Source organism: Mixophyes fleayi, chromosome 5, assembly GCF_038048845.1.
Source record: "Mixophyes fleayi isolate aMixFle1 chromosome 5, aMixFle1.hap1, whole genome shotgun sequence".
Taxonomy (NCBI): Eukaryota; Metazoa; Chordata; class Amphibia; order Anura; family Limnodynastidae; genus Mixophyes; species Mixophyes fleayi.
The window spans coordinates 261517764-261618708 of NC_134406.1; the positions used below are offsets into that span (position 1 = coordinate 261517764).

A 100945-nucleotide genomic window follows, 5' to 3' on the forward strand; every position below is an offset into this window, starting at 1 on the left:
GCTCACCCCACTAAAGTATGTATGACCATCATATTGCATTACAAGAGCTGTATCATGTGAGGTGAAGAATCTATACTGACAATTACTCATTGATTTGATAAGCTACCCAGCTCTCATAACACTTTAAAAGGTCTGTGTTTCACAATTGTAAGCTTCTTATCTCTAAGAACACCGTAATTATCATACCATAATACTGTATACATGTTATTCTAGGTGTTTTTGTTGCATAAGTACTGTACACACAGACTAGTATCGTATTTAGAGAAATCACTTTGGTATTTTCCAAGGATGAATCATCGTATCCACCTGAAGACTGACCATTCAGTACATTTTATAGACTGACTTCAAAGGAACACAGATATAATGTCTTCCACTTTTAGGTACGAATTAAAACTGTGGTTTTTTTTCTTCTATTTTTCGTTCCAATAACCTTGTGGTTGTGAATGTTGTTTGATGGGTGTAGAGTACGGGAAATCATCGTCTACACGTTACAAGTACTAGTAAAATGACTGTGTTTCCAGTTACGTAGGACAGAAATTGCTCTGTCACTTTATTCCAATGATCAGGTGTGCTCAGCATGTGTTTCTATATCAAGGTATATTAAAATTGAAGTGGCACATTTCTGGTTTACGTTGGGTAGTCATGCAAAAACTGCTATGTTGGTGAAATAGTGAAGAGTACAGGAAATTGGGTGTTAAAGTGCTAGTGACATTTTGGGTGATATTTTAATATAGTTTTGTTATGTGTCACTGTTTACCAACAAGAAATATATTTAATACTTTACGCCTTTAACCTTTAAAAAGGCTTTTTTGGAGAATGCTCTTTAATCTTTCCCAGAAGATCATGTATGTTGGTCAGTGAATTGCGCTGAAACTTGTCTGTGTTCTAAAAAGATAGGACAGTCTGTTTTTGCAGTTTAAGCAGGCAATTTCAGACAGTTGTGCTCTTTTTATTAAAAAAGTTGCTCTAGTAAATTGTACTAAAAAACATAATAGTAAAATTGTACTATCAACTAAAAGCCAATATTAGATAAGAAATACTAAAAAGATCTTAAGAAGATTAAAATGTCAGCTCACTTTGTTAATGATCAAGGGAATTCTCATAGCCAAGAGAAAATATCTATATATTAATAGCATAAGTATGACTTTTATGAATGACTTGCTATGGTGCCTTTGTCTGAGCAAATGAAAGATCTGTAGATTTTCAGAAAAATATTGGCGTTGTAATGGGTTGCATCATTTCGGAGTTGTTTCACAAAAGATCTGCCCCACATGTGCACTTGCTGGTTCTTCTGAAAACTGTTACAGTTAGTGAGTTAGTGCACTATACCTGTGCACCTGCTGGATGATCTGGAACATGTGACCTGCTGGGTGGTCTGGAAACTATGACAGTTATTTACAGCCCTGCTGGGTGACCTGGAAAATGTGACCTGCTAGGTGGTCTGGAAACTGTGACAGTTAGTTGCAGCCTCATATATCAGCAAGTCTTAATCTATAACCGAGCAACAACTAAAATCTCAGGAATCGTCTTTGAATTATTTGTAAACCTCTAGTTCCAAGCAGTTCACTCGTTCAGTCATTCGTCATTATCATCATCCACTACTTACACCTGCCCCTGGCCACCCAGTCTGCATTAAAACACTTCATCCTTCCCCATCACACCTCTTCAGGTGTAAGGAGTCATAAGTGGCAAAAACTTTCAGGTCTGAATAGCCACATTTTCGCACAGTGTGCGAAAACACAAAGATACACTATGCAAACGGGTGTATCTCTCACTCAGTCAGGAGCTATGAGTACAGTGTTCATTTTAGAACATCATCATTTCCAACAAAATTATATTTCACCTAATAATTCCTCAATAGAATCAAGCTGTATATCATGTTTAATTTAGGACATTATCAGATAAATTTATTTGTTTATAAAATATTTTACAGGAAGAAAAATACAATGATAACCCACTCTGGTAACATCTAATATAACTGTCATCTGGTTACAGACAGAAGGTATTAAGCATTACAATCACAAACCTGTTTACAACAGGGTGATAGAGGTTTTGAAAGACTTTTAAGAGATGACACGTACATTTTAAGTGACTCAGGTAGGTTCTTCCAGAAAGGGGTAGCTCAGTTGGAGAAATCAAAACAACAAAGTTCCTTGTAGATGTTAGGAACTGTTATCCGGATTCTGGAAGTAGGTCTTAGCTGATAAGTGCTGTAAATGACATGGATAATGTTTTATCAGAGTTCAGAGTCTCTGACCTTTTTAAGGTCAGAAAAGTTTAGTCTATGCACTTATAAGATAGTGTCACCTGCGTACATGTGCACAGAAGCTGATTTACAGACTGAGTCATTTATACACACGGAGAACAGTACTGGCCCTAGAAAGGAGCCTTGAGGGACCCCACAGGTAATGTCTAAGAGGCAAGAGTTGGAGCCAGAAGTTGATACATACAGGAATCTTCCTGATAAATATTAGTAAAACCATCACAGCACCTGCGGCCCTTAAACCTTCCAAATGGTCAGCCAGAGGAAGGAGGGAGAAAACACTGTACTCACTCCTCTTCCGTTATGCAGCGTGGCCTCACTGCAATGTGACATGGAAGTTGGCTGTCCTCAGGTCTCCTGTCAAAGTGAGATAATTGGATATGGCCATTTCAATTAATATCTAACAACTTGGTTGTCTTTTGTCTGAAGTTATGCGAATAGCACACTACGGCGTGGAGTAGCGTAACTAACCGAATACGTGGCAAACACTCCCGCAAAAACACTTGTAATTAGCTCATATGTAAAAGTAGTTGCAACACATAGTCATTTAGGTAGAAAGTAGCAGAGTTTATGGTTAAATATTATAATGTTATATACATGTTAGTGAGATCTAAGGTTCAGGTCACAGGAAACATATCTTGTCTGGTATCATTCTAATCCCCTATTTATTCGCAGACGTTCAATCGCTGAACTGATCGCACCTTGCGTATGCTAGATATGGATTGTAGGGAATAAATGGTTAAGAATGATATTGTCTGTGTAATGCAAATAGACCAGTTTAAACAGATTCTTGGCGGGAAGATTAGGAATGCATCTCCAGGAGAGCTGACCCCCACCTTTGGATGTGATCTTTTGAACTGGCCAATGACCTGCATTGCACTGGACCCTCCTGAAGCCTGAACCTACGGAAGCAAACCAACTCATATGTATTGTTTTCACTGTACCACTAACTGTATATAAGCAGGGGTCCTGGGACCAGTATTCAGTGTCTTTGACCACAGACTTCTGGATTGAATGCTGTAAACTGGATCCAGGGCTCCTGCTAAGTAACGGCTGTACTTATTTTATTCTGACTTGTTATTCTGCTACTTTTGGCTATTAAATTACATTGTGCGTTGGAACCACATCACTGGAAGTGGATAGCAACTAGACGGTCATAACACTCCCTTATTCTCAGCTTTAGCATAGTAGAGTATAAACCTGGGAGCAGTCGGCTGGGAGGCCACAGGTGAATGCTCCGTGGGACGCCTGTTGTCCACCCCTGGTATAGTGTGATCCACAATGTCCCCATATTTTTGCAAAGTCTAGGAATATTTCACCAGTCAATTGACTCTTCTATTCCACAGTGAATTTCATGATACACAAAATGCTCAATGAATGTATAAGTGACGACAGAAGCTAGAGAGGGAGGGGTTCCCCAGAAAGTAGCGCCATGAAGAGTTGGGCGTCCTATCGTATATTTGCAATTGTATATAACTACGATTCCTGTATTTTATGAGCAAATAGAAGGCAGATTTTTACTGGTTCACCGCAGTGTGTTGGGGGGTTTTTCTGAGTGTGTTTCCTCATTAAGTTTTATTACAGATTTGTTGTAATACGGTTGATACTATTGAATAGTTTGGCCGGACGCCAGATTGAAACGCACTAAGGAAATTTGTTGTTTTGTAGAAGTTAGTAGAATAAAAAGCAGACGAGTGCTGGTACTGGTCACATATATGATTTTTTAAGACTGTTTATGATATAAAGAATATAAAAAGGATAATCACATGTATAAATGTATAACTTCCCACACTGTATATTAAGTAGTTATGGTCATATCTGTCATATAAAAAAAAATACATTTATTGTCCATTCAGCTCCTCAATGTGTAATCTAAATGGAAACTGGAAATCTCCAATATGTAGTAGGAACAGTCTCCACTTCGTGTATTCCAGACAAATATGTAATGAAATTCTGAATTGTGCCTCTTAATTAATCCCAAATGATGATGTTATTTGGATATTCCACAGACCTCAGAGAACATGCAGATACTACTTAGTTCAATCCTTTGCAGGTAATAACCCACTTAAGGGCATAGCAGATAAACTTCAATCCAATCCTCTTTTAGGCAACCATCAGAGCCATTGTGAAAGTCTATTCCATATTATCATTTGAGTTGCAAAATAGCTGTATAGTCAATGCCAAAAGTTGTGAGAATGACACAAGTATTGGTTTTCACAAAGTTTGCTGCTTCAGTGCTTGTAGACCTTTTTGTCAGATGTTGCTATATTATACATGTCAGGATTCCCAATATAAAACCACGGAAAAGAGTGTAATGAATGAAGTGGTTTTTATGAAACACCGGTTACAAAGGTTTCAAGATGTAGTACGGTAGGGTATGGCAGAAATGGCAAAATAACTCAGTAAATAATATATGCAGAAGGCGATGGTTTGCAGGACTTTATCATGCAGTAGTGAACACTAGGTGTGACGGTCTGCGGAGCAAGGCACTGTAGATAACAGACAAAGGATGCGATGATCTGCAGGACTTTACCACAAATTAGTGGAGATGATGCACTAGGTGTGACAGTCTGCGGAGCAAGGCACTGAAGATAACAGACACAGGATGCGATAGTGACGATCTGCAGATAGATGTGCTGGAGGCTCAGAGAACAGGTAGCAATAATCTGCAGAGCGTTACCAAGGGATAGGGGAGTAGACACAGTGGCTGAGATGATCTGCGGATTGATGTGCTGGAGACTCATAGAACAGGCAGCAATCAGGAGCCAGGGAACAGGACATTTGAACAGGACAATAAACCTGAAGATTAATCAGGATAAGCCAGGGAACAGGCACAGCAACACAGGTAATATGACAGGTGATCTGGCTCAGATTGTTGGGACAGGCAGCCCTTCATAGGCCAGAGGCAGGTGTTTAGGCTTCCAGGAATAACAAGGCAGCTCTGGCAGATGAGGGAGCAGTCTGAGTACCACAGTGGCCCCTTTGGTGGAACATGGTACTACAGGCAGGCTACATCAATATACAAAAGTCCAACATAGTTCCTGGCAGACAGGAGCTGCAGGATGCAGATCGTGACAATTCTGAAGCAAAATTACAAGGATTTCATGTCAAAGGCTTTTATTGACATTTACATTAAGTTTATGCAAAGAGTCAATATTTGCAGTGCTGACCCTTCAATCAACTTCTGGGCCACATACTGACTGATGGCCGCCCATTCTTGCTTAATCAATGCTTGGAGTTTGTCAGAATTTGTGGGTTTTTGTTTGTCCACCTGTCTCTTGAGGATTGACTACAAATTCTCAATGGGATTAAGGTCTGGGGAGTTTCCTGGCCATTGACCAAAAATTTTGATGTTTTGATCACCGAGCCACTTGGTTATAACTTTTGCCTTAGGGCAAGGTGCTCCATCATACCAGAGAAGGCATTGTTCGTCACCAAACTGTTTTTGGATGGTTGGGAGAAGTTGATCTTGGAGGATGTTTTGGTACCATTATTTATTCATTTTGCGGTAGATCCTGGAGGGGAGAGCAGTAGGGCTGCGGAGTGTGACCAGAAGATCCTGCTCTCGCGATGCCAGGGTAGAACAGCGAACGCCATCTTCAGATGGCGTTAACCATTGGGGTCAAGCTTCAAAAAGCTAGGCTTTTTGGAGTCTCTTAAATTGGCCCACACCGCAATCCCAATTGAAAATTATTGGGACTGCGGTTTAATGCAAAACTTAGCCTAATGCAGGAGATATCTATGATATATCCTACGTTAGGCTTTTGTTAGATAGAAGTGATACTTAAAAGTGCCTAAACCATGATCAAAAAGCCATTTCCACATTCTTAGTAAATAGGCCCCTGTGTGATACTTCATTCCAGAGTTTTGGCAAATAATTGTAGGGTGAAGGATGAGGTTTTGAACATTGCATTACCAAGCATCTCTATAATGGAGATTTTAAGTACAGACGTAAGGACTAAGAAAATAGCGTTTTGTGTCCTCTAGCAGCTGCATTTCCAGGTAGAGATTTCACCTCCTCTTCACCTCCTGTTTAATTCTTTTAAAACTCCCACGATTCTATTAATGAGTATTCTTAAAATCACACTCTTAAAAGAAGCCCACTGGAAAGCATAATTGCAGCTAACGCTTTTCTCTAGCTAATGTTGCAAAAAATATATGTTCTTCAAAGCGTACCTGTCTTCTTCGGGCAGTGATGGCAGCCATTTTGCATTTTGAACTATTATTTGTGAGATCAATGAAATTAATAAAGTTTTTCAAGTTTGAATTGCGACTCAGTCACTGATCCCTAGTGAGATGGCAGACTATTCTCTCTTGAATGCTGGTCCACAAAATGGCTGCCTTCACTGTGTTTGGACCATGGCTTTCTTTGTTGTCACCGGTTCCTAGTGAAGTGACAGACTGCATTATTCTGATAATGAATTGAGCTCACAAAATGGCTGCTTCGCTGTGAGTAAGGAGATTGGGACACACGTAATAGTAAAGCTTTGGCTACTGTGATCACTATATAGCTCAGCTATTTAGCCGTGCTTACGTCTTGTGTTGCTTGTGCTGTAAGTTGCAAGGTTTCATGGACCATTATACAGCACAGTGGGCAGTGTTACCCTATGCTGGAGGGTTTATCTTGTATGGTACCGTTAAAAGCAACTAGTTCAACCATACCTCCCAACGTGTCATTGGTTGGGAGCGAGATCCCCATCAGACCATGTTTTGATGGGGGTGTGGCCACACCCCTAGAGAGCTTTACAGTGCTATGTTACCTGTTAGCTATCTCTCTTCCCCCTGCATTCCCACCTGCAGAAAAAAAATGTCCCCGGGCAGGACAGTGCCCTAAAATTGGGGCTGTTCCGCTGTATGGGAGGTATGCTATTATAGGGCCTATTGATGCATGGGAGTTAACCCATTTATATGATGAAAATGGGGGTTCCCAATGTAGCAAAGCATGGGAAGCCCAGTTAAGAAGGACCAAGGATGTACTTGTACTGGGGGTAGCTCAAGATAATACACAAAAAAAAAATAGCATTAAGATTTCCATCTTCATTCAATACAATTTTGTTTTTTGTAGAAAGTGAAATTGGAAGTTGGGGCTTCCAATTCTATTACGTATGTGTGAACCGCCTGTGCAGATGCATGCAGGACTGGCTGCTGAAACGAAACGCTGCAGCCAGCATCACCAGGAGCTGATTATCATCACTATCATTTCACTGATCTGGTGAAATTGTATTGTAAAATTGCCTCTGTAAATGATTTTCTATCGCTGCGATAAACAGTGATAGAAAATCTTAGTTATTGACAGTTTACAGTAAATAGGGATCTATATATCATCATCATCATCAACATTTATTTATATAGCGCCAGCAAATTCCGTAGCACTTTACAATTGCGCAGTATTGTTAATAAAACAATGCTGGGTAATTCATACAGACAGAGAGATAAGAAAACCCTGCTCGCAAGCTTACAATCTATAGGACAATGGGAGTTTGAAACACAAGGGCACGTGCTACATCATATTGCACATTAAACCAGCTAGAATGCAAAGGGATAATGCATCCCCTACTGTGAGATATAACAATACTAAAAGTTACAGAGGCCTTGTGAAATTACAAGTTATAATTATATAGTGATAAAGCCTCGAGGTGATTTCTATTTTACTTATATTTCAAAAGTAGTGAATTATTCCTTATACATGGGAGGTTTTCATAAATAAAACATGTTAGTATTTTAATTGCATCTATTATATTTTTGGTACATAATTTTCCATTTAATTATGCATTTCCTTTTTCAATCAGAGAAAGGAAACCTTGAGTCACACAGCTGCGTCTTGTGTGAGTGTCCGACATGTGATCGGTGCGGCCAATTCTGAAACTGAAAAGAAACAAGCGGGAATTCCAAAATGAGCCCAAAACAAGCTCAACTCATTATTTGCCAGGGCTGGTGGAAAAACCAGTAATTTCAGGCTGCTTTTTGCTGCTAATGAAAATAACGAACACCAAAACGGAAAATATAAATCTGTCATATTTGCGATATTAAATGCAAATGTTGAAAATAAATCAATGCATTTGATTTTGGTTTGTGGATCCCATTGAGTTGTATAGATATTATTGACTGGCATAAGGCTAAAATGATAGTGGAAGATAATTTGTGAATGCAAAGTTTTATTCATTGTTTATGAAAGTTTCACAGGTCTGTTGGCAGCCAGTAACCACTGCACAGCTCACTGAGGAATATATCAATGAAGTAATTGTTAGTGTATTAAAATGAGCGTATCCTATGGGGAGGAACCTTCTGGATGAGATTGAGAAATCGTGTTGTCTTATAGGTGGGTTAATTGTAGATTTAGCGGGCAGAGGTTTGGGAAGGAAGGGGGGTCTTTTTAGAAATTTATAACTAGTTATAGGTAGCCCGACACAGAGTTTGGGCTGTAATGAAAATGATAACTGAGGGATGGAATTAAGCCAGAGGGAAATTAAAAGTTGAGGCTTGTGTGCACTTCTAGTTTGGACCTCACTAAGGGTTTACAAACAAGGGAAGGTTTGGGTACGCCCAATGTTTTTGTCATTGGGGGAAGATTTAAGTCTATAAGCTATAAAGTTTCGTTAAGGAGTGAATTTGGTCTCTTGGATCAAGGAATAGCTGCCCTCCCTCCCATTCCCATATGTAGGCTCTAGTGTTCACCTTCTTTTGGTTTTGCCTGTGGTGGGGGAGTTGATCCCCACCTATGCTGGGTGCTGGTTCATACCAGGTGGTGCAGAGCTCTATGGATAGGGTCATGACCCTATGGCTGGTGCAGCCTTTGGTTTTGCCTGTGGTGGAGGAGATGCTGGCCACCTGTGCTAGGTGCTAGTCATACCAGGTGGTGAACGAGCTCTATAGATAGGGTCATGACCCTACGGCTGGTGCAGCCTTTGGTTTTGCCTGTGGTGGGGGAGGTGTTCCCCACCAATGCTGGGTGCTAGTCATACCAGGTGGTGAATGAGCTCTATAGATAGGGTCATGACCCTACGGCTGGTGCAGCCCTTGGTTTTGCAGGAGAACACTGTACAGTCGGCTGTCCAAAACGGCCAAGAGGAGGCAATAATGAGTGGAACTGTCATCTCTCTTTGCCTTACTACCTAAGATCGGACGCCTACAATGATGAATAGACCAGATGACAAAAATAAACCATCCAAAGTAAAATGGTCAAGAACTCTTATAGTTGACTGGAGTTGAGTAAAATAATCAAACACACACCCTCGATTGAAAATGCAAACAAACATTTTTACTTGAACAAAGTGAGACAGAAGGTTACTTCTACTTGTACATTTTCCATTTCCAATCATAGAAAGTGCCTCACTGGTAACACCTAGGAACGTTGTAGTTCACACACACAGATATTACTGTACCTGCTGGGTAACATTTTTTGGGTCACTTGACATGTCAGACAAAGAAAGGGTGAATAACTTGGCCACAGAACTGGCGACGGTTTTGCAAATGTGTGAAGGTTTTAAACAATAGATTATGAGCTATATAACAATAATGTTAGGTTGGCTAGTTTTGCGTGGATACTCCTGTATGTAAGGAGAGCACGTAAATCTGTGTGCCAAGATGATGGCGTCAATAGGGTGTAAACAATTTTGCAACTTCCAATGCAAAATTGCATTGGAGGTTGCTAAATTACTGAATGCGGGTAAGATATGCGCCTCGAATTACAACTAGATGCAAATTATTAAGTGATTCTAGTTCAAGTTTAAAGGGCTTTTTTATCAATAGAGCCCGATGACAATGATAAGGCTGAATTTCTATCTCACTGTTTTGTCGGGCCAATCTTTGCAGGCTTACCAGTTCATGCACACACACATGTCCATATGACAGATGCTAAAAAATTGTGAAATTCTTTTGGCTAGAAATGACCATATTTCGGTTCACTCCAAGTGAATTATGTTTTCTCATAGGAGACATAATACACAAAAGCACTACTTTCCATAAACCATGTTTAAGAAGATTTCTGTATAAAGTTGTAAACAGTGGAACCAGCTACATGAAATGTGTCATTAACATATCTCTGTATCTCCCCAGGGAATACACATAATAATAATGTCTTGTATGCATATGTGCAGAAAATCATACACTCTTTAGTGGACTTAATATCATATCTCTGCTATGTTCCAGAAGAGTTATAATATTTAAAGGACTAAATACTATAAAGGTTGTTGTTTTATAAAGGTCATTTGTTTGTCTTGTTAAAATTCATTTAATAATGTTCTGTTTTTGTGTTCTTAAAGAGTCCACATGCCAGGTAGGCTTGATTTTTATAAAGCTAATGCAGGGAAATGTTTGGTTTACAATAACTGGTTAAAATAGGATGCAATCGCAGTTTGAGATAGGTCAGGGAATAACTGAAGTATTCTTACGAGAGTCAGCTCTGGAACTAAATCTTAGAGGTGACAGGAATGGATGTTTTTAAATGTGAGTATGCGATATAACAATTTTAAATGATAAAACTGGATTTTCAAACTTTTCAAGACTTTTTGAAAGAATTTTTTCGGTGCTCTAAACAGCAAATAGAATCGAAAGTGGAAACTCCATTTTACCTCAGTTAGGGTCTGTTCATTTTCCAAAAGTTATTTGGAAAGGTGTTTGAAATCTTGGATGAATGTTTTCAGGAAGTTGGCATTTCCATCACTCAAAATAGAAAAAAATCAATTACATATCTTGACATAGTGATCTGGGGGAAACAAATACATACATTGCAGTTATAAAACCATTGTGGTTTGGTTATTCTTCTAGGGTCACCACAGTGGTCAAGCTGCAATATTTTGTTGTTGTTCCCAAATAAGTATGTGTAATGGATTGCAGTATGATTTATATCAGAGAACTGAGCTAAGCTCAACAAATAACTTACTTACTACTAGAAAGCGTATCGGAATGAATAAAACCTCTCAGATCTCACTTCCTTTTTTCTTTTACTGCCACTGAATCATATTTGTTATTATGTAAAACTATCATTACAGAATTGATCAAAGAGACTTTCTATCTTTAGATTACTTTAATCTGTTGACCTTCTACTTTTACAAAATACTATTTTTGCAGCTTCCTTCTTTTTGCAGTTTTTCAGTCATATTGTTTATTTTTATTATTATTATTATTATTATTATTATTTTTACTATAATTGGTATTAACATTTATTTTTGTCTTTAAGCTTAAAGGAGATCAAGATACCCTTTAAGTGTACAATGATGCAGCGACATAATCATCAACTTGATGATGATGATGATGATGATAATGATGAATGGCATTTTAAAGTGTATTTTAAAAATAAATATAAAAAAACGTGCCCCGTATCCCACAAATAAAGTGACCTAAGCACCGTAGTTCAGAGCCTGTATGTCGCAAAAGCCAGATAATGGGAATGGTCTTGATCTCTGCTCGAGTGACAGCTTACCCCCAGAGAGGTGCGGAGTCTAACGGAGGAGAGGTATTCACCAGGGATTAAGGCAAGGGAATATGGTTTTAGCTGCTCTCAACCGCAGGTCACAGTCCTCTAGGGGGCGCAGAGCAGACAATGCGCTGAACCACCAAGTAGCTGTAAGGCTAAATAGCTGTAGCAGTGAGGAGATGAACTGCAGAGAGCAGGAGCACTGAGGTCCACACAGGTGTTATAACTCTGGAACAGGACCGATGATGAGCGATGCTCTCCAGTGAAGCCACAGGTCTTGACTGTGAGATAAGCTGCACAGGTAATGCTGAGAAGCGATGAACTGCACAACCCACGATGTCAGGAATAACGGAAGTATAAGAACAGGAGTCAGAGGAGATGCTTCCTATCAGGTAGAGAGACCTGATGATCTGACACCCATTAAACGGAGAAGGGCCCTTATAAAGGGAATTGGCTGAAGATGATCTAATCACTGCAGAGCAGAGGTTTTAAAGGTTCCCGGGGTAGCGCATGCGCAGGTCACTTGGCAAGATGGCGTCCGATGATAGAGGAACGTCAGGCTGAACAGCAGGCAGCGGTAACCAAGGGAAACCAATGAACACAATGAACAGCACAGAACTAAATTGGTGAGATGCTTCATACTGTACTGGCTGCTGCTAATGTGGGGGGATGAATAGCATTGGATCCTTCAAAGAAGACACAATCAGCGCCACGATATGAGAGGCTGGGGCTGGTCATACTACAAGGTAAACCTTCAGAGTGGCTGTTACAGTTGGACATAGCCCCAGCCTGGCCGGCATGGGGCTAATTCCCTAGGATAACTAAGTTCCCCTAGGAAAAAAATGCATCGTGTTAATAGCCCTGGGGCTCTTCTTAATTACCCTGTGCAGTGGGTGTTGGGATAGCAATATGTAAAGGTAAGAAAAGTAGCATTTTTACATGTGATTCTACTGATCCCAGCAAGCCCTGGTTGTGTACGCTGGCAGAGACAGAAATGACCAACGGATGGGCAAGAGAACCTAGCTCCAACCAGACCCAGTCTACGCACTCCCTCAACCCCCCTCTGCCCTCTAATGCTGCTGACTGGGCTTGGGATCAAGCACTCAAGTATCTTGTCTGATAATGATAAGAATAAGTTTTATAATGTCACTAAAACTCAGACCATTCTGTGAAAACACCATTGTTTTTCTGTTGGGCCTCCACACTGAACTGGCAGCAAACAGTATGTTACTTGTTGCGATGACCATGTGACTCCCCTCACATTAGGCTGGGTACACACTACAGAAAATGTATCCCGATGCAATATCGTTTTTACCAACAAATGAAAGTCCTGATGAGCATCTGTCATAATCACCGGCTGAAAAGATGGTGATTCTGTAAACTCTCTGGAGATCTGCCTACACTGCTGGTCCTGAGGGCATACACACTGCAGAATTTGCTCGACATCGTTCCATCGATTATGGAGATTTTTAGTCCGTTTATAAAATCAAATAAAAGGATATGAAGTGCTTGGGAATGATAACCGTGGGACCATACACACAATTTCGGACCAAATGGTTGTTTATCGTGTGATTTGTATGATAATCGTGTGAAAAACCTGTACTGTGTTCCCTGCCTTACTGAGCACTAATTCACTTTCAGACATGGTTGAAACATCTCATTTACACGCACTTAATGTTTTAGACTTGATTGTTTAATTACATACATAAGCTATATATGAGCAGATGGTAGCAACGGACAATGAAATTGGTGTAAATCCAGCACAAAAAACAAACCTTGGCAAAACCATGTTGCATGCTGGGGAGGGCAAATTTAATATAGGTGGACAAATTTAGAGTTAAGACAGGAGTCCCTCCCAACTCAACTCTAAATTGCAGGACTAAGCTGTCCAGTATTTGTGTGCTACATGTAAAAGCAAAATGACACTTTCTAGTTCAATCAAATCCTAACTCTAAATTAGTCCGAAAGTGCTTAAAGTTACACTGTTTGATACAGCTTGCATTTAGCTACAAAAGATAGCAATAATATATTAATTTAGAACAATAATATCAAAATGATTATTGCTCTGATCTATATTATTTATATGCATTTATAAACTAAATAACTAAATGTAACTAAATTGCTAAATTAGCTTTTGCAATGCCCTTAACATTATACAGTATAAGTATACCTAAACAGTATACTTGTCTCAAACAATTGTATGGCTTTCCACTACCAAATGAGATGCTAAACTTGTACATACTTTCTCTGCCTGGACCTTCCAGTCTTAAGACAAATAAAAAGTACAGAGTACAATTCTGAAGAGCCCGCCCTTAAGTAAAATGGCCGAACAACATCCCTGCCAGACAATTTCTGCTTGTTGAAGGAATAACAGTTCTGTGAAATGAAAACAGCTCTTTTCCGATCCAAGCAAAAAAGGTGTTGACATTGCAGGAGAAGCTGAATTTCAGTCCTGGAGTCGACAGGAGATGCCTTAAGGTCGGTCTTTTAAAACTGTACAAACTTTCAAACCGAACAAATTTTGGAGAAGGAAAACATTACCGTTATGCTGTTAACTATTCCTATTATAGTACTTTGTATTTAATGTATTTTTACATTTCTAGTACCTTACGTGTACAGAAACATGCCTTTATGGCTATGGCTCCATATTAATGTTGCCACTGCACTCACTGCAGTCCAAGTTGTTTTAAAGACATTTTCATGTGCAAAAGATCATTGATGCAAATCTATTTTGTTTTGGAAAAAAAAAAACCTGAAAAATAATTGCTGCATCTGAGGGTATTGATGTATCAAAACCACATTTCATGTTTGCTGTGTTTGTGACAGATTGCAATCTGAAGGCTGTCAGAGACGTATGAGTGGATTTGGGAAATTCATGTGTTCTGATGCCTGACTCATAACAAATACAGTGTATGAATCATAACTCAACTCTCAGCAACGATGCAAAATTTGTCCTGGGTTAAATCTGACATCAACATCACACATCTGAGCATTACTCATTGCTTACGAGCGATATATCTCTGATTAACACAGTACAGCGTTGAAACTGTCACTGTGAATTAACGTTTGTTATTCAGCGCTATACAGAAAATTGACCTCTACGTTATTTGTTCCAGAAATATTTTCTTGTTTAAAACATTTTGGGGTATATTCAATTGTTTCGTTTCCCCGCGGCGTTAAAACTATTACCGGTATTACGGTAATAGTATGGTGGATTTCAGCTCGTTGCCCCTTATATTCAATTGTTGGCGTTATAGCCAAAAATCTTGGCTACGGTAATAGTGCGCGTAAATACCGTTATTGCGGTAGTTTTCTCGCTGGATTTCAGCTCGCGGCTCAGGGAGCAGCGAGCTGAAATCTGACTAGGAATTACCGTAATAACGGTAATACTTTTTCTGCGGCGGAAAAAGTTAACAATTGAATATGCACTTTTGGATCGTATTTAGAAAGCGCACCGGAAAGTATCTTGGTTTGAGACCGACGCACCTCTATGGCCATCGCACATTAAGGTCCATCCCTCAGAAACAGCTAACACAAACTGAAATGGCGCCTGGAATAACTTTGCGGTTTATGCAACCGTCACATAAACGTCCAACCTTCTAACCCTTTATTAACACCCCTTTCAATTAAATAAACTTTTAAATTTCCAATTGTGCGTTTGAAGCTTTCCGTTATGTTGCTCAGATTGTACCTGGAAATGTGATTATCTGCTAAAGTGCAAACTTCTGTCTCCGCTCCATAAACCCCTGCGCCTCACTGGCAATCTAAGTGCACTTTGAATTAATTAACAGCTTTTTCATGCTTCACACTTTGTAAATGTGGCCTTTGACACATATTAAAACATACTTACCTACTTTTCCGAAGTTCTTTCCAGGAGATGGGCGTGATTGGAGGGCGGGAGGGGGCAAGACGCGGCCAATCGTGACATGTTGACCCCGCCCCCGCAACGGAAATGCCGTTTTGTCGTGGGGGCTGGGCCAAAATGACGCAATTCACCGCCAATCGTGTCATTTTGGGAAGACAGTAGCAGGATGCGGGAGATTTGCCAGCTCTCCCGGGAGTCCGTGAGACCGACCCGAATTTCGGGAGTCTCCCAGACATTCCAGGAGAGTTGGCAAGTATGTATATACTGGCTTTTATTTGCTCCTAAGGAAGAAGCGTTTCTATACTCTATTTGCACCAGAGAAAAACATGGTTTCCCTGTGTAACTCAGAGGATCTTTATTTTAATAAAAAAGTTGTTGAGAAGGTTATTTGAAGAATGTTTAGCAAATCTTGCTGTTTCAAAGCAGTTTTTATTCATTTATTATTATTACGTCAGGCACAGGTAAGTATGATCTCCTTGGATGTGTTTCAGAGACTTGAGTAGATAGATTCGTTCATATTAATGTGTGGCTTTAGCTAGGCACTGGCATCAGGAGCCCTGTTCAAGTTTAAAGCGTAGTGCCAGGGTAAGTTTAAAATGGAATTTTAGTGTTTTATAGGAGTATTTGATATACATTTAATATTTCACGGCCCCAACTCCACTTTAACTATAATACACAGATATAAAGATAAATGAATTCTGAACACGTTGGCTGTGATTGGCTACAAATTGTTCTGGCTTTCCCCACTTCATATCCCGCTTGTCTGTGTATGCCCAGATTGGAAGAACGTGCGTAATAGGGGGTCAGACACCAGGTAAACACACCTTGAAATGTTTCAAAATGATGTAGTAATGGTAATAACGTGCAGCAGCTACCATAGTAACGTAATAACGTGCAGCAGCTACTGTAGTAACGGTAATGATGCGCAGCAGCTACCGTAGTAACGGTAATGACGTGCAGCAGCTATTGTAGTAATGGTAATAACGTGCAGCAGCTATTGTAGTAATGCTAATAACGTGCAGCAGCTACCATAGTAACGGTAATGACACGCAGCAGCTACCGTAGTAACGGTAATGATGCGCAGCAGCTACCGTAGTAACGGTAATGACGTGCAGCAGCTATTGTAGTAATGGTAATAACGTGCAGCAGCTATTGTAGTAATGCTAATAACGTGCAGCAGTTACCATAGTAACGGTAATGATGCGCAGCAGCTACCGTAGTAACGGTAATGATGCGCAGCAGCTACCGTAGTAACGGTAATGACGTGCAGCAGCTATTGTAGTAATGGTAATGACGCGCAGCAGCTACCATAGTAACGGTAATGATGCGCAGCAGCTACCGTAGTAACGGTAATAACGTGCAGCAGCTACCGTAGTAACGGTAATGACGTGCAGCAGCTATTGTAGTAACGGTAATAACGCGTAGCAGCTACCGTAGAAACGTAATAACGCGCAGCAGCTATTGTAGTAACGGTAATAACGCGCAGCAGCTATTGTAGTAACGGTAATAACGTGCAGCAGCTACTGTAGTAACGTAATAACGCGTAGCAGCTACCGTAGAAACGGTAATGACGCGCAGCAGCTACCATAGTAACAGTAATGACGCGCAGCAGCTACCGTAGTAACGGTAATGACGTGCAGCAGCTATTGTAGTAACGGTAATAACGCGTAGCAGCTACCGTAGAAACGTAATAACGCGCAGCAGCTATTGTAGTAACGGTAATAACGCGCAGCAGCTATTGTAGTAACGGTAATAACGTGCAGCAGCTACTGTAATAACATAATAACGCGTAGCAGCTACCGTAGTAACGGTAATGATGCGCAGCAGCTACCGTAGTAACGGTAATGACGCGCAGCAGCTACCGTAGTAACATTAATTATGCGCAGCTCACGTTGTTCTTTAGAATTGAATCCCCCCCCTAAGAATGTGAAGTTAGTAGAAATTGATAACAATAAAGTTGCGTTTCCTGTTATTGTGTGATTGAGAGGTAGGAAAGTTCAGATCACAAGAGATTACATCTATCATTGTCATGTAAAGTCATATCTGTACATAGTTACATAATGTTTTAGGTTTTCATGAAAAATTACATCATCGAGATCAACCCTTCATTCTTAAATCCCGAACCATTTCATAGTATGGCAAAATAAATCTATCTATCTATCTATCTATCTATCTATCTATCTATCTATCTATCTATCTATCTGTCACGAACAAGGTAGTTGGAAGGCCTTACCTGCTGGTACCTGCGCTGCTACGCAAGGAGGCGCGGAGTCTAACCACGCCCCAGGTCTTCACCAGGGAACCCCGCAAGGAGTTTTGGACTTAGCCGCTGAGACGTGTCGGTCGCAGCCTTCCCAGGTAGCTACCAGAGAGGTTTGATGAACAATCGTAGTCTACAATCCGGGGTCAAAACCGTGCGGGCAACGAGATACAGAAGAGTCAGGCAGGAGAATAGTCAGGGAGCCAGGGGTCAGAGCCGGGAGATCAAAACAGGAACCAGGGAGAATCCGAGCGTGGTCAGGCAGGCAGGGGTCAGAATCCGGAGATGCAAGCAGGATGAATATATATTGTATAAATATAACAAAGGAGCCAAGAGACAGGCTAGCTGACTAGATACTCTGGCACCCTAGTGGTGACAGAGTCTGGCTTAAATAGTGGCTACCGCCAATCATTGGTGGGAGTGGAGGTCAGCGGTCAGCTGGTCTGACCGCCGACAGGAAGCGACATTGCCTAGCAACGGAGACGCGATGTTCGGGCGCATGCGTCCGAACATCCGGTCTGCCGGGCGGAAGTGACGTCCCGTTGCTAGGCAACGGGACGTGCACAGAGAAGGCGTCCGTCCCGGCACCAGGTAGGAGTGCGGGGCGGCGCCTGACACTATCTATCTATCTGAAATCTATCTATCTATCTATCTATCTATCTATTTATCTATCTATCTATATATCTATCTATCTCATATCTATCTATCTATCTATCTATATATCTATCTATCTATCTATCTATCTCATATCTATCTATCTATCTATCTATCTATCTCATATCTATCTATGTATCTATCTATCTATCTATCTATCTATCTATCTATCTCATATCTATCTATCTATATATCTATCTATACATCTATCTTTCTACTTCATATCTATCTATCTATCTATCTATCTATCTCATATCTATCTATCTATCTATCTATCTATCTATATATCTATCTTTCTACTTCATATCTATCTATCTCAAATCTAGCTATCTCATATCTATCTATCTATCTATCTATCTATCTATCTATCTATCTATATCTATCTATCTATCTATAATTTAGCCTTCAGTTGGACAGTTGGATGGGGGGTAGGATCTTTCGGACTCCATCCTTCGAATCAGAAAACACACTGGATCAACATTATAACAGGAATGTATTATCAATGTATTTTCATAAAGGAGCATTATTTAATTTAGTATGGAGGTGACACCACCATGTAGTTTAGCAAAACCGGTCTTTAAATAAATCTCTTCAAATCTGTTCATTATCGTAATTAAAATATTTTTGTCTTCTCTTTGTTTACAAAGGAAAAAGCTGATGTTGACAGCTTGTATAATAATGCTACTGACGCCAAATATTCTTCTGAGGCTGACACAAGTCTCGGTCCAAAATATATTTGAAAACACCCTTTGGACCTGATTCATTAAGGCAAGGAAGACAAAGAAATTACTAAGTTTTCTCCTGGACAAAACCATGTTACAATGCAAGGGGTGCAATTAGTTTATTATTTTGCCCATAAGATAAATACTGGCTGTTTTTTTCATGTAGCACAAAAATACTTGATAGCTTAATTTGTACACTGACATTTAAAGTTGATCTAGGACATGCCCTACCGGATTGAGGTCTCTCTCTGGTAACTTTAGATTAGTAAGTTTAACATTTAACATTTGTAGTTAAAATGCATTCAAGAATAAGTTCTTGTAAGTAATATTATAAGAAACAGCCAGCATGGATTTATGAAAGACTGATCTGTTCAAAACAAAGCTAAAAAATAGGAAATACGAATTTCACTTAGACCTTAAGTTTAATACTATCAGGTAAATCTATGCTGGAGATGGATCTAGATATAGCTGTAGATCATAGAATTAGAAATGACTTGCCGTGCCAATCTGCTGCATCCAGAGCCAGCAGTATATTGTTATGGTTGGATTCAAGGAGAATAGTATAATGTTGCTTTGTTTAAAAGGTTCATATGTGTCTTTGGCTCATTGCTGCAGTTTAATTTTGGGCACTGATTCTCAAAAAGGATGTACCAGAACTGGAGGCATAGTTAAGGGGGAGTATGTTCACTATCTAACATATGAATATGTTAAAGGTCCATATGTTATTTTCTGTGACAATCTCTTCAGTTTAATTAAGCCACCCTGTAAGAAAATATGTTTAATTTCCATCTATGAAAAGGGTTCTTTACTGTTAGAGCTGAGAACCGGCATTAACAGGAATGGTAGTAAAGTTGATGAAACGTTGGAACACTTTCTTAACAAAACATATTATTTTAGATATTCTAGTTTGATAGGATTGGGTCAGAAAGGAATATTACCCACCTTACAAACTGGACTATGCTTTATAGGTTTTTTGGTTTTCGGAGAATGAAAGGTTGAGCTTGATGTCTTTATTCCACCTTAACAACTATTGAACTATTATTATTATTTATTATTTATTAATTTTTATTTATAGGGCGCCACTAGGTGTCCGTAGCGCCGTACAGGGACAAACAATGTTACAATACAATGGGAGACAGTACAGTACAGTAAACAATAAGCACAGTAACTCGGTGAGCTCAAAGCACAGCTAGAGGGGCGAGGGGAAGGTCCTGCGTATGGCTGAGCCCGAGAGGGAGGGCCCGGATGACAGGGAAACCCCCAGAGGGGAGAGGAAGGTGTGAGGGGGGACGGGGGGGGGGGGAAGAGGGTCCTCGAGGAGGAGGGCTAGGTAGCTGGAGAGCCGAGTTAAGAGTGGTGAGGACAGGAGGAGAGATGACCCTGCTCAGAGGAGCGTGCAATCTAAGGGGTGGGGTAGACAGACAGAGAGACACGGGGGAGAGAGGGAGACATAAGGAAAAGGGAATGAAGGGGAAGAGGTAGAAGGTAAGTTAGGAAATTAAGTGGGAGACTGGAAGGCTTTTAGAAAAAGGTGGGTTTTTAGAGCCCGTTTGAAACTGGACAGATCAGGGGAAGTTCTGATAGAGGGAGGGAGCTTGTTCCAGTGGAGGGGGGCAGCGTGGGCGAAGTCTTGGATACGCGCATGGGAGGAGGTGATCAGGGGGGAAGAGAGGCGATGATCATTGGCAGATCGGAGAGGGCGGGATGAGGCTTAGGGGACAATGTCACTATATTTGTTACATTTTTATGTGTGCAATGTTTTCTATCACATAGAGGTGGTGCACCCTGGCTAGAAAAAAAGGTAAACTTATTTAAATAAAGCTAATGTTTCATCACGTGAAGGGGTTAAATCTGCGTTACCGGCTATGAATGATTTGGTCCTTCCCTGCTCAGTGCCTCAGGGGTACTCTGTCAACTTTTCCCTAGTGGCAGGCAAACCGGGGCGGTGTGACACTGCGAAAGTGGGGTGTGAAGGGGATTTATTAATATTTTTTCCCCAGCATTCCCCTCTTTATCTTGTGTAACAGCTCTCTTCAAGTGATCATGTCTGCGTGATTGACCTTCCTCTCCTCGTTACATAGTATAGAAATGCTCCTGTCAGGGTCTGCCTGCAGCTTTCTACATTGCATGCTGCTTGCATTGGCAGCTCTTGAACTTGTTACATTAATGTTTATCTGGCAGTACCTCTATTCACCAGAGGTGCTGCTATTGTGCCTTTTCGCCTTTGTTATTACTAGGGGTTAACTTGTTGCACCTATTATCTCCTGCACCTGGGTGTTCCCTATTTATACCTGTCTCTCTGCCTCTCCTGTGCTGGTGATTGTTGTTTCTTTGCTGCTTCTGTGCTCTCAGTCTCCACATCCTGCTGCTACACAACTGCTCAAGATATCTCTCTACCTTCCATTTTACCTGTATATGCAGTATTCACTGTGCAGTTTCAGCTATATTGGGATTGTACCATTTACCTGTATTTGCTGAGCAATAAACACCTTAATACTTCTTCACACCCCGGGCTCCATTGCTGTGATTTACTTTAAAGCGTGACAGCTCCTCACAGTGTCTGTAAGAGGTGCTCAGTGATCATGTCTGTGTGAATACCATTCCTCTCTTTGTTGGCTGACTATAGAAGTGCTCCTCACAGTGTCTGTAGGAGGAGGCAGTCAATAATCTTGTCTGTGTGACTGACATTCCTGTCCTGGGGCCTGATTCATTAAGGATCTCAAATGAAGAGGATACTCATTTCAGTCTCCTGGACAAAACCATGTTACAATGGAAGGGGTGCAAATAAGTGTTCTGTTTTACACATAAGTTAAATACTGCCTGTTTTTTCATGTAACACACAAATACTTGATAGCTTATTTGTGCACTGAAATTTAAAGTATTTAACTTATGTGCAAAACAGAACACTTATTTGCACCCCTTACATTGTAACATGGTTTTGTCCAGGAGACTGAAATGAGTATCCTCTTCATTTGAGATCCTTAATGAATCAGGCCCCTTGTTACCCTGTGTATTATTATTATCATTGTATATGTGTATGGACAACAGATTCCATAGCACCTAACATAGTAGTACAAATATGACATACATGAAAACAAGGAACATAACAAAAAGTACATGGGTACAGAGCGGAACAAAAAATGCATGGATGCAATTAACAGAACAAATCGCATGGCATACAGAAACAATTCAGCATAAGTCATGACGAGGACAAACAAGGGAGACAGACAGGAGACATTGGGTAGAGGACCCTACCCATGAGAGCTTACATTCTAGAGGGAGGGGGTAGTGACAAACAATAGGAACTAAAGGGATATTAACATTAGTGGTCCAGGTAGATTGGTAAAAGGGGAACACTAGACAAAAGGTAGCAGTCCGCTCGGCAGTGACAATGTGCTGCCCGGCTGCTCTGATTGTGTTTTAAGCACACTGTCACTGCCGAGCAGACCTGCACATATTGTGCAGCCGCCGGCAGCAAGCCCCTGCTAGGGGGGGGTGATCGCCCCCCCCCCCCCCTAGATCCGCCACTGCCCTTGCATTGTAACATGGTTTTGTCCAGGAGTCTGAAATAAGAAGTTTCTCGAGTTAAGATCCTTAATGAATCAGGCCCATTATTTGCAAATGGTTCATTAAATCAGAACCCATTATAGAAGTGCTCCTCACAGTGACCGCAGGATGAAGACCTCAGTGATCATGTCTGTGTGATTGAAATTCCTCTCCGCACTACCGTCTATTGAAGTGCTCTTCGCAGTGACTGGAGGAGGAGGTGCTTGGTGATTGTGTATGTATGTATGATATTCCCACCAAGCAGCGGCAAATCTTTTGTTTTTATTTTTATCAGTGGAATTTGGAGTTTTGACATTAGAATATAGATCCCATATGTGTGTAGTAAAAATGTGGAAACTATTTCACTTTAATAAATTGCAAAGTTCACAGAATAAAATAGTTATGAATATAGTCATCATAGTTCTCCTTTAAAGATCAACCCCTATTATATCTGCATCTGTTTTCTATATACACACTCTAGTACAGTGTATACGGCACTTACCTGTCATACTGTTATCAAGCTCCTTCTATTAACTGGGGTGAGGTTGTTTTTTTGCAAAATAAACACCTAAAAAAACATACAATGTTGAGTTTTTCTTTAATCTTTATTTAGCAGAATTGAGCAGGTTGGGAAAACTAAAAGAGTTTTGAATGTTTATCCCAGATTCTAGGAAACGTATCCAAAGCCTTAAACATTTCAGCAGGCACCCTGCTCTTTCATCTTTTTTTAGTAAGCCCTGCAGGGAGTTCCCTCCGGTGGTCACTAGTAAATTGCTTTGGTGTCTGGAAGCCAAGACCCAAAAGACAGAGTTATTACTACAGTTTGTAAGTAAAAGAATTGTCCAACTCTCTGTATAAAGCATTGTTCTGTATCTGTCTGCTTCAAAGAAGCTTAATTTATATATTTTTGTTAATATCACCTCTGTTACTGAGTGATGATTTTATTGACTGTCATAATGAAACTCATTTTGTCAGCAAAACTTTTTTTTATAACAAAACTGTCCCGATGCCCCTCACTCTCATAATTAATATAAGTCACAAAGAGACTAAATAATGCTGTAATTTAAGAGAAAAACAATTATTTAATGAAACAAGACATTTCCTTACACCAAGATATACAAAAGCCTTTCTAAACAAAGGCGGCTTATTGTATCAGATGTATACATCAGAAATAAGGCATTTCCTCTAGAAAGGTTAAAACAGACAAAATGAATTTTCTCCCCCTGGTCTCAGAAATGAAAGATTTCCCATACCAATATATACACAGGGGCATATTCAATTGACGGTGGGATCGCTGAAAATCCCACGCTCAAAAAATATTACCGTTAATACGGTAATCCTGCGCGTAAAAAACGTTAATACGGTAATTTACTCGCTGAAATTCAGCGAGATATTACCGTATTAACGGTAATATTTTTCGAGCGCGGGATTTTCAGCGATCCCGCCGTCAATTGAATATGCCCCTGTATAAATTTTGGTATGGGAAATCTTTCATTTCTGAGACCAGGGGGAGAAAATTCATTTTGTCTGTTTTAACCCTTCTAGAGGAAATGCCTTATTTCTGATGTATACATCTGATATAATAAGCCTTTGTTTAGAAAGGCTTTTGTATATCTTGGTGTAAGGAAATGTCTTGTTTGGGGTTTGCAACTTTCTTGGGGAATTCTTTTCTGTGGAGGAAATGTGTATTCTCCAACTGTTGGAAGTAAGGACGCATGCTAATTAGACCTTTTGATGTGTGAGGGTCATAGGAAGATGCAATTAGACTTTGTGTCAGGTGTCCACTGTGTCCAAATTAAGATGCAAGATATCACAGCAAGGTTTCAAGATATCACAGATAAGCGTAAATATTGTTAGCTTTGCAATGCATGTAAATCTATGTTTTGGTAAATAGTTTACATGCTAATTCTAAAAATAGCCTCTAAGGCTGTGTCGAAAATAGTATAAAAAGGCAGTCCTTGTAAACTGAAATGTATCATTCTGATGTTCCATCTGACCTGATCACCTGGTACCTTCAACCAGTGTGAGAGCAAATAAACATCACTTGCTTCAAAGACCTACTTGAAAACAACTTCAATATTGCTGTATTACTGTGACCTAAAAGATTAGAACCTAAATCTAATCCGTCCTGCGACTGTTTCTGAGGTTTGGACCCAGCTCTCCAGTACCACCGCTCTGCCGCTACCCTGCAGCTTTAGCCAGTGTGATAGGCCAAGGGGGATCCATTCACAGCACCCTGATCCATAGTAAGCGGTCAGGTGTACCAGCCCAAGTGTACCAGCACGGGAGTACACTAGCAGCAACAGTTACCCAGAAGGAACGTGGTTCTGGGCGCCATAAAGGAGCCCAGTGGTGGCAGCAGGCTCCTCCTACTTCGGCAGGAGGGACATATTTGGAATAACAAAAGGGGACGGTGGCAAAGTAGGCCCAGCCGGTTCCCAGCAACAACAGACAAGGTGGCATAGGCGGTCCATCCTGTCACAGAAGGGCATGGCTATAAAGTGATGGGAGGTTGGATTGTGGCATTTACACGTTTACACGACGTCTCTTGAGGATTTGAGTAACTGTCATAATGAAACTCCTTTTGTCGGCAAAAAATGTTTTTGTAATGTAACAAAACTATAATAGATTTAGCTGCTTATTTTTGTACACTCAGGACATTATTTATAAATGTCAATTTGGCTCTGATGCAGCACAAAATCAGCTTTGGTCCTTTGAATTTGTGCAGGTGGATGGGAAAAGATGGCTGTAGTGCGGCTGTTCTTTGCATAGTATGTACACAGGTGCGTCACTATGCAAAAGAGATTTGGGCGATGAGGCTATGGAGAGGAGATACACGGGTGGATAGGGTGGCTTTCCGTGCTGTGTGGCAGCATGAAGTAAGTTAGGAGAAAAAAAAAAAAAATGTTACATTTAGTGAAAGTCATAATTATTATGATTATCTATATAGCGCGAATCATTTTTCTAAAGCATTAAGAGGCGGACATTGATGTGACATTTACACAGTGTAGCTCTTGAAATGATTCCAGCTCTCTGCACGCCTAGGCCCACCTCTAGTCTGTGGAGGCATCTTCCAGGAACAGAGAGTAAATTTGCGCCTTAGGGGTATATTTACTAAACTGCGGGTTTTAAAAAGTGGAGGTGTTGCCTATAGCAACCAATCAGATTCTAGTTATCATTTATTTAGAACATTCAACAAAATAACAGTTAGAATCTGATTGGTTGCTATAGGCAACATCTCCACTTTTTCAAACCCGCAGTTTAGTAAACATATCCCTTGATGTGCATTAGGCAGGCCAGCTAGGCGGACTTTGTAGTGAGCATCCAGAGCTATATCTACATTTCATCCTGACAATGTTTCTCCTGAGCAACTGCGCCAAGAATAGGCAAAGAAAATCGTTACGTGTGAAATTTGTTTGTTAAACTAAACCTGTCATTATAGTAGAATGTACATATTCAGCGAGGGGATTTTAACTCACTAGCTGGTGACACATAACTGGCAAAATCTGGTTCTTTTAGATGTACAATATTTGTGCAGATACGGACACTGACCCCATCCCAAGTGACATCACGGTTTCCTAAGAACTCAAGTCCAACTTTCCGGCATGTAGACCAAGGAAAACCAGGGATGAGATGAGGAAAGGGCAGGGTGTACTTTACTGGCGACAGTAGATTTTAGCAGTTGTTGGTAGGCATTCAACAGGATAGGAAGGTCCGTCCAGAGTGGGCACAAGGGGCAGATGTATTTGGCACAACTAATCTTGCTATTCTATAACACGCAACATTCCTGGTTACTTATTTAAGTGAATATATTTCATTATGTGGATGAAAAATTACTCAGATAATTGATTTACTATATGATGTATCTATTTTAATTTTCCAGCTGAAATATCCTAACATAGAAATTACTAATGTATTTATATAACAGAAATGTATCCATGAAAATAATCCACTAAATATGCTCAGCTACTCACAGCAACACTACTGTCGCAAGATACTGCAGATGATCCTCCTAATTCCTACGCTGGCCACACACTGTGATAACGGGCATTTGGCCCCCTTATACTGCTGCATGCGTGGCCCCAGAATTAGTGTGAAACTGAATAATGGAATCAATATAATCCTTAATGGTTATGTTGGTAAATGAGGTTGGAAGATGAGAAGCTTCAGAAGTTTTTGCCCCCTCAGTCATGTGTGGCCAGAGCAGACAATGATCCTCCCAGATTAACCGGTCCACTATATGAATGGACAATTTCTGTGTTGGGGCAGCACGGTGGCTTAGTGGTTAGTACTTCTGCCTCACAGCACTGGGGTCATGAGTTCAATTCCCGACCATGGCCTTATCTGTGTGGAGTTTGCATGTTCTCTCCGTGTTTGTGTGGGTTTCCTCCAGGTGCTCTGGTTTCCTCCCACACTCCAAAAACATACTGGTAGGTTAATTGGCTGCTATCAAAATTGATCTTGGTCTGTGTCTGTCTGTCTGTGTGTGCATGTTAGGGAAATTTAGACTGTAAGCTCCAATGGGGCAGGGACTGATGTGAATGAGTTCTCTGTACAGCGCTGCGGAATTAGTGGCGCTATATAAATAAATGGTGATGATGATGTGTTGTGTTTGTGCCTCGTACCTCGATCACTGAGGCACCAGACGGGTCTTTCTGTTGTGCAGTAGAACTTTTTGGAGCCTTAGAACTGCATAATCTGTAAAGTGGTGCATTACAGTACACAAACCAGCTCTTCTTTTATTGTTTCCGAGCAGTTCTTTGCCCTGACCTGAGTCACAGGGTACATGGCCTCTCACAAAAAGTGCAACTGTCATATTCTTGTACATCGTAAATGTCTCTTATATCATAACTTTTCCTATAAAAAATAGCGGAACTAATATAATATAGTGTACAAAAAATACAGCACCATGATTAAAACAAATGTAATTACCTCTATTTGAAGAGCAGAAACTGACATAACCAAATAAATATTTTTTAACTATTTCTATGATTTTAACATAATGTCAAACTGGAGGTGTCACCTATAGCCACCAATCAGATTACATATATTTTCTAGAATGCATTAGATAAATAATAGCTACAATCTGATTGGTTGCTATGGGCCACTTTTCGTTTTTAGAAGGTTTGATAAATCTACCTGTAACCCACAAAACTGATTCAAGTGTGTCTGTGTGGTGTGTTTCTGGGCAGCAGGACCCCCCCTTGTGTACTGTTTAAGGCTCTATTAGGACTAACCATTAAACTTTGAGAAAGTGTTGAGATCAGCACAAAACGCGTCAGCCGGTCAGTCACGGAACCAAGCACGAGATGGTTTTGAGTTGCTGTCTATCTTGATGCTCCTAAGGGGACCTATTGAATAGGAAGACTTGTATTATCTACTTTGTTGCCGAAGAGACATCTTTTGAAGGAGCACACCTCCTGCAAGTGCAGGATAACTCAATCAGCGCTGTGGCACGCTTGAGTCCACCGTGAGAGGAGAGTTAGAGTGCCTCTAGTCCCTCCGGAGGGTTGAAAATCTCTTTATTGGTACCGGTAACATTTACACTCCTTTCAATATCTGGGAGCAGCAAGTGAACGAAGTTTATCACTTGTCAATATTATGGAATCTTAATTATTTGAATTTCGAATTCACTGCCAGACTGTATAAATCTACTATTTGAGCCTATAGTACAACGGAACTCTGCCCTATTGGGCCGCTACATTATTTAATAACCTGGAATTATCCTCCGTTTAATTGGAGCAAAGTGGTATATATTATTTGAATGGTCACCATTCACTTATGGAGCTGGACTAATATATAAGGAGATTATCCTGATTCAGCAACATACCGAACATTTTTTTATATGTTTAAATTGTCTTTTATATATTTGTGATTAAATTTACAGTCATTAGTTGCAGCCATCTTTTTGCAATAAAATGGGTGTTATTTCAATTATGGCATTATCAATTTGAATCACCTTTCACAGCGCAGTCTTTCTTTTTGATTATTTACTGTTTAATACATATAAACATATACATTATGCCATGATGGGGCATTGTCATGCCACTTTTGAAGTGCTAGGCTGCCCCGTACTGTCCTCCCCTCCCCTCCAAACTCCTCAATTGTCATTCGCACCAATGCACGTGGCACCCATTCAGTGAATGACACATACCTCCCTAATTTTCCACCCCCGGGACAAAGCTCTCCTGATCGGAATGCTTGGACACAGCCCTCAAATAGAGACTGTCCATGTATGATATAACTAAAAGGCCTATTTATTAACAAGCATTGATATTTTTATCTCCGCTTATCACAGCAATAAAATATATATAAATAAAATCTGTTATCACCACAATTTAGCAATAAAATCCCAACTTATCACTTTGCTTGGCCAGTCTCGTGCGCATGCGTAGTGGAACTGACGGGCACTTCAGGAAGCTTTACTGTCCAGGAAACCGCAGCGTTCTAAAGTAATGAAACGTTCCGTCAGCGTATCATAAAAGTGGAAGGGAAAATGATCTCCACCTGTCATACGATAGAACTTCCGCTGTTAACCTGACGCAGGCATCGCTTTCATCATGAAAAGTGAGGATGGCGCTGAACCATTCAATAAATAGAAATAACATCAAAATATATTAAGAAATCTAATATATATAAGCCTAGCGGCATGTGTTAGTGTGTGTGTGTGTGTGTGTGTGTGTGTGTGTGTGTGTGTATGTGTTTGTGTGTGTGGAAAAAACTATTTTCTCAGAAAGGGCTCATCCAATTGACCTGAAATTTGGTATACTGACATTATTTGACAAAAAAATTATAATAGTGAAGTCAGTTAACTTCCATCATCCCCCCTTCCCCCCGTGGGAGGGGTAGTAAAGGCTAAATTTACCAGTTGAGGGCTCAAACTCTTGACCGTGTGGGTATTTATTTACCAGAGCCTGTGTTTGGTCATGGACAATTGTATGTCGCATTTTCACGAGTACGGAGAAGCAGTGATGTGAAAGTGCAGGTTATGAATACTGCCCTTCAAGGAAGACTGATTGAGCACAGCAATAAGGTGTTTAGCAGAAACGTTGTGTATCGAGAGGTTTTAGAACAGTAAGACAATGGAGATTAAGGATGTGGCGATGAAGATGAAGGATGAGGTGATGGAGAAGAATGATGAGGTGGTGACATGTGGACAAAACCACGTTAAAGGGCGCTTACGTCGGGAAGTAACGCTCTTCCCCTGAGGAGGCCTGGCCTAGCCCCAAATGCATGACAAGAACCTTTTTAACACCTTAAGTAGCTTGATTTGACTAGAATGCATGAGTATCATGCACGGGTTTACTTGTGTGTTATATGTGCCTAAACACATAAGAGATAATTTATAAATTCCTTAATACCTATTCTTAATGTATTTGCTCCTGTAATCACCTGATTTAAACACAAAACATTTCAATATAGTATTGGTCAACATAACTCGCTACAATAGAAATGACAGTAAATTGACTCACACCATTCTCTATATATAGATATCTATTGTCAGGGAAGGCTGTGGTTGTCACTCCATGTTATTTAACCTTTTTATGTTAATAAGAGACTTTTCATTAAAATAGACGTCTCTTGAATAAATAGAATTTTTGTGATATAATATGATGAATCATTTCCATAAACAAATAAGACAATTATTCTGTCTACATGTATGATGTGATTTATATACTTATGTATGTATAAAATATATTTTAATGTGTCATCGTGCCGGCAGTGTCTGCACAGAACCCTGTATTTAGAATGCTGAGTATGAGTCATTACGGGCTCACAGACTTGGACGGAGATCATGCACTTCTGCGATGAGTGGGAGTCGTCAAGGTTTTGATCTTATTTTATGTGAATTCAGTTGCTTTCTAGTTAAATGACTAAGGAGGCCTACACAGCCAACGTTATTTATGGCTTAAATTATATAGAGAATGCATTATTATAGATTTGTGTATTTGTACAATAATTAGCCCAAAACATCTGATCCTACTCATCACACAAACAAATAGCCAGGACGGTTTGTAGCAACCACCTATACGACAATTGTTTTGTTTGTTTTAGACCAGGGGCTAGATTTGCTAAACTGCGGGTTTGAAAAAGTGGAGATGTTGCCTATGGCAACCAATCAGATTCTAGCTTTCATTTATTTAGTGCGATTAACAAAATGACAGCTAGAATCTGATTGGTTGCTATAGGCAACATCTCCACTTTTTCAAACATGCAGTTTAGTAAATATACCCCCCAGGCCTGTTCAACTCTCGGCCCATGGGTCAGATTCAGTATTGCAATATTCTGGACAACTTTCGTAGACTGTGTTTTATGATATAGTTTTATTAAGAACATTCAGGGCGCGAGTACGTAGTTCTAACGTGTCTGTGGTCTTCCTTCATGTAAGAACTTACACAGCATAAGTTTAGACTGATATGCAACAATCCATCAATTGGGGAACACATTTTGCCATTGAAAAATATGTTTCGAAGAAATGCTAAAAGCAGTGGGTTAGAGGTTATTATTTATATAACTAGATAGTAACAGACACATAATTCAAAAAATAATAATAATCCCCTATACTGTCTCCTGGGAGAACACCCAATGAGGAGAGTGGTTAATAAGATAAAAACCAGTGCGGGCTTTTTGCCAAGCAACTGGTACCAGGGCCGCCATCAGGGGGGTAACGGGGGGTACTGTTGTATCGGGCCCGGGCTCACCAGGGGGCCCCGTACAACAGCGCAGCACAGACTTACCTGGGGCCCGCTGCTGGTCTCCGCTGTCACTGTGACAGCCAGGCACCAGGATGCGATCGCAGGGGTGGAGGACTCATTCCCCCTGCGATCATGTGATCTGGCTGTCACAGGCTGAAGATAGAGTAGCGGAGGCTCATGGGGGGGTGGGGGCCCGGGGAACACAGGGGGCCCATACTGGGCCCCATGATTGCTGAAGGCGGCCCTGACTGGTACCATATATAATGTGGAATATACGGAGCGTGGGCTTGTTTTTTTTCTCTGGTTTTGTTTCAAAATATTGCCTTATTGTCATAGCAGCTGTCCATTAAGCCTATTTAAGGCACATTTGGGTATGGCCCGCAAGCCAGCCCTTGCTAGATGTAAACCCCTATACCTGGAAGGTGAGTGCATCTGATTTTAACTGCATTTTAATGGTGTTTAAAGCATATAGGTCAGTGTAGGACCTGCATATAATGAGGTGCCCTTGACGCTGGGATGCAGGCTTAAATGTTTTGATCAAAATATGAACTAATACCCCATGTTTTCATTTTGCTAGACGCACACAGATATGCAGTGTAAAGGATAAGCACTGACAACTGTCTTTTTGTTTTGTATACAGAAAGCATGTTAATTGATTCTCCACAACCTGGCACTGATGTCGGCCCGTCCAGTCCTCTAGACCAGTGATGAGGAAGGGGAGTAGGGAGGCTGGTGGTGGAGAGACAGAGCTCCACCCAGTGGCCATTTAACATAGTGAGTCCATTTCTTAATAGAACAAAAGGGAAATCTTTCTATCTAGCTAATCACCGCAAGATATTAATGCAGCAAAAAGACATGCATGGGTTAAGTGGCAGGTACTGTATACAGTACTTTAGCTCTATTTATTTCTGAGATTATTTGCCCAACATGTCCAGATACATCTTGTACAAATTATTTAACTAAAAATGCTAATCCTTAATCGTTAAAGTTATCTTTTATTGGAATATTTGAAATCACTTCTATTAATATGTTAGCCTTGAAATAATCTATTTTAGCAAAAATAGATTATATTATTATTATTATATTTTATTTAGTGCTGATATACTACACAGCGGTGTACCCTGAGGGGATCATATTGTTTAATGCAAAATCATGCATTTGGGTCTCAAAACCAAAAGGCTAAATATAGTATTTAATGACACTATAATGGAAACTACAGAGGAGGGAAGGTATCTAGGAGTCACTATTATTATTATTATTATTATCTTTGACTTATAAGGCTCCACAAAGGATCTGCAGCGCCGTACATTACATATACAGAACCAAGACACAACATGATACAATAATGTATACAAACACAGGTAACAGGGTAAAGCAAATCAGATTATATCTGGGACAGATAGTGAAAGGGATGGTAGAAATCAGCAAGAAGGCCAAAGCTTATGAAAACAGGGAAAACAGGGCTAGTGAAGCAGGCCAAGAGATACAGAGGGTGAAGGAACAGTAGAACGAGCACACAAGGAAAGAGGGCCCTGCTCATGACTTAAAGGCAGGTAAGCAATGTAACAAAGCAATGAGGAAGGCAAGTCAGATGCTTGGCTGCATTGGGAGAGGAATCAATAGCAGAAAGAAAGAAGTAATAATACCACTGTATGGGTCATTGGTGCAGCCTCATCTAGAATACTGTGTTCAGTTCTGGAGGCCATATCTCCAGAAGGATATAAATACATTAGAGACTGTACAAAGAAGGACAACTAAAATGGTGCATGGCCTACAGCACAAAACTTACCTGGAAAGACTAAAATATCTTAATATGTATTAGGGAAGGGAAAGGGGGACATGATAGAATCTTTCAAATATATCAAGGGTTATATCAAGGTACAAAAGAGAAACATTCTACAAAGGAAGAGAAGTATTAGAACACGAGGACATGTACTGACACTGGGGGGAAGAGAAGTATTAGAACACGAGGACATGTACTGACACTGGGGGGAAGAGAAGTATTAGAACACGAGGACATGTACTGACACTGGGGGGAAGAGAAGTATTAGAACACGAGGACATGTACTGACACTGGGGGGAAGAGAAGTATTAGAACACGAGGACATGCACTGACACTGGGGGGAAGAGAAGTATTAGAACACGAGGACATGTACTGACACTGGGGGGAAGAGAAGTATTAGAACACGAGGACATGTACTGACACTGGGGGGAAGAGAAGTATTAGAACACGAGGACATGTACTGACACTGGGGGGAAGAGAAGTATTAGAACACGAGGACATGTACTGACACTGGGGGGAAGAGAAGTATTAGAACACGAGGACATGTACTGACACTGAGGGGAAGGAGGTTCAGAGGAAATGTGAGGAAAAAGTACTTCACAGAAAGGGTTTGATGTTACCATGGTTAAATAATGGGCAGACTAGATGGAGCAAGTGGTTCTTATCGGCCATCAATTCTATATTTCTATTTAACACATAATACATAAAGAATAACAGTTGTAGCCGTTGGATGGGGAAGTGTGTGTTATTACAAGGCAGCAGCATTATCAGCCACCAATAAAATAGCTGTCCTTAGTGGATGGCATTTCTGAGCAACTACCGGTGGTGCGTCATGGATGGAACGAAGAGAGACAGCGGATGGTGGAGACACAAATCAAGCATGGGTCACTGTAGAAGCCACTGTAGAAACCTTTAATAAGTCAGCTGCTGTCAAACATTGCTGTTCATTACCATTTGTAATAACTGTTAACAACAGATGAAGCTAGATAGCGTCAGAGTGAAAAACATGTGTCGGGTGAATTAGCACGCACTTCCTCCCACGTACTACATAAGAGTGCAGCTAGAGGATAGCGGTGCAGTGGACATGCCTAATCACTTCGAATTATGAAGTATACCTTAAAAATTTCTGGCTAATGTATTACTAATTGATTTTTTGGGAGTGGTGGGGAGGTGTTAACATTACAGTCTAAGGGCCTGATTCATTAGTGATCTTATCTGCCGTTTTTTGCTTATCTTAAGCAAATCCACTCAGGGCATGCCCAGAAAAGGGAGATAAGAAGCAAAATCCACTGCATAAGTGAAGAATTTCTTAAGTTAAGATGAAAATCCATCTTAACTTCACTCTTATCTCCCACGTTTCTTCTTAAAATAAGCATCCTTACTTTTCCACAAGATAAGATCACTAATGAATCAGGCCCTAATTCTTTGCTTTCACCATACAGTACTAATCTACACCAGTTAGACCGGGTACCCACTGGCATTTACATTTTGTTCTTCACCTTTTTAATGCAAGTGCAAAGCATCCAAACACATGTAAAAAAAAATAACACCCATTATAATGTATGTGTCCATACCCATTTTCACTTATACTTGTGTCTTTCCATTTCAATGTAAAAGTCCATTTATAACCATTGGAGCGCATTGTCTACGTATCCTCTAGGGCTTAGGAAGAGCGGTTTAACCTGTCTTCTGCTGTATTTTTCATGTTTATTTTAAAGGCCCATTACTTCCAATGGCTCATTCAATTCAAAGGAGTTGTGTGCTGCATTTAAAAAATTCCAATGAAATGAATAAGTCATTGAAATGAATGGGCCATTGGCATGTATGGAGCTCTCCAATATTGTCATTTGTTTTTGCCACATCAATAGAGATTCAGTTTAATTTCTTTTGATGAGTGGCAAAAGCAAGGAGTACCCGGGACTCACCACCAGCCAATCTCATTGTGGCTATCGGGGGGAAACCGCTTGTGATTGGCTGAGCAGCTAAGGGAAGTCTCAGTCGATTTAATTTACTGTCGTTCTGTGATGCAGATTTTCCCATGGATTACAAGAATTGTCTTGGATTATAAAAAAAAGAATATTTCTCATTGGCTACAAGATAATCCATTGGATTGCAAATTAAGAACAATTTCCACATGTCCCATATATTTTAAGGAGAATTTCCTTTGGAATATAAGACAAATTACTAAATTGGTGAACACGGTTGATAGAGTTCAACTAGTAACAGGAGAAAACACACAGTGTTTTAGTGAGCAAGATGTTCCCAATATAGAAGAGGGGAGCTCCCTACTGAAGACATGTTCAGAGGATCCCCAAGGCATAATAGCCAATATGGTAGTCGCCCAGAACCAGAAGGCTTAAAAGCCAAAAGGGTAGTCGTACAAAGCCAAAGGTAAACACATAAGCAATGATAAGTAATAGCACAGGTTCTCAAGAAGCTGCTAATATAGTCCTGAAAAAAGGCTCAGGTGCTGGCAGCTAGTTAGTAGCAGCAGGTCATTCCCTGATCTACACAGATGAGAGGGACAAGTGTGAACTGGTTGATAACTGAGCCTGTGGCTCACTGTGTAGATGCTGCTATGCTGAAAGAACATTTTCTCAGCACCAGGTTCCTTATGGACATTGGAGTGCCAGATGGCATAATCTGTGCAGCAGAAAAGTGACCATACACTTCTATGGTAAAATACTGACTTCAACCTGTGACTCCTGCAAGCATAAAAATCAATTTTGATGTCATGAGACACTTAATAATGGCTTTAAGCATTTGAACAAGAATTAAACTAGTAAGGGTATGTGACCCGCAAGTCTAACACATAGTCCACAAGTTGTTTTTAAAAAAGTGCACAGAACTTGGGCATAGTTCCGACCATATTCAAATCGAAGCGTATCTCAAGATGTGTTTCGATTGGAAATACGCTCTGCCTAAAACGTTATTTGCAGTACGTAGACAGACAGACAGAGAGAGAGTGCAGGTCACATCAGAATGCACATAAAAAAAATTCTATTATGAAATAAATGAACAACTCTTAACAGTTAAATCATTAATAGAAAAATATGGATTGTAAAAACAAAACATATTTTTTTTACATTAAATACATAAATAAAGATGCTTTGATTGTGTACTGTGCATACAACGGGCCTGATTCAATAAGTAAAGCAAAAAAAAATGATTAACTTTGAACCTTGGCAAAACCATGTTCCAATGCAAATGAGTTTATTATTTTGCACATAAGGAAAATACTGGCTGTTTTTTCATGTAGGACGCAAATACTTGATAGCTTTATTTTTACACTAACATTAAAAGTTTATCTAGGACATGCCCATCCCAATTATAAATCTGTTCTTGCATTTTAAATTTACCCTCCCTCCGATGCAACATGGTTTTGCCAAGGTTTAAAGTTACTCATTTTTTTTTCTTCTCTACTTTCCTTAATGAATAAGGCCCAATGTCTCTCTTGCTTGCGTACACATGTTCTGTGCTAGCTAGTGGCACGACACTTGTAGTTTTTAACACAAATACTATGTCATGTTGGTCATCACTATCAGTCAGCGCTTACACCTGCTCTGTAGCTGGTGCAAATGATACAACTGAACCCAAGCGTAGTTGCGAGAAACACAGGACTTGAATCAGAGTGCCCTCAGCCTTACTGTCCAGGGCCTACGTCAATCACCCCTTCCCTCCCATGTTCCGCCCCTCAAGTCGCGGGCAGTTGTAAGTCATTCGCATTCCCACATGCAATTGCATGCATTGGTGCAAGGTCCTTTCCTGAGCTTGTGCAGAGTTATTTCATGCAAACTGTTATGCAAACTTGCATAGGTCTGAACATGCATCAGGCCCATAGCGTTAATATAAGATTATCATACAGTTTGCATTTGCATTGTTTTATTGCAAAAAGAAGAACCCACAGAAGTAGACACTGGTGGCGAAACGCTTGGTTTACTCCTACACACAGGACCACAGTCACAGTTTGAGATTTATTTATTTGTATATCTAATTTATTTATTTTATTTATTTCAACTATTGATCTCTTAATGTCATTTTCATATTTTGGTTATTTTTTGTTCATTTCACTTCCTTTTCCCATTGCTCAACACTATTCATTCTATAATCAGATTTAGATGTTAACATTATTTTTACTTGTATATCTATATTTAAATTGAGTTTTATATGTATAGTACATATTGTTTTATTTAGTTTTATAGTTTATTTTTTTATTATTTTCTATGTTCCATCTTTCAGTTTTTATTGTATCATGCTTTATTTGCCTCCGTTCCTCTTTTTTACTCCCTGACCTACCCCTTTTCTCCCTCCCCTTCCCCCTGCTCCGTTGCATCCTTATATAAACCTTTTAACCCACAGCGCCCACCGATTTCCTACTTCTCCCAACCACACTACCTCACCGCCTCCCAGGAATAAACCATAGCTTTTATCCCTCATTCAGCTTCCATATGGTACATTACTTTTTTTTTTGCTTTTTTCTTTCAATTTGTTATTTCAATGTACTCTCAAATATAAATGTAAATAAAGCCTTTGCTTCCTGGTAATGTTTGCCCCAAACAACATAGGAAATGTTTTCTTTTAATTACTTTTTCTGAAAGCGGTAGCTGGGATTTCTCACGAGGAAAGAGCAATTTGAATTTCTGAGATAACCAGTATAAACACAGCCGTGACTGAGGGATGTGTTCATGTTTCTAAACAAATGCATATCTGGATGCGCTGGGCTGCAGGAATGTGTAAGAAAATCGTTAGACTATCAAGCATTCCAGGGATCTGAGCCTGCAATGTATTATGTGCAGAATAACAGACGATCTAGAAACAAGTTGGATATATATACTGTGACAAAGTCACTGGATTGTCGTATGATGGCAGGTATATTTCTCTTAGGTTCCTAACCTACTCATTTTAAAACCCCAGGAAAATGTTATTGTCTGTGAGCTGTTAAAGGGCTATGGGTCTGTTGAAAAGCCGGAAAAGGGTCCCGGGGTTTATGGAAGGAGAGAGAGGGCGGGCTCCATCCATTAGACCCATTAATCTGGTCTTCCAAGTTACCAGTGATTCTGCTGGTAATCAGGAGTTGCACCTGAGTGGTGCAGGTAAAAGGCTGCATGTCACTCACCGGACCGTGAGTGCCTCTTCCCGGACATTTAGGAACCGTGGCCGTCCTCCATCCTGAGGGACTGCGCATGCGCAGCCCTTTCCATACCTCCAGTGTATGTTCCTTTAACTAATTGGCAGATCAGGCAACCTCCCTATATTAAGCACCTGTGGTCAACACCACGTTGCTTGATCTTGGAGTCTCATTCCCCATGAGTCTCTGAAGGTGTTCCTGTGTTTCCTCGTTTATTCAGCCCAGCTGATTCCTGTGGTTTCCAAACCACTTCTACCGCTGTGGTTTCCAAACCACTTCTACTACTGTGGTTCCCATACCACTTCTACCATCTACTGTGTTTCATCGTGACTGTAAGCTGATTCCTATCCGCTGCCTCCGTGCACTACAGTCTTCTAAGCACTTCAACTCTACCATGTATCATTGGGACTGTTAGCTGATGCCTATCCGCTGCCTCCGTGCACTACAGTCTTTCATTCACATCCACTCACCTGTTCATGATCGTGACTGTTTGGCTGATTCCTATCCGCTGCCTCCGTGCACTACAGTCTTCAACCTGCAACTCGTCTGTGTTTCATCATCGTGACTGCTAGCTGATTCCTATCCGCTGCCTCCGTGCACTACAGTCTTCAACCTGCAACCCGTCTGTGTTTCATCGTGACTGTTTGGCTGATTCCTATCCGCTGCCTCTGTGCGCTTCAGTCTTCAGCCCTTGTCAACTCTCCCGTGTTTCCTTGAGTCTGCTGCCACTATTGCTACCCGCTACTCTCCGTGACCAACTGTTCCAGTTCAACTCTGCTCCGGTGTCCCATCGTTACTGCACCTACTGGTTGCTATTGGCTACCTCCGTGTTCCCGCAGAGACCCGCTGCTGTTACTTCTCAGCGCTACTCATCCATCTACTACTGATCCGCTCTCCACGCCTTCCTGTGTTCCCTGCTGGTCTACCTACCTGTGCGCTGCACCTGCTAGACCACCGCTTCACCCATCCAGGGACTTTGGATCCTGCCGGCCTCCTGCCCTTCAGGTATCTCTGCACTCCTGTCTGACTGCCTTCTCCTGAACCACGGTATGCATACTTCCCATTGACTGTGCTGTGTATTGCATACCTTGCTGGACTGTGTTGGTTCTCCTCTGGAGTGTACTATCCGCTGAGTCTATTGCCATCATTGACTGTGTTGGTTCTCCTCTGGAGTGTACTATCTGCTGACTCTATTGCCATCATTGACTGTGTTATCTCATGCTGGATTACTTCAAGAGACTTTCTACATTGGCAGTGTTGTTCAGTCATTTATACATTTATATTGTGCATATTACTGTGGATCAAAGTCAAGGTGCCCGTGTATATATTGTGTTGCAGTCTCTCCCCGTGCACCTCCTCACATATATATTCAGTGGTACAACTTGCTAGTAGCAGACCACTGACTCCTGTTTACAGTTTCACCCGTTCCAGTATCCTTTCACATAGCAGTGGTACAACTTGCTAACGCAGACCACTGACTCCCCGGATACCTCCACTTGGATTCCATTCCTTCACTCAGACAGCAGTACAACTTGCTATCCGCAGACCGCTGACTCTCATCACCTCCTCGTTTCTGTTGGACATCCCTCCTCACTATAGCAGTGGTACAACTTGCTACTGCAGACCACTGACTACCTTCACGTGTCCTTTGTCCATACAGTTCCTCGTGTATTACTACTTCCATATTGCCAGTGCTGCTAGTCATAGACTTTCCTGAGCATCTCATCATCTGCTATTTCCTGTTCCGTGATCACCCCGCTACCAGAGTACCATATTACCACCTATACTGCTCTGGTAAGCCTACCACCTGGTGATCCCTGGGTAAAGACTCCTAGTGCCCGTGACAGTAAGATCAGGCCATGACAGACCCAGATACGGAACCTACCGCTAAAGAGATGCTGCAGCATCTGGTCAGCCGTGTGGAGCAACAGGATGCTCGCCAACAGCTGTTACTTCAATGTTACCAATCTTTAACCTCCCAAGGAACATCTGGACAGACCGTTACAGCTAATGTTGAAGCTCCTGTGCTTTCCTCCGTTTCCCCAGTGCCATCCCAGGTGTCTACAGTTCCTACGCTACACCTGCCTACTCCGTCAAAATATGACGGAGACCCCAAAACTTGTAGAGGTTTCCTTAACCAATGTTCAGTCCATTTTGAACTTCAACCTCAAAATTTTTCTACCCATCGTTCCAGAGTGGCCTATCTTATCTCATTGTTTTCTGGACAAGCCCTGGCTTGGGCCTCCCCTCTGTGGGAGAGAAACGATCCAATTCTACAAGATAGTGCCAAATTCATTTCCACGTTCCGAAGTGTGTTCGATGAACCAGGTCGTGTGACCTCCGCTGCTTCCAGCATTCTTCGTTTGCGACAAGGCTCCCATACAGTAGGACAGTATGTCATTCAATTTAGGATCTTAGCCTCTGAACTTCAGTGGAACTCTGAAGCATTAGTTGCCGCCTTCTGGCAGGGGCTTTCCGATAAAATTAAGGATGTACTGACTACCCAAGAACTTCCTTCGTCACTAGAAGATTTGATCTCTCTTTGCCATCGTGTAGATATGAGATTTCGTGAAAGAGAGTCTGAGAAAACAACGGCTGTCAAAGCACCTCTTCGTTCCAACCCTCAATTTCGTCCAGCTCCATCCTCTGCGATTCCCATGGAGATAGGACGTTCCAAATTATCTTCAGAGGAGAGGAAACGAAGAGTAAAGAATAGACTCTGTATCTATTGTGCTGATTCCACGCATATGCTCAGCTCTTGCCCTAAGAGATCGGGAAATGCCAGGCCCTAACTAGTTCTGGAGAGGTGAAGTTAGGGTCCTTGGAGTCCTCTCCATTGTCTATGAAATCTAAAGTCTGCGCTTTCGATGTTACAATTTCTTTTGCTACCAAATCCTTTGAGTCTCAAGCACTGATTGATTCTGGAGCAGCAGGAAATTTCATTTCTAAATCACTAGTGAATCAATGGTCCCTACCAGTGATCACTTTAAAAACACCCATTACTGTGACGGCTATAGATGGATCACGCCTCATCAATGGTCTCATCACCCAGAGTACGTCTCCAGTAACCCTTCAGATTGGTGTACTACACCATGAAGAAATTTCGTTTTTAATTCTTCCAGTTACGACAAGTCCGATTGTCTTAGGCCTTCCATGGCAAGTTACGTCTTGGGGGTCTGAATGTCACCATCGTTGCCTCTCTCAAGTTATTCCTCTTAAAGTACAGCAATCTTCCATCTCATCTTCCTCCCCGGGACTCCCTCCTCAGTATGCTTCATATGCCGATGTGTTTGATAAAGCTCAGTCTGAACGTCTTCCTCCTCATCGTTCTTGGGATTGTCCGATCGACCTTCTACCTGGCAAGACTCCTCCCAGGGGTCGGGTCTATCCTCTCTCGTTACCTGAAACTCAAGCCACATCTGAGTACATACAGGAGAATCTCCAGCGTGGGTTCATTCGACCTTCCACCTCTCCCGCTGGAGCTGGGTTCTTCTTCGTCAAAAAGAAGGATGGATCATTACGCCCTTGTATAGATTTTCGTGGACTCAACGCCATTACTATCAAGAATCGGTATCCCATTCCGCTGATCACTGAGCTATTTGATCGCATCAAGGGAGCTCGGATATTTACTAAGTTGGATCTTCGTGGTGCCTACAATTTAATTAGAATCCGTTCCGGTGACGAATGGAAGACCGCGTTTAACACCAGAGATGGGCATTACGAATATTTAGTAATGCCCTTCGGGCTGTGTAATGCCCCCGCGGTTTTCCAGGGTTTCATCAATGAGATCTTTCGGGACTTATTATATGTATGTGTCGTTGTCTACCTGGACGACATATTGATCTTCTCACAGGACCTGCCTTCTCATCACCAACATGTGGCAGAGGTCCTCTCCAGACTACGGAAGAACTCGTTGTTCTGTAAATTGGAGAAATGTTCATTCGAGTTACCCCAGATTCCATTCTTGGGGTATATAGTTTCCGGAGTTGGCCTGAAGATGGATCCAGACAAAGTAAATGCTGTACTACATTGGCCTCAGCCAACTACTCTTCGTGCCATCCAGCGTTTTTTAGGTTTTGCCAATTACTATAGACGCTTCATTCAAGACTTTTCATCCATTGCATCTCCCATTGTGGCCCTAACTCGGAAAGGGGCTAATACTAAGCAATGGTCATCTGAGGCTCTCCAAGCCTTTCAAATCCTCAAAGAGTCCTTCTCGTCTGCTCCCATTCTGCGACAGCCTGATGTGACACTCCCCTTCTTCCTAGAAGTAGATGCCTCTAATGTGGGCTTAGGAGCTATTCTCTCCCAACGCTCGGAGCAACAAAAATTACATCCTTGTGCCTTCTACTCTCGGGGTCTTCTGCCCGCAGAGAAAAATTATACGATCGGGGACAAGGAGTTGCTGGCCATCAAAGCTGCATTAGAGGAATGGAGATACTTGTTGGAAGGAGCTCGCCATCCGGTGACGATCTTCACGGATCATAAGAACTTGTCATATTTGCAATCTGCTCAATGCTTGAACCCTCGTCAAGCAAGATGGTCTCTTTTCTTTTCCCGTTTTGAATTAATTATAACCTTCAAACCAGCCGCTAAGAACAAGAAAGCTGACGCTCTATCTCGAGCTTTTGTGACGTCCTCTGATGTAGAAGAGGTTCCCAACCATGCTATTCTAGACCCCAAATGTATTTCTCTGGCTGCTTCATCCACCAAAATGCTACCATTTGGGAAGACCCTTGTGCCTCCTACTCTGAGGAGGAAAATCCTTTCGTGGTTCCATGCCTCTCGTTTTTCTGGACACGCCGGTGAACACAAGACCTTTGAGATTCTCTCTCGTAGTTACTGGTGGCCTTCAATGAGGAGAGACGTCAAAGAGTTTGTTGCTTCCTGTGATTTATGTTCTCAGTTCAAATCCTCCCGCAGAACTCCAGCAGGGTTGCTGCGACCACTACCCATTCCGTCCAAGCCTTGGACCCATATTAGTATGGATTTCGTTATTGATTTGCCACCAAGTAAGAATCACAATACTATTTGGGTAGTGGTAGACAGATTTTCGAAGATGGCTCATTTCGTCCCTCTGTCCGGTTTACCTTCCTCGTCTACTCTGGCTGAACATTTCATTAAAGAAATCTTCCGCATCCATGGATGTCCGTCTGAGATTGTGTCGGATAGAGGAGTACAATTCGTTTCCAGATTCTGGCGGGCCCTTTGTAAAACCTTGGGCATACGATTAGCACTCTCATCTTCTTACCATCCGCAATCTAACGTACAAACAGAACGAGTCAATCAAGATCTTGAGACCTTTATTAGGATGTTCTCTTCAGCCAACCAAGACAACTGGGTAGAATTGCTCCCTTGGGCTGAATTCGCCCATAACAACATGTACCATGAGTCATCATCCAAAACTCCATTCTTTGTGGTTTACGGTCACCATCCGTCTTTTCCGGAATTTCCTGCCCTCCCGCCCACCCAAGTTCCTGCTGTGGAGACTGCTTGTCAGACCTTCAAAAATATCTGGTCTCAGGTCAAAACCTGTTTAAAGAAGACATCTAACAAATATAAGTCTTTCGCAGATAAGAAGAGGCGGGCTATTCCACCACTAAAAATTGGAGATCGTGTCTGGTTATCTACCAAAAATATTCGTTTGAAGGCTCCATCTATGAAATTCGCCCCTCGTTTTATTGGTCCATATAGGATCATTCAAGTTATCAATCCAGTATGTGTTAAACTTCTTCTTCCTAAGAATCTTCGGATTTCCAATGCCTTTCATGTGTCGTTACTCAAACCTCTTATCATCAACCGTTTCTCAACTCCTCCCTCAGCTCCGCAGCCAGTTCAAGTTCACCAGGAGGAGGATTTCGAGATTACTGAGGTATTGGATGCAAAAATTTCGCGAGGAGTCCTCCGTTTCCTCGTTCATTGGAAGGGCTTTGGTCCTGAGGAGCGCTCTTGGATCAAAGCTGAAGATCTTAATGCTCCTGCCCTTTTGAAGAAGTTTTATTCCAAAAATCCGGACAAGCCCGGTTCCAGGCGTTCTGTGCCCACCTTTAAAAGGGGGGGTACTGTCAATCACCGGACCGTGAGTGCCTCTTCCCGGACATTTAGGAACCGTGGCCGTCCTCCATCCTGAGGGACTGCGCATGCGCAGCCCTTTCCATACCTCCAGTGTATGTTCCTTTAACTAATTGGCAGATCAGGCAACCTCCCTATATTAAGCACCTGTGGTCAACACCACGTTGCTTGATCTTGGAGTCTCATTCCCCATGAGTCTCTGAAGGTGTTCCTGTGTTTCCTCATTTATTCAGCCCAGCTGATTCCTGTGGTTTCCAAACCACTTCTACCGCTGTGGTTTCCAAACCACTTCTACTACTGTGGTTCCCATACCACTTCTACCATCTACTGTGTTTCATCGTGACTGTAAGCTGATTCCTATCCGCTGCCTCCGTGCACTACAGTCTTCTAAGCACTTCAACTCTACCATGTATCATTGGGACTGTTAGCTGATGCCTATCCGCTGCCTCCGTGCACTACAGTCTTTCATTCACATCCACTCACCTGTTCATGATCGTGACTGTTTGGCTGATTCCTATCCGCTGCCTCCGTGCACTACAGTCTTCAACCTGCAACTCGTCTGTGTTTCATCATCGTGACTGCTAGCTGATTCCTATCCGCTGCCTCCGTGCACTACAGTCTTCAACCTGCAACCCGTCTGTGTTTCATCGTGACTGTTTGGCTGATTCCTATCCGCTGCCTCTGTGCGCTTCAGTCTTCAGCCCTTGTCAACTCTCCCGTGTTTCCTTGAGTCTGCTGCCACTATTGCTACCCGCTACTCTCCGTGACCAACTGTTCCAGTTCAACTCTGCTCCGGTGTCCCATCGTTACTGCACCTACTGGTTGCTATTGGCTACCTCCGTGTTCCCGCAGAGACCCGCTGCTGTTACTTCTCAGCGCTACTCATCCATCTACTACTGATCCGCTCTCCACGCCTTCCTGTGTTCCCTGCTGGTCTACCTACCTGTGCGCTGCACCTGCTAGACCACCGCTTCACCCATCCAGGGACTTTGGATCCTGCCGGCCTCCTGCCCTTCAGGTATCTCTGCACTCCTGTCTGACTGCCTTCTCCTGAACCACGGTATGCATACTTCCCATTGACTGTGCTGTGTATTGCATACCTTGCTGGACTGTGTTGGTTCTCCTCTGGAGTGTACTATCCGCTGAGTCTATTGCCATCATTGACTGTGTTGGTTCTCCTCTGGAGTGTACTATCTGCTGACTCTATTGCCATCATTGACTGTGTTATCTCATGCTGGATTACTTCAAGAGACTTTCTACATTGGCAGTGTTGTTCAGTCATTTATACATTTATATTGTGCATATTACTGTGGATCAAAGTCAAGGTGCCCGTGTATATATTGTGTTGCAGTCTCTCCCCGTGCACCTCCTCACATATATATTCAGTGGTACAACTTGCTAGTAGCAGACCACTGACTCCTGTTTAAAGTTTCACCCGTTCCAGTATCCTTTCACATAGCAGTGGTACAACTTGCTAACGCAGACCACTGACTCCCCGGATACCTCCACTTGGATTCCATTCCTTCACTCAGACAGCGGTACAACTTGCTATCCGCAGACCGCTGACTCTCATCACCTCCTCGTTTCTGTTGGACATCCCTCCTCACTATAGCAGTGGTACAACTTGCTACTGCAGACCACTGACTACCTTCACGTGTCCTTTGTCCATACAGTTCCTCGTGTATTACTACTTCCATATTGCCAGTGCTGCTAGTCATAGACTTTCCTGAGCATCTCATCATCTGCTATTTCCTGTTCCGTGATCACCCCGCTACCAGAGTACCATATTACCACCTATACTGCTCTGGTAAGCCTATCACCTGGTGATCCCTGGGTAAAGACTCCTAGTGCCCGTGACACTGCAGCTCAGCTCAGTCAGTCTCTTACTGCCTGGGGACAGTGAGAGAAAGCATGATATCTGCCTGTAAGTAACTGTGCTGAAACGTCTTTTTGTTTTGTCTTAGTTTGTTAGTCAGGGATGACCGGTGTTTAGTTAGAGCCGGACAGCAAGATGCTTATTTTGGAATTTCCTTTTGTTTTCTTACTGAATAAAAGTGACTGAGGCCAGTTTCACAAAACCATTGCATTTGTGTGAAATCTCTCGACTGCTATAAACACCATCTACCCAGGAGATGTACCGACCCCCCCACTTGGTCACATCTACCCAGGAGATGCACCGGCCCCCCCTCAGTCACATCTACCCAGGACATGTACCGCCCCCCCCCCTCGGTCACATCTACCCAGGAGATGTACTGGCCCCCCACTTGGTCACATCTACCCAGGAGATGTACCGGCCCCCCACTTGGTCACATCAACCCAGGAGATGTACCGGTCCCCCCTCGGTCACATCTATCCAGGAGATGTACCGGCCCCCCCCACTTGGTCACATCTACCCAGGAGATGTACTGGCCCCCCACTTGGTCACATCTACCCAGGAGATGTACTGGCCCCCCACTTGGTCACATCTACCCAGGAGATGTACTGGCCCCCCACTTGGTCACATCTACCCAGGAGATGTACTGGCCCCCCACTTGGTCACATCTACCCAGGAGATGTACTGGCCCCCCACTTGGTCACATCTACCCAGGAGATGTACTGGCCCCCCACTTGGTCACATCAACCCAGGAGATGTACCGGTCCCCCCTCGGTCACATCTATCCAGGAGATGTACCGGCCCCCCCCCCCCACTTGGTCACATCTACTCAGGAGATGTACCGGCCCCCACTTGGTCACATCAACCCAGGAGATGTACCGGCCCCCCTCGGTCAAATGACCATGCTCAACAACTTTGATAAGTGTGGGAGGGGGCGTGCTATGTAATGCCGAGAATCACGGCATTGCGTAGCGGGGGCCTAATGATGCGTATTGCATCATTAAATCTCAGCTCTGCCATGATCCAGGTGGAAGCCTACTTTTCCAAGAGGACTCCAAGGAATTCAGGAGCCTCCCGGAAATTCCAGGAAAGTAAGCAAGAACAGTTTTATTATGGGATAGAAACCAATAAAATGTAGGAATGATGGTAGAATAGTTGCAATCAGTGGTGGATTGGGGGGTATATGGGGTATGTCATACCGCCACTTCTCCTATAGCCTTCATTGTAGCACTATCACATTTCGTTCCCATTACACTTTTCATACCACCACTTCTAAATTTTCACTTCGACCACTGGCTACAATATTGAGCAACTGGTAGATTTGGCACATATACGACTGCTGAATGGTCAATTAGTCTTCTCTACAGGATAACAGTTAAAGCAACACTTGATCATGCTGGCAACAAGCACAGTAAAGAATAAGCAAGTACTGATAATCTCACAATAATAAACCTTCAATATAGTTATGAAATATCACATCACGTTTTTCTGCAAAACGTATATTTATGAATAAGTCATTTTTTTCATATTCTTTAAAATAATAAATGTATTCTGCCTACATTTATTATAAAACATTGTCTTAAATGAATTCAGTCATTAATATAGAACGTTGCCATTCAGTTCTCATCATAAAACCTCCCCCCGCCCAGTGCCACATGGGCCTGGAGCTGAAATTTACAAAGGGCCTAAACCCCATATTGTCTAAAGGAACATTGCACACACACAGCAATTGCAACTACAAGGTGAGCTGGCGAAGGTGGAACCAAATACAACAGATGCAACACAGTTTTCACCTGTGCCGGCTCATTTTAACCCCTGCCTACCACCACATACACACACACACAGTACACACTACACACACACAGTACACACTACACACACACAGTACATCAGGGGCGCACGCAGGATTGTCGGGGGGGGGGGGGATGTCAGAAGATACCAGGGTTGTTGGGATGTCAGAATGACGGCTGACTACTGCTGGATGATACACAGAGGCGACACAGGAAAAACTTATAAGCGAAAAACGACAAAACGGAGTTTGAAGACAAAAATAACAAGATATTAACGATTTTTTTAAAAAAAATTATGGTTTTGTTTCTATTATTGTTTGATTTTATTGTTATTTTATTATGTAATTAAGACAAAAACATAGTGATATCATCTACACTTCTTCGTATTTCACAATAAATATGTCAAGAACAATTAAACTTCTTGTTTTTTCTTAAAAATGTATGTAACCCCCTTATAGGTAAATGTGATGTGGTAATTGTTTTTATATACTATTTCTTGATGTTCACAGGAGTATAATTAAGAATATAATTCAATTTTCCGCAAGATTTTTTTTTTCCCTGCAGCGTTAAAAAAAAAATTACCGCGGGTTTTTAACTTCAATAGCATTAACTTTTAGTTAACGCAGCGTGAATACTCCTGCAATTCAATTGAAAAAGAGTGAAAGCTGACCCCGCGCGTTAATCATTGTGTTTGCGAGTTTTTAGGGGAGTGAAGGGGAGTTTTAACGCAGTCATGTATAACACAAAAAAAAGGATTTGCATACATTTTCATACATTAGATTGTATTACACATTGATAATATCTACATTACAGTAGTTTATTTAGCATATCTTTTTATTGAACTATTTTTTAACATAGAATCATCTATACCATGTCAAAACACATTAGTACATACATATTTGTACCAAAAACATACATAAATATAATTAATTAGTGATTTTAATTTTTAGATTGTTTTTATTTCATTATTTTTTCACAAGAAATCAACTTTTACATGTTAGGCATTAGTGGTAGCCCTAGTTTAACTTTTTTTCACATTATTACATGATTTCAAATAGTTTTCAGAGGTTTTTTACTTTTAGCACACCCCAAAGAGGTGCAAGATAAAACAGCATATCGCCGAAATCAAAAACAATTGAATAGCTTTCAATGCGGCTGCCTCTTGCACACCCTATACTTTCAATAAACCTTCTACTGGAGCGCGAGAGGACCGTTTCATGAAAAAAAACGTAGTGTTAAAATTTCGCAGACCTGTGTTATGGATCAGAAGTTCAAGGCCTTTAATAATGAGAGAAAGACAGATACGGAGTAGTTTGTACCAGCTGCTACCAGTCAATAAAAACAAGGTAATTACAAACACCTGCAGTGACTGATATCTGGAACATTGTTTGAATATGAGATAACTTGTTTTTGAGAAGCATAAACTGCATTCCAGCTCTTAAAGGAAAAAAGAATGAATTAAAAAAAAAAAAATAGAGATGAAACGCGTAGAGGTGTCTGTGGATTCTCTTTGACTTAGAAACTGCCTCAGATTGAGCTGTCCGTGTCTGGAGATCAGAACTGAGCTGTTGTGTTATATATGCCTGAAAATATTTACCATCTGGTACGTGCAAATTTATTGTTTTAAATAAACATTTTACTTGGTTAATGCACCATGGAAGCGCCCCTGTCTGTTTGATGTTTTAGGAGTTGGTTGTTCCCCCTTGGAGATCGGGTGATAGAAGGGAAGGACACGCAGACTATATCCTGCTGGTGTTTTGAACTTTCGTGGAAAAGAGAGTTGTCACGAATAAGCACGTTTTAAGACTCAACTGTCTGTTATATGAACTGTGCGCACCGTTTTTTGTATTTTATATATATATATATATATATATATATATACACACACACACACACACACACACACACACACACACACACACGTGTGGCTACTATGACATCACTGGTTAAGTATGCATAGTATGTCAGTACTTCACACATTTTTACATTAGTTACCCTTAAAAAGTTTCTGCACATTTATCTAAATTTCCAGGTGATTTTCAGGACACTCTCGCACAATCTTCCCTTATTTCCCCTCAAAGGAGTTGGTCTCGCACAATAAAATGATACCAAAGCATTTACAGCCCCAGACAATTAATCAGATATAATGTGATTAAAAGTCATTAATGAAACTTCAAAACTACACAATGCAAATTCAATTTTATGATGTCCTATGTGTGTGTTATAGCACCTTGTTATACGGGCAGAAGAATGATTACTACATTCTCGGGGTTGTCAGTGGCTACGGAACCTTTCACGCCTGTCACCCCCAAAGCTACCCGCCCTTAGCAATGGTGGATTAAAATGATTGGGGATTGTGGACTGTAGTGCACCATGAGCCCATACGCCACATATGCGCGTCAACTGCATGTCAAAGATCATCATCATCATCATCATCATTTATTTATATAGCGCCAACATATTCCATAGCGCTTTACAATTGGGGACAAACATAGTAAACTAAAACACAAACTGGGTAAAACAGACAAAGAGGTGAGAAGGCCCTGCTCCCAAGCTTACAATCTATGGGACAATGGGAGTTTGATACATGAGGTTAAGTCTACATTTTGTATTTCGGCCCAGCCAGACTGCAAAGGTAAAAGTGACTCATAAGCTAAATGATCCCGTCACACAACAATGTTGGTCAGGGGGTAGTTGTCTTGTGTGAAATTGTGTAACGGGTAATGTAGTGAGGTTAAGAGGGTGGTTGAGGAATATTATAAGCTTGTCTGAAGAGGTTGGTTTTCAGAGATACAACAATATATGTATGTGGCGTGTTTGACATGTATTTAAGAGGCGCGTGATCCTGCCGCACACAACTCTCTACTGGTCATGTTTCACATTATGGAAACATTAATGAATATAGTGGTAAAAAGCTGATAGCCGGCAAGACTTTGAAGTTGTGTATTTATGTACTATACCTTGTTATGACCGAGGCAGTCAATAAGGCGTAATTATGAAAAACTAAGAGCATTGCATGTCCGCATATTTGTAAGATGTAATATACACAAGAGTGATAAGTATGAATCCTATCTTAGCATAGTATATAAATGTACATTTTACAATAAATATAAGGCTTGAATCTGTGTGCTCTACATTGCCATCTAGTGGTCATATTGGGCACTGTAGGATTTATTTTGAGGGCATCAAAGTACCTGTAATCTCAACTAAAAGTGCCTGCGTTTCTTTTAATACTAAAAAGAATTGTTTGTCCCCATTTGGTAATTGGTTCATTAAATAACACCAATTATATAGGTTTTGTCACCAGCTGCCATAGCAGACTGCTCAGTGTTCTGTAACGTATTCCGTTTTACTGACCCCATTTCTTCTACTAACTTCTTCTTTCTTCTTCCATGTTATGGCAGATCATGGTGTATCTTCCCAGGATTTCAATGGATTCTATTATCAATAAAAAATAAAGTGAAAAATAGAAAAATAAGTAAAAAATAGAAAAAAAATAGAATTATTTTATTATAATCAAAATTAGGAAAAAAATGTTTTATTTGGATAATAGAGATTTTTTTCCTGTGCCGAGACGCTGCTATTGCCCGATGGCGAGAGCGATAGAAGGATAGCGCCAGTACTTGTATCAGCGTTGTCTGTGATAAATAGGCTTCTCCAAGTTTTGCAAGGGGAATCCTTAATCCATACTTGCCAATTCTCCCGGAATGTCCGGGAGACTCCCGCATTTCAGGTGAGTCTCACGGACTCCCGGGAGAGTATAGCAATCTCCCGCATCTGCCCACTTCCTAGCAGAATTAGGTCATTGTGGCATTTGGCCAAAATGACGCGCTTTTCATAGCCCCGCCCCCTGCACACCCACCTACCCTCGGTAGCTCCTGCATCATACTTGCCATAAGTTGGCAAGTATGCCTTAATCAGAGAGCCAAGACGAAAGATATCTACCCAGGGCCATCTTAACAACATTATGGGCCCCCGGGCAAAGCAGTGCACCGGGACCCCTACATATATAGATATAGATATATATATATATATATATATATATATATATATATATATATGTATAGAGATATAGATATATAGAGATAGAGATAGATAGATGTACTTGCTCAGTGACCCTTGAAGGTTTTTTTTGCAGGCTTTTTCTTTTGCAGGATTATTTATTTTAATTAAGAGCCATGCCTATGGGGCCCCCGGGCAACTGCCCATCGAGCCCAATGGAAAAGATGGCCCTGTATCTACCTGGCGATCGCTAACACCAATCTGGGGGATTTGAGAGATAGGGAAAAGCCCAATCTCTGTCGAAAATAGGGACCATGGTGTGTCTCTGCCACTTCTCTCAATTGCAATATGCAAGTATAAGTGTCACATTAAAAGTATAGGACAAACAAACTGATCTCTGCCAGATCAGAGCTACTGCAAAGTCCTTTTACAGAGTGGAAATGTCCATGCAGAACAACCTCTAAAAATATGCCCTCTTCACCCCTATATTCCATATTAATCATCTCGGTCCCGAAAATTTTTGTTTCTGGCCTTCTCCGCAAAGCAGCCCGTCTTCACTGGTTACCAGCCGACACCTCCTCTCCATCTGTGCTAACTGCGGCTCCTCCACAAATGAGCCCCGTCTTGCTCCGTGCACCCCGTTGAAACCTTGATGAAGTTGTGTAAGGTGCACAGCGGCGCCAGAGGCTGCGATGTGTCTTTAAAGTGTTAGCGCCATCCAAGTTTATTTTGAAAGATTGTTAAAATTTTAAATAAATGAACTAAATGATTTTCACTATAATAGGAATAATTGTTATCAACGTATTTGTATTTTTTCTTCTCTGTCTTCTGGGGGTAAAACACTATTTGTGCTTGTTATGTGATAATATCTAGCTATTTGAGGGCACATAATACAGACTAATGGACAGCATTTTTCAGACATGACTTTCCTGTAGGAAGTCAGTATTAAAGTTGTTATGTACCTCAAACCACCCTGTACCGATTTATGTAGGACAGTCCTGCCATCCTAAGATACGGCATGTTTGTCCCAATTTTCAGGAAGTTGGGAGGTAGGTGCCGTGCTCATCAGATAAAGGAGGTTTTGGTTAAGAAGAGTGGGTTGAGAGTAGCATAAAGCTTCAGAAGCACTAGACACGCCTCTGGGAACACGGGCATACCACACCTCTAATATCAGATGGATACACCATACTTACAAACTTTTCCTCGTTGGCTTCAGGGAGATCCCGGAGGCCGTGTGTGTGGGGGCGGGGCTTGATGAATCACATTTTTGGGCCCCCTAAAAGATTGTCACAATTTTTGCCAATTACAGCAGGGTGTGTGGCTAAGATGACACAATATTTGCATCATTAAGCCCCGTCACTTATCTATTGCGGGGGCGAGAACCGGGAGGTTGCCCTTCTCTCCCAGGAGCCCGGGAGGTCCCCCAGAAATGCGGGAGTCTCCCGGACATTCCGGGAGAGTAAGCAACTATGCGTTAAAGAAATGCAGCTAATGAATCTCTAGAGACTGAAGTGTATTTTACATTTTTGTCTCCATTACTGAAGTCATGTTGTCTTACCTGTCAGTCTTTGATTAAATCTTGGTCTCCATGAAAATGGCCACCTCCATAGGCATCAATACATTGACATAGGACACAATTTCTGAACTGTGTCATCATGACACAGGTGGCGAAGCCATGGCTGTTTCCTGATTTAGGAGTAGGGGCATCAAGGGGTGAGTGAGAGCTGACCTGCCTGTGTAGTGGGAGGAGCCAGGGGCCCCTTCTATTGCCACCAGGGGATGAAAACACATAAAAAAAAAAATCATTATTTGGTGTCCCGATAATTTCATGGTACACCCCTGCATTTCACTATGTAATACTTACAGTCAGCATGTAGTTAATGATTTAATTTAGGTTGCCGGTGCTTTTTTTTAATTTGAAACTTGCATGCAGATAATTATTCTTTTCCTTTGAAACGCAAACAATTAACCTCGTTCTGCTAAAAGCTAAGACAAATCTGCCTTCTTTCCATATATATGTATAAATGAGACTTTCTGCTAAAAGTCCAAACGTTGCAGTCAGATATGAGCCACAATTAGTGTATTCTCCCACAGATCAGCGTCCACAGCTCCAGAGATAAATGAATGTAAACAATTGTCAGGCCAGGATAAATATCCCCGACAGAGACCAGAACGCTCCGAGATAAAACATTGTGCCAGTGTAATAGGTTAACACTAATGAGTTGTCTCTTCTCACAAACAGCCACTGGGACATCATAGACCTAAGAAGTGTTTCCAGCACCGACTGAACATGATGTGCGTGACCGGACCTCAGCTGAGCTTATACTTTACCGTACTGGTGCTGTTCCCGGCCTTCATCGCTACGTTCGAGGCCGAGAACCGTTCTGCTTCCGATATCTGCTCAACACACACCATTATACCCGGACCCAAAGGTGAGAAATGTTTCTTACACGTGGGATTTATAAACTAGGGGAGCTGTTTACAAACATATTTCCCATCACATATGCATGTGTATATGTCTGTGAGTTTATCTATATTGCCCCATTGGGTGTACAATGCTTTGCATAATGGAAAAGTCCCTATATTGAAATATGGGAAAGTGTGGTTAGATTTACTAAAGCTTCTAATAGGAAAAGTGGAGGTGTTGCCCATAGCAACCAATCAGATTCTAGTGATCATTTATCTAGTACATTCTAGAGAATAACTAGAATGTGAATGGTTGCTATGGGCAACACCTCCACTTTTCCTATTAGAAGCTTTAGTAAATCTATCCCCATAAACTTTGTGACTTGAGAAAAAGGGGGGAAAGGGGTCACTTCTGGGAAAACAGAACACACAGGGAAGCCCTAGAACAGCCCTGGATTGCTTGGAATATTGAATTAGTCACAGTAGTAGGTGTATTGGCTTCTGATTAAATTAGCTGGTATGTGTATGTACCAGTGATAGAGAAATTAGATAGTAAGCTCCGCTGGTACAGGGAGAAAGGTGACGGATCACATTTTCTTTAACTGTACGCTGCTTAATATTTTGGGACAATAAATAAAATATGTCAACAAAGATAGCTACAGCGATCGTGTTTATGCTGTTAGACTAAATACTATAGACGATAACTATTATATTTTTGATACTATTGTGCAAAGAATTCTATTTCGTCTGACTCTGAAATGGGATAAACAGTGTTACTCATCAGCGTCATATTGAGTCTCGGGGGTGTATTTATCAAATTGAGGTGAAAGAATTTCTATTGATGCTTATCGCAGTGAGAGAACATCTTGACTCTCCTCTATTTATTAATAAAATGTTGTTTGGGCAGCTGAGAGATACTGAGTTCCCCGGCGACACTGACTGGTAGCGATAAGAGGAATCTCCCCACTTGCCAGGAATGTGCAGGCTCCCTCCGCTGGAATTTGCGAGCTGGCGTGGGCTTCCCGTTGCAGATTCGATAAAAAAAAAACAAAAAACTTTTATACAACAAAAATGTAAAAAAGTTAGGAAAAAAAGTAATTTAAAAATAAGAAAAGGAAAAAACGCTTTAGTCAACAAATTCTGTATATCTGCTGTCTGAGACTACCAGCATCTCCCTTACACATACTGTTATAACATTTCTATACAAGTAGTGTATACTGTGAAAAACAATTGTTAAATAATAGTAATAATTCTGAGCTATATCAGCAAAAAAGAAACCTTTAATGTAGATTTTTGCAGCAAGGAATTTTGCATTACTAAATGAAGGCCCCTAAACCCACCAGAAATCCAGCTGTCTGATTCTGCATATTTTCCTGCAGGTCTGCTAAAGTTAAAATATCTGTAAACATTTTAAAAATGTGTTAAGTATTAATTATCCAGTTCCTGGACTATAAGAGGTTATGTGGATAATCCATATTTGCCGACTTTCTGAAAACGGTGTCCGGGAACTGCCTGGGGGAGGTGGGTGTTTCGGGGGCGGTGCTATGCAAATCGCGGCTGCTGCAATTCCCTGAGAATCGTGGCATTTTGGCTCTAATTTTGTGGGCAGATGTGGGAGGAGCCATACTCTCCCGGAAGTCCGGGAGACCTACTCGGAATCCGGGAGTCTCCTGGACATTCCGGGAGAGTTGGGGATAATCTTTATAATACTCACAGTTTAAATATTAGGCTTGGGAAAGGCTATTGTGCCATGCTCAGATTACAATAGAGTAAGATGAGATTAATATAAACTAGACCGAATTTCTCCACCCTTTGGCTGGCAGTGCATGCTGGGACTTGTAGATCCACAACACCAATTGAAACAAAGAAATATGCTCCGTCTATCAATCATAGTTTGTAAACCTTATTAGAGCGGGATTGAAATATACCACACTTGTATGTGTTATCTGCGTGCTATACAGGTATTAAAACTGCAACATGTCATTTGACAAACAGAAGGATGTTATGGTGCCCATGACCATTGTCTGTTTGATATTCCCTATTCTACTGTGAGATTTGCACTTGGAATTAGCCACCAGAGCCATTTTGCAAAGAAACAAATTTATCTGCCTAAATATCGATACATCTGTGTTTCTAAAACTGGACAGGACACGGGATTGTCTAAATGTTTTTGTGCCAGGCACCTCTGGTCGCTCAGCAGCCGATACCCTGCAGGACATCCTCTGGCCCAACGGCAGATCCACAGAGGCGGATTCCCTGGCCGAGTGGATTGTTTTCATAGTTTTATAATAAGAGCATTGCTCTGTTATTGTAGGTTTTCGGTTACCCATGTTGTTTTGTAAGTGGCTGGACTGGAACACAGTATTTAATGACAATATCTCAGGATTTATTGCTTGTTTTCTTGTTGGATGAACAGGGCTAGGGCCATATATCCTTAACGGGTAAAATTAAATATACTGTTTGTAATCCCTTAGAAAGGACAATCTACTAATAAATGTATGCTTCATTCGCGTTAATGTGAAATCAAGCTATAAAAAAACAGAAGAACTCATTTTAAAACGTTTAAACAGCCAATAAACGGTTCCTAATTCTATATAGAATTCTCCCAATAAATACAACTAACTGAGCAGCTGGCCAAGGAGACTGCAAAGCTCCTTTATAATCACACAGATTAACAAATAGGTGGAGTGCACTCAATTGATGAAAATAATTAACGAATTAGAACGCTGCAAGAGTAATCAGCTCTTTAGGGCTTATATTTGGTTGGATCTTCTGTTTTATATGTAGAAGTAATTGTAAAGATCTTGACCCTCTTATCTGTTGGGACAAATGGGTCTAGAACAAGATCTTTACAACTACTTATATATATAAAACAGAAGATGTAATAATGTTCACTAAAGATGGAATGTTGATTAATTATGGATGTGAGCCTGTAATTTGTCCTTTTTCTAATTAATTATTTTCACCGATTGAGCACAATCCACCTGTTGGTTCGTTTGCCTAATTCTAAATAGGTTTAATATCAGGACCACCATCAGGGGGGTATGGCTAGTACAGCTGTGAGGGGCCCGGACAGGTGGAGAGGTCTGTCCTGGACTCTCAGTCTGACCGACCCTGCCCCTTTCTCCTCTCCTATCTCTCCCCTCCTCTATCAAATTAATACCCAATTAACTCACCTTCTTCTCCTCGATTTTGCGGCTCCCAGGCTCTAATAGGCTGGGAGCAGTGACGTCATCATTGCACGCCGGACTCCCAGTCTATCAGTGAGGGAAACTGCCGCATCGCGTAGAAGAAGGTGAGTTAATTGGGTATTAATATGATAGGGGAGATAGGAGAGGGGGACATTTCCTGGGCTGCTTTTGGGGAGAGGTGGACATTTCCTGGGCTGCGATTGGTGAGAGGGGGACATTTCCTGGGATGCAATTGAGGAGAGGGGGACATTTCCTGGGATGTGACTGGGTAAAGGGGGACAACTGGGTTGTGCATGGGGAGAGGGGGACAGCTGGGATGTGATCGGAGAGAGGGCGACATTTCCTGGGATGCAATTGGGGAGAGGGGGACATTTCCTGGGATGTGATTGAGGAGAGAGGGAGATTTCCTGGGATGCAACTGAGGAGAGGGGGACATTTCCTGGGACGTGATTGGGGAGAGGGGGACATTTCCTGGGCTGCGATTGAGGAGAGGGGGACATTTACTGGGATGTGACTGGGTAAAGGGAGACAAATGGGTTTTGATTGGGGAGAGGGTGACAATTCCTGGGATGTGATTGGGGAGAGGAGAACATTTCCTGGGATGTGATTGAGGAGAGGGGGACATTTCCTGGGATGCAACTGAGGAGAGGGGGACATTTCCTGGGATGTGATTGGGGAGAGGGGGAAATTTCCTGAGATGTGATTGGGGAGAGGGGGGCATTTACTGGGATGTGACTGGGGAGAGGGGGACAGTTCCTGGAATGTGATTGGGGAAAGGGGAATATTTCCTGGGATGTGATTGGGGAGAGGGGAACAATTATTGTGATGTGATTTGGAGACATTTACTGTGATGTGATTGAGGGGAGGGGGTGAGAGAGGCATGTACTGTGACGAGGGAGGGGGGCGCATGTATGGCAAAGAGGGAGACGGGCCCTGCCAGATTAATTAGTACTGGGCCCCACAGTTTCTGATGGCAGCCCTGATTGCTCTTAACTTGCTGGTGCAACGCTATATATACTGTGAGTAAAGACATTTCTGAGAATTGAAATGTTTTGTACTGTTTAGTTTTTCACAAATGCAGTTACAAACAGATACTAAAAGGAAAAACTATCACGTAGATTACATGGCTGTTACCAGGGCAGAGTCCTTATTGATCCAGTACAATAATATTTAATTCATCGGTTGAATGATGGCCGGCCTCAATGTAATGTATTGTAATGGAGTGTAGTTGTCTTGTTGTCTTGTCCAATGTCCTGCATATTAAATTGTCTCCTAGCTGCACTTTTGTGTTGTGTGTATGTATGTGTATGTACATTATATATATATATATGTATATATATATAATTAGTTTATTTTTTTTGAGCAGGTAAAGGTTGGTAAAGATATATATAGACGTATATCCCTTTTTGTAGATCAACTCAAAAATTGTTTCAAATATATTTTATTTAGAGTGCATGGATGTGAAATCTATTTAGTATTTGTAGCGTTCTGACAGTGTAAACAATGTCCGCATTTGTCATTTCCATTTGGGGGGGGGGGGTTGACAGCCAATTTACTGAACTGATGAAAGAAGAGATGTCACTATGTATCAAATAATCCCTAAGAGATCTATTTTGTTGATTTGACATATGGGGAAGAGGCGACATCCACATTTGTAAATGATTTTATCAACACTGACAAACATACTGAGATCATCTGATTTAACTCAAAATATCTGGGGCAGAATGTTAAGCATGATAAAGGGATAGCTATGGACACTTCTCTTACTTTTTATCCCGAAATGTGGTTTTATAGTAATAATGAACAGTGAAGATTATGGGCCTGACTCCTGTTCAGACATAAGTCCGTTTGAGCGCCGTATCTTGCGTGAAATATTTCCGCGCATGCTCAGAAAGGGACGTTACGCCGATGATTTGATGCCACCGAAAATTTGTTATAGCCGCCAACATATCAATAGAATATCGCTATGACAGTTGAGCGATACTCTGTCTTTCCGACACTGACTGGGGGCGGTAAGGGTTAACGGTTTTGGGGGATATACCAATGCGTGACCAGGCTAGCCGGTTCAGACGTGGGTTTTTAGTTACTCTAATGAAAAAGTAAATAATAAAATCCTGAATACTGTCAGAATTCTACGAATATTAAATATATTTTAAATCCATATATTGGAAAGAAAATCCATTTGAAACAATCAATTTATGAATTGATCTACAGGTCTCCAGGGTGGATATGGGATAAATATTTAATTACCTGCCTCTACCTGCACAAAAATATATGTATATATAAATAATACTATTAGTAGTAATATGTTGGTGGCATAACCCACTCTTAGAAATGAGAATAGGTGAACACAGAGATGATTTAACATATAGGTCACTGAATAAGAGATGTACACTCCCATGTCAATGTATTACAGTGAGGCCAGGCATTATACACACACACATACACACACAGACACGCACGCACACACACTCCTTTTTAAAAAAAAAAAAATTGGGAGCATAAAGATTTAGGAGTACCTGCAGGAAGAAGGTACAATATTGCAACTTGGAAAAATCACGTTTTACTGCAGGGGAAGGATATAAAATAGCTGACAGATTTGGAAATGCAGACAGTATATTCCCCATACTTGCCTACTTTTTAAATCTGTACTCTGAGAGATCGGAGTACAGTTAATGTGACAAAGGGTAGGAGGGGGCGTAACGATGTCATTTCGTCACTATAGCCCTGTCCCTACCATAAAATATAGAAATTCAAGGTATTGAATAGCGGGGGCTGGATTTAATGACGCAGTTAAGCCCCGCCCCCCGCTATTCAATGCCACAAATTTCAGAATTTTACAGGATCCGGGAGGTTTGCTTATTTTTCCGGGAGTCCGGGAATTCCGGAGAGTAGGCAAGTATGATATTTCCTGCACGCCTTTAAATGCATACAATAAATGTTAAATTTATAATTATGGACAGCGTAACTTTTAGCGCCTGGGGCGAGAAAGAAAAATGCCCCCCCCCCCCCTAGCCCTCGATTTTAACCAAATATTTATAAACTATGCCCCTTCAGCGTTGCGCCAAGGGCGGTCACCCCTATCGCACAGCCCTAGTTACGGCCCTGAAACAGCAATGCATTCTCTTCATGATAGTGTGTGGTGCCTGAACAACATTTTATCCTTATAAACAGGACATGTGAGTGCTTTCACCTGATACAATCTGAATTACACCACATGGAAATGTATTGACATTACTACAGGTCAATTTTTGTTTTTATATAAATCATACTTGCTAACTCTCAGGGAATGTCCAGAAGACCCCTGAAAAAAGTGTATGATATTCAGGACCCCCGGGGGAGTCTGGAAATCTTACTGAAGCTGTGCCCACAGGAAGCACTGGATGGAGCCAAAGCAGGGGAAACAATGGGGAGAAAATTTTGTTAAAATTACACCTGCTATTCCGGAGAACAACGGCCATTTTCTTGTAGCCCACCTCCTAGTTATTTTATTTACTTGGAGGAGGTGGACTACAAGAGAATGGCCGCCGCACTATAGCTCAAGGTATAATCATTTGTTAGTTTATTGTCCCCAGTATGAAAAAGAGACAAATGGGGAGAGTAGCTGAGATAAGGAGAGGGATGGTGGGGGAGAGAAGAGTGGCAGGAGAGGGTAGGAAGGAGTGAAGGGAGGTGGGGGAAAGGGTGAAAAATAGAGAAATAAGAGAGTAGGGGGAGAGAGAGGGTCTGTGGGGGAGGGGGAGAGAGAAAGTGGGGGAAAGTGGTGGGAAGGGCTGGGAGTCCTTTGACTTCAGTGACATCACCGTCTGTGTATGGATCCACCAATTCCCCCAGTGTATTTCTACACAACAAGTTTACAAAGCTGTCACTCTCACACTGCCTGCTCAGTTGGAGCATATTCTCCCTTGTAATGTGACAACCTGCTACAGAGGAGTGAAACAGAGCCGGGTGTACTTGTTAGTTAACTATAAGCATTCCAGATATTATTCAGGTCATTAACACTGCTATTGACAAATAACAATACTGTTTAACCTTGTTTAGTCTACTGTTTGTGCTGTGTACGGCGCTGCGGAACTCTTGTGGCGCCTAATAAATAAAGGATAATAATAATAATAATAATAATATTAAATAGTGATTTTACTTGCTCTTTAAGCACAGTATTGTATGAGAGATATTTTTGTTCCACTTGTATGAAAACATCCCATACTGTGAAATAGACGGAACGTGCCAAGCAGCCCACACTTCCTGAGGAGTATGTGATTCTCTTCCCCACATCCCGCACAATTGTAATCCAATGTTCCTGTTTTGTGTCCTCTCTCATTCTTTCATCTGAGGAAAACCTATCATTTATTGAATTTGTTTTGGATGTCCAAAATCGACACATCCCCTAATTATCTCCACTGTTTCTCTTACCTCATAATATTTCCAGTAAGCTTCCTGTTATCTGTTTTAGGATATTAACGCAGAAAATATATTGTTTATACTCTTGACGTATTACACCACAAGTGATATAAATTATATACGAATAACGATAGAACTGAACAAATCCAAAATAATTTCCTCACCAGTCATGTGCGGTACTTCCAAATAAGACGAGGGGTTATTTTTAATTCTCAGAATGAAAAATAAAATTCTGTGTTTCTGTAGGATCAAATACAAACGTGCGTAACTGCAATGATGAATGCACCCCTTTATATAAAGAGCATTGCTATACTGGCCAAGGCGGAGGCATCAGTAGGTTAACTGGCTTTTGCCAAAATTGTCCCTTGTCTGTGCCTGTGTGGTAGGGTATTTAGATTGTAAGCCCCTATGGTGCAGGTGTAAATGATTATGTTTTCTCTGTACAGCGCTGTGTAATCTGATTAAACAAGCGATAATAAACCTGTAGGGTTGCACAATTTAGCATCTTCTGGGTGGGCAGATTGGGGCATTCCCTGTTTAGCAGGGGGCCGCAGAGCAGCTTTCTTTTTGCAAATGGACTTCTTTTTAAACAGAGATAAAGGAAACCAGGTCACAGCCTATACAAGTGTTGGCTAACCTGTGACACTTCAGGTGTTGTGAAACTACAAGTCCCAGCATGCTTTGCCAATATATAGCAGCTTATTGCTGGAAGGGTATGCTGGGACTTGTAGTATCACAACACCTGGAGTGTCACAGGTTAGCCAACACTGGCCTATACTTACAACGAGGGGGCTTTTTGCGCAATTTGGGGTAAATTTAGCAAACCTTTTAAAAAAATAAAAGTGGAGGTGTGGCCCATATAGCAACCAATCAGAGGTGTTGCCCATAGCATTAGTTGCTGTGGGCAACACCTCTGAGTGGTTGCTATGGGCAACACCTCTACTTTTATTTTTTGGAAGGTTTGCTAAATCTACCCCTTCATGTTTGATGGCAATTGTTTAGGGGCATTTTGACCAATGTTATAAAAACTTTCAAACAAACGAATGTAAGACATGTAATAAAGACAGTCATAATGACACATTAGTCTCATGATTAACTTAAGCCATAACATTAAACTGAGTAGTGTTTAATGATGAAAAACGGCAACATTTAAATGAATGAGGGGGTGGTCCTAACATGTAGGATGGATATTGGGTGATGTATATTTTCTTTGCAGTGACAACTGCAGTAGCTTGTACACATACCTGCCACGTGACGGCCATGATTTTCATTGGGAGGGCGTGGTATCTCAGAAATGGACATTGTCTTACCCTTCAAATGAATGTGTGAGTTGTGGGCATGGCTTCTTTTGTCCTGAACTTACAATGGTCATGTTGGCAGTTATGTGGGCTGATGGTTTTCTTGGGGGTAGTTCAAAAATGTGGCATGCTCTTTTGACGCAGGTCAGGTTTTCAGGATTTTCCTTTGTGAAATAATTACTGCAGAGGTTTTTAAGCCAGTAAAAGATTGTCGTCTCTGATCACACTGTAGTTCTCCTATGTACCAATAACTGTGACCCATATTCAAGGGGAGTTGAATTCATACCAATAAGGTTATAACTTTTTGTTTGTTTGTTGTGCATTTGTACTCTTTTATGTTGCACAATGTTTTTATTATCTCTTACATACATGCTAGAATTTCTGGCTAATGGCACACTTGCCAACTCTCCCTGAATGTCAGGGAGACTCCATGAAATAGGGGTGATGTCCCTCACTCCCTGAAGAGTCTGGCATTCTCCCTGATGCTGAGCCAGTACAAGACGTGGTTGGCTTCGCCATCTGTGGCATGATGACACAGATCAGAAATTGTGTCCTATGTCCATGTATTGATGCCTGTGGAGGTGGCCATTTTCATAGAGACCAAGATTTAATCAAAGACTGACAGGTAAGACAACATGACTTCAGTAATGGAGACAGAAATGTAAAAGACACTTCAGTCTCTAGAGATTCATTAGCTGCTTTTCTTTAACGCATAGTTCCCTACGCTCCCGGAATGTCCAGGAGACTCCCGCATTTCTGGGAGACCTCCAGGGAGAGCAGGGCAATCTCCCGGTTCTCGCCCTCGCAATAGATAAGTGGTGGGGGCGGGACTCAATTATGCAAATTTTGTGTATATAGCTGCTTTTCTTTAATGCATAGTTGCCTACTCTACGGGAGACTCCCGCATTTCTGGGAGACTTCCCGGAAGAGCAGGGCAACCTCCCGGTTCTCGTCCCCGCAATAGATAAGTGGTGGGGGCGCCCCCTGCTGTAATTGGCCAAAACTGTGACAGTCGTTTAGGGGAGGTGCTAAAATGATGCGATTCATCAAGCCCCACACACACACGCCCCCAGCTCCAACGTGATCTCCCTGAAGCCAACGAGGAAAAGTTGGCAATTATGGTTAATGGTCTTCCTCTACCTGCCAAAGCCATGCTCACATTTGACCAGACCACACCCATTTTGGATAAGGTGACGGCCTTTTCACACCAGGCCACGCCTTTATTGACTTCTGAAAGCCAGGACTGTCCTGGGGCAATCTGGACTGTTGGCAAATATTCACTTGCAGTGTGCTGCTACTCATCTCATTGTCTACTAATATTTCTAAATCCTTTTCCATTTGTTTTCTCTGTCTTTATTTTATTTAATGTAGAAATAGCATATCTTTACCATGGCATAGGGGCGTAACCTTAAATGTATCCAGCATGAACGTCCTCGGACATTCCTTGGCCCAATTTTCCACTCTGTCCAAATGTTTATGCAATGGGGGAACGTGCTGCTCCGTGTTAATAACCCTTCGGACAATAGTTTAGTAACATCTGCAAATACTTTTTAGGCCTTTTACAGGGTCATTAATAAAAAGAATGAAAAGGACACAAAGCTTTAACAGGTTTAAATATGTTCTCTATGTAATGACCATCTGCTTTCAGACAGTTCTCTGTCTTAATGTTTTCCCTAATCCTATTACTCTAAAGTTTTGTACGAAGCTATTACAATGAAAGTGAAATAAAATCACATCAATGCTTTGCCAAGATAAGGTTTACTGCTTACCTCATCAAAGAAGATGATAAAATTAGTTTTGAATAACCAGTCTTTAATAAAACCATGCTGACTCTATTATACCAGTTTATCTTCTGAATATCACTTTATGGTCTTTTAAATAGTTTATCTACAATTGTATTTTTCCAGCTGTGGTAATTCCATGTTTAGATATAGGTAATTTATCTGTTTTTCATCAAACTTTTCTGCTGAAAGACATCCATAAAATGAAAAAATATTGGTCTGTCTATTACTGAACTAAATTCCTTTAATGTACATGGGTGGAATCCTTCTGGGTCAGATCCTTTACCAATGTTAATTTTACTTAGCTGTAACTGATTAGAGATTAGCAAAATTGTATCAGAATTTCGTAAACCATAGCAGAACAATGTTCAAATTCCATTTAATCGAGCTTGTTCTGTAGATCTGCTTCTACTTTGTAGCGTCCTTATTTCATCCAGAGTACAGAACCCTGTCCCAAATTTTGCTATGGGGATTGGTGATGCAGAGTTTCATCATTGTCATTGATGCATGCCGGTCCACTGCCCCAAAGCCCCCAGCGGAGCAGAATGAGGACCTCTTCTGATCATTTCCAAATGGGCCTTCACTGGTCATCTGCCCTTCTATGGTACCCCGATGTAGACGAGGTGTTCAGTGTATAATAGATAGCACAGGTCAGATGGTTCTTTGTGTAGCGTGACTTGTGTAGCGGATGGGCTCTGGCTGTGGAACCCTGATGTCGGCAGTCCTTTTTCTTTGTCTCCTTCAGTTACACTACGTCAGAGAAGCGAGGGTCTACCCCCCAGATAGAGGTTATAATAGATAAGTTACACAAAGGTTAGAGGCTGAATCATTTCTGGTTTTATTACATTTCTCAATAGCTGTAAACCGGAGAGTCAAATTCGGTCAGCCGCAATATGCAATCATAAACATTTAACATGTAAACAATGTCTTGTCCACTATAGTGCAAGTACGGAATAGATTCAAAATAAAACAGTATGTTTTGTTTACATATAAAGACAGAAATAACTCTAAACAGTGCAAACAATCATGTAAATGGCAGCAGGAAATATAAACACCTCTGAAAACAGTATTTAAACTTGGTTTGCCAGTAACCCGCTGGAAATGTATTACTTAGGCAGTAATGCTGAGCCTGTAGTTCCTGTTGCAGTGTTACACACAAACCTATGGCGAAATATCTATATATAACTCGGGTTATCTAAACTGAGTAATGTGCACGTTGGGGCCCTTGATGTCTGGGAAGTATAGGATAGGAATTGTTGGTCTCTTCCACTTTACACAGATATGGATGTTACAGCGCTGTGAGTAAAGAGGTCTATGGTGCACGCATGGGACCTGCTTAATACCATACTTGCCAACTTTTCCTCGTTGGCTTCAGGGAGATCCCGGTGGAGGTGGGCGGGGGCGTCCAGGGCTTGACTAATTGCATAATTTTGGCCCCGCCCCTAAACGATTGTCACAATTTTGGCCAATTATAGCAGGGGGTGGGGCTAAGATGACGCAATATTTGCGTCATTAAGCCCCATCCCCACCACTTAACTATTGTGGGGGCCAGGACTGGGAGGGTGCCCTGCTTTCCTGGGAAACTGGTAGGTCTCCCAGAAATGCGGGAGTCTCCTGGACATTCTGGGAGAGTAGGCAACTATGCGTTAAAGAAAGGCAACTAATGAATCTCTAGAGACTGAAGTGTCTTTTACATTTCTGTCTCCATTACTGAAGTCATGTTGTCTTACCTGTCAGTCTTTGATTAAATCTTGGTCTCCATGAAAATGGCCACCTCCATAGGCATCAATACATGGACATAGGACACAATTTCTGAACAGTGTCATCATGCCACAGATGGCAAAGCCAACCACGTCTTGTACTGGCTCAGCATCAGGGAGAATGCCAGACTCTTCAGGGAGTGAGGGAGATCACCCCTATTTCAGGGAGTCTGCCTGACATTCAAAGAGAGTTGGCAAGTATGCTTTATACAGTGTCCTTACTTGTCCTCTGCTCTGTCTATACCATGTAGAATAGGAGCCGGTCACAGCTGAGGTGAAGTGCAAATATGTGAATAAAAAAAAGATAAACAGGTGTTTTACTTATCACTACTGCAGACTGCCCTGGGAGCAATAGATATTCCCCTCTTAATCATCAATCATAATGTCCTTGTAGTAACTTGTGATTGTCAGATACCAGTGGGTTCTTTTTACTGAGGTGACTGTTTCCAACTTGTTGCTCTCTTTTCTGTCTCTAACATTTGTTAGACTGTCTCCTGTCAGCATACAGCACCTACAGCTCCTTTGCAGTCTTTCTTTCTCTTGTAGTTTTCACACACTCCCTCAAAGATCTCTCCAACTCTTTTATTCCTAATTCATTCTGGGGAACCTTGTGCATTCTGGAGAATTTTGTTACTATTAAGACTCACCCATAATGGTCGCCAGTTTGTACATATGGGCTACTTAAAGATGGCCACCCTCAGCTCCATCAAGGAACTGACAGTCTGAGTGATAGCTGAGTGAGGCTCTGCATCAGCAGGGTATCACACTTCCACTTCTCTGCTCCTCTGACCATGAGTGGGGCCGGCACATGCTCAGGAGAGGCCAGTGTTCTTCTCAACTGAGAGTGGAGTTGGCCTAGGGAGAGTGGAGTAGCCCGCCTCAAGTCTGGGCACAGCATCAGCCGCGCACCCAACACTAGTATTTCCGCCACTGATCGGGGATAAGCTGGCTCTAATAAAAGCAACAGATCTTATTAGATCCATTATGGATCTATTAGAGAGGTCTTGGAGAGGACCAGAAATGGTCCAGCGACGGCACCTTGATGTTTACAAAGACCAAACACCATGACTGGGCACCTCAGGACAAGAAGGTGATTGATTGAACTGGAATTTAGATGTTGATAAATAAACCAGTGAAATAAATCACATTTTTGTCAAATCTTCTAAAAAGGAAACATAGAGGTGTGGCCCATAGCAACCAATCAGTTTCCAGCTATCATTTATTTAAATGTACCAGATAAACAATAGCAATAAACTGATTGGTTGCTATGGGCAACATCTCCACTTTTCCTACCTCATAGATGTTTACAAGAAAAACATTATTAGAATTTCTTTTTTCACATACAAATGTTTTTGTTATTTTTTATTGTCTTTTTTCCAGGAAAAAGACCAGGAAAACCGTTGAGAATGTATTGTAGTTTTTGCATAAAGATTTTGGAAAAAATCCCCAGACCTCTGGGTTGCATCATGATTTGATAGCAAAATTACTACTTTTCAGGTGCTTTCCTTGTAAAATAACCATTTCTCCTATAGAAGTGAATGTAACAAAGGACAAAAGCTTGTTTGATGATTCACAGCATACCATCCTGTCTAGACACGGTCACACTGAGGTGGCTGCGCACAGATCTTAACAAGCCAGGCACTGTCCCAGTCTTAAAGGGGAAATATATGATATAAGTAGGAAGATTTCAATGTTTAGATATTTCACCATCATCATCATCACCATTTATTTATACAGCGCCACTGATTCCGCAGCGCTGCACAGAGAACTCATTCACATCAGTCCCTGCCCCATTGGAGCTTACAGTCTAAATTCCCTAACATACACACACACACACACTAGGGTCAATATTGATAGCAGCCAATTAACCTACTAATATGTTTTTAGAGTGGGGGAGGAAACCGGAGCACCCGGAGGAAACCCATGCAAACACAGGGAGAACATACAAACTCTACACAGATAAGGCCATGGTCGGGGATTGAACTCATGACCCCAGCGCTGTGAGGCTGAAGTGCTAACCACTTAGCTACCATGCTGCCAATATATATTTAAAGCGGAAGTATGGCCAATCACAATTTTTTTATGGACAGACATTTAACACAATCACTTTTCCTCATAACCAATGTGGAGGATGACATAGAATCTGCCGGGCATCACAGCCGGATTAAGGGTGGGACATCGAGGGCACATGCCTCTCTCAGGAGTCTCTCTTGACCAGGCTTTGCATGGTTCTTGGTGGATGGTGGTTGACCCCCCTCCTAATTTCCCCACAACACCAACCCTGTGCTTAGTGTTCCCTTCCTCTTCATTGCTTGATCTATGCTTCATTATCTGGCCTCTTGTCTGCCCCCTGTCTCATGTCTCCCTTGTCTCTCATCTGAACCCATTGTCTACCCTTCCGTATCACTTGTATGCATACTTGCCAACTCTCCCTGAATGTCAGGGAGACTCCCTGAAATAGGGGTGATCTCCCTCACTCTCTGAAGAGTCTGCCATTCTCCCTGATGCTGAGCCAGTACAAGACGTGGTTGGCTTCGCCATCTGTGGCATGATGACACAGTTCAGAAATTGTGTCCTATGTCCATGTATTGATGCCTATGGAGGTGACCATTTTCATGGAGACCAAGATTTCATCAAAGACTGACAGGTAAGACAACATGACTTCAGTAATGGAGACAGAAATGTAAAAGACACTTCAGTCTCTAGAGATTCATTAGCTGCTATTCTTTAACGCATAGTTGCCTACTCTACGGGAGACTCCCGCATTTCTGGGAGACCTCCCGAAGAGCAGGGCAACCTCCCGGTTCTCGTCCCCGCAATAGATAAGTGGTGGGGGCGCCCCCTGTTGTAATTGGCCAATTTTTTGACAATCGTTTAGGGACGGTGCCAAAATGATGAGATTCATCAAGCCCCGCCCACGCGTGCCCACATCCCCTGGGATCTTCCTGATGCCAACGAGGAACAGTTGGCAAGCACGCTTGTATATCAATCTTATCTGCCCCCTTGTCACATGCCTTCTCACTTTTTGTTATCCTCAGTTCTCCCAGTTTTGTGTACGCACCACCATTCTTAGTCGGCCTTCTTGACCCCCCAGTCTTGCTTCTCTTTATATTGCTCCCACTATCTCTGTGTACCTATCTCCCACCCCCGTAATTATTTCTTTTGTCGCAATGTTTGGTTGTACCTAACTGACAGTATTTCATGGAGACGATAACATGCTAAGCTCCATAGGGACATGGGCCTCAATATTATTGTCTTTTCCAATTATTTTTTTCTTGTAATTTTGGTATTCCAGTAACTGTAATCTAATGGCCTGTACCCAGTGATACCACACTGTTTCAGAAACGTCCTCCTGTGGGCCATACTATATAGCAGGAGTCAGGGAACTTTTTTACCTTTTACCCCCAAATATATTTAGATACGCCGACGTTACCCCCTTGATTTGAAAGGAAGGAAATCATATATTGTTAATTATTGGAATTCAAAATTTTATTGAATCTATTCAAAATTTCTTTGAAAGCTTCAACTTCAAAACTTCAGGTTTCGGAGAAATGATGTTGCTTCATTTTTGATACGAGAGCATCAATATTGGGGCATTTTGATGTCAGAGCAATTTGGATACAGTCTTCAGCGTCCAATCGATTTCTCTGCTTTGTATTTATGTTCGTTAGGGCGGAAAATCCTTGTTCGCAAAGGTAGGTTGTTGCAAAAGGCAGCAACTTTTTGACTGCCTCCTCATGTGCAATTTTGATGCCTTTGCAGCTGTTGACATCCAAAAATATGACAGATCTGTTGTTTTCAAATGCAATACGTGCTTCATTATTGAATCGAAGCTCAAGAAGTGCCTCTGCCAACCCTTGAGGCTCTTCTGGTACAACAGCAATTTGACATTTAAAGGGGTCTACAATCTAATTGACAACATGTGAATCAGCAGCATTACCCCCAGGAATTTAATTATTACCCCATTTGGGGTAATTCACTCCTGTTACCTGACCACTGCTGTATAGGAATGCAGTAAGGGCCAATAATACAAACCCTTAATGACATTTTTTTTTTTTTTAAATAATAAAGTTGTATTGAAGTTTTTCATAATAACAAGGAGAGTGAGGGCCTCATGTACAATATAAATAAGCACAGGTTTGTAATACAAATGCAATGAAAACAACAAAAAAAGAACATAAGGTTTGTGTGTCCTGGTACATATAAGCAGGATGAATGAACTGTGTGATGTCTAGTGGTATATAGCTTTCAGTGTTATAGTGTATGTGCTGATTTGTTCCTTCATTTTTTAACAATTCCAATGTTTTAGGTGATATTGGTGAAAAAGGTGAAACCGGTGAATTTGGAAAACTAGGAAAGGAAGGTCCCCTCGGCCCAAAGGGTGAGTCAAGGCATTAATTGTGCGGTTTCATAGACGGTTCTTTCCTACTGGAAATATTTGTGATGTCGAAAAATGATTGTGTCCTACTTAGCAGTAGAATATCTTTTAAGGTTCTGTTCATTTCCTAATCTCTAAACATTGATGGAATTACTAAGGATGCGGACACTATGGGGTTCGAAGGTGAGGGGCTCCGGGAAATTCGGGGGTTGCCCCCACTGTTCAAGGCCCCCTCCATATAAAAACAACAGAACGGAGGCCGCTTCTGAGCATTCTGGGCAACGCAAGTTCAGAAGAGACGAGCAGCGTTCTGGGAGCATCTTCGGAAACTACCCCGAATTTTGCAATGGGGCCCAACAAGGCATCATTCCTCCCCTGTCTATGAATGAACAACTTCCCCTCATTCAACGACAGCATATGAATGTCTGGAAGTAGAAAGAACGATAACTGCTGTGATACAGTCCATGTACAGGTCTGTCTGTAGGAGGAGAGGACTGTTATCTGGTTGCTGAGATGGTTGGACAAAGTATTGGAGAAATGTATGCATGCAAAGCAATGAGTGGGGTTATGTTCTAATATATCTTTGTTTTCAGGTGATCGAGGAGATTTTGGTGACTTGGGTGACCAAGGGCTCATAGGCAAAATTGGCCCTATTGGAAGTAAAGGTAGGTCAACTGGGTTTCCTTTACAAATATGATTACAAACCAAGTAGTGAATTGCTACAATTAATATTCAAAGGAATGGAACAAATATCTTGTATCCTAGCAGCAGAAAGCGATATTACTACTTTTACCATGAGATTGGCGCATTCTTATAGGACATAACGGAGCATCTTTAACTCCCAAAGTTCTACTTAATGCACCTAATGTTTCACCCAATTCAGTGGAACTGTCTTCTCGCCGGGCAAAAGTGCGTGGTTTGGTGTACAGGAAAGTTATACATAAAACTCAAAGTTTTGAATCCAACAGTGAGCAACGTTCACTGTTGTTAGCCTCACCCACTGAGGATCTGCTGCCAGCTATTGTGAAACCGGTGCTTGTTGAACCACAAGCACCAGCATCCCTTCCAGTTAATGATACATGCCGGGGCATGTAGTTTTGCAGTAGCCAAAAGGAAGTAAAATAAGGTTTAATTGAATAAAAATACACCCCAAACCTGGGTTCACCACTTTATTATAAAATGAAATCTTCTTTTTTGTTATTCATCATAATATAATGGGAAATTCTTCTATCAAAGGGCACAAATTGAAATTATTCTGCCTTTAAAATCCAATGTGAGAACCAAACCCCCCCCCCCCCCTCATTAAAGACAAGGCAATTGCTCACTACAAACTCCTCCGTTGAATGACTATCGACTGATGTAACCAGGACTTCCCTTCGCCAATCAGAATCAGCCAGCGTGGGAATATGCCTATGATTGGCTGAGCTAGTGACCCTTGCTCACTCCAGGTCACAGTTATTCAGTGGCCGGTATTTATAGTGAGCAGTTTGGTTGTATTTAATACAAATAAAATAATAATAATATTAATAATAAAAACAAATCTCAGTGGATTTCAAAGAAAGAAGAACTTCCCATTGCATTATAACGGCTCACAAACAAAGAAACAATGTTTATTTAAATAATAAAGTGGTGTATGAGCATTTTATTCAAATAACTTTAACAAATAACAGGATGGGTATCACTGCCAAAAGAGGGTTTTTAAAAAAAAATTAAAATTATTAATAATGTTTTTATTTTTTGGGGGAATAAATTGATAGATTATAGTTAGCTTCAAGCACATTTGTGGCTGAATTCCACCGACCCTAAGGGCTAGATTTGCTAAGCTGCGGGTTTGAAAAAGTGGGGATGTTGCCTATAGCAACCAATCAGATTCTAGCTTTCATTTATTTAGTACCTTCTACAAAATGATAGCTAGAATCTGATTGGTTGCTATAGGCAACATCCCCACTTTTTCAAACCCACAGCTTAGTAAATCTAGCCCTAAATCTTTTTCGTCACCTACAGTCTGGAAAACATATTCGGGCGATTCATGCGATCAAAAATATTGTGCAAAAAATAACTGAATAGGAATTTTCATGCGCATCCTAAACTTTCCGTGGGAAAAAAACACAGGTGCGGAAAAGTCGAAAAAGTGACCAATAAAATGGCGTTTAGCCAAAATGTATCGTGTTTTCACGCATAAAAAAAAAGACAGGAATTGGTTTGAGCCCTAAATGTTTGTTCTCCAGTCAGCAGTTCACAGTAGTCCAGTAATAAGCAGCCTGAACACATCGTGGTACAACTTATTTTTAAACCTTAAAGACTGTATTTAACGTGGGAGAAATAAGTCGTATTACTGTTAATGTGTAGCCACCTCCACCTACTGTCTCTTTATATTCTCACCTCTTCCTGTGAACTTACAGTAAATACAGTATGATGCTGGTTATTATCCATTGCAAGTGATTCATAGGTTTCAATATAGTTTTTATACAATGCTACAAACCTGAGTAGCATCTTGAAAACAAATATTGCAGCCTGTCCCAGATAACACTGCACTAACATTAACAAACAAGCACAATATTAACAGAACATAACATTTTATCAGACCCATAGACAGCAGTTGGTCCTAAGAATTCATCCAATGTCACGTTCTGACTTATACCGAAGTACAACAATCAAAATATGAAATAATTGTACATTTTTTCCAGGAAAAACAAAAAAACTATAGATAAATATACTCAGTCAGGCCTTAACCTGTACTCTAGTGCCCTCTGCTGAGCAAAAATCCTAAGTGCTTTTTTAAATCATATTTCCAAGACCATTGGAAGGTTTTAAACAAAAAGTGTGGGCGTTCTTAATTTTGGCATAAAACAAAATCTCTGTCACTTCATATTCTATAAAAAAAATTAGCTTTAATATGACCTCTATACAAAGGGTCAGGGTAACTGTTTCCAGACTTGTGATGTGAAAATTGAGCAAAATGCTGTGCTATGAAAAAAAGACATTTTGGTAAAAATGTAAATATGCATTACTTATTTTCTTAGCACCCGTTACAGATCTAAATTCATGTTGCTACTTGAAGAATCTTAAAGATCTTATGATTATCATATTTTGATATTACACTTACAACTGTTTTTATTCTTTGTTACAAATGGATCTATAAGTTGCTGCAGAAACCATTATCAGAATACCTCCCCAAATCGGGGCTGGATCTGGAATATATTATCATTTATTTATATATTTATATAGCGACACCAGTTCTGCAGCGCTGTACAGAGAACTCACTCACATCAGTCCCTGCCTCATTGGAGCTTACAGTCTAAATTCCCTAACATACACAGACACAGAGAGAGATACAGACTAGGGTCAATTTGTTAGCAGCCAATTAACCTACCAGTATGTTTTTGACTAGCTCCAGAGATACATAATTATGCTCCTTGCGCATTAAAGAGATGCTTCCTCCCCAGCCATAGATGGTATCGTAGAGCATCCTGAAACCAAGCTGGGAATCGCATATTGGCAGATTAAGCTTGCAGCAGACCACAGAGGATCACGGCCTAGTTCCCGCCAGTAAACCGTGGCCTCAATTACCCCTCACCGGTTGATAGCATACTACAGCGCTAACGTCCATCACTCTACAATACCGCCGGAGACGTAAGTCCTGTGAGCCCTAACATCCAGCAACAAGTTGCTCTCTCTCTTCAATCCCTAATTACCAGTAAGCTCATATACATTCCACTTTACAAGACCATTTGAGTCCTGCGCCTGATTCCCCTGACCCGAGCACAGCTTTTCTCACTTAGGACTTACAGCAGGGTTTTTTCATAGGCCAGTATGGGTGGGGGGGGGGGGGGGGCACACAGGGTGTCACTAGAGAGTACATGGTGCCCACGTGTCTAAAGGCTAATCTTATCATAGGCAAACTGAGGGGGGTTTCCTAGTGCCTGGAAACCCCCTCCACGCCTGGGGCACTGTATAATTGAAGTGGCTGGACCCTGCCCCCGCTTCACACAGCTCTGCTCGAAAAGGGAGAGCTGCGTGCACCTAACAGTAGTGCACGCAGCATTGCCCATGTATATTATGGGGATAGGAAGAGTTGGAGAGCAGCCAAGCACTGTCTAAAATTATAGCCACGCCCCCATACATGTTGGTCACGCCCACTGGTGGCGTCGTGTGGAAACCCCCCCTCTACAAATCTTGCGTTTGCCCCTGCTTATATGATAAAAATGCTCTAAAATTTAATTCACCCACCAGTCCCTCTTGACTTCATGATGTACTAGTGAAGTCCTCTATTATATCCTTATTCAATATTCAACTTCAACCAGGTGATTCCACAATATGTCTAAGGGAAAGATCCTGCCCACTAATTTAAAAGAAAGAAAAACATCTTAGAAGCCAAATTAATACACTATCATTATGCGCTCATTGACTTAAAGAAGCAGATATGGTGCTGATTATAGACTGAAAGAGAAGAGAGTTACAAATTGAAAGTCATTGACTAGTAGCTGACAGAGTGAGGGATGGATCACTATTAAAAATGAACTATATGATATAACTTATTTGAATACCTTATATTGATATATTGATAAGTAATTGAATAGTGAAGAGCTAATTGAAATAACCTTTATAATATAGCGTTTTAACCAAATAATAATCCAACAAAAGGTAAATGATTATGGATAGGATTAGTGATTAATAGACAGTTTATTGGACCTAGTTGGAAGACTAACTATCTAAAATACCTATTGGGTCAAAAAACAGGTGAACCGCTAAAAAAAAGGGTTAAAATACAATATAATGGCAAAATTTAGTTAAAACAAAACAATAACCATTACAAAAACAAATTTCAAATATCATTGACCACCTATAGTACCCAGTCCAATCACGTATGAGTATAGAAAAAACACACACATGTCGGTGAACTATGGGCGGCGAAAAAAAGGTTTGAAGTAAAGTGTGGAAAGCAAACAGGGCTTCTAGCCCGGAACTCACTGAACTCTCAGAGGCTGTTCATAATTCAGGTTTTCTGAGGGTAATTCAGGTTCTCAGAAATTTGTTGATGCCACTCACTCACACTATACTGTGAGTGGCTGATTAAAGGACAAGGTAACTCAGAAAAAATAAATCATCAGACAAGAAGCGAGATGAAAACAAATCAGTGCTTAGAACCCGAGAGGTACAGAGATTACTGGCTTAGAGCAGAAGGTGACTCCGTCTCTCCCTTTTCCATCTTTTCCTTCTCATTCCCACTTTTTATTCTCTGGTATTTATAGTTTGTTTACCATGTTTCATATACATATTAATGCACTTTTGTTTATGTACAGAAAATGTTATATAGAAATAGTTAAATATGCCATGGAGAACATGTAACACTTATGCTGTTGCACTATTATAAATGAACCACTAGATGGCAATGTAATCTAAGAAAAATTATTTTAGCTAATCATCCTATTTCTTTGCAATCTCGTCCTAGCTAAAGCTGCTTAGTAATAAATATTGAGAAATTTAATGCTATAGATTATATTCAATGAATGGAAACCAAGATAAGCAGAATAGCTATGCACATAGCTGCTCCAAATGCTGCTTATATGCCAAAAGGAACGATTCAGTTGGCAAAAAGCACAAACATTGGGTCATGCTGCTGGCTCCTGCTCTTCTGCCAGTCCAAGTGCAAGTTAAAAACACTGTAGTGAAAAGTGTTTGTTCCACCCAGAACTGCTATCTGATGCTCCCAAACCCCAGCCTCCCAAAACTCTCACGAAATCGCCACAATATAAGCAGAGCCGGATTTACACCTCATGGGGCCCTAGGCAAGATATTGGTTTGGGCCGCCCCCCCTTCACACACACAGTGGCCCCTCACACACACACAGTGGCCCCATACACACACACATAATACACGCACGCAGTGGCCCCTCACACACACACACACACATATAATACACGCACGCAGTGGCCCCTCACACACACAATACACGCACACAGTGGCCCCTCACACACACACATAATACACGCACACAGTGACCACACACACATAATACACGGACACAGTGGCCCCACACACACATAATACACGGACACAGTGGCCAGACAGAGACACACAGACAGAAACACACAGACAGAGACACAAACACACATAATACTACCCCACCCCTCCCCCAACTTACCTTTTTCCATCTAGGAGCTGTGGAGTCTTCATCCCCTCCACACATGGGACGGCACCTGTCATGTGATGCACGTCCCATGTGACACACAGCTGGCCACACAGAGGAGGGAGGGAGGAGACCAGCCACCACACTAGCCCCGTGTGGCCCCTCCCCCGACTCGTGGCCCTGAATATAAGCCATGGTCCATTCTACTAAAACTCCACCCACAGATGGACAGATTTGAGTAAGCCCCTCCCCTTTTGTGGACTGCAAATCGGAATGTCTTGCCAAAATTAGGACAGTTGGGAGGTATGCAAACCCTACACCCTATGCAGTCACCTACTAGTGGGGAAGTAGAGCGTATTACAAAGACACAGAGGACTAACCAGCAAATTACTGGACATGCCAGAAGCATAATATCATGTATAACTCGTAATAGGAAGGTATAAAACAAGTAACGTGAAGAACATACTGAAGGGTAAGTATGGCTGATTACAGCCAGGGCCTATGAGGAGTGCTGGAGAACAGTTATTAAGTCAATTTGTCTGGTTACTGACATAAAAATAACGTATTATTTAATGAGTGTGTGTGACAAGGATACAATAAAGTCCCCATCTGAAACGTTGCAAATGCCTGATTAATCTACATGGCCGTGCCTGATATTTCAATGGGAAGTTTAGTAAAATATTGATCATAGTTACACTTGCATACAATATAGTAAGTGGAAACATTTTGGACATTTATTCCAGGTGACAGGGGTTATAAAGGCTTGGCCGGACTTCCAGGAGGGAAAGGGAGAACAGGTACAGTACCCAGTTATCTAACACTAAGATCACACAATGTTATTTCTCCCTCACGCTCAATGTTTTGTCACATTTACTGATAGTGTTGTCAAATGTTGTCTATCGTTCATAGAGTTTGTGGCAGGTTGGTTGAGCAAATATGATTGTTAGGCTCTTATAGACAAGAAAACCTTTTATTGTTGCAACACTGATTGTTGATGGTACATGACCTTATATTTCAACGATTAAACTTTTTTAATAGTAGTATTAATTTAGCCCCATCTCATTATCATCATTATCAACATTTATTTACATAGCGCCAGTAGATTCTATAGCACTTTACAATTGGGAGCAAACAGTAATAAAACAATACTGGGTAATACATGTAGACAGAGAGGTAAGAGGGCCCTGCTCGCAAGCTTACAATCTAAGGGACAATGGTTTGATACACAAGGGTAAGTGCTACATCATACTGAATATTGTCCAGCTAGAATGCAAAGTAGTGAGTGGGCTGTATGCTCACTTACACAAATATGTTGGTCAGGGGGTTGTTGTCTTGTGTTAACTGTGTAGAGGGTGGCAATAGGGTAACCTAGGGAGATTAAGAGGGTGGTAGAGGAATACTATAAGCTTGTCTGAAGAGGTCCATTTTCAGAGAACGCTTGAAGGTTTGAAGGCTAGAGGAAAGTCTTGTGGTGTGAGGGAGTGAATTCCACAATGTGGGTGCAGCCCGAAAAATGTTCTGTAACCGAGAATGGGAGGAAGTGATGAGAGTAGAAGAGAGACGCATGTTAAGCCATTATAGATATCATACTTGTAGGTTCCTTACCATCCCTGACACTCTATTTGCTTTACCACTAACAATCTAGAGATCCAGTAATAGTGTCATGAACAGTTAAGTTCCTGGCATCCTGATTACCAGAAGACAGTGATAAAGTGATTGGTTATGTGTTATTTCTGTGCTTATAACACACTTATTTTAATTTCCAGGAGACTTTGGTCTTCTTTGTTTTGGTTAGAAGGACATTTCATTGAACAGTTATAGTATAGCGGTTCTTTATAGATGTCACTCACCCAAATGAACCTAGGGCGGGGGGGGGGGGTGTTATGGGGGCCCTCTGATCTCCAGGCCAGTGTCGGCCGCCAACCCAGCACTGGCAGAGATTCCGCGACTGATCTTAGGTGTTGGATCTAATAAAAGCATCAGGTATTATTAGATCCATCGTGGATCTATTAGCGAGGTTTTGCATTAAACTACACTGGTCTGTCTTCTGAGTAGGTGTCTTTAGTGATTGAATATGGGGACAGGACCAGAAATGGTCCAATAGGATCCAGCGATGGCCCCATAGTACACAGCTTCCTTGATGTCCACAAATACCAAACCACATGACTGGAGCCCTCAGGAGAAGAAGGTGAATGATTGGACTGGAATTAAGGTGTCGATACGTAAAACAGTGAAATGCCACATATAGGTAGATTTATCAAACCTTCTGAAAAGGAAAAGTGGAAGAATTGCCCATAGCAACCAGTCATATTCTAGTTATCATTTATCTAATATATTCTTGAAATCACAGCTAGAACCTGATTGGTTGCTATAGGCAACGCCTCCACTTTTCCTATTAGGAAGTTTTAGTAAATCTACCCCTAAGTGTCTTTCTGATAAACAATCCAGTGAAAAAACAAAATAATATTTTTTTTAGATACTCTTTTATCTGCTTCTTGTTTTGTTGTTCATCATATACTGATCTTGTTGTTATACTTAGGCAGTTTCTGCGATTGTGGCAGATACCGGAGAGCTGTTCTAGGACTAGAAGGGAAAGTCAGCCAGCTCAAATCCTCTTTAAAGTTTTTAAAAAATGGTGAGTAACCCTAATTAACACTTTAAAATCCAAAATTGGTCTTCCTTCGATGACTTTAAGTAAAAACTCTTGGGGTGGCATTTTTAAGTTAATAAGTGGGCATATAATGGTCCATACGGTTCAACTGTTGTGTTTACATGTGTCTATCAGAACAGTTTAATTTTACTAATGTGAAAAAAGAGAGGGGCTACTTATTTGTGAGCGGGAGCAAGGAGGATTGTGTGTGATTGGATCAAGAGCATTGGCTGGATGGGTGAGGAGCTAAGAATAATTTGTATATTGATCAGTGTATTTCACAATCCAGTACTTACCTGAGACTGCGTGATGTATGTGTGTGACAAAGGGTTAATCTAATTTGTATAGTGATCAGTGTGTGTCACAATCCAGTACTTACCTGAGCCTGCGTGATTATGTGTGTGACAAAGGGTTAATCAAAAACAACCACCTGGTTTGTTTAAAATTATTAAAACTTTCCCTGTCTATGCCACACACTAACTTGTCCTTACCAGTTATGCCATCACCAAGGTTTTTTTGTGGAAGGCTGACACTCAGGAAGCCTTCAGTTCTCCCTTAAACTAATCTATCCTAATTTACTTTGATCAGAGTTATCATAAGCCAAAATGATCTCCCCTGTTTCAACTATGTAGCTTTTTAAAACCAAACTGTCTGACACGTAAATTCATAAGAACACAGAAACCTGAACTTAATAAGTGTAATTTAATATGGCTAGTTTTATATGACTAGTAATTAGATGGCATATTACAATGTGTAGGATGTCAGTGTGACCTGTGTATACTGATCAGTGTGTATCGGGTTAATTATTTTGTGATATCATTGTTCGCAATGTGTTTTATAATAATATAATGTAACACCCCCTAACTCCAACACTTTTGGGGGGGTGTTGCGGATTATATATTATATATTGAAATGAAGCATGCGGAGCATTTATTATACTTACATATATGATGTGTATATATAGTTGATGGAAGTGCAGTGGCGCACGCAGAGGGGGTTTCTGAGTCTCTAGAAACCCCCCCTGCGCTAACCAAGTGGCCACTGTCCTATACAGAAGCCGCGGCGCTGTCAAAAAAGCGTCCGCGGCGGTGCTGTAGTGTATACAGCACCGCCGTGGACGCTTCTTAGACAGCGCCGCGGCTGCTGTATAGGACAGAGCTGAAGAAACGAAACCCCCCCCCGACAATCCTCCGTGCGTGGGGGGTATACAGTGGTTGGGTGGTATGACATACCGCCACGTCTCCTACTGCTTTCATTGTACAATTTCCATTCACTCACATTTTCCATTTCGCTACTTCTAAATTTCCACTTCCAAACCAATATCTCGCCTACGGGCCTCGTGGGGTCTTTCTCTGTAGATGCTGCCGTCTCGGTGCTCAGATCTCTGTATTCAAATTTTTTTTATTTTGGCTGCAGTTTTGCACTGTCATAATTTACCTCCTGTGCTAGCTGGTCTGTCTCTTCTCTGTCACAAACACCATATAGATCAGTAACAGAACGGTGAGAGTGACTTTAGTGTATCATTAGATCTTATGCATCATCATCAGTTATTTATATAGCGCCACTAATTCCGCAGCGCTGTACAGAGAACTCATTCACATCAGTCCCTGCCTCATTGGAGCTCTAAATTCCCTAACACACACACACGCAGACAGAGAGTGAGAGAGACTAGGGTCAATTTTGTTAGTAGCCAATTAACCTACCAGTATGTTTTTGGAGTGTGGGAGGAAACCGGAGCACCCGGTGGAAACCCACGGAAACACAGGGAGAACATACACAGATAAGGCCATGGTTGCGAATTGAACTCATGACCCCAGTGCTGTGAGACAGAAGTGCTAACCACTGAGCCACTGTGCTGCATCCTGTCCTAATATTGTCTTATCTGCATGTACAATTCTTCCACCGTCATCTAATGTAACCTACTGGCCGCTTCCAAACCTCTGATACAGTGATCTGGGTGTAATGGCCTAAACTGCAAAGAGTTTGTTACTTTTGTTACTCGTATAACTTACTACCCAGTCATTATGGACTATTTTGGAACATTGTATTATAAATGCAGCCTTTTGTGGGCACGTACTTCAATAATGATACAGTTGTTACAATTAAAATTTCTGGGAAGAGTAAAATTATATACTAAGACCAAGCGTCACCATAAAAATACAGAAACATAAATCTTGTACTTTAATGGTCTCAATAAACTATTTGCAGGTTCCGACCTGAGTGTTATTTAACAGCTGGAAAAAAGAAATAAATCAAGATAGCAAAAATATTTAACTGCATCTAGTAATGTGCAGCTAATGACCAATGATTCTCCGCAGTGGGGTTATTCATTATGCAAGTGTGCGATACATCTGATATACGAGGGCCACGCCCACAGCACGCCTCCTTTCTGGAATTTGGAACAGACTCAGTAAAAATGTTCTGCGTTTTATGGGTTTGAAGGTGTGGTTCTGGAAGGTGTACAACAAGCCCCAGTGACCGTATAGACTGAGGCTTGGTTTCCATCATCTCTAGTAAAAACGAGTCATTTTTCAAAAATAAAAATGGACAGGCCTCTCAACCTCTGCACAAGGAATGACTCCTAAATTTGCCTCCATAGGCAAACCGAAGGGGGTTTCCTAGTGCCTGGACACTCCCCTCCAAGCCTGGGGCACTGTATAATTGAGCTGGCTGGACCCTGCTCCCGCTTCACAAGCTCTGCTTGAAAAGGGAGAGTAGTGCACCTAACAGTAGTGCACGCAGCATTGCCCATGTATATTATGGGGATAGGAAGAGTCGGAGAGCAGCCAAGTACTGTCTAAAAATATAGCCACGCCCCCATGCATGCAGGCCACGCCCACTGGCAGCGTGGTGTGGAAACCCCTCTCTATAAATCCTGTGTTTGCCCCTGGCCTCCTCAAGCATCTTATTTAAATATTCCTGTCCAACAGAAAATAAATCATCTTTGCGAGTTGCCCAACTAGACCCCAAACTGGGGCTTCCTCTAGCTGACGTCAGGGGTTTGATCTGAGAAGCGCAATCCGCTGAACTTAGTGCCTGGAACCCCCCTTTGAAGCCTGGGGCACTGTATAATTGAGGTGGCTGGACCCTGTCCCCACTTCACACGGCTCTGCTACGCCCCCATGCATGCTGGTCACGCCCACTGGTGGCGTGGTGTGGAAACCCCCTTCTACAAATCCTGCGTTTGCCCCTGCAGGGGGCAATTAAAGAGGAGTGGAGGCTTTGGAGTGACTGAGAGCTTCAGAAGAGGATATCGCACCCCCACAATGTAACACAACCACACTCCCAATATGATGTTGGCATGCCCCCGTTTCGGAGGGGAGAGCTTGTGTCCCGATTCCCAAAAATTAAATATTGGGGTATGCCAAAGTGGAGTTTTCCTCTAAGTAACTATTTTATTTCAGGCAAAGATTGAAATTCTCCCTTAAGCAGAAGAAAAATGTTTCTATTAAATAGCACATTACTGTATACCCAGGAGTCACCCCCCACACTCCACTCCCCACGTGACACTTCTAAATAGTGTGAGATGGAATTTCAGGGACCCCCTGCCTGGTTTACAGCTTGGGCCCAAGGTAGCCTTCATCCACATTGACGTAAAAGCTTGTTGTCTATTTTCATCATCATTATCATTTATTTTATATAGCGCCACTAATTCCGCAGCGCTGTACAGAGAACTCACTCACATCAGTCCCTGCCCCATTGGAACTTACAGTCTAAATTCCCTATTATTTTCCTCTTTTAGTTAGCCATTTACAGGTTCTAATCCATGCCAGTTTTATCTTTTTGGTATTTAATTTGAGGACAAAAGTACCAGTCATTTACTGGGTGACTTGGTACAACGCAGTGTTCTGCAATAGAACATGATTGGAATTGTACTCTGCTATGGTACAAAAACATGTATAAACATACAGTACAATACCTTTTTCTGGATCAAGTTAAATTATTAAGATGACCATAAAATATATTTTGCTGTAAGGATAACTACCCCAAAATTGAGAACACATTTATTTATTTAAATCATTTAGTTGCGTAGATTAATTTATTTTCACAATTGGAATAATTACACAATTCCCCCTAGAAAAATATGATATAGCTTATTTAGTAACATTCCATTTAGGTGCAAATTTTGCATTGAACAGCAGCAACTAATCAATATTTAGCTTTTATCTGTCTAGTACAATTTAGATAATGAAAACAAGCGTCTGATTGGTTGCTGTGGTCTAGTTCATATTTTGCACCTAGATGAAATGTTAGTATACGAGCACTATGGATACGCTTACAAAGTGAGCTCCTTTCCCTCACGCTAGTTCTACTGTCTTGTCTCAAGTGATGGTACCTGGCCCCGCCCACTGTGGGAGGGGAGATGTGAAACGAATGGGGTAGAAATCAGGAGTCACATAGAGCTGTGGATTTGTGTCAATCTGGGTAATTTATGGAAAATGTATAGTAGATGTACAGAGATATTTGGTAATTGTTAGAATAAAGTCATTGACCACAGAGGTTTCTTTCAGGGTTGCTGGGAGGGGAGGGGGGATGCAAAGTACTTGGGCCTCCCATGGGGGCCCGGCGATGGTGGGTGAAGATGGGATCTCAATCTCCATCAGAGCCGGATTGTGGGCAGGGGTTCTGTTGCTGATATATGCAAGATTAAAAGGAACAAGATGGCGCTATTGGTACACTATAAAGCACAAGTCCATAAAGAGTCTCATATAAAAAAGTCAATGCTGATGAGGTTTTCCACGTTATTTCCAATTCACTTGTTTCTCATATCAGTCCATGGAATATAAAACGAAAAAAAACTGTAGGTAGCCCTTGAGGACTGAACTTGGACACCTCTGTTCTAGATCATGAAGCCCTGCCCGTTTTTGGCAGCAGAAATCAGAACTGTTAGTATACATCCACTCGTATGGACTTTATTGCAGGAGAACCCAGACCATTTTCTGCTTTACAATAGTATCGGCCTCCTTGGTGTCTCTGGATGTTTGAGATCCTCAGGGTCTCATTGAAGACACTCGAGTCTTGGTATCTGTCGGATGCACTTCCGGCTGTTTTGGTCCACCTGATCTGTGGCCTTGGGTGTCCTGTCACTAGACAAGTCAGCTCTAGCGTCTCGCCTTCCCGTATTGTGTACACCCATTCCGAATACCTCTCTTCCTCAATATTACAGGCCAAGCCCGAGTGGATAATCCTAACAGTGGGTGGAGATGTTTTGGAAAGCCCCTTCCTCACAGCAAACAGACCAGGTGTGTTTGTTAATGCAAAAAAAAAAAAAGCCAGAGTACAGAGATATTTGGTAATTGTTAGAATAAAGTCATTGACCACAGAGGTTTCTTTCAGGGTTGCCGGGAGGGGAGGGGGGATGCAAAGTACTTGGGCCTCCCATGGGGGCCCGGCGATGGTGGGTGAAGATGGGATCTCAATCTCCATCAGAGCCGGATTGTGGGCAGGGGTTCTGTAGCTTCCTATTGGTTCATGCGATCACCCCCAGGGGCAAACGCAGAATTTGTAGAGAGGGGTTTCCACGCTGCGTAGCGGGTGGGCGTTACCAGCATGCATGGGGCGTGGCTATAGTTTTAGACAGTGCTTGGCTGCTCTCCAACTCTTCCTATCCATATCATATACACAGGCAATTCCTATCCCCATCATATACACTGGGAAAGCCACCTCAAGCATACAGTGCCCCATGCTGGGAGGGGGTTTTCCGGACACTAGGAAACCCCCCCTCAGCTTGCCTATGACCCCCAACCCCAGCATACACATCCTGTTTGGTAGTAGGGTCACTATGACTCACCCCCCAGTCTAAAATTTTCCAGTCCTCCCCTGAGGGTCATGTTCTATAGTGTGCTGCATGTGCAGCACCAGCTTTCGTAGAACGTAAAGGGGGATTACATAAGAATCAGTGGCACCAGGGTTTGCATCTGCTCTCACTGGCCCTGGTTGCTTCTAAAATACCTTCCAACATTTAGAATCAGACGAAACATTGGAACAAAATAAGCCCCTCCCCCAGCTCCACCTAAACTCTGCCCACAAATTATAAAATGTATGTAAAACTTCACTCACTCTGTGTTAAACCCCACCCCTTCTGCAGCCCGCCAATCAGGATGCCCCGCCAAAATCAGAAGAGTCGGGAGGTTTCTTTCCAGTATAAGAGAAGTGGAGATCATTGGAATAAGCACAAAATGTTTTTTATAAAGTAGTTCATTGTTCATGATAGCGTTGCATGTATGTGTTGTAAAATATTATTACAAAAATAATTGCAGAGAGCGGCCATTAACTCTAATTTTAATACGTCAGCTAGGTTACCTCCTCAGAGATTGCATTAAAGTTCTTTAAATGAAGAAAGAAAATGTGTAATGTGTCAATTGAGTATACAGCTATATATAATGACATTTATTGTTGTGCCTTTCTAACAAGTGATTGCCGGCATCCGGGAAACAGAGGAGAAGTTCTATTACATCGTAAAGGAAGAACGCAATTATAGGGATGCGCTGACTCAGTGTCGGATCAGAGGGGGCACACTGGCAATGCCCAAGGACCAAAGCACCAACTCACTGATTGCTGAATACATCTCAAGCATGGGTTTAATGAGGGTCTTCATCGGCGTCAACGACATTGAGAAAGAGAAGCAGTTCCAGTACGCAGACAACACCCTGCTGCAGAATTACAGCAGCTGGAGAATCGGGGAGCCTAATGACGGGTCGGGATATGAAGACTGTGTGGAAATGCTCAGTACGGGGGCCTGGAATGACGTTGACTGTCAGCTCACTATTTACTTTGTTTGCGAGTTTATAAAAAAGGCCAAATAATGAAGATTTACTATTCCCAGGAGTCACTATTGTAACTTTTGCATTATTTCTAGAGTATGTGAATATTTACTCCACATGTAATTACAACCGTCTAATGTATTTAGAACATACAGTATATAATCCATAAGGCACCAGAGTGTGTAGTTAAGGAAGGTCTTTAAATTATTGCATCCCCTCCCTAATTAATTGATTTCCTCACTGTCACACGAAGAGGCATTAATAAGAGTAAGGGGTATATTTACTAAACTGCGGGTTTGAAAAAGTGGAGATGTTGCCTATAGCAACCAATCAGAGTCTAGCTGTCATTTTGTAGAATGTACTAACTATATGATAACTAGAATCTGATTGGTTGCTATAGGCACCATCTCCACTTTTTCAAACCCGCCGTTTAGTAAATCTAGCCCTAAGTGTTTCTCTAAGTGTTGATAATCCTCTTATGATACTTGGGCTTGAGTCATTAAGGTACACATACTGAACGCAGCGTGAGTCATTAAGGTACAAATATCGAGCGCAGCGTGCCTTTGCTCTTTAAACCGCAATTAAATTTGTTTACTCTGCTGTACTAGACCAGACAGTGGAGGATACGTACAATACCTATGTGGAATATAAAATCTCAATATTTATTAGTCATTTATGATTACACATGGAAAATATATCTTTTATTAATTTTTAAATTTTTGTTCTTGAAAAACATTTATTAGGTTGTACTTAAGGTCTACTGTACATAACAGACATGTATACAGTTGCTCCTGATTGCAAACACATGTTATAGCATGAACACGATACTAACATAACTAGGACTCAGGACTTAGACTAGACCTCTAGCTGGAGCAAGAGATACAGCAGAAAACCCGCGTACTTCTGTGTGCGCACGAGTCTGACTTGGACGCCCCTACTGTACACTGCCTACATGCATCCGCCCAATCCACACCCTGTTCCCTCCCCAAAATCATAGGCTGTAGTAAGTGTCGTTTGTGCTCGAAGCTGACTTGGACGTGGCTCCGTTCTGTTGCGTATCGTCTGCTTCTGCGCATGCGCAGAGTGATTTTGCGAACAATACGCACAAGACCAGCAGAAATGTCCCTAAATGACTCAGGCCCTCGTAGTATAAATTATACAAGTATGCTGTTTTTGGTGTTGTAGAACACATTATTTTACAATATGATATAGAGTCCAAGAAATAAAAATAAATACTAATGGAATTAATAGATCACCTATAAACAATATAGATAATTTACCATAGTTTATGAAAATATAAACTTCTCTTTCACAGTTGCAACACAGAAACATATAATGCACCGGTAGTGCTAATATATGTATAAAAGTCTAGTAAATAATATCTGTATAAACAGTGACGTCATCGCTTATAACCGGCTAGTTCTGATGTCATCACTGCATTATGAAAACGCTGCATTATAAGGAAAAACGCAATGCCTACTGTAAGATGTTATGGGTATTAGAAATCACCACTTAGCTTAGATCTGTGACTTTATTAAAGACCAAGCCTGCAGCCTGCAGTCTCTGTATGGTGACTTCTAATATCCTTATAACTTACTGTAAGGGGCGCATTACGCAATATGCAATGTCTACACAATGGCTCATCTAGTCTTCTCATTTCACTTAGAAAATGTCACGTACTTATGGTTCATTACCAGGGGCCTGATTCATTAAGGATCTTAACTTGAGAATCTTCTTATTTAAGTCTCCTGGACAAAACCATGTCACACTGCAAGGGGTGCAAATTAGTATTCTGTTTTGCACATAAGTTAAGTACTGACTGTTTTTTCATGTACACAAATATCAACTTTAAATTTCAGTGTACAAATAAGCTATCAAGTATTTGTGTGCTACATGAAAAACAGTCAGTATTTAACTTATGTGCAAAACAGAATACTAATTTGCACCCCTTGCATTGTAACATGGTTTTGTCCAGGAGACTGAAATAAGAAGATTCTCAAGTTAAGATCCTTAATGAATCAGGCCCTAGGTCATCATTACCTTACCACAACAGACTGTCACATACCTCATAACATTTGGCGGTCCGAAAGAGGGACACATAAGCCACGCCCCTGCCACCGCCCATGAACTTCCGGTCGCGCATGCACAGAAGTTGCTTTTGGCCACGTCTTGCCTCACTTCTTCCTAGACCACCGGGGAAACTGGCTGCTATATCCCAGTATCGGAGCGTGCGGTTCGATACTGGGACAAATTGTAAGTCAGGCGGAACAGCAGGACAGTCCACTGAAATCAGGACTGTTCCGCTGGAACCGGGACACTTGGGAGGTATGCTGTCATCTTGAGTAACTGGGAAGATGCAACGTGATTATTGGTAAAGTTGTATTTAATGCCAGAAGGTTTTTTAAGACGTTATGTAAGGTCTAGAAATCTAGACTAAGCATGTAGAAACAGGTAGTGCTTAATAAACATGATCCCAGTGACAGCCTCATTATTCTTCTTTTCACATTGGAAGCAAACCATCCCCTAACGCAGGCCTGGCCAATCTGTGGCTCTCCTGGTGTTGTGAAACTACATGCCCCAGCATGCCCTGCAGCTGTAGTCTGGCTTTCACCTGGCAATGCATGCTGGGGCTTGTAGTTTCCCAACACCTGGAGAGCCACAGGTTGACCAGGCAATCTGGGAGCATCACCCTTAAAAAATTTCAGAGATTGCCATTGCTTTGCTCCTGCAGTGTCAGTAAGGCAGTGGGGAATATTGAGGGGTAGATTTACTAATACTTCGAAAAAGGAATGATGAGGATGATGATGACAATAACTGATGATGATGATGATGATGATGATGACTGATGATGATGATAACAATGATGACTGATGATGATGACTGATGATGATGACGATGACTGATGATGATAACAATGATGACTGATGATGATGATGATGACTGATGATGATGACTGATGACAGCTGATGATGATAACAATTATGACTGATGAGGAGGACGATGTCTGATGAGGATGATGATGACAATAACTGATGATGATGACTGATGATGATGATAACAATGATGACTGATGATGATGACTGATGATGACTGATGATGATGACGATGACTGATGATGATGACTGATGACAGCTGATGATGATAACAATGATAACTGATGAGGAGGACGATGTCTGATGAGGATGATGATGACAATAACTGGTGATGATGACTGATGATGGCGATGATGACTGATGATGGCGATGATGACTGATGATGATGACTGATGGCGATGATGACTGACGATGATGACTGATGATGATGACGATGACTGATGATGATGAGGATGATGATGACAATAACTGATGATGATGACGATGACTGATGATGATGACTGATGATGATGATGATGACTGATGATGACAATCACCACCACTGACTATATGCTCTGATTGGATGATTCTTAATTGACCTCTCCAACCTAATTCATTAGTGTGGCTGCTACATTATATGGACTCAAAGTTGTCTATTCGCATTCGTATTTCCATTTGGACTGTTGTAGGAAAGAAGATTCATGTTTGCATTTTAAAGGGGAAAATAACAGATGTTTGTATTTAATTTCACTTCATTTAATTGAAATTCATTTGTATTTGTTTAATTATATTTTACAATGTAAATGTAACTTTCGCATCTATTAATTCAGACAATATGACACTTCATTACATTATTATATTGTATACAAGTAGGGTAATGTGACTGTAGCTTTGACTACTACATTCAGATGCTGTTACAAATGTGTTAAATTTGTGTTTTTTAAACACTCATGTGTGACAAAACAGGAAGTCATCTTGTTAAAGCCCAAAATCTAATGCATATGTATATGTAAGTGATACTTAACTGCATCTCAATGCTTTTACATTGCACTCTCATTGAGATGCATGTAGTTATCAACTGGTTATCAATAGTCATCAGACACAGTAACATGGAGCAAGCATTCAAAAAATGCACCGCAATGCAAGCTGAACGGAAGTAAAAATGCAAATGTCACATACAGTAAAATGTGTTTAATTTGCATTAAACCATCCTAAACATGGAATTTTAAAGCCAGTGTATACGTAGACTTAGGAAATGATAATAAACACAAATTGAGTTTTGATTGTAAAAATATCAAATAACATAATAATAATAATAATAATAATAATAATAATAATAATAACAGCAAGCAGAGAATTACCTCCTTACAAGATAAAACTAAGGAGAAAGATTGAGAAGATATCAGGCCAGTCTGAAGCTGACGCTGATGATGAATTAAAGAAAAATCAGTTGAATGAATTCTATTATCAGAAGATTGTTGCATCAGAGTGTAGGATTAAATTAATGACTTACAACAACTATTATTAAAAAAGTGTCATCGATGGGGGTAGTTGTTCGTTTGGTTGCTGGAGCTTCAGTTTCCGAAATTGTTTGGCATTTATAGAGATCGGTAAAATCTCAGCCCAAATCTGTTAGACACAAAGAAATTTTCCTCTGCTCCTCCCACAGCGGCAGATGAAACTGGGGGGTGGGGGGAGTAGGGTTGTCTTTGAGTGGGGGACCAATTGCAAACGGCAATCAAAAAAGTGCAGCTTGTGATTGGTCCTCATACTTACACACCCCCTCTGCCACCATATAAATATGGATAGCTGTATTACATAACTGACAGAGCCCCGGGGACACAAGGCTGCTGGTAGAATCTCCCGGAGCCCCAGGTAGGGGGAAGGGGGCACCCCAATAAAATATGTGCCTGGCTGGTAGTGCAGCTTTAATGCCACAATCATCAGAAACATTTGACCCTTCCACTATCACACAGTGCAGAATATCAGTTGATGTTATGGAATTGCATTTTATTTTCATTGTAACAGTAGAAACTTGCAGTTTGTAGTTCTATGCATACGTACTTTTCACAATGTATACATTGCTAATTTGTGTCACTTCTTAATCATATTTGGATAAACTTAATACATTGTTGCAGCACTGAACTCTGGGCTGTCAGTTCCAAGGCGAATGTGTGAGATGATTTATTCGGTCACAGACCACGAGTTTCAATCAACGATGAGATTCCTTTGGGAATGGGGAGGCACTTGCTGATTGGTTGAAAGATTTTGGTAAAAATGAAGAAGCTCTGAAAAAACTGACCAGAGCAAAGTTTCTGTTTTGTTAATACATAATCATATTATGCTTTATATTATGCCTGGCTTAGAGAAGGATGTCACAATGGTACATGGCTTTTTACATGTTTTATTCATCAACATTTATTCCTCATCATCAACATTTATTTATATAGCGTCAGCAGATTCCATAACGCTTTACATTTGGGAACAAACTTTAATAAGACAATCATTTTATATTGGATTCGTTGAAATACAGGCAGCCAATGTAGAGACTGACAGAGTGGCTCAGCAGAGGAATAACGGTTTGCAAGGAAAATCAATCTAGCCGCTGCGTGCAAAATAGATTGTAGGGGTTCAAGTCTGACTTTGGGAAGACCAGTAAGGAGGGAATTGCAATAGTCGATGCGGGAGATGATCAGTGTATGAATTAATGTTTTTGCGGTGTCTTGTGTCAGATATGTGCGTATTCTGGAAATGTTATTTAGGTGTATGTAACATGATTTAGATATAGAGTTGATGTGGGGAATAAACAACAGTTGTGAGTCAAGGATTACACCTAGACAACGAGCTTGCGGGGTGGGATTTATGGTTATGTTATCAACAGAGATAGAAATGTCAGGCAGGAAACTTCTGTTTTTGGGTGGGAATATTATTTATTCAGTTTTTGAAAGATTGAATTTGAGTTGGGGAGAAGACATCCAAGATGAAATGGCAGAAATACAGTCAGTAATGCGAGACAACACAGATGGTGAAAGATCAGGAGAGGATAGATAAATTTGTGTATCATCCGCATAGAGATGATACTGAAATTCAAAGGAGCTTATTAGTTTACCAAGAGAAGTGGTGTAGATAAAGAATAGCAGAGGACCTAGGACTGAGCCTTGTGGAACTCCAACTGATAAAGGAAGCGGAGCAGAGGTGGATCCAGAGAAATTAACACTGAAAGATCGATTAGATAGGTAGGATGAGAACCAGGATAGGACAGTGCCTTCAAGACCTAGGGATTGTAGCGTTTGTATGAGGAGAGAGTGGTCAACAGTGTCAAATGCAGCAGAGAGATCCAAGAGAATTAGAAGAGAGTAATGATCATTATTTTTTGCTGTGATCAAATCATTGATAACATTGGTCAGCGCAGTCTCTGTGGAGTGTTGAAAGCGAAAGCCTGACTGAAGAGGTTTTATTGGAAAATTCTTACTGGATAAGGCAGAATATTTGTTATTTATTATAGAATCATTCTAGTCTGTGTGAGTCTCAGGGGTAAATGTAACAAGCTGAGAGTTTCCGGCAGGTTTGAAAAGTGGAGATGTTGCCTATAGCAACCAATCAGATTCTAGCTGTCATTTTGTAGAATGTACTAAATAAATGATAAATAGAATCTGATTGGTTGCTATAGGCAACATCTCCACTTTTTAAACCTGTCGGAATCTAGCAGCTTGATATATTTACCCCTTAGTTTGACATTTGTTTGGATTCCACAATGCTGGAATCAATGTGATATATATCCATATTTTATAATTTCAAAGTTGACAATATATTAACATTCTAAAATGAATTTGAATGTTAGGAGCATGGATGAGCTGGCCATCTAGTGGTGAGAGGTGGCAGTGCGCTAAGAACAATGGAAGGACTGATGTCTATGGCAGATTGGTATGCAAAAGTGATATATTTCCTAATAAAGATGCCTTTTTGCTTATTGAAGTGTGAAGGCCATATATAGTTATCCCAGTGATGTAGTGGGGCCTTATTTTAAGGTAAGGCTTGGACTTAACTGGCTTTATCTAGTTTTTTTTTAAAGGACATGTGATGCCTTAGAAATACTTTAATAACATTTCCCCTGCAAAGTCGCTGAATATCGGTGACTTGCAAAATCCACATTTTAATACATTCACCCCAAGGGCTGGTTCCAAAATACTCCTACTCCTTTCTTATTATTTAGAGAGAATTTTTTTTTATGTGTTTTGTATGGATTGGATTAAGAACTCGTTACAATACAAGAGAAAAGTATAAAAGTTTTTTTATCACTTGGGGAAGTTGATTATTCTATTGGAAACATTAAATCTGCAAGTTTGGAAATGTTTTCGCCACATGGTATGAATTGTGTGACTGTGCTGTAGATCCGCCAATTGCATTAGGGTTGGGTGAGTGAACTTAGTTCTTGGATCCAAATTCCCACGTGTCTCCTTGCCAATATTTCTGCTGTAATTACAGAAATAAGATAATTAGATGCTGTTATAAAGTGATAACCAATTTGAAGCGCTGACTGTTGTACTTAAAGTATTTTATTTATGGTGTCAATAATTGCACTATGTATTTTTATATGCTTCAATAAAAGGAATATGTACAAAAAAAAAAACATATTTTCTTCTTTCTTGATCCGTCATAGTAAAAATAAGAGGAATGAACCTGAAAGTTAATGATCAAAGCTGAGACTCACGTTCAAGAAGATTGGAATTTCAATTTAGTAAAGTGGTGAACAGAGTTGACATTTATTTAAATACATTTTATTTCAACATTGTATATGTTTTCCTTTCTTTTACTGTTTTTGATTAATGGTCAGAGGACTTAGGGATTCCAGCCCATGTGTCCTAGTCTGCAACACAATGGGAAGGGTATATATGAAGGGGGGATTGGCTATTATGGGATATAATCAACAGCAACATTTAAATACTAATCTTAAGCAGCAGGTGACCTATCTTGATTACCTGGTCCACTTGCCATTGCTCTCAAACCAAAGTAATAAAAAGCTTTTAGCTCACAAAAGTTCCTTGTGTAATAAAGACTGTCCCAAAGCCCTCCCACTCTCATGATTTACGTAAGCCTAAGACTAAGCAACTTTAGTGAAAAGTTTATTTGATTGAAAGTGTTAGTCCTGGAAGGATAGGATGTTGGACTTTGATATGAAATTTACTGTGCACCTCCAAAATATATTTGCACTTCTCCACACATTACGCTTTCAGTTTGCATAGGCTACCCCCGACAAAAGAGAGGAGGTGTGCATAGGCAGACCATAAGGGCAACTGGTTCAAAACGAGGGTGATTGGCGGGGTGCCTCAGGTGTGATTTGTAAATAAGCGCCACTGTGTGGATTGATTGGTCGATACCTATCTTTAGGCCCAGTGATGTCACAGTAGCTCAAATGACTGTGCAATGTATTATCTTCTGTATCAGGTCCCATTAAGTCCTCAACGTAGCAGGTGTTAACGCTGTATAACTACAGCAGAATGTCTGATTAACACTGAACAATGTGTTTTACTTTTAGGGTTCATAGCACAAACTTTCATTTTTATGGTTTAGTGGTCCTTTTAAGATGTAAACAAATAATTTGTTATTAACAAAGGGAGTGGTACAGAAGTGATCGTATTCAGGGCTTACTGAATTTTTATGACATGCATATTCCCATTTTGGGTCACAATCCAGTAAATTATCACACATGTTTGGAGGTGCTGCCCACCTATCTATGTACATAGCAGTCAAATGTCTGAATTTGTGTATAAATGTATGCTCTACATACTCTGCCACTCTCCCGGAATGTCCGCGAGACTCACAAATTGTGCACAGTTATCCCGGACCTCTGAAAGAGCAACACCCGAAACTGGATCCCGCCCACTTCCTTAGTGAAGTGAGTGGAGGCGGGACTTGATGCGAATCACGCTATCATGTGTTAGGGAATATAGACTGTAAGCTCTATGGGGGCAGTAACTGATGTGAGTTCTCTGTATAGAGTTGTACAATTAGTGGCGCTATATAAATAAATAAATGATGATGATGATGACCTCACCCCCTGCGAGATGTCGTGAGTGGAAGTATCTCTTATATGTTGTTTGAGCCTTTGTAAAAATGCCCAAATCAGACTGGATTGATATGTTAAAAATGAAAGGATGGACAAATTGGCCACTCAAATTAACACAGCTAGGTGCTTGGTAGCTTGTCACTGGAAGAAACCTGCCCTCCGCCAGCCATGAAACGTGTGTATAGTAAAATTTGTCATTGTGCAAATATGGAAAAAAATTCAGCTTATCTAAATAACAAAACTCATAAATTTTCCCAATACGGGATCTTTGATACTAATATAATAACTGATCTCTTCCCAATTCCGCCACAGGCGGACTGTTAGACCTAATGTGGTAGTTGTGGCTGAATGTATTGCACATGTGGTTTTTAGTAGTTCTCTCTAGGTCATTTGTCTTCTATAGGTTGTAGGGCCCCCGGGGTCAACCTCGCCCACCTCCTGCTTCCCCCCGCCTCTTTTCCTCCCCCTCTATCTTCCTTATTGTCGAAGTCAGCAAATTGGATAAAGTCATTTCAATTAAAGTCGAGCAAACTTGGTTGTCTTTGTCTGAATAGATGCGTACGGTACGCTACGACATACATGGGCACGCTACGGCGTGAAAGGGCGTACGCATCCACTACACGTGGCAGCAACAATTATTGGTCTTTTACCATACATTCGCACAAACACGCATACTAATAAAATAGTACACATTAATGGTAGTTGCAACAAATAGTCAGTTATGTCGAAATATAGTAGTATTTATATGTTATATCAGAGTTACATGCATATTAATAAAATACACGTAACAGGTTGAAGGAATCACATCATGAGTTGTATCATAATGAACCTCGTTACATATCCTACTGTTTGGTTCACTCTGCGAGGGAATCGCAGAGTGCATACACAAGTTATGAATGATAGGGAATTATGAACTACTTAAGACTAAGGAATCTTGGCGGGAAGAGCCGAGCATACCCCCTACAGAGATGACCCCCTCCTTTGGATTCCTTTGTATGAACTAGCCAATGATGACGACCCCTGAGACCTTCCTGAAACCTGGACCAATAGAAGCAAGCTATACCACCTTCATTGTATTACTGTATTTCTGTGTGTATATAAGCAGCAGCTTGTGATCCAGTGTTCAGACATCTTATCCCCAGACTTCAGGATTGAATGACTGTACACTGGATCCAGAGCGCCTGCGATAAGTAACGGCTGTATTTATCATTACTTCGCTTGAGCATATTATTCTACTTATTGCAAATAAATCTTTGTGCGTTGGAAACACAAATCGAGGTTTGACAATCGTTATTGGTTAGCGACAATACGCACATAACATTATTATATATTGGTATGCAGCTTCCCAATACGCAGGACTCCCCGTTCATGGCAAATTTCATTCCATATCGAAATATTATTATTAAGAATTTTATGGTCCTCCTTTTGGTTTTCTATATGTAAATGTTACTTATATACATGTACCTGCTGTTTATGAGGTTTCTGTTTTGTTATGATTGAAAACTTAAATAAAATGGTGAAAAAAACTAAAATTAAATAATGTAGTAAAAATAAATATCACTCTCATATTTGCTACAAACTGATTTGCAAATGTCGCTAAAAAATTACAAAATCCACATTTGTGTATAGTTAATGTATATACCCTTAGGGCCTGAGTCATTAAGGAGAGCAAGGCAAAAAAAAGGAGTAAATTTGATCCTGGACAAACCATGTTACAATGCAAGGGGTGTAAATTAGTTTATTATTTTGCACATAACGAAAATACCGGCTGCTTTTTTTCATCCAGCACACAAATACATGATAGTTTTATTTTTAATTTCAAATTTAAATTTGATCTAGGTGGACATGCCTTATCCCAGCTATAAACATGTCCCCACATTTTAAATTTACCTCCCCCTCCAATGCAATATGGTTTTGCCCAGGTGCAAAGTTACTCCTTTTTTCTGGTTTGCTCTCCTTAATAACTCTGGCCCTTATTGTGTAGTGTTAGTGTATATACCCTTCCCTCATCACTTTTATAGATCAGGAAGTCGAGTTTAACATACAACACTCCCACACAGAACAAGCAGGTATTACAGAATGATCCACACCCACAGCAATATATCACTATCACACCTGGCAGCTGTCTTGGGGCTATGCTCTCCCTGTACTCCGCTTTCAGCTTGCCACAACCAAGTTTCAATGAAAATATCCAACCTGGTCTTGCAGCGTGTTTGGTAAATAATCAGGATACATTGGAGGCTGTGTTGTAAGAACAGTCGGTATGTTAGAATGTCATCGAAAATATTTACCTGTGTGAAACTTCATTGACAAAGCTGTCAGCTCTGTGACCTACACTTTTGTCACACTAGGTTGTCCCTTGCTAAGTACAGGATACTTATAGCATTGTGGCTGCCCCTGGGAAACCCTCCAAGGCTTGGCTGATTAGCAGACATTTGTTTAGCCGTTTCCCCTGTATGCATGTCACGCTCTGCAGACCAAATCATTTCATAAGATGTTACTTTCTATTCAATCAGCTTGAAAGACATTGTAATAGAAGACCCCAGTCAGAGATACTGGAGTGTACGAAACTAATGTAATATCATCTTCACCATTTATTTATATAGCTCCACTGATTCCGCAGCGCTGTACAGAGAACACACTCACATCAGTCCCTGCCCCATTGGAGCTTACAGTCTAAATTCCCTATAACACACACACACACACACACACACACACACACACACACACACACACACACACACACACAGATTAGGGTCAAATTTGATAGCAGCCAATTAACCTACTAGTATATTTTTGGAGTGTGGGAGGAAACCAAAGCACCCGGAGGAAACCCATGCAATCAGGGGGAGAACATAAAAACTCCACACAGATAAGGCCATGGTCTGGTATTGAACTCATGACCCCAGTGCTGTGAGGCAGAAGTGCTAACCACTGTGCTGCCCCATATAATATAGTGTAAAATACCAACTTATCACTATCACGTACCCTTAAATATGAATTTAATTAATTTTGCATAGAAAAAAGTCCCTGGCATGCAATATGTAGTTTCTATTTCATACAGTGATCCCCTAATATGTGCAAATGCAACACCTTGTCTGTAAACTATTACAAGTACTTCCTCATATCTGTAAATGTTGCAAAATGCATCACAGGATTTGTCTTTTGTACTTTTTATTAACAGAGGAACCAGATTGTTTGTACAATTGGACAGGTTGTCACACCCAGTGGATCTGTCTAGTCTTGTCATGTTGCTACACAATGCTGTATTTTATTCTGTAAAGTGTATCGTTTATACACAAAGCATGAGGGATGAGCAAAATTGTTGGGAAATTTAGGTGACTTGAACTTCGCTGCAGAACATGTCATATCGAGGTGCGAAGTTTTGCCCGTGCAATCTTTGTGTTAAACTTTTGCTTTGTCATTTCACACTATATTTGTGAATTTGCATTTCTCTTAATTTATAGTCTATAACATACTTGCAATCTTTATGTTGGCCACGTCCGGTAGTTCCTGGAGGGCAGTAGAGGTGTATGGACGGAGGAGGTGGGGCTTCACAAATTGCATCATGGCCCCGCCCCAGTGACGTAATGCCTGTTTTGGGTCTTTTTACAGTGGTAAAGAAGACCCAAAACAGGCATTAGTCACTGGGGGCGGAGCCAAAATGGCACAATTCACAAAGCCCTGCCCCCTCCATCCATACATGCCAGCTCTAATCTGCAGATGCTGGAGACTTGCCAGCTCTCCCGGCGTTCCGGGAGACCTACCCGGAATTCGGGAGTCTCCTGGACATTCCGGGAGAGTTGGCATGTATGGTCTAGAAATAGAGACAATGGTCCATTCACTCTGCAAAATGGAAATGAGGTGAATATTCTGTGGAACAGTTTTAAACATTCTGCTGATCTCTACTATGCACAGAGGCGCATGCAGGGGGCGTTTCTGGGTCTCTAGAAACCCCCCCCCCGCTAACGAAGTGCCCCACATAGCGGCACTGTACTATATAGCAGCCGCGGCGCTGTCAAAGAAACGTCCGCGGCGGTGCTGTATTGTATACAGCACCGCCGTGGACGCTTCTTTGACAGCGCTGCTGCTGCTGTATAGTACAGTGCTGCCGAAACGGAGCTGCGCATGCGCAGCAGCTCACTCATTTTTATTTATTTATTTTTTGGGGTGGGGGGAAAACCTTCCCCCCTAAAAATCCTGTGTGCGCCCCTGATGCTTTGTCCTAGAGAATTATTTATTTTTGTTCCTTATTTCCTTAACATTTGCTGCAAAGATCTTCCTATCACTTGTCCCCTGTACAGTTTGTGCCAGCATGCCTACCTGTGGCTCTCCAGGTGTTGTGGCACCACAAGCCCCAGCATGCTCTGCCGGAGTGTACAGAAACTTGTAGCTTCACAATACCTGGAAACTCCCAGTTTGCCTAGACCCACTCTCATTCCTAATGGAAATGTTCTAAACAGATTTGAAATACAAAAGTGATTCGCCAGGATCTCCCCCTGTTACCTGAAGCTGGGAGCTCACACTTGGGTATTACAGCCCATCCAGTCCTCTCTTTAATATAAGTCTGTGGTTATTGTAGAGGATTTATGTATTGGGTCCTTCAGCAGAATGTGCGTTTGCTGTTCTTAATTGCAGTCACTTGCCAGCACCTGCCCTTGTAACGCTGAGAATGAATAATTAAACACCAGAATGAAGATATATAACAATTCCCCATTTCTGGTTTATCCATAAAGACAAAAAAGATCATCATATATTTCCACTAACAACAGACGAAAACTGACTTCTTTTCCAAATCTGTCCTTAGTATTTTAATAATTTAGGTCTCTTAATTACATGATTCCTGAAAAAATATTCTCTATTTTTTCTGACCGCTTCTTTCCAAGGCAGAACCTTCATTTTTGCAGTGTTGATGGGATCTATTTGCAAAGTTACATGTGCAGCAGTTTTCATAAACTTCCCCCTTGTAGGTGATTTGGATGTGGAATGGCGCAATCTGAACGGCTCATGTTAAACAAATTGTTGGCGTATAATAGGCTTTGTTCAACTTAGCATGAGCCCTTCAAAAGAGAAGACTCCACGGAAAGCAAAATGATGACTCCTACATCTGGGGAATTTATAAATATGAATTTTATCTTGGGCAGTACGGTGGCTCAGTGGTTAGCACTTCTGACTCACAGCACTGGGGTCATGAGTTC

General features: G+C 41.3%; 1 protein-coding gene across 2 annotated transcripts; it reads left to right on the forward strand.

The window, feature by feature from the left end:
• The first annotated feature begins 14007 nt into the window (after window positions 1-14007).
• Window positions 14008-88576, forward strand: COLEC10 (collectin subfamily member 10). 2 transcript variants are annotated; one of them, XM_075211409.1, is made up of 7 exons: window positions 14008-14156; window positions 54312-54501; window positions 71216-71287; window positions 71878-71949; window positions 78158-78211; window positions 79954-80049; window positions 86479-88576. In XM_075211409.1, exons 2-7 carry the CDS (start codon window positions 54360-54362, stop codon window positions 86868-86870), a joined length of 828 nt encoding a protein of 275 aa, XP_075067510.1. In that variant the 5' UTR covers window positions 14008-14156; window positions 54312-54359; the 3' UTR covers window positions 86871-88576. The 2 variants fall into 2 exon arrangements, with proteins under 2 accessions (XP_075067510.1, XP_075067511.1); XM_075211410.1 differs by lacking the exon at window positions 14008-14156 and adding an exon at window positions 32090-32195.
• The last annotated feature ends 12369 nt before the right edge of the window (window positions 88577-100945 follow it).

Excerpts from the sequence above, each read along its gene's own strand:
- COLEC10 (XM_075211409.1), top strand. The coding sequence starts at position 54,360 with ATGATGTGCGTGACCGGACCTCAGCTGAGCTTATACTTTACCGTACTG. Across the intron at positions 54,502-71,215 it reads CATTATACCCGGACCCAAAG|GTGATATTGGTGAAAAAGGT; the intron begins GTGAGAAATGTT and ends CCAATGTTTTAG. Across the intron at positions 78,212-79,953 it reads AGGAGGGAAAGGGAGAACAG|GCAGTTTCTGCGATTGTGGC; the intron begins GTACAGTACCCA and ends TGTTATACTTAG.